Here is a 144,179-nt window from a genome sequence, read left to right on the forward strand (position 1 = left end):
GTCCCCAGGGTCTGGGGGGTCCCTGAGGCCCCCATTACAAATTGATTATGGCCCTTCGGAGGTGGTTATCCCCAGACCTAAGGAGTCTGAGATGCCCTCCATAACAAATCATAAGCCCGGGGGAGGTGGTGTTCCCAGGGGCATGGGCCCCCTGATTTATTTTTGTAATATGGCCTGGGGAGCTGGTGGTCTCCGGGCCCTCAGGGGACCGAGAGGGCCCCCATTTAACAATCAATAAGTCACAGGGAGGTGGTAGTCCCTGGGGCATTAATGAGCCTCAGGAGGGGGGGTGATGCGCCCACATCTTTTATTTTCAAAATGACCTAGCCCACCTAGGGGCCGATTAGTAAAGAAGCACAGAAGCCCACACTTCTTTTTTTATTTTCGCGCAAGCCTCGGGTCCAAAGCAGCTCACACAAAATAATGCTTTTTGGCCCTGCAGGCTCCCTGTGCCTCCCCCAAGAGGCCCATGGGTCAGGGTATTCCTACCCTGCCCTCTTTTCTATCCTTTAACATTTTTTCTGGAACTCAGGTCAGGATGAGTCCCGAGCTGCCAACATTTCCTGATTTGAAGTGTTGGCAGACAATCAGATCTCAGCACGAGATCAGTAGGGGTCGTGGATCCTCCGCGTCCCTATATATACAACTCAACATTTCTTTTAATAACTTCACAACTACTGAAAGGATTTACACCATATCACATAAAGACATTTCCCTCGACCAACATCTAACTTTCTGCCAAAATTGGTGTAATTCCATTCAGCATTTCAGGCTGTAACTAGGCCTGGGCTAAAAATCCGTTCCGCTCGCGGAAATTGCGATATTTGACATTTTTGCGTTCCGCGGAGAGCGCGAAAATGTTAAAATTTCCGCAATCCGCATTTTACCACAAATGTTTTGCTTGCTCGCGCTGTAAAATAATACATTCTTGCGTGCGCGCGATCGCCTTACCTGAATCCCCGCGTTCGCCGACAAGTTTTCCCGATCCGGTCGCGTTCTCCACGAGATGTTGGATTGTTGGTAGCCATTTGCGCTGTCTCGCGACAGTTCGCGCCCGCAGTAACATCATTCGTCGCGCGATCACGTCTTTCTTCTCGCGATCATGCACCGCGAGACAATTGAAAACAAGATAGCCGCGCCCGCGAGCAACTGCATGGGTAAGTTGGCGAGCCGTGACCACGCAGAACATAACGCAAACGGGCGGGAAAAAAACTTCCGCATCTTCGCGATATTTCTGCGTTTGCGGAGATTTGTAACATTTTCGCGATAATTTGCGAAAGTGAATTTCGCAAACTCCGCCCACCCCTAGCTGTAACCGTGTCTAAAGTTCCTATGGAAATGAACACAGGGAAAACATGTTTTGGTACCCCCCCTTTATTCTCGGACCCCACTTGACGGATCACCCCAAAACTTTCAAGACAGCACCTGAAGTGAGTGGCAAACTAGTTTTGAACATTTTGGGAGGATTCGTCAAACTGTCCCAAAGTTATTGGCAAAACAAAAAACGCAACTGGTGCTCATGTGAAGCACTCTGATACCTTCGGGTGGAGATCGAGATGTTTAAAACTCGGAGGAAAAATTTATTATAATAATATCTTTTCCACACCTTGCCATCTTCCATTGTGCACCAGATCAAAGGGTGCATTGGCTAATGTTGGAGTCCGCACACCCCGCATACCTTCTTTCACAACACCTTTCTCAAATACAGAAAGCAAGTTGACGCTTATGCCAAGAATCATTAGTCATGCACTGTTATCAAGGTTACAGTGTTTATTGAGTGCTGATGAAAATCAGACGTATCTCGGTTGACTTGCAGCCTTGTTCACTGATCATCAGGCCCCAATTGAACCATGTATTTACAAAGGATGCCATGTGATGCCATGTGACATCATTATCATAGACACAGAGAAAACACTTTAGGTTAATTTCAGTGTTTTAAAAGTCATGTACGGCAATTCTCAATGTGTAACATTCTTGCATGTAAAATCACGATCTTTTTTAATAATGTACAATCATGGTAAACTAATTAAAATAGAGTTTAAAATTGGATTGATTCCCATTTTTCACCAGTGGCTTTCATCTGCTACATATATTTTCATGTTTGTCAACCAATGACTCATTCCCCAGTGGATGAAACCACACATTTATATCATTTCATGGGTTCACATGCAATGCACTTCCACCTCAAATTAAGTTCTATTCAAAGTGGTGTACAAAATATTACAATTGAACCAACATACTTTGTCATTAATTATTTAAGGGAATTTATTCCCATCTTAATCAATTCAAATCAATCCACCACATTCAACAAAATATTTTTAACCAAATAATTTAAAAAAAACTACACTGCACATCAATTATGCATTATAGCACTTCATGTTGCATGGCAGGTAAACAGTGATTAAGCTCAAGTGGGATAAGGATCAAATGTTGGCTGGCAAAACAACCCCTTTTAAAAAAAACCTGCTGGTATACCTTTACTACTATTTATTATTAAAATTCTATGTACTTCCATCCTTCTAGTTCCTAATCTGCCACACGTACATGGCACCTCAATACACCCATGCTAATTTAAAACTGAAGAACATTTTTCTGGTCCTCTAAGTTGTGGGAGGGGGGCTGAGTACTACAAGTGTGTGTAAAGGTCTTCCTCCATGTTAAGCCAATATGGTATTTTAGAAATTCAGCTCAATTTTGTCCTATAGCTCTAACCTTCTCAAGGCTTTCTCTCAATCACCTCCTCTGAAACTGGTTGGAAAGGAATCTATTGCATAGTATTTGCGGCCAACCGAGTAACTTTGATGTTGCTCACTAAAGTGCTGCTATGTCTTGTCATTATGTGTGATTGCCCTCAAGTACTAAAATATCCATTTGTGAACTGGGAATTTTGTGCTCTCTCTGTATAGCAGTTTGCACAAGTACCCTAGGATGTAAACAACATAGTCTGTTTTTCAGTAATAACTGGCTCAAATTTGTTTCATCAGTTTAGAAAAGAGTGCCCTATATTCCTTGATGTTAATGCCATAGTGGCAAGCCTTGCATTACCCACACTTTCTAAAGCCTGTGCTTTGATTTAATCATGTAGATGCTGTGGAGGGTGACATTTCAGGACTCCATTTTACTAATTCCTGTCTCATTGCCCTGGCATTCCTATAAGTTACTCCCGGTGATCGCGGAGCAACTTATCCTAAATCATGGTAATTTTACATGCCAATGTTTCTGTAAGATTTATCTAACTTCCCCCTCTTGTTTGTTGAATTTGGAGAATAGTCTAATATGAATGTCTCTCTTAGTTAATGTTGTAGTTCTGTTTTTCTCAAATGGGAACCAATCTCTGGGTTTGGACTTGATTTTCTCTTTGGTTTGTTCTATAATACCCTTGGAGTACCCTCTCTCGGTAAATCTCTTTCCCAGGTCATCCTAAACCTTGCTTTCTTTACTTTCTTTACTTTCTTTACTGCAACTATGCGTTACCCTCACACTTTCCCCATTTGGTATGATCAAGCTTCTTGGGTGGAAACTGGAGGCATGAAGTAACTTATTGTCAGCAGTGGGTTAACATAATAAGTTTGTCTCAAGTTTCCTGTTCTTGCTATAGACAGTCAGGTCTAAAATTATGACCTCTTTATGACTGATAGCATGTGTGAAGTGTAAATTGAGGTTATTCTCCTCAATTTTTTTCAGAAATTCTGTGGTGCTGCTTTCAGGACCTTTCAAGACCAGGAACAGGTCATCTATAAACCTGCTCCAGTGTACCACATGGTTGGCCCACTCATTTTAGTATTCCAGTTGGATCACCTGCTCTTGCCACCAGCCCATAGGCAGATTGGCATAGCTGGGGCAAAGGAGGTGCCCATTGGCATTTCACAAACTTGATGGAATAACTCTTTAATAAAGAGCAAGAAACAATATTCCAGGCAACTCTAGAACATACACAATAACATTTATGTATGTTTCAAAGAGAGATGAATCTTGCCCCAAGAAAAGGTCTTACTGCCCTCAGCACATCCAAGTGCTGTATGCTGGTGTACAATGTGGTCACATCAATTGTAATGAGGAGATAATCCTCCTCCCATGGTAAGTCAGAGATGTTTTATCTTGGATATATGAAGGTAAATTCTTCACAAAGTCAATCGCAAAGGAATCAACATATTTTAAAGTGTTCTCCCAATGACTGCCTAGTGCTGACATTATTGGGCATCTGGGGGATTGTTCCTGTCTTTATGAACCTTAAGGCTCAGATATAGAACAGGTGTTCCTGGATAGCAATGCTTGTAAATTGGTATTCATCGTGACTGATCAGTCTCTGGTTATGTCAGTTCATTAATTTAATATTGTAATCTCTCTGTGTCGGTTTCATTTCTGAAATTGATGCTCTTACATACAACTGGTTGATGTTCAGGTGTTTGTATGCTTCGGACATATACATCTCTTTTGACCAAAGGACCAAGTTCCCACCTTTATATGAATTCCTTATAATGCAATCAGATTTTGACTTCAGCTTTTTCATTAGCTTGACATACTCTTTCTGGTCTTTCATTTTCATTTCCTTGCTGTTTACATTGGTATTCAGATTTTTCAGTTCTTCAATAGTCAAATCAATATAAATATCCAGAGCACCTCTTGCCATCATGGGTAGAAACTTCAATTTGGCTTTGAATTTTGTGTGGCACATCACTATACATGTCAATATACTGCTCAACTCTAAGTTTATCCGTCATAACAACTTCATTTATTCCAAGATTTTCATTAGCCAATTCTTGCCAAATGGCTATTAACTGTATATCAGCTACTTTTAGCATATCTTACCCTCAACTCTCACGTAAAGGATAGATTAAAGGAAAAAAAATATATATATTTATTTATTTATTTTCACTGAAAAACCATAGGTTACAGGAACATTATGGTTAGGTTCAGATTTTACACACACAGAACAATAGAAATTCAGCAGTTATAGTTATCTCAAATAACTATACTCATGCCCTGTGGTAACTATAACTCACGCCCATGCAATGCACAGTTTTCTCATCAATAATTTCAGTGCAAATGTTTCAGTGATATTACCAATGAAGCCATAGAAGATGTTGTGAGTGATCTAATATGTGGGGTAATTAGCAGTGCATGGCGAGGGCATGAATTATAATTACCTTAGGGCACGAGTTAGAATTACTTGAGATAATTATAACTGCTGAATTTCTATGGTTTTGTGTGTGCAAAATCTGGACCTAACTAAAACTTCCCTGTAACCGTTGTTTTTTTAGCAAATTTCCAAGGTTTTTAAGTTCTATTTCCTAACTATAATGTCCCTGTAACCTTTGTTTTTTTTCAGTGAAGGTCTATGGTTTTTAAATGCTTTTTCCTAACTATACCGCACCTGTAACCTTTAGTTTTTTCACGACAGCCAGTAGGTAATAGATAGATAAATATTTAAAAAATGAACTAAATACATATTAAAAATTATTACCAGGCCTAAAATAGCAGTCACCATAAAAGGACATACATGAAAAATAGTTCAAACCTAAACAGAACTAACCAATGAAAATTAATCATTAACAAACCTAACCAATAAAATGACACAAACAATCAAACCAACAATATAAAAGGCACACACATTTTAATAACTTACTATTTGAAAAACTACAAGAGCTGCAAGAAAAGGAAACTCTACTGCATTTTCTTACTAGAACCTGAAAACAGACGTGGAGAATACAAAATTGCCTTGCAAAGTAAATAAAACAGATATTTAAGATAAAATATAAAATTAATTAAAGTAAAAAATAGCAAATAACAAATAATTAACAAAACACTCAACTACTTCTATTTCAAATTTTAACAACTTACTATTTGAAAAACTGCAAAGGCTGCAAGAAGAGGAAACTCTAATGAATGTTCTTACTAGAACCTGAAAACAGACGCGGAGATTAGAAAATTGCCTTGCAAAGAAAATAAAACAGATATTTAAGCAACAATATAAAATTATTGAAAGTAAAAAATGTCAAATAACAAATAATTACCAAAACACTCAACTACTTCTAAACTACTTCTATTTCTTTACATATATTAGCCGATTACTATGCTGCCTGTACAGGCACCAACAAACGTCAAAGCCTTCAGGGCTGTATCATAATGGGTTGCTCAGTTTACTTTCTGACCTCCTAATTATGACCTAGGCGTTCGGAAAGTAAACCGGCTGATCATTCCGGCTGGCTTCCGTAGGGCTCCAGGAGCCCGTCGGCCAGTCAGAAGCCGGCCAGTAATCTCAAGTGTTGCCTTTTCTGCCCTTGAGTTTATGACGCATGGTTTCCATGTCGGCCTGTCCGACATGGAAACCATGTCAGAAAGCATGCTTGGGGGCCCCCAGCAGGGCCCCCTTGTGCTTGCAATCTCTAGTTGGGGGCCAAGAAGGCACCTATGGTGCCCCCCTGTTTATCCCTGCAACATGTGTCAGGCACCATAAGGTGCCTGCCACGAGGTGCAGGGATGAAGTGCACCTCCCATGTCCCTATAGAAGCATGTATTACAGCTGGTTTACAGCCATAATGCATGCTCCCATAGAGAAATGCAGGAATGCGAATGAACGGTGTGGAGTCGCATCCTAATGAGACAGTCGGGATCACCGACCAGAATCGGTCGCTCCCAGGACAGAGTCAGTGTCGGGCAGAAGTAATCCCGCCTGACATAGAAACCGGCCCCAAAATTGTTATAAAGAAATTACTACAGCATCGAGAAACTGCTAATCTACAGAAAAACAAAAACAGTCACATACGTGAACCACTTTAAACCCCTCAACTCACATCTCAAATTAATTACCTAATTGCCATATTTAATTTTTAATTAATTAATTACCATTATTTAACAATTAATTATTAATTAATTTTCAAATGCCTTCCTACCCTTTTCCCCTGTAAACCCCACCACCCATTCCTAAAAAATCACACAATTAACATATTTAATTACCAATTAATTAAATAATTAATTAATATTAATTAACAAACAACTGATAAATAATTATTAATAAATGAATTTCCATCATTAACACTATAAATTATAAATTAAATAAATATGAATATATACAAATTATTATTAAATGTATTAAAATTAAATTACTTCCCACCCTAGTCCCCTATAAACCCACAACCCGCTCCTACAAAAGTGATACAATTAACATAATTATCACTTAATTAATAATAATTAACAAATAATTAATAATTAATAAATAATAAATTAATTCCCACAATTAATACTATAACATTTAAATTAAATAAATACTAATAAATAAAAAATATTAAATAATTTATTATAATTAAATTACTTCCCACCCTATTCCCCTATAAACCCACAACCAGCTCCTAAAAAAATAACACAATTAACATAAATAACAATTAATTAATTAATAAAAATTAACCAATTAATAATTAATTAATAATAAATTAATTACCATAATAGACACTATAAAATCTAAATTAAATACATACTAATAAGTAATAAAATCGAATGAATTTATTATAGTTACATTACTTTCCACCCTAATCCCGTTATAAACTCAAAACCCGCTACAGAGCTAAACGCAAAATTTAATTAACATAAAATTAATCACTATTAAAAATGTAACACATATATTAAAAAACAAAAGCAATACTTATACAAAAAATAGATCACATACTTTCAAAATACATTCTAAAATACATAAAACTAATTTAAACATCGATATTTTAAACAATTATATTTTTGCACATGATATATCTGACTTCGATATTTTCAAAAACGATTCTCTAACCTTAAAGTCAATATTCTTGACCGCAATATTATTGCTGTCGTTATTCCTGTATCACGATATTTCCAACTCGATATTTGTGTACGTCGATATCTAAAACTCAATATTCTGTCTGTGCACCGGGGCAGTTACATAATTCATATATTTTTCAAATTGTGGAGCAAGTTTGACAGACAAATAACAATCTGTAATGCTACCTGAGAATACAGCAGATATTCTAGAGCAAAGAACAACTTTCCAATAACAGTGTTCAACAGTTTCTTGGGCTCATTCTGGTAGTGTAGTGGGATGCAACCAGTATTCACTTAATCCTAACCTAGTCAACCAAGCTTTTAAATGAGATAACCAGGGTATGGTGTGTGCCAGATGGTTAGTCACTATCATCCTAGGACAATCTTTATACGGAGACAGTTCTTTTGTCATCCAGAGCCTAACCCAAAATAAGAAAGGTTTTAGGCAAGCTAAGTCCCAACCAGTAGTGTGTTAGGAGGCGTGTCTGCCGAGTGGTGGGGAAGATGTAGCTTAACGGCCAGAGCTGTTGACTTTGAAGCTGGGGAACCAGGTTCGAGTCTGGTGGGAGGCTCAAGCATTCTGTGATTCTGGGCAAATCACTTAATCTCCCCATGCCTAGAAATGAATGTGTCTGTCTGTAATGCAACTGGTGCTCATGTAAAGCAATCTGATACCTTCGGGTCAAGTTTGTGCTATATAAAACTGCAAAAAAAGATGGGCGTGGCCTACAAATATGTCTCAGCCATCCCGATGTGTGGGGCTTACTGGTATAACAGGATCCAGGGGATTTCACCGGCTGACTAGTAGTGCACCAGGAGGTGTGCTTGCAGAGTGGTGGTAAAGGGGGCAGGGCCTCCGGTGACTTCCACAAGAGGGCCTTTTAAAAAATATATATATTTTATTCGGGGAGGGGGGCTGCGTGGCCCCCTTCCCTGGGATGAATCTGCCCTTATAACAACTTTTTTAATAGTGATAGGAGACGTAGGCCCGGTCATTTTGAGATGGGGGAGGAGGGATATGCGGCCCCCCTTCCCAGGCCAAAGTTGGACCCAGGTACCGCATCCCCGGGTCCTGTCTATTTGTTCTGGGTGCTGTAATGGGACCGCTTGGGAGACGGAAGACCGCCATAGTCCTTGCCAAATAACGGCCTCCTGCAGGAGCCGACATTGCTTTCAAACATAGGGAGCTTGTAAACATGCAACTCCCTGTGTCTGAAAGTAATTCTGCTCCACTTCCAGCAAGCAAGAGCATTTTACAGCCCCCGCTTGCTGGAAGAGGAGCATTTACTGTGGCTTGGCAGGAACAGTAAAGCTCCCGCCAAGCCACAGCAAGCAGCTATGTCCCGGGAGTGTGGGCACCTTGGGGGTGGCAATCTCCAGGGCCATCTATTGCTCCAGAATGGGGGCCACGCAGCCCCCCTCCTTTCTTCTTGTAGGGTCTGCCCCAAGGAGGGGGAGGTCCCCAGACCCAAGAACAGTCTGGGAGAGGGGCTGTGCGCCCCCCTCCCATGTTTTTAAAAATAAATTGGCCCAGGGGAGATGGTGGTCCCCAGGGTCTGGGGGGTCCCTGAGGCCCCCATTACAAATTGATTATGGCCCTTCGGAGGTGGTTATCCCCAGACCTAAGGAGTCTGAGATGCCCTCCATAACAAATCATAAGCCCGGGGGAGGTGGTGTTCCCAGGGGCATGGGGAGGTCCACATGGACCCCCTGATTTATTTTTGTAATATGGCCTGGGGAGCTGGTGGTCTCCGGGGCCCTCAGGGGACCGAGAGGGCCCCCATTTAACAATCAATAAGTCACAGGGAGGTGGTAGTCCCTGGGGCATTAATGAGCCTCAGGAGGGGGGGTGATGCGCCCACATCTTTTATTTTCAAAATGACCTAGCCCACCTAGGGGCCGATTAGTAAAGAAGCACAGAAGCCCACACTTCTTTTTTTATTTTCGCGCAAGCCTCGGGTCCAAAGCAGCTCACACAAAATAATGCTTTTTGGCCCTGCAGGCTCCCTGTGCCTCCCCCAAGAGGCCCATGGGTCAGGGTATTCCTACCCTGCCCTCTTTTCTATCCTTTAACATTTTTTCTGGAACTCAGGTCAGGATGAGTCCCGAGCTGCCAACATTTCCTGATTTGAAGTGTTGGCAGACAATCAGATCTCAGCACGAGATCAGTAGGGGTCGTGGATCCTCCGCGTCCCTATATATACAACTCAACATTTCTTTTAATAACTTCACAACTACTGAAAGGATTTACACCATATCACATAAAGACATTTCCCTCGACCAACATCTAACTTTCTGCCAAAATTGGTGTAATTCCATTCAGCATTTCAGGCTGTAACTAGGCCTGGGCTAAAAATCCGTTCCGCTCGCGGAAATTGCGATATTTGACATTTTTGCGTTCCGCAGAGAGCGCGAAAATGTCAAAATTTCCGCAATCCGCATTTTACCACAAATGTTTTGCTTGCTCGCGCTGTAAAATAATACATTCTTGCGTGCGCGCGATCGCCTTACCTGAATCCCCGCAATCGCCGACAAGTTTTCCCAATCCGGTCGCGTTCTCCACGAGATGTTGGATTGTTGGTAGCCATTTGCGCTGTCTCGCGACAGTTCGCGCCCGCAGTAACATCATTCGTCGCGCGATCACGTCTTTCTTCTCGCGATCATGCACCGCGAGACAATTGAAAACAAGATAGCCGCGCCCGCGAGCAACTGCATGGGTAAGTTGGCGAGCTGTGACCACGCAGAACATAACGCAAACGGGCGGGAAAAAAACTTCCGCATCTTCGCGATATTTCTGCGTGTTTGCGGAGATTTTTAACATTTTCGCGATAATTTGCGAAAGTGAATTTCGCAAACTCCGCCCACCCCTAGCTGTAACCGTGTCTAAAGTTCCTATGGAAATGAACACAGGGAAAACATGTTTTGGTACCCCCCCTTTATTCTCGGACCCCACTTGATGGATCACCCCAAAACTTTCAAGACAGCACCTGAAGTGAGTGGCAAACTAGTTTTGAACATTTTGGGAGGATTCGTCAAACTGTCCCAAAGTTATTGGCAAAACAAAAAACGCAACTGGTGCTCATGTGAAGCACTCTGATACCTTCGGGTGGAGATCGAGATATTTAAAACTCGTAGGAAAAATTTATTATAATAATATCTTTTCCACACCTTGCCATCTTCCATTGTGCACCAGATCAAAGGGTGCATTGGCTAATGTTGGAGTCAGCACACCCCGCATACCTTCTTTCACAACACCTTTCTCAAATACAGAAAGCAAGTTGACGCTTATGCCAAGAATCATTAGTCATGCACTGTTATCAAGGTTACAGTGTTTATTGAGTGCTGATGAAAATCAGACGTATCTCGGTTGACTTGCAGCCTTGTTCACTGATCATCAGGCCCCATTGAACCATGTATTTACAAAGGATGCCATGTGATGCCATGTGACATCATTATCATAGACACAGAGAAAACACTTTAGGTTAATTTCAGTGTTTTAAAATTCATGTACGGCAATTCTCAATGTGTAACATTCTTGCATGTAAAATCACGATCTTTTTTAATAATGTACAATCATGGTAAACTAATTAAAATAGAGTTTAAAATTGGATTGATTCCCATTTTTCACCAGTGGTTTTCATCTGCTACATATATTTTCATGTTTGTCAACCAATGACTCATTCCCCAGTGGATGAAACCACACATTTATATCATTTCATGGGTTCACATGCAATGCACTTCCACCTCAAATTAAGTTCTATTCAAAGTGGTGTACAAAATATTACAATTGAACCAACATACTTTGTCATGAATTATTTAAGGGAATTTATTCCCATCTTAATCAATTCAAATCAATCCACCACATTCAACAAAATAATTTTAACCAAATAATTTTAAAAAAACTACACTGCACATCAATTATGCATTATAGCACTTCATGTTGCATGGCAGGTAAACAGTGATTAAGCTCAAGTGGGATAAGGATCAAATGTTGGCTGGCAAAACAACCCCTTTTAAAAAAACCTGCTGGTATACCTTTACTACTATTTATTAATAAAATTCTATGTACTTCCGTCCTTCTAGTTCCTAATCTGCCACACGTACATGGCACCTCAATACACCCATGCTAATTTAAAACTGAAGAACATTTTTCTGGTTCTCTAAGTTGTGGGAAGGGGGCTGAGTACTACAAGTGTGTGTAAAGGTCTTCCTCCATGTTAAGCCAATATGGTATTTTAGAAATTCAGCTCAATTTTGTCCTATAGCTCTAACCTTCTCAAGGCTTTCTCTCAATCACCTCCTCTGAAACTGGTTGGAATGGAATCTATTGCATAGTATTTGCGGCCAACCGAGTAACTTTGATGTTGCTCACTAAAGTGCTGCTATGTCTTGTCATTACGTGTGATTGCCCTCAAGTACTAAAATGTCCATTTGTGAACTGGGAATTTTGTGCTCTCTCTGTATAGCAGTTTGCACAAGTACCCTAGGATGTAAACAACATAGTCTGTTTTTCAGTAATAACTGGCTCAAATTTGTTTCATCAGTTTAGAAAAGAGTGCCCTATATTCCTTGATGTTAATGCCATAGTGGCAAGCCTTGCATTACCCACACTTTCTAAAGCCTGTGCTTTGATTTAATCATGTAGATGCTGTGGAGGGTGACATTTCAGGACTCCATTTTACTAATTCCTGTCTCATTGCCCTGGCATTCCTATAAGTTACTCCCGGTGATCGCGGAGCAACTTATCCTAAATCATGGTAATTTTACATGCCAATGTTTCTGTAAGATTTATCTAACTTCCCCCTCTTGTTTGTTGAATTTGGAGAATAGTCTAATATGAATGTCTCTCTTAGTTAATGTTGTAGTTTTGTTTTTCTCAAATGGGAACCAATCTCTGGGTTTGGACTTGATTTTCTCTTTGGTTTGTTCTATACTACCCTTGGAGTACCCTCTCTCGGTAAATCTCTTTCCCAGGTCATCCTAAACCTTGCTTTCTTTACTTTCTTTACTTTCTTTACTGCAACTATGCTTTACCCTCACACTTTCCCCATTTGGTATGATCAAGCTTCTTGGGTGGAAACTGGAGGCATGAAGTAACTTATTGTCAGCAGTGGGTTGACATAATAAGTTTGTCTCAAGTTTCCTGTTCTTGCTATAGACAGTCAGGTCTAAAATTATGACCTCTTTATGACTGATAGCATGTGTGAAGTGTAAATTGAGGTTATTCTCCTCAATTTTTTTCAGAAATTCTGTGGTGCTGCTTTCAGGACCTTTCCAGACCAGGAACAGGTCATCTATAAACCTGCTCCAGTGTACCACATGGTTGGCCCACTCATTTTGGTATTCCAGTTGGATCACCTGCTCTTGCCACCAGCCCATAGGCAGATTGGCATAGCTGGGGCAAAGGAGGTGCCCATTGGCATTTCACAAACTTGATGGAATAACTCTTTAATAAAGAGCAAGAAACAATATTCCAGGCAACTCTAGAACATACACAATAACATTTATGTATGTTTCAAAGAGAGATGAATCTTGCCCCAAGAAAAGGTCTTACTGCCCTCAGCACATCCAAGTGCTGTATGCTGGTGTACAATGTGGTCACATCAATTGTAATGAGGAGATAATCCTCCTCCCATGGTAAGTCATAGATGTTTTATCTTGGATATATGAAGGTAAATTCTTCACAAAGTCAATCGCAAAGGAATCAACATATTTTAAAGTGTTCTCCCAATGACTGCCTAGTGCTGACATTATTGGGCATCTGGGGGATTGTTCCTGTCTTTATGAACCTTAAGGCTCAGATATAGAACAGGTGTTCCTGGATAGCAATGCTTGTAAATTGGTATTCATCGTGACTGATCAGTCTCTGGTTATGTCAGTTCATTAATTTAATATTGTAATCTCTCTGTGTCGGTTTCATTTCTGAAATTGATGCTCTTACATACAACTGGTTGATGTTCAGGTGTTTGTATGCTTCGGACATATACATCTCTTTTGACCAAAGGACCAAGTTCCCACCTTTATATGAATTCCTTATAATGCAATCAGATTTTGACTTCAGCTTTTTCATTAGCTTGACATACTCTTTCTGGTCTTTCATTTTCATTTCCTTGCTGTTTACATTGGTAGTCAGATTTTTCAGTTCTTCAATAGTCAAATCAATATAAATATCCAGAGCACCTCTTGCCATCATGGGTAGAAACTTCAATTTGGCTTTGAATTTTGTGTGGCACATCACTATACATGTCAATATACTGCTCAACTCTAAGTTTATCCGTCATAACAACTTCATTTATTCCAAGATTTTCATTAGCCAATTCTTGCCAAATGGCTATTAACTGTATATCTGCTACTTTTAGCATATCTTACCCTCAACTCTCACGTAAAGGATAGATTAAAGGAAAAAAATATATATATTTATTTATTTATTTTCACTGAAAGACCATAGGTTACAGGAACATTATGGTTAGGTTCAGATTTTACACACACAGAACAATAGAAATTCAGCAGTTATAGTTATCTCAAATAACTATACTCATGCCCTGTGGTAACTATAACTCACGCCCATGCAATGCACAGTTTTCTCATCAATAATTTCAGTGCAAATGTTTCAGTGATATTACCAATGAAGCCATAGAAGATGTTGTGAGTGATCTAATATGTGGGGTAATTAGCAGTGCATGGCGAGGGCACGAATTATAATTACCTTAGGGCACGAGTTAGAATTACTTGAGATAACTATAACTGCTGAATTTCTATGGTTTTGTGTGTGCAAAATCTGGACCTAACTAAAACTTCCCTGTAACCGTTGTTTTTTAGCAAATTTCCAAGGTTTTTAAGTTCTATTTCCTAACTATAATGTCCCTGTAACCTTTGTTTTTTTTCAGTGAAGGTCTATGGTTTTTAAATGCTTTTTCCTAACTATACCGCACCTGTAACCTTTAGTTTTTTCACGACAGCCAGTAGGTAATAGATAGATAAATATTTAAAAAATGAACTAAATACATATTAAAAATTATTACCAGGCCTAAAATAGCAGTCACCATAAAAGGACATACATGAAAAATAGTTCAAACCTAAACAGAACTAACCAATGAAAATTAATCATTAACAAACCTAACCAATAAAATGACACAAACAATCAAACCAACAATATAAAAGGCACACACATTTTAATAACTTACTATGTGAAAAACTACAAGAGCTGCAAGAAAAGGAAACTCTACTGCATTTTCTTACTAGAACCTGAAAACAGACGTGGAGAATACAAAATTGCCTTGCAAAGTAAATAAAACAGATATTTAAGATAAAATATAAAATTAATTAAAGTAAAAAATAGCAAATAACAAATAATTAACAAAACACTCAACTACTTCTATTTCAAATTTTAACAACTTACTATTTGAAAAACTGCAAAGGCTGCAAGAAGAGGAAACTCTAATGAATGTTCTTACTAGAACCTGAAAACAGACGCGGAGAATAGAAAATTGCCTTGCAAAGAAAATAAAACAGATATTTAAGCAACAATATAAAATTATTGAAAGTAAAAAATGTCAAATAACAAATAATTACCAAAACACTCAACTACTTCTAAACTACTTCTATTTCTTTACATATATTAGCCGATTACTATGCTGCCTGTACAGGCACCAACAAACGTCAAAGCCTTCAGGGCTGTATCATAATGGGTTGCTCAGTTTACTTTCTGACCTCCTAATTATGACCTAGGCGTTCGGAAAGTAAACCGGCTGATCATTCCGGCTGGCTTCCGTAGGGCTCCAGGAGCCCGTCGGCCAGTCAGAAGCCGGCCAGTAATCTCAAGTGTTGCCTTTTCTGCCCTTGAGTTTATGACGCATGGTTTCCATGTCGGCCTGTCCGACATGGAAACCATGTCAGAAAGCATGCTTGGGGGCCCCCAGCAGGGCCCCCTTGTGCTTGCAGTCTCTAGTTGGGGGCCAAGAAGGCACCTATGGTGCCCCCCTGTTTATCCCTGCAACATGTGTCAGGCACCATAAGGTGCCTGCCACGAGGTGCAGGGATGAAGTGCACCTCCCATGTCCCTATAGAAGCATGTATTACAGCTGGTTTACAGCCATAATGCATGCTCCCATAGAGAAATGCAGGAATGTGAATGAACGGTGTGGAGTCGCATCCTAATGAGACAGTCGGGATCACCGACCAGAATCGGTCGCTCCCAGGACAGAGTCAGTGTCGGGCAGAAGTAATCCCGCCTGACATAGAAACCGGCCCCAAAATTGTTATAAAGAAATTACTACAGCATCGAGAAACTGCTAATCTACAGAAAAACAAAAACAGTCACATACGTGAACCACTTTAAACCCCTCAACTCACATCTCAAATTAATTACCTAATTGCCATATTTAATTTTTAATTAATTAATTACCATTATTTAACAATTAATTATTAATTAATTTTCAAATGCCTTCCTACCCTTTTCCCCTGTAAACCCCACCACCCATTCCTAAAAAATCACACAATTAACATATTTAATTACCAATTAATTAAATAATTAATTAATATTAATTAACAAACAACTGATAAATAATTATTAATAAATGAATTTCCATCATTAACACTATAAATTATAAATTAAATAAATATGAATATATACAAATTATTATTAAATGTATTAAAATTAAATTACTTCCCACCCTAGTCCCCTATAAACCCACAACCCGCTCCTACAAAAATGATACAATTAACATAATTATCACTTAATTAATAATAATTAACAAATAATTAATAATTAATAAATAATAAATTAATTTCCATAATTAATACTATAACATTTAAATTAAATAAATACTAATAAATAAAAAATATTAAATAATTTATTATAATTAAATTACTTCCCACCCTATTCCCCTATAAACCCACAACCAGCTCCTAAAAAAATAACACAATTAACATAAATAAAAATTAATTAATTAATAAAAATTAACCAATTAATAATTAATTAATAATAAATTAATTACCATAATTGACACTATAAAATCTAAATTAAATACATACTAATAAGTAATAAAATCGAATAAATTTATTATAGTTACATTACTTTCCGCCCTAATCCCGTTATAAACCCAAAACCCACTACAGAGCTAAACGCAAAATTTAATTAACATAAAATTAATCACTATTAAAAATGTAACACATATATTAAAAAACAAAAGCAATACTTATACAAAAAATAGATCACATACTTTCAAAATACATTCTAAAATACATAAAACTAATTTAAACATCGATATTTTAAACAATTATTTTTTTGCACATGATATATCTGACTTCGATATTTTCAAAAACGATTCTCTAACCTTAAAGTCAATATTCTTGACCGCAATATTATTGCTGTCGTTATTCCTGTATCACGATATTTCCAACTCGATATTTGTGTACGTCGATATCTAAAACTCAATATTCTGTCTGTGCACCGGGGCAGTTACATAATTCATATATTTTTCAAATTGTGGAGCAAGTTTGACAGACAAATAACAATCTGTAATGCTACCTGAGAATACAGCAGATATTCTAGAGCAAAGAACAACTTTCCAATAACAGTGTTCAACAGTTTCTTGGGCTCATTCTGGTAGTGTAGTGGGGTGCAACCAGTATTCACTTAATCCTAACCTAGTCAACCAAGCTTTTAAATGAGATAACCAGGGTATGGTGTGTGCCAGATGGTTAGTCACTATCATCCTAGGACAATCTTTATACGGAGACAGTTCTTTTGTCATCCAGAGCCTAACCCAAAATAAGAAAGGTTTTAGGCAAGCTAAGTCTGAAATTTGTCTTATATTTAGACAAAACCTTAGTGGGAATAGTGGGGCACTCTTTGAAAGTCTCAGCAAGGATTTAATAAAGGGGTTTTCACTTTTATCAAGTGAATCAAGATTAGAGTTTATCAAGTGAATCAAGATTAGAGTAGCCCCACAAATCTGCCCTCTACAGAGCCAACTCACAGACTTGGGCCTTGGGATATCTTGAGGTCTTGTGAGATTGGATATGAAGAGGCCCGATTAGCAAATGTTCTGATAGAACCAGCTGTGTGCTTTAATTCAAGGAGCTTTTTTCAATCTGGCCAGACCATCTGTGGGAATCATTAAGGACCTTATTAGTTTGACTGTCCTCCTGCAGCACCGCCACCGATGAGGAGGAACGCCAAGCCTGTGGTGTGTCTATCCACTGGATTCTATGTTTAATCAAAGGCGGTCGGGCAGTGCTGTGGCGATCTTGGGCTGTGTTAGGCTCATATGAGAGCCTTAACATCAGACCACCGCCATGACAGCACCTGCAGCATGTTCCTGTACGGCGTGGCATGCACAACATGGTGCATGCCACACAGTGCAGGAAATTGTGTGCAATTCCAGGGAGGCACAACATGTGCCCTCCTGCATGCACCCTCAGGCACGAAGCGGCAGGGTGCCCTGTTAGGGCCCTCTTAGTTACATCTCCGCCACCCTTTTCATGGTGGTCCTGTGGAGGTCCGACCCCCACACTTGAAATATGGTGGGTGGAACAGCAGTGGTGGTGGTGATCGGACCTCCACTGTGATTATGGCAGTCCTAGTCCCCAAGTCTCACCCTTAGATAATCAAATTCAGTAACCCTATAAAATAAAGCAATTTCTAAAACAACATTCCTCTTTTTTATGAGAGCTAAATACCATTTATTTGGTCTTACTACTGTTTATTTCTAGGTGGCTGTCTTTGCAGAATAGACTAAATTTCCATAAAAGGGTGCTTAATCCCCACAGAGTTTTAGAAAAAAGAAGAAATTCATCTGCAAATAGCAGACCCCGCACTTCAAGCCCAACCATTTTAGGGGAGTTGGTCTCACAATCCAGAAAGTAGGTGCTACATCCACTTATGAATAATAGGAATATCATGGGTACCAGGCCATAGTCCTGATTAACAACTCTTCTTATAGGAATGTCCTCAGTAGTTTCTCCTTCGGACCCCACCTGATTTGAGTGAAATTGCCTGTATATAATTGCTGAATTCATGTCAGTAATCCAGCTGGAGCCCCCGCTTTCCCCCAAACCTCCCAGAGTTTGGCCCTAGGAACAAGGTCAAAACAGCAACCCATGATCTATATCAACTGTTTTCCATTTTATAGTGAGGAACCATAGGACCTTAGAAACCGTACTGGCCTTGGCTTTAACACCTGCTTGGAAATGCAACAAAACATTATTAGGCCGTATCCATTCCCATAATTTTGCCAGGAGTTGCTTACTATAGGTCTACTGCATATTGTCAATAAGGCTTATGGGTTGATAGTTACCTGGTTCATGGCTAGCTCTCTTTTTAAAAATTGATATGATTTCAGCCCATTTCCCAGAATTAGGAAATGAGGGGCCTGCAGCTATCGCATTGCACAAAAGATTTATATATGGGCCCCAAACCAGAGGTTCAGAGCGATACAAGTCAGAGGGGATTCTATTAAAACCAGAGGCTTTCCCCTCTTTCTGGACATAAATTGCATTAAGGGTTTCTTCCAGTGTAAATTCCGCTAGTTCACCATCTATGCTCATAGTAATAGAAGAGGTCTTGAGGCAGTTATCACCCTCCTCAAAGACTGGATCAGCATAGAGAGCTGTAAAATGCTTGACCCACTCCCCCTCAGGGATATGGCATTCTGGACGAGCATAATCCCTACGTCCATCCTGTGTGACCATATGGCAAAACCGTCTGGTATCCTTTAGTTTCGCTGCTTCCAGAAGGTCATTCCACAGCATAGTTTCCTAGTGGGACTTGCTAGTCTTAATGACCTTAGCATAATTCCATCTAGAGTTAATAATATCAGGCCTCAACAAAAGCAGTTTAACCTGCTTTTCATATCAGCAAAAACACTTTCTGGAAGAGCCTCAACCTCAAAACATTCATTTCTAACGAATTGGCAGGATCTCAATACATTTTGACTGTGCAATTGCATGTACATGGTGGTAGGTAAGACCATACTTGATGCAAATGCATTTTAGTACTGTTGCGTTGTTTGCATTGCTCTGATGTTGTGCTTTTGTGCTGCATTATTCCATTGTGATGTTGCATTGTGCTTTGGTTGTAGTGATGTGTTCATGTTTGGACTGTTTTTTTTTGTATTGCATCCTATTATGTTTTTAATGTATTGTTGTGTTACTTTGTGTAGGTTCTTGTGTTAAGTTCTGCTGGTTATTTTAAAGAAGTCAAGAATTGCTACTCTTATTCTAGCAAAAGGCTGCAAAGACATTTAAAGTTCCAGTGAGAAGTAGCAATTTACTACTATCAAAGGTGGTAAAATAGTTTTTCTCCAGCTGTTTAACTGTTTACTACGTCAGTTAGCCCAAAACTGTGGCTGAGACTGTGGGCCGGATGAGAAAATATTGTCACTGCTACTAATTCATGTTTTTGGCGATTAGTAGAGCAGTGATCGATGCAAACATCTATCACCACATCATTATGAAATCTGATTAGTGGACCAGAATGTTTGTGCATAAATGATGTGTTGCATTCTATTATGGTGGTCGTATGTTCTGTTGCTTTTTTGTGTAGTGCTTTTGTGCTGTGTTGTTGCATTGTATTGTTGTGCTGTACTATGGTTGTCATGATACATTCTGTTTTTCATGTTTTATTGTATTGTGCTTTGTTATATTTTTGTTGTTTTTATAGTTTGAGCTGTGTCCTCTGTGACATGCCATTGAGCAGTGCTGAGGTGTACATCAGAGGTTTCAATATATGTTGCTACACTTCCAGTCAAAAGCAGCACCTTTTAAACTTCTGAAGGCAAACAATCACTTACTGCTGTATAAGGTGGTAATATACAGCTGTTCCAGCTCTTCAACTGTTTAGGACACTGGTCGGGCCAAAACTGTAGCGTAGACCTGTCTTAAGTTAGTACTTTCAATGCTCACTTTATGTGAAAGGCCTTGGGCCATATCACATAAAGTGAGCACTGAGAGCGCTGAGTTAAGACACTGTGGGGCACACATACATGCTCCTATTGCCACCGTAACTTCATTTTTAGTGATGTTCCAGTGGCGATATGTGCTTCGCCTTATTTACAAGGCAGTGTTAAGCCACTAAATATGGCTTAACGCTGCCTTGTATAAGCCACTTAATGTGGCTTAACGCTGTCTTGTAAATAAGGCCCCTCTCGTGCAATACTTAGGGTGAAAGGGGAGGGCAATGGGTGTTGCGGTGGGCGTTTCACCGAAACACCCATTGATTTTGACGCTGAACTCTATTCACAAGGGTGGCGTAAATAGGAGGCACCGCTACCATTAAGACCAGGGAAAACCTGGTCTTAAACAGGTGAAACAAGGAGAAATGCTTTATTTCTCCTAGTTTTTGCTGTTTCCATGTGTGCTGCGTTGTGCACGCCGCAGCTATCTCTTTTAAGTTACTTTTTAGAACAAGCATTTTAAACCATTTTTAAACTTCTGTACTGAACTTGTTGACCCTCATTTTCCTTGCACCTGCACATAGCCACTTGCACTTTTCGCCGCTGCTTCGAGCATGGTGGGGGGAGTTGCTCAGCCTGATTCCTGACCACGGTGCCCTTATGTAAGAGCGGGCCCACCTCCTCTCTGGTCAGCACTCTAGTGGTTGGAGCTTGTGGGGGGATAAGGAGGGAATGCTGACACGACCGCGCCGCATAGAAGTCTACTGAAGGCAGGAAGCCGGTATGCACGTCCGCTAAGCCACGCCGCAGCTATCTCTTTTAAGTTACTTTTTAGAAAAAGCATTGTAAACCATTTTTATACTTCTTTACTGAACTTGTTAAGCCTCATTTTCCTTGTACCTACACATAGCCTCTTGCACTTTTTGCCGCTGCTTCGCGCATGGTGGTGGGAGTTGCTCAGCCCTATTCCTGACCGTGGTTCCCTTATGTAAGAGTGGGCCTGCCTCCTCTCATGCCAGCACTCTAGTGTTTTGAGCTTGTGGGGGATAAAGAGGGAATGCTGATGCGACCGCGCAGTGGACACATGCAGCGGGCATGCCGAAGGTGCGCCAAAGGCAAGCCTGTCTGCGCCCATCAGTGCCCGGCATGTGCCATGCGCCAAGACCCCTTACCCGTTTCCCTAAATTAACTTACAACAGACAACTGCTCCTGGCCTTGAACCGCGGTAAGTGTAGCAACATTCAAATCTGATTAAATGAGATGAAAAACAATAGAAAATCGTGCCCCTATTGTTTCCTCTCCAGAACAGCAGCCTCTCAAACCCTGGCCCTTGGATCTCTTGAAATCAGGGGCCTGCTAACTAACTCGGCTAGCAGTGCTAAAAACTCCACTTCTGCAAGCATACCTCCCTCCCCACCTACCCTAGCTGTCTCTCACACCTTACAAGTAAAGGACAGGGATTTTAGCGCCATTTTGCTAAACGATAGGTCAGCTATTAAACACATATACAAACTAGCATACCTTCTCCAAACCACTAGTCCTGATGTAGTGTTTCTTACGGAAGCATGGGCCACCGAATCGTCAGGACCGGACTGGGTTGCTGCAATCCCCACTGGCTTCTCGTTTGCAAGCCTGCCTAGAATAGGCCAAACGGGGGTGGGATTGCTATCATATATAGGTCCGAGTTCAAAATAGCGTTTGATCCTGTATCCTTGCCAGGAGCGGAAGCAATGACGTTTAACATAAAAGTCAGGAATACCTTTAGTTTTCCTGGTCTGCTTATTTATCGACAACCTGGACCCCAGTCTCCATTCTCCCAAGCTCTTCAATCCCTTATGGAATCATGTCTTGACTCCCCCATGTTTACCATATTAGAGGACTTTAACTTCCACTTAGAATGGGCTGATGATGCCTGCACCTCAGTGTTGTTAGACACCCTTGAAGCCTTTGGTCTTACACAAATAGTCTTAAAACCTACCCACAAGTCTCAACACACCCTTGATGGGATCTTTACCAACAACCCTCTGATCAGTATTGATAGGATCCTGCCACTCACCTAGACTGACCATATGGCTGTTTTCTTTAACTTAAAATTTGGGCATAACAACCACTCACTCTTACCCCCACCGCCGCCGACCACAACACGGTCTTGGCATAATTTAAAATCCAATGAGCTAGCAATCCTGTTAGATGGCAGCATGCCTACCATGGGAGCAGATCCAAACTCTGGGGACGATAGCTATGACAATTGGCTTAGGTCCTGCATTGATCAATTGGCCCCAGATAAAAGGGTTAAATAAAGCAGAACTAAACCCACTTTTCTCTGGTACAATATTGAGTTGAGAACTCTTAAAGCAACATGTAGGCACCTCAAATGAATATGGAGGGCGGACTACAGTATACCAGACAAAAAGAGCTGTAATCTAGCACTCACAAGCTACAAAGCAGCTATCATTGGCGCCAAAAAGAACTTCTATACTAGCAGAATGGAGGGAGGCCAAAAATTCTACTAGAGAACTTTTCAAGGCGGTAAATGCGCTATCCAAACTCCAACAGGGGGACACTTTCACTCCGGATCAATGGCTGCCCGACAAAATAGCTCTATTCTTTCAGCCAACGGTCCAAACAATATACCAAGAATTAGATAGCCTGAATACAGGACCCTTCTCCCTGCAGGCATCACCTGAGGTGGAGGTATCCTCCACATCTTGTAACCTAACTAATTTTTCCCCCCTGACCACCAACATGGTAAATAACCTGCTAACCTCTATTAAATCTGGCTCACCCACAGACCCTTGCCCACCAGATATTATCCATGGGGTCTCAAACATAGTCAGTAAGATGCTCACTCCTATTATGAACACTGCAATTAGTAATGGAATTTTCCCAACCCCCTGGAAGAAAGCATGTGTAAGGCCTCTTGAGGTTATCGACTATTGTCCAATCCCTTGTCTGCCCCTGGTAGCTAAGGTTCTGTAAAAAGCTGTTAATTCAGAGCTCACGGAATACCTAGAAAATAATAAACTCTTAGATCAAACCCAACATGTTTTCCGGTCAGACCACTCCACAGAATCATTACTTATTATGGCCACTGAAGAGATATGCTGACACATAGATAGGGGCGGAAGGGCTATTCTGATACTACTGGACCTATCACAGTTAACCATACCGTTCTCATGCAACGGCTGAAGGCAGTAGGTTTTGGGGACACCGCCATTGCCTTTCTCGTCTTGTTTCTCTCTGATTGAGAGCAAAGGGTTTGTTGGGACAATTTGAAATCTGGCAACCTTTACCTGCCTGGTGTAGTACCACAGGGATCAGCACTCTCCCCAAAGCTGTTTAACATCTATTTCTCCCCACTAGCCAAACTGATTAGGGACCGTGGTTTCTCACTTGTATCATATGCAGATGATACTCAATACTCAAATCATATCTATCTCATCAACAACTGATCCAATTGCAGACAGATTCCATAGCTGTCTTGGTCATATCATGACCTGGATGCACAAACACTTTCTGAAACTGACCACTAATAAAACGGAGGGCATGGAATTTGGTAATGGACCTCCAATTTGGTCCCAGGCATGGTGGCCCACAGAGCCAGGTGCCTGCCCAGTTCCTGCCACAAAAGTCAGGAACCTAGGAATCATGTGTGATGCTCCACTTCTCAGGACAAATAAATCAACTGACCTCTGCCTGCTACCTTCTTTTACAAATACTTTGAAAAATTCTGCCCTTCTAATCTCTGGAGTTGAGGATAACCGTGGTGGTAGCCCTCATTCTCTCCCACTTGGACTACTGTAATGCACTGTACTTGGGCTTAAAGAAACGTCAGTTGTCCAAACTCCAATCCCTGCAGAATGTGACTGCAAGTACCCTTCTCAACATTACAAAGTTCAGTCACATCTCAGAAGCCATCAGAAACTCACACTGGCTCCCAGTTGAGCAGCAAATTACGTTTAAAACTCTTTGCCTTGTTCATAAAGCCATGCATGGAGGGGCACCTAACGACTTTCAAAAACCTTTCCAATGGCACGTACCTTGCTGGATGTTAAGATCGGCCAATAAAGCTCTGCTCTCCGTGCCCAGAGTTAGAAGAACCAGGTGGGGAGGCAGATGCCTCTCCTTTTTGGCATCGAAGCTCTGGAACAAACTTACTCTAAGCAATATGCTACTCTCCTCAAGATCTCAGTTCAGGAGTCAGATTAAAACCTGGCTCTTCCCTCGCAATTAATGACCAAGACCTTCCTGACTCTCCGTACCTTCTTGTTTTCTCAGTGCCAAGACTCCTTCGTATTAGTGCGCTTTATTAGATTTTACTTACTTACTTACTTGCACTATGGTGCAAGGGCGCCTGCATTGGTGCTAGGCTGCTAAATTTAGCGCCAGCGCAGTGGGAATCACAGGGCTGCACCATATTGTTGTAAATATGGTGCAGCCCTGCATTTCAGAAGTGGCGGGGCTTGGCATTAAACCAAGGAGGCTAAAGTCACGCTCCACCACTTCATTGTAAATATGCCACTGTGGGTGGATCACAAATCATTTTTGACTGGCACTATTTCATGTTCTTGATGGTAGGTTAAGGTAGTGCTTCCTCAAATCACCTTTTAACACTGTGTTATGAAAACAGGCTACTGGGGGTGGTACTGTGTGACAAGAACATTGGGGCATATTGTTGTGTGGGATTTGTAGTGGTGACGTGCTCTGTTTTTTGGGGTTTTTTGTGATGCTGTGTTTTTGTGCTGTACAAGACTTTGAAATGCAGTGCGTCAGCAATTCTGTGCAATAATGCTCTGTGGGAAGCTTTCTTCTATGAACATAAAGCATGTGCACGCGACTTCTTATATACTGCCATTCAAAGAAATCCTTGTATGCACTTTCTGTCAGGGACACTCATCATTAGGAACCGGCAAGACAGTGCAAACACAAACAAAAGAAAAAAATGCCCTGCAAGAAGGGGAGAGGGGAAAAAACATTTAAATCACCAATTTCATTCATCCTGAATTATTATAATAATTTTTAGGGAAAGGAACAGAAATAAAGAAGAAAAAACATGAGATGCCAGCAGCATCACCAAAACACCAGTAATCTTCTGAGCAGTTGACATCACAGTAAAGGATCCATGCCATTTATTCTGAAACAACTGTTTTCAACACGAAAAGGGGTTACTAGAACAAATTAATTTTTAGTGTGGACTAAAATCCACAGTGGAGGAAGGCCAATCCATAGGTAAGGACAAACAAAGCCTGACGCACAATGTTTTTTCTCAAGGAAATTAAGCTATTTTTTTTTTTTTTTAAAGGTGAAGAGTTAAGACAAATGATATGCCCCTTTGAAAATCTGAAATTTACACAGCTCTGCATGCAACAGACAGCTTTTAGGCCTTCCGTCAACTAATTGCCATATCATTGTTAGGACTGAATCACGTCACAGGGAAGCTCGTCTCAAACTCTATTGTGAGTCCTCTGCATGCCATCATTTTACAAATGTATTCTAGGCTTGTCCTTCAAACATTCTCTAGTTATCAAATGTAGTTATTAATTTATTTGGAAGTTTTATAAAGCGAAATATGTAGCCATTTTCTTCAGTGTCTATAAAACCTAAGGTTAAAATGACATTAGGTTAGGCGAAAGTGTCAGTTCAAGCATAACATTTTAAACTAAATGTTGATGTCACCAATTATGTTATTAGGGATGTCATGAGTGATGCCATTGATCATGTCATGAGTGATGTAATATGTGAGGTCATAAGCAGTACATGGCGGGGACGCAAGTTATAGTTAACTCTGCCAACCATAGCTGGTGAATGTCTGTGATTTTTTAAATTCAAAATGTTACTGTTGTCGCTGACATATTTACCAAACTATAACATAATTTAGACATTTGTTTTTTTCAGTGAATTTTTCAGTTTTAGAAAAAGCAAATACAGACCTTTTTTGCACGCATAACTATAACGTTACTTCAAACTTTGTCTTTTTCAGTGAATTTCTAGTTCTTTTTAACATAAAGTAATGTTTTAATACCATACGTAAAGCCAACCCCCTGCTGCACACAGCCTTCGATCACGCTTGGTGGGGGAAGGGCCCGCAAATAGCCCATCCCACACTGTGCACGGTCTTTGGCGATGCTCAGCAGGGCGGTGGCCACAGGGCCTGTATTCTCATTTGCAAATGATCAAACAGTCGGACTAAATGGAAAAAATTTGATAATTGGTAGATGATGAAATCGCTGTCTCTTGACCTCCGCCTTACGGATAACTATCATTAATTCAGAAAGAATTTGAAAACCTGGCTGTTTCAGGATAATGTTCCTCTATAGGGCAAGATGGCCATTTGTGGGGTTTTTCTGGGAGTGTAAGAGCGTTATGATGTCTGTTAGGGGATGAGTAATGCGCTTTATAACTACCCCTAAATAAATATAGATGCAGAAATACAGGGATGCATTACTGATTTACCAAATGCAGAATCTTTGCACACATAACTATACAAACGTTTTCACCAATTCCCATTCTAAAGTTACAAGCGCTAAAAAGGGACCCAAAATTGTAGTAATTTACTCGAGCTAAGAGCTGAAGTAAGTCAGGCACCAAAAATGGCCAACCACTGGCACTGCAACCCCCCCCCCCCATAGAAATCAGAGGAGGAGGGCCTTAAAAGAAAACCCAATAATGTTACATTGATTTAAATGATTAGAAATAGTTACAAAAATAGTGTAAATAAATATAATTTAATGTAAGGATGTATATATTCATATATATATATATATATATATATATATATATATATATTACCTACTGGCGGTCGCCAGTAGGTAGTTATAGTTAGGACCGTGTTTCCATAGGAAATCCGCAACATTCTATTTGGAATAACTTTGGCGCCGGTTGACGAATCCTCGTGAAATTTTCAAAATAGGTGGGGCGCTCCGCTCCGCTTCTTCCCTGAAAGTCTCGGGGGGATTCGTCAAGTGGGGGCTGAGAAAAAGGGGGGTCCCAAAACGCGTTTTCCCCATGCATTTTTCCATAGGACCTTTAGTCCAAGCTGCAGCCCGAATGGCTGAACAGAATTACTTGAAATTTGGAAAAGAGGTAGTCCTCAGGTCAGGGATCTGCCTTTTGTAGGTCTGGTGTAAATGTGTTCAGTATTTGCTGAGAAAATAGCATTTGAAACAATATATATATATCTATAGGCGCGCTCTGAGCGCTTACCGTACGCGCACGGTGCCATGCGCGAGCTCAATTCTGATTGGTGGTTAAATGACTGTAAACATTCGAATCGGTCGAAATCAGGAAGTGTCGGCCTCCATTTTGTGTGTCTCACACTGAAAAAAAAAGGAGGAGAATGTGGAAAGGGGGCAACGAAGAGAGTTGCAGACCCCCTACCGTTTGTCAGGGGGTCCAAGAAGGCCATAAAAGAATGAAAAATACATTTAAATGTTTTTTTTTTAAATCGCGGGGTACGCGTACGGTAAGCTTACCGTACGCGTACGGTAGAAAATAACAAAAAAAGAAGAAAAAAACTAATTTTAGTGATAAGATATTAGGGGGCTCTAAAAAGAGCCGTTGTGTTAATTAAGTGTTTTTTGGTACCTACAAGTAAGTACCGATGCAGAGTCTAAAGTTTAAGAGGAAGACTCTGTTCCCTTCATCATTGAAATGAACACCGTCTCTTCTATAAATGTTTTGCATGTTGTAACGCAAGTTGTTGTGGTATATAGAACCCATACCATAGTCTCTGAGGAAAGCAGAAACAGATTTGTTGACGTGCTTCCTTGCTTTGTCAATCTGCGGACAAAATTGGTAGGACCAGTTCCACTTTTGCCTTTGGCATATGTTAGAATATACAAAGGCAGAATGAGGAAAAAGAGACATCAATTGCACAAAGGTGTCCTTAATAAGCATTTCCAGACCTACACCAGTTAAAGTGCCTAGGTCATTTCCACCACAGTGCACAATAATAAGGTTAGTGTGTGGGAGATGTAGAAAGGTTTTCACCAAAGGCATTAATTGATGCCACTTTAACCCTCTCTGACCAATCCATTTAATGTCTACATTTGGCAAACCAAGGTCTCTCACCATACCTCTTTTTTCTGCAAATTTTTCACTCCAGAAGACATAGCTGTGACCTACAATCCACACTGTGAACATCTTTCAAGGAGATCTGGATGCACTCTGAAGGTGTCTTTCAGTAGAATGGCAAAATGAAATGAAAGACAGTTTGGAAATGGAGGCATACATATTTTTTTTAAATAAAAAGAACTCATTGGCTGTTTCACACCATTCTACACTAAAAACTAGGCTGTATGTGTAAATTTATAGAAGCATGTTTTGTATTGGTTCAGAAAATTGTGTTCCCACAGAAGAATAGTTTGGATTTGCTGTTAGGTTGTAAAGGTGAAGCACTCTTGCTCTTTCGAAATGAAACATTGTGTGGTGAACTTCTCACCTGACTCCTCACAGCAGTGTTCCATGAGCTGTTGCTATGGTAGCAGGCAGAAGTCAAGTTGGGGGAAGGGTACTTTTGGAAAAGGGTTGAAGTTTTCAACCAATAGAAATGTGTGATTTCATTTGAAAAAAGTGGGAAGCACTGAGATTTGTAATTAACATGTATATGTGTGAAAAAAGAGAGGGAATCATTGCCATTAATTGGTTCTGCTCAGAGGAGAGAGGTGTACAGCTCTGATATTCTGAGTCTGATAGTCTGCAGTTTGAGTGCCACATTTCTTTCTCAACTAAATAATTTAAAAGGTGAGTTATGAGTTTGAGAGGGGATGTATGTGGTGATTTTTGCATGAGTCTGTGAGCAAAGAGGAATTTCTGTCAGAGAGGTATTTTGTGTCTCTCTGGTTCTTTTGGGAAGTAACCATGCATATGTCTCTTGCAACTGAAAATACACAGTCTGCCTAAGCAGACTGTTAGCACACACCTAGCAGTTTATCATGTAGAATCATGCTTAGTATTCACAAGTGAGTGGCGTTTCAGGTAGCAGTGAGTAACGCTAATACATTTAACATCACTAAGGCTGATTTATTTTGCTGGAGTGTAGTCAGTCACCAAGGTCACACATGTACATGGTCTCAAAAAGCTGTTTGCACATATGCTCTTTTCTGTTTCAGAAAACTGTAATGAAAATGTATCAGACTGTTAGAGTAATTAACGCTTGGAGGAAAAAAACAGTACTAAGTGTGCTTTGAAATTGGCATGCAAATTTCGTTTTCTGCCTAAAAACACAGAAAACTGTAGTAAGTGTGCTTTGAAAATGGCAAGCAAATTTCATTTTACGCGTAAAATCACAGCATGAGGCTGTGAGCATAGTGGAATTGCTGTCACAGAGGTATTTGGAGTCTCTCTGGTTCTTTTGGGAAGTAACCATGCGTATGTCTCTTGCTACTGAAAATACACAGTCTGCATAAGCAGACTGTTAGCACACACCCAGCAGTTTATCCTGTAGAATCTGGCTGAGTATTCACAAGAGACTGGTGTTTCATGGAAGCAGTGAGTCACGCTAATACATTCAACATCACTAAGGCTGATTTATTTTGCTGGAGTGTAGTCAGTCACCAAGGTCACACATGTACATGGTCTCAAAAAGCTGTTTGCACAGTGCTCTTTTCTGTTTCAGAAAACTGTAATGAAAATGTATCAGACTGTTAGAGTAATTAACGCTTGGAGGAAAAAAACAGTACTAAGTGTGCTTTGAAATTGGCATGCAAATTTCGTTTTCTGCCTAAAAACACAGAAAAATGTAGTAAGTGTGCTTTGAAAATGGCAAGCAAATTTCATTTTACGCGTAAAATCACAGCATGAGGCTGTGAGCATAGTGGAATTGCTGTCACAGAGGTATTTGGAGTCTCTCTGGTTCTTTTGGGAAGTAACCATGCGTATGTCTCTTGCTACTGAAAATACACAGTCTGCATAAGCAGACTGTTAGCACACACCCAGCAGTTTATCCTGTAGAATCTGGCTGAGTATTCACAAGAGACTGGTGTTTCATGGAAGCAGTGAGTCATGCTAATACATTCAACATCACTAAGGCTGATTTATTTTGCTGGAGTGTAGTCAGTCACCAAGGTCACACATGTACATGGTCTCAAAAAGCTGTTTGCACATATGCTCTTTTCTGTTTCAGAAAACTGTAATGAAAATGTATGCGACTGTTAGAGTAATTAACGCTTGGAGGAAAAAAACAGTACTAAGTGTGCTTTGAAATTGGCAAGCAAATTTCGTTTTCTGCCTAAAAACACAGAAAACTGTAGTAAGTGTGCTTTGAAAATGGCAAGCAAATTTCATTTTACGCATAAAATCACTGCATGAGGCTGAGAGCATAGTGGAATTGCTGTCACAGAGGTATTTGGAGTCTCTCTGGTTCTTTTGGGAAGTAACCATGCGTATGTCTCTTGCAACTGAAAATACACAGTCTGCATAAGCAGACTGTTAGCACACACCCAGCAGTTTATCCTGTAGAATCTGGCTGAGTATTCACAAGAGACTGGTGTTTCATGGAAGCAGTGAGTCACGCTAATACATTCAACATCACTAAGGCTGATTTATTTTGCTGGAGTGTAGTCAGTCACCAAGGTCACACATGTACATGGTCTCAAAAAGCTGTTTGCACATGTGCTCTTTTCTGTTTCAGAAAACTGTAATGAAAATGTATCAGACTGTTAGAGTAATTAACGCTTGGAGGAATAAAACAGTACTAAGTGTGCTTTGAAATTGGCAAGCAAATTTCGTTTTCTGCCTAAAAACACAGAAAACTGTAGTAAGTGTGCTTTGAAAATGGCAAGCAAATTTCATTTTACGCGTAAAATCACAGCATGAGGCTGTGAGCATAGTGGAATTGCTGTCACAGAGGTATTTGGAGTCTCTCTGGTTCTTTTGGGAAGTAACCATGCGTATGTCTCTTGCTACTGAAAATACACAGTCTGCATAAGCAGACTGTTAGCACACACCCAGCAGTTTATCCTGTAGAATCTGGCTGAGTATTCACAAGAGACTGGTGTTTCATGGAAGCAGTGAGTCATGCTAATACATTCAACATCACTAAGGCTGATTTATTTTGCTGGAGTGTAGTCAGTCACCAAGGTCACACATGTACATGGTCTCAAAAAGCTGTTTGCACATATGCTCTTTTCTGTTTCAGAAAACTGTAATGAAAATGTATGCGACTGTTAGAGTAATTAACGCTTGGAGGAAAAAAACAGTACTAAGTGTGCTTTGAAATTGGCAAGCAAATTTCGTTTTCTGCCTAAAAACACAGAAAACTGTAGTAAGTGTGCTTTGAAAATGGCAAGCAAATTTCATTTTACGCATAAAATCACTGCATGAGGCTGAGAGCATAGTGGAATTGCTGTCACAGAGGTATTTGGAGTCTCTCTGGTTCTTTTGGGAAGTAACCATGCGTATGTCTCTTGCAACTGAAAATACACAGTCTGCATAAGCAGACTGTTAGCACACACCCAGCAGTTTATCCTGTAGAATCTGGCTGAGTATTCACAAGAGACTGGTGTTTCATGGAAGCAGTGAGTCACGCTAATACATTCAACATCACTAAGGCTGATTTATTTTGCTGGAGTGTAGTCAGTCACCAAGGTCACACATGTACATGGTCTCAAAAAGCTGTTTGCACATGTGCTCTTTTCTGTTTCAGAAAACTGTAATGAAAATGTATCAGACTGTTAGAGTAATTAACGCTTGGAGGAATAAAACAGTACTAAGTGTGCTTTGAAATTGGCAAGCAAATTTCGTTTTCTGCCTAAAAACACAGAAAACTGTAGTAAGTGTGCTTTGAAAATGGCAAGCAAATTTCATTTTACGCATAAAATCACAGCATGAGGCTGTGAGCATAGTGGAATTGCTGTCACAGAGGTATTTGGAGTCTCTCTGGTTCTTTTGGGAAGTAACCATGCGTATGTCTCTTGCTACTGAAAATACACAGTCTGCATAAGCAGACTGTTAGCACACACCCAGCAGTTTATCCTGTAGAATCAGGCTGAGTATTCACAAGAGACTGGTGTTTCATGGAAGCAGTAAGTCACGCTAATACATTCAACATCACTAAGGCTGATTTATTTTGCTGGAGTGTAGTCAGTCACCAAGGTCACACATGTACATGGTCTCAAAAAGCTGTTTGCACATATGCTCTTTTCTGTTTCAGAAAACTGTAATGAAAATGTATGCGACTGTTAGAGTAATTAACGCTTGGAGGAAAAAAACAGTACTAAGTGTGCTTTGAAATTGGCAAGCAAATTTCGTTTTCTGCCTAAAAACACAGAAAACTGTAGTAAGTGTGCTTTGAAAATGGCAAGCAAATTTCATTTTACGCATAAAATCACAGCATGAGGCTGTGAGCATAGTGGAATTGCTGTCACAGAGGTATTTGGAGTCTCTCTGGTTCTTTTGGGAAGTAACCATGCGTATGTCTCTGGCTACTGAAAATACACAGTCTGCATAAGCAGACTGTTAGCACACACACAGCAGTTTATCCTGTAGAATCTGGCTGAGTATTCACAAGAGACTGGTGTTTCATGGAAGCAGTGAGTCACGCTAATACATTCTACATCACAAAGGCTGATTTCTTTTGCTGGAGTGTAGTCAGTCACCAAGGTCACACATGTTCATGGTCAGAAAAAGCTGTTTGGACATGTGCTGTTTTCTGTGTCTGAAAACTGTAATGAAAATGTATCAGACTGTTAGAGTAATTAACGCTTGCAGGAAAAAAACAGTACTAAGTGTGCTTTGAAATTGGCAAGCAAATTTCGTTTTCTGCCTAAAAACAAAGAAAACTGTAGTAAGTGTGCTTTGAAAATGGCAAGCAAATTTCATTTTACACGTAAAATCACAGCATGAGGCTGTGAGCATAGTGGAATTGCTGTCACAGAGGTATTTGGAGTCTCTCTGGTTCTTTTGGGAAGTAACCATGCGTATGTCTCTTGCTACTGAAAACACAGTCTGCATAAGCAGACTGTTAGCACACACCCAGCAGTTTATCCTGTAGAATCTGGCTGAGTATTCACAAGAGACTGGTGTTTCATGGAAGCAGTGAGTCACGCTAATACATTCAACATCACAAAGGCTGATTTCTTTTGATGGAGTGTAGTCAGTCACCAAGGTCACACATGTTCATGGTCAGAAAAAGCTGTTTGGACATGTGCTGTTTTCTGTGTCTGAAAACTGTAATGAAAATGTATGCGACTGTTAGAGTAATTAACGCTTGCAGGAAAAAAACAGTAGTAACTGTGCTTTGAAATTGGCAAGCAAATTTCATTTTCTGCGTAAAGTCACAGCATGAGTCTTTTATGGCATTTTTGGACCCCCTGACAAATGCTAATGCATTCAACATCACCAAGGTTCATTATCTTTGCAGGAGTGTCGTCAGTATGCCAGGTTACACATGTATATGCTCGGAAAAAGCAGATTGCACATGTGCGGTTTTTTGCCTCTGTAAACTATAAAGAAAATGTGTCAGACTGTTAGAGTAATTAATAATTGCAAAAAAAAAAAAGTGTGCTTTTGAATTGCAAAAGAAATATCGTGTTCTGTCTAGAATTTCACCAAGAGTCTGTGTGCAAACAGGAATTGATCTTAAAGATTACATTCATGTTGGTTTTCTTGTGTTTTTTACTTGTAGGAAAGGGATAGATAGTGTTATTTGAAAAGAAATGATCATAACAAAAATAGTAATATATTTAAATTACAAAAAAGGTATTTTTTTTTAGTTTCTTTCAGGTATTGCTGCAGAGCAGTGAAGAAAATAAAAGATGCCTATAAAATCAAGACAAAGAAAACAACAGAAAAAAAAGGTTTATTTGAAGACAACTGGAGGACCCAAGTTAGTTGAAGATGCTCATGTTGGGAAAAAGAAAAAGTCTTCTGGTAAGCAGAGAAAGGAATTTAAAAAAAATATATTCAAAAAAAGGAAAAATGTTAAAAATGCCCCCATTGGAAAAACTGTTTCAAGTAGAAAACAACGGGAGAATAGTGAAAATTTACAAAATGCTAATGTACAAGCAGAAGCTAAAATAATTAACTTGAAAAGAAAATCAGCATTTAAAGAGATCCGTAGGAAAATGTTTCAGAGAAGAGTGATGTCCAATTTGCTAAAAGATATGAAAAAATATAAGAAAAGAGCAAAATTTTTAAAGAGAAAAAAAGATATTGAAGCCATTGTAGAAAAGGCTTTAAATTTAAAAAGGAAACTATTCATTTTAATTTTGAACAGGATGCGTACATTAGAAAAAATAGTTAATGTAATGAAGTCACAAAGCAAAAAGAAAAGAGTAGTAAAAAGAAATAACTTTTGTAAAGTGTTTTTAGGAGAATGGATGCATAGTTCAAGTACTGAACCATTTTTTAATGAAGAGAGTTATCTTCAAAGTAATAGTTTGCTGCATGCAGTTGACACCAGTGGTCGAGCATATGAAGTTAAGGATGGTTGTATAATGGAAAAGGAGAAAATGGTTCCAAGAAATGAGGAAGAAGTGATTGCAGATGAAGCTATGGGGAGACGTCCTAAAGCTCCAGTGTATACTTGGAAATGTAGTAGTATTTGTACTTTGCGACAGGAATCTATTGATAAATTACGTGAGTTTTTAAGAGAATATAGTAAAAAGAGTGTAAAACAGAAGATTAAGGTGCTTCAAGGACTAGATCCATGCAGAGTGAGAGAGAATACTGGTTTGCAAGGTCACTCTCTGGCTTGTTTATCTAGGAAAGTTTGTCAAAGTGTTTTTCACCATTTTAGGATGCTGGCAGTTCATCATACTGAAATTAGGAAATTTGTAAGAAGATTGTATTTTGCTAAAAGTCCAGCACTAAAGTTAAATGAGTTTAATAAGGCTCTGTTTCGTGGATCTGTATCAGATGTTGAGAAGGTTACTGATGAGATTCAGTTTTGTTACTTTGGGCCAGAACAAGAAAGTGCAGGGAATGACACAGTTATTGAGGAAAATGTGGAAGAGAATGTAGAACCCTCCGTAAGTAAGAAATTTGAAGATCAAATTACAAAATTTGCTATCATCTCTAATGAAAGACCAAATATTACTTGTATTTGTTGCCGGAGAAGCCATTACAAAATCCAAACAAGGAATGTTGATCTCTACAAAAAAAGTGAAGAAGAAGATAATTATAAGTGGAAGGATTTTGCAACATATATATTTCTTGAAAATTGTTTTGATTTGGGTGAAGATCATTGTATTTGTAAATACTGTTACAACAAGTTGGAAGAAAATAAAATGCCAGCTAGAGCTGTACATAATAATTTAGAATTGGTTGAAGTTCCTGCTGAACTTTCTGATTTAAATACGTATGAGTCTATACTCATTCAATGTGTTCATCCGTTCCAGACCATAGTACGTATGGAGCCAAAAACAGGCAAATTACCTCCTTCAGATTTACAGAGAGGTTTAAAAGGAAGAGTTGTCTATTTGCCGTTGGATTTGAAAAAAAATATGGAAACTATTGACACAGAAAATTTGGAAACTGAACTATTAGTTATTCTGGTTAATGGTGTACCTACAAAGAATAAGAAAATTTGGCAGGAATTGGTAGATGTTCGGAAAGTACAAAGAGCAAATTTATATTTGAAAAGGAATAATAAATGGTATGAAGCCATTTATATGGATGAAGATGAAGAAGAATTAGTAGGAGACACAGACACACCAACTGGGCAAATTGAAAAAGTTGACAAGTCAAAAGAAGAAGAAATTTATGAACATTTCAGCATACATCCTCTTCATTCAAAAGAAGTAATGGCAAACACCATTGATCTATTTCAAATGAAAAAAGCAGAAGGAACTCCTGTGAGTGTATGGGAGGAGAGTTTGGAAGCTCAATGTTTTCCCCAGCTGTTTCCTACAGGAGAAGGTGGATACGATGAACGTCCAGTTCAGATTCCTGCTTCTGAGTATCGGACTACAAGATTATATGCAGAAGATCCCAGATTTCGTCAAAGTATTCCTTATTTGTTCCATCTGTTATTTGAAAGTGACTTGTCTGCACTATCTTATGCAGTAAACCACATTTTAAAAAGTGGAACACATCTACATAATGTGTCTGCTAAGGATTTTATGAACAAAGTGCAGCAGCGAGATGATAATTTGGAATCACAATTGATCAATCTGATGGCTTGTCAGCGTGGGACGAATGAATATTGGTACAGACGCCATGGAGAATTGAAATGTATGTTACGGAATTTAGGAACTCCAACATGGTTCCTAACCCTAATCTGTGCCGAATACGCTTGGGATGATTTACTGGATTTTCTACGAGAGGCAAATTCAAACATTAAAAACATTGAATACAAGACAGCAGGAGAACTGTGCTCATTGGATCCGGTTAATGTTTGCAGATATTTCAATCATAGATTTGAGGCTATGATGTCCTTTATCTGCAACAAAAAAAATCCACCACTTGGAGAAGTTTTGGATTTCTTTTGGAGAAAAGAGTACCAAGCAAGAGGTTCTCCTCACATTCATATGCTGTTGTGGATCAAGGATGCTCTAAAACTTGGAACAGATGCTGATGAAGCAGTGTTATCTTTCATTGAACAATATGCAACATGTGCTATACCTAAAAGCACAGAGGAGAAAAAGTTAAAACAGCAAGTTTTACGTTTCCAAAGTCATCGGTGTGGAAAATACTGTCGACGGAAGTACAAGACCAAAGATAAATTCTACACAAAATGTCGATTTGGATTTCCTAGACCTGTTCTTTCAAAAGGAAGAGTCAACAGTTTTATGTCAGCTGTGCGACATACTATTACAAGAAAATCTCCCAAAAATACGTACAACCTGAGAAGAAAAGAAGAGTTAAAATATATAAATGACTACAACCCAGTCATTTTATCCATGTGGAATGCAAACATGGATATTCAGTATGTGGCAGACAATTCTATTGCTGTTGCTCGGTATGTCACATCGTACATTACTAAATATGAGAAAACGGAATTGAAGGAAATGTGGGAAGAGGTTTCTCACGAGAAGAGTGTCAGTAAGAAGCTGTACAGTTTCAGTTTGAAGATGTTAACGCATCGAGAAATTGGATCCTACGAATGTTCAGATAGGTTATCATCTGCAAGTCTTTACTCGAAATCCAGAAGAATAATTTGGGTCAGTTTAGGCCTTGCAGGAATGCGAAATCGGGTACTGAAATCTGTTGGAGAAATTGAATATTTGGCCGAAAACGAGCCAGAAAGTACAGATATTTTGAAAACAAACATGTTGGACACATATTACCCAAAAAGAAGTCATCATCTTGAGAACATGTGTCTCTATGAAGTGCTGCAGAACTACATTTTTTCACGGAAAGCCACAGAAGACATCAACAATGGAAAATATAAAGTCATTGGTGAGGAAGGATGTTTGGTGAAGCAAACAAAAGGAAGTTTGATTAATCACAGGAAGCTGAGTTGTGACACTACTGACAAAAAGGAATTTTACTACTTGGCACTTTTACAGTTGTTTAAACCATGTCGTTCAGAGGACGAACTACTTGGAGAATTTCAAAGCTATGAGGATTCATTTAATGCATGTAAAGATACCATTGAATGCAGTATTTTCAGGAATTATGTCCAAATGTTAAACGAAGAAATTGAACAGGAAGCTACAATTGCAGCTGAAGTAGCTAGAGATAGTTCTCAAGACAGCCAAAGTTCTGGAACGCTCAGTCAAGATCCCCTAGGACAACCAATCGTAGAAAACGAAGCTGCAATAGCCATGACTGAAGTGGAAACGGCTATGAATCAAGCAAAGGAAGATTTAATAGAATTACCAGATTTGGAAAAACAACTGAATGAAGAACAACGACAAATTTATGAAGAAGTCAGAAAAAAAATTGATCACGGATTACTACATGAAAATAAAGAGTGCACATGCACAGCATTTGAACCAATTAGGTTATATGTGAGTGGACAAGCTGGAACTGGGAAAAGTTTCTTAATTAAAGTCATCAGAAGCTACCTACAGCAAAAAACAGATTCAACTTTGTCTTGTGTTGTTACTGCTCCAACTGGATTAGCAGCATATAATATTAAAGGAATTACTCTCCATCGCTTGCTAATGTTACCAGTGGAGCATGAGAACAAAATAGAATATCACAAGCTAACTGGCGAAGCATGTTTTGAAGTTTCAAGAGTGTTGAAGAAGATGCAAGTTCTCATTATTGATGAGGTAAGCATGGTATCAAACTTAATGCTTGCCTTTGTGCATTTAAGAATGCAGCAAATTCTAAAAAGAGACTATGACGTGCAATTTGGAGGAAAACATGTTATAGTTTTTGGGGATCTACTGCAGCTCACTCCAGTTAAAGGACAACCAGTGTTTAATACTGTGACACATGAGGACACGAAGAAGTCATTAGGAAGCATTGGTAATGCGAATATTTGGTCATTCTTTGAGTACAAAGAACTCACTACCAATATGAGACAAGCAAACGATGAAGAATATGGAAGTATTCTAAAAGATATCAGAATTGGACTACTCACAGAACATGCCAGAAAAGCTTTACAGAGTCGATTGCTACATAATTTATTTCCAAGTGAAGAAATAGTTGCAGAGAAAATATACAAGAACATTGCAGAAAAAAATACTGTAATCTGCTTAATGCCAACACTACATGAATGTTCAATATTCAATGAGGAACTTTTGAAATTGGAAAAGGAAGAGATTAAGAAAATGGAAGCAGTGGACAAAATCCAACATGAAAGAATTACAATTACATTAACAGGCGAACTGAAAAATAAACTGGATTCTCTAGAGAAGAACATTTCGAAAACAGCTGGATTAGAAAAAAATGTATATCTTTGCATGAACTGTCGAGTATTTTTAAGGAGAAATTTGGATGTAGAAAAAGGATTAGTAAATGGAGCTATGGGTAAAGTTGTGGGTTTTGTTAACTACCAGAAAAAAGAAGGCATTGAGTATTTTAAAATAAAATTTGATCAGATTGAAGAGGTAATAAACATTTGTCGTTCTTCAGTCCGTTTTTTGCTTGTGAAAGACTTATATGTACGTAGGAAGCAGTTTCCATTTTCTCTAGCATATGCTGTAACTATTCACAAGTGTCAAGGATTAACTGTTGATAGTGCATTTGTAAACATTGGATCTACTGTGTTCAAAGAAGGTATGGCATATGTTGCTTTGTCACGAGTGAAAACATTATCTGGTTTATTCATGATAGAATTTGATGACTCAAAAGTTAGTGCAGATGCAAATTGTGTAAAGGAGTATAATAGATTAAGAAGAACCTATGCTCCTCATTTAGGTCAGTATCCTGTGTTGGAGAAACGTGTTGTTTATCGGAAAAGGAGATTTGAGAATATCTGTAATGAGGATGTAGAGAAGAGAAAACAAAAAGAGAGTCATGTGATTGCAAGCAAAAAGAAAAAGGACAATGTTGAACAGGTTGTTGGTTTCCATTTTGAAAATAGCTCTGGTGTCAACTGCTATGCTAATGTAGTGCTAAATGTTGTTTTTTATCTTAAAAGTTTGCTTGAGCAGATAACAGAAAATCATGAAAAAAGATTCTGTTCTGTGCTAAGTCTTCTTTATGAGAAGCTGAGTGTTGATAAAGCAAAAATAGAAAGTACAAATGAAATTAGAAATCTATTAGATGTTTGTTCAGGACGAACACAGTTTTCACAAAATATCCAGCAAGATGCACAGGAATTCTTCATGTACATTCTTTTGGTACTTGAAGATGAAGGGGTAGAAATAGAAAATATGTTTGGTCTGTCTTATAAATGGGAACATAGTTGTGAAAACTGTTTCTACACATGCAGCTCTAATGTTGATTCAGAAAGGTTTATCTATTTAACATTGCCAGTGACTTTTAGTAAATTAGTTAAAGATGCAAATCACAACATGGAATGTTCTAAATGTAAATCAGACATGTTTTCAACGTTATTTTTAAAGAAATATGGACAGTATGTAATTTTAATGATGCAACGTTGTAGAGCTGATGGAACAAAATTGGACACTTTAATAAAGAAATTTACAGGACAGCAATTATCAATTTCTGGAAAAACTTTTGTCACAGTTGCAATAATTTTCCATGATGGGCCTATTGTAACTTCTGGTCATTACACAGTTTTTCTTAAATGTGGAAAAGGCTGGACACTGTGTAATGATTCTCAGTTGGTTTTCAAGCAACGTTTGCCTTTTGATTTAGCAAATTCCTATTTAATTTTTCTACAACCAAAATTTTAGACAGAAATTGCAACATCTGTACAAAACATTATTTACATTTAATTGGATTACCATCGGAAATGTCATCAAATATTATTATAAAAATTACCATTTGGCCGTACGGAAAGGTAATAATTTGCATTGTGGACTTCTTTGACAAAAATTATTTTGGTGAATATGCTTATGCAACAGAATTTTCGGACAATATTTACTGAAATTAGTGATTGTTTTTACGTGAGGATTATATTACGGTATGTTTTAATGAGAAGAGATTATGGGCTTTTTTTAAACAATCTTTGTGATTGTTATTTTTTTTTGCCCGCTGTTAAGTGATGAATGCAATTGCTTTTACGATTTACAGTAAAATGCAATATATTCTGAAAACAGCAAAAAAAGGGCAAAAATATGTTTAATGAAAAATGAAAATATGTGCACTGTATTCTAAAAAGTATTGTTAAATATTAATACATTTTTCTTTTTTTACAGATTGAGAAAGGAAAAATATAAAAATAAACTTCTTTTCACAAAGTAAAATAAATCACTTATTTTTCTTTTAGTTATTTTCTTTGTCAGGTAAGTGTAAAATTTCAGGAATTATCACACATTTACTTTAATGCTCACTTTTTTCACTACTCTTGTCTATGTTTTTTTCATTTCTGTAGTAGTCCCTCATGGACCTTGTAGGGTGATTACATTTTTGGATTTAAAAAAAAAAAAAAAAAAATGCGCGTACCGTACGCGCACGGTAAAAAAAATAATATAAAAAAAGTCAATGAATTTTTTTTTTTTAAAGTTAAGAAGTAAGGTTGGCTCTTAAAAGAACCGTTGTGTTCATAAAGGGAAAGAGGAAAGAAAGAATGGGAATACTAACAAGGACCACAGATGTGCTGGTCTATCCTATTGTTTATGAGGGAAACACTGGTCTCCGCATGAACAATTAGGCCATGACATCTTGTGCACCTCATTGTAACCCTCCCAAAATGAGGGTTTATATCCAGAGGACCAGAAAAGGGTTATGCTCCCACCGCAGAGGAAGTGCTCGGCTGAGCTGCCGAAGAAGTACTCGGCTGAGCATCTGCAGGTGTGCTTGGGTGACTTACTGGAGATGTTTCTCCAGTATGTCTAGCATAAGTCCTGGGATGTTTATCCTTAATGTGTCTAACCATAGAGTGATTTCCAAAGGAATACTTCTTCCTAGGATTCCCTCTAGATAAGACACGCTCACAAAGTGAGCAGGTGACTAAAGGAGCATTTACCTTTTTCTGCCCCTCTGGATAGGTGAAATATTCCCATACAAAAGAAGTCTTTTGTTTCCTCCTTCTCTCTCTGATGATGCTGCTACCTGGCTCACTCTCAGAAGAGGACTGCTGTTCTGCCATCGTATCACAAAGACAACTCAGCTCCTTCTCCTAAGGGATCACAAGCAGAAATGAGGAGAATGGGTGTGGTGTAGGAGAGTTCTAGAACTGAAAGTACTTTAAACCAATCAAAAGTGCTGTTTCTTGATCACATGACCAACCGTGCGCGTACGTTACACTTACGGAGTGCTTACGGTAAAAGTACGCATGCGCGTATAAAAGACACGCGCATGCGCGCATGCGCATAACAGGCACGCTCCAAAACTTCCACGTAACGTGCGCGTGTAACGTATGCGCTTACGCGTCGCGTACGCAGTACGAACGTCTACGTAAATTGCGTAACTATACGCAAACAGAGTAGAAATATTACGTTCGTAAAGCAACACGTGCGCTTACGTTAAGCTTAAAAAACAAAAAAAAAAAAAAAAAGATTCACTATGTTATACTACTATATCTTACCTGTTTGGTTAAAAAAAAGTTGAAAAATTTTATATTGCAGAATTTTAAAAATTTTACCATAGTGTTTAAAGAGAATATAAAGTAAAAAAAAAAGAAGTAAAAAACCTTGCAAAAAGAAAAAAAAATAATTTCACACACGTTAAATATAAGAATTAGCATTTAAAAAACCATACAAATTCACTGAAAAAAACATTTGTTTCACACACGTTATAGTTAGGAATTTTCATTTTAAAAACCTTGCAAATTCACTGAAAAAAACATAGAAAAAACGTTATAGTTAGCTGGACATTTCACTCGTAAAAAACCAATGAAATTCCCCCGTTATAGTTAGTTAAGCTAACTATAACTCGCGCACCCGCAATCCACTGCTGATGACGTCACATATAACATCACTCATGGCATGGTCACTGACATCACTGATGACATCTCAAATGACATCACTGATGAAATCACTGATGACATCATCCTTGTGATAGAGTGGCAGACCTCCTCTCACCCTAATATAACCTTTGATACACACATTCAAAAATAGAGACTAAAATTTTCAAAACAATGGACCTACCAATATCAGTTACAACAACCTATTCAGTTATTTTAAGATCCACATACACATCCACTCATTCACCAACAGTCCTATACAGTCACTCATACATGTACTTACTCATATGTGCTCATACACCTGTACATCCTGTTACACAATGCCACTCATCCATAGAGTTACTCACACACATAGTCACTCATGCTAATAAAGAAACAAACATCCATTTACTTGCATATACAGCTATACACACACCACCACACTTACTTCTACGGAAACTTACACATACTTAGTCTTTTAAACAACCACTTATAGAAACACATACTTATTCATACAGGAAATCTTTCAATCTCTCACTCTCACATATACTCACTTATATACACCAATAGTCACATATACTAATTTAAAACATATGTAGTTACTCATAAAGACACTATTGAGACAGTCTATCACTCACTAACACACCCATACACACACTCATCCACCCATACAGTCCTGCACACATGCTGTCTTCAACACATACAAACAGTCAGTCACTCATTCATGCACCTATGCACTACGTAATACCCCCCACCGAACCATGCAGACACTCAGACTGATACTCAAAAAACCAACTAATAACCTATATGGACACTCATGGTTTTTTCAGTGAATATATATATATATATATATATATATATATATATATATTCACTGAAAAAACCATAGGTTTCAGGGGTGTTATAGTTAGCTGGACTTTTTACTCATACAAAACCATTGAAATTCCCCCGTTATAGTTAGTTCAGCTAACTATAACTCACGCGCCAGCAATGCACTGCTGATGACGTCACATATTACATCACTCATGACATGGTCAGTGACATCACTCATGACATCACTGATGACATCTCAAATGACATCACTGATGACATCACTGATGACATCATCCTTGTGATAGAGTGGCAGACCTCCTCCTTGGTGAATGAGTGGATGTGTATGTGGATCTTAGAATTACTGAATAGGTTGTTGTAACTGATATTGGTATGTCCATTGTTTTGAAAATGTTAGTTTCTATTTTTGAATGTGTGTATCAAAGGTTATATTAGGGGGAGAGGCGGTCTGCCACTCTATCACAAGGATGATGTCATCAGTGATGTCATTTGAGATGTCTTCAGTGATGTCATCAGTGATGTCACTGACCATGTCATGAATGATTTAATATGTGACATCATCAGCAGTGCATTGCGGGTGTGCAAGTTATAGCTAGCTGAACTAACTATAACGGGGGAATTTCAATGGTTTTGTACGAGTGAAAAGTCCAGCTAACTATAACATCCCTGAAACCTATGTTTTTTTTCAGTGCAGTTCTAAGGTTTTTTAAATGCTAATTTCTAACTATAACGTGCCTGAAACCTATGGTTTTTTTAAGTGAATTTCAAAGGTTTTTTAAATGCTAATTTCTAATTTTAATGGTCATTAAACCTATGCTTTTTTCTGTGATTTTAAATTATCATCCCATTCTCAACCTGGTCAAAACTGCCGATATCGCCAGTTTTCCAGCGATAGCTTCCGCTAAAAAAATCGCCACAAACGAGAGCGACAACTAACGCCAATGATATGCAGAGTAGGCGTTTCCGCGCAAAAATAATTCGAAAACACCACTTCCCGACCAGCTAAATTTGCGATGCGATCCAAAAACAGGCGAAAAGCCGTGTTAGCAGTAAGAATTTAACATCTGCCTTTTACTGGTGTAAAGCAGGACGACTACCTACAGTATGAAAGGGAGCTCAACCTAGAGCCACATCTGAAGACCAACACATGTCATAGAGCTACTGATCATACAGCTCTGACACCCAAGAAGGCCACAACACCCATAAGCACCACCCCCAGGAACTCTCCCCCGGACCACCCCCCCACTACCACCGAGGCAGCACAGAATAGGACAGCGGACCTTCTCAAAATGGAATGGCCCCTCAGCCACACAATAGCTGAATGTTGGGAGATGTGGCAACCAAGTATGTGTGAAGGACACAAGTCACCCATCAATAACAATGCACACAATGGCAAGTGTAGCGGTAATGTGCTAGACAGACCTCAGTATGCAGAGCACAGACCTCTCCATGTGTATATATGCTGCTGGTGTTTGTAGTGTTGTGGACAGTGGACACAACCATGTTACCTCAGGCAGGGGAAAGATCTCGGTCATGTAGCTGTGTTGTCCCCCCCAGTAAGCGGAAGTGGAGGTGGAGTGGGCTGGAACAACGTACGCCACTCCAGCGTAGGAGTGTGAATAAATAGGCCGGGACTCTGGATGTGGTTCACTTCTGGGAAAGCCAACATGTCTGCCACAGCAGCGGCCCTCACCCTGCCACGAGGTCGCCGCCGTGACCGCCGCCCTCCTCGACACAGGCCCCCTGGAACCAAGTGGCACAACACCATAGTGTTATGTCTGTACAGACTACTGCCTTCAATGTACACTGCGGACAGAAGGGCTCACAATTCAGATCGAGTCGTGATTCCAGATGACGCAGTCCAGTATGCAAGAGGCATGCCTCCCAGTGCGGCCTGCCCAGACGACGCATCATCGCAGACTGTGCACACGCTGAGTGCTTCAGGTGCCACTAACTCAGTGCACCACAAGTCATCTCCATGTAGCCTTATCAAGGCAGGATTCATTAGGCAAAGGACATTGCTACTAGTGCGGCCCACAAGTCACTGCCATGTGGCCTTACTGATGCAGAATTCATTAGACAAAAGACGTTTCTCCCAGTGCGGCCCGCCTGGACCACGCATCATTGCAGGCTGCGCACACGCTGACTGCTTCAGATGCCACTAACTTTGTGCACCACAAGTCATCGCCACGGGCCAAGACGCTTCGGCATTCGCTGCGCTTTATAAGTGGCTATCCTAGCCTATCCTACCCTATCCTATCCTATCCTAAGGCAGAATTCATTATGTAAAAGACATTGCTACCAGTGCGGCTCGCCCAGACCACGCATCATCGCAGGCTGCACACATGCTGAATGCTTCAGGTACCACTTACTCTGTGCACCACAAGTCACCGCCACGTCCATCAATAGATCTTTTTGCACGTGGCCTTATTGAGGCAGAAATAACTAGGCAAAAGACATTGCTACCAGTGTGTGTTGAAGCGAGGACCTGTTGACCATGTAGTGAGTACGGCAGTGCCGAAGAAGGAGTCAGTCACTCGCAACTTAACTGTAAATCTTTAACAACGCGAATCACTTTAAAACTATGTCATTTCTCCTGCATCTCCCACATTAAAAACTGTGCCATTTCTCCTGCATTTCCTTTGCCAACAGATTACAGTGGCAACATCCTTCCCACCCATAAACAAGGCACATGGAGCATTGACTCCTACCAGTTCTAGTATGTATTCACCATGAACCTTTAATTCTTTGTATTTTTGCTCCACAGCTACTCCAAATCTAAAACATAGAGAGTGTGCTTTCTCTTAATTGTTTGTGTGTTTTGTGTTTATTTTCCCTCCCTCTATTTTTTCCTGAACAGGTCAAAGCACTTGGGTTGAACTTTAAAACTAAGTCTAGTGGACACTACAGTCACGTTGTAACACTTTTATTTGAACAGGCTAATTGTGTTTGCGCATTGGGAGGCACACATGTGAAACTAACTGTGCTCTCTTTTTCAGGCTTACATTTCAGCAATACTGATTGGGCTTACATATTAACAATACTGACTGGGTACTGTATTGAATGCATAATATATTTTTCCACTTTTTTGTATATACCACATTTTATTCTGCACCATTTGATAGCAACATAGTGAGCATTGAAGGGAGCATCTTTAGTCCTGATGAAGAAGCCTTGACGCTTTAAAACATGTTGACTTGACCAGGAGTATCCGCACATTAAAACGCAGGACATCTCCGAATCACCATTTTAACAGTACCAGCCTATGACCTATTAAATTCCTTAAGTCTACAAGGCCAGGTGCTTTTTAATCCACTCACCTTATCCACCCCTGACCCTTCCTTTCACTACCCATACACCACACATAGTACTGCAATAACAGTGCTCCAGCGTAGTCGCTAGTCGTAGCACGCCCCGTCCCGCAGCGGGGCGGGAAGACCCCTATGATAAAGCATGACATCAAGGGCCCTTTTGGTGTGTGAGGGGTATTCAAGCAAACACTGTGTGTGCCTTACCAAGACTGGGAACACATTCCTTTGAACCTCTTCAAGGTGGATCCATTTCTTTTGAATTAACTTGTTGAGGAGGATGTATCCACCTCCAGTGCACGCGTGGGGCATTATCTCTTCACTCTCTAATCCTGTTTTTTGTAGCTACCTTGACAGCGTACAGCTTGTGGTCTTGCGGTGATAACGGCTAGTATACCGTTTACATCACCCTCTGCATTCTTCTATTAAAAGAGGGATATTCCCACTTTTCATTCACAGTTGCACAATCCTTCAGGAAACACAAACACAAGTCTGTTGACACTTTAGTCCGACATTCACTGAAACAGCAGGTCTCACGTTTGATGAGGAGGAAATCAACAGAATTTTGGCAGCCCTCAACCCCTTCGAAGGACTGAGCAATACTGATCCAGGTCCGAGCAACGCTGACTGGGATGAGTTAGCTAATCTGAGGAGAATGCAGATTAAGACTGCTCTACATGGCCTATTGATGACAGAATACCTCAGGGCCAACACGGCACCTCGTGGTTTGATAGTCTAAAATGAGCCTTTCATATTCCAGCATGACAAATCCTTCAAAAAAGACTGGTCACTGATATCGTGGCACTGTACAAGGGATTGGCTGGTCCTTATCATCAAGACAGCCACCCGATTGGCACAAGAACTCAAGATCGATATACAGAAGCTGGTGGTCCAGCTCAACACCAACCAATCGACCACTGTCTTGAAAAAGAGACTGGAGGAACTCAACCAAGAGATGACCGCATACGAGATCTCACTCAAACAGAGCAAGTACAAAAAGCTGAAGAAGGACACCACAGCCTTCAGCCATGAGCGCATCTACCCGTACATAAGAGACGACCATGAGACGAAAAGCAACCTCAGCGAACAGGGATCGGATAGTGACGTATCCGATGTAAGCTCCAACGACTTGAATTCCAGCAGAGGCAGTAACCCAAGGAACCAGCGAGGAGGAGCATGCTACCAGAGACCCTACTGACCGAGAGGGAGAAGTTGGGACCATTACCAAGGACCACCCAGCTACATGTATTACCCTTACTGCCCACCACCGATGGGGGGACCATTCCAACAATGGAACCAACCACCACAAGAATTTAACTACTACGGCCCTCCTCCTTTTTTAGGATCACGCCCAGGACCACCGAGAGGAAGGAACCGGAGAGGTAACAAGGTCCATTGGAGCCACGCACCAGACGAAATAGCCAGAGTATCAACGAGGAGTAAGACGACAACAGCGAACCAACCATCAACCAGCAGGAGGGGCAACTAGAGTACACACTTACGGATCCCCAGAAACATGTCCTGGAGAAAGGTCTGGGTTTTGTCCCTACCAATAAGATGGACAAGTTCAAACTGTGTCTAGAAATGAAAAAATGTATGCGCAATTTGAAACTGCGAGCTTTCTTCATTAATCAAAATGAGACGGATACAACAGAGGAACAGAGATCCAACGCAGGACTACGACAAAAATCCACTTTCACCCCTTTGGACTCCACACTACCAGTTGAGCTACTAGCTTTTGATAAAGCAGTAAAGGAGGAATTAGTAAACCTACAGAATAAGGACACCAATACCTTCCAAAGCACCACGCAAACAGAAAAAGAAGCATTACAACAATTGGCGGATAACACCAACCTGCTTATTAAGCCTGCCGACAAAGGAGGTGCAATCGTTTTTCAAACAAAATACAACTATGGCACCGAATGCAGGAAACTCCTGGATGACCGCAGAAACTATGAGATCCTCCGAGATGACCCGACAGAAGAGATCCGTGTACGGATTATGGTGATGGTAGAGGAAGCAACAGCTCATGATTGGGTACCTAGGAAGGAAGCAGATTTCCTTATACAGAAGTCCCCTAAAACACCCTATTTCTACACCATCCCAAAAATCCACAAAAATGTGGATTACCCCCCCCGGCTGCCCGATTGTGTCCGGGATTGGTTCCATAGTAGAACCGCTTTCCAAGTTCGCGGATGCTATTCTCAGACCTTTAGTTCAAAAGACAAATACCGATCTAAAAGATACTAAGGCTGTACTACAACTCACTGAGGATCTCCTTTTGGACCCAGAGCAACACCTACTACTGGGACTTGATGTTGAAAGCCTGTATACGAGCTTATCCCACGAAGAGACACTAGACATCATAGAGGAGGTTCTATTCACCACAACATGGGATTACCATACACCTAGGAATGTAGTGATGGAATGCATCTCCTTGGCACTGAAGAACTATTTCTTTCTATATGAGGGGGTACACTACCTACAAAAACATGGGACCAGCATGGAGAGCACCTTTGCTCCTAGCCTGGCTGGTCTCTATGTACACCATCTGGAAACAACAAAGATACTACACCATCAGAACCCGTTCCATGACAACATCGTTGTCTAGAAACGGTACATCGACGATGTACTTGTAGTATGGAAGGGTGACGTAGAATCAATTGGAAACTTCATGATATGGCTCAACCAACAGGAAATTTTTTGGAAATTCACCCATACCTTCTCTAATAAAAACCTGGTGTTCCTTGACTTAAACAGCTATCCGGAAGGTGGAAGACTAAAAACTACTACCCATTTCAAACCAACGGCAAAGAATTGCCTACTATTATATAACAGCTTTCACCCTAGGCATCTCCGGGACAATCTCCCTTATGGACAGTTCCTCCGCCTCCGGAGGAACTGTTCTGAGCTCGTGGAGTTCAAAAAACAAGCCTCCAGTTTGGAAACTAAACAACTGAAGCACAACTACCCAGAAAAGATTGTGAAGAAAGGCTTAAAAATTGCAAGAAACAACAACAGGGATGCGCTGTTAGAAAACCACGCTCCCAGGGAACAGGAGACACGACCAATATGTGTTACCACCTACAACACTAAATGAACTCAAGTATCAAAAATAGTGAACAAACACTGGAGAATCCTCAACTGTGGCGGTCTTGGCTTCCCGAAACCCATGTTCTCTCATGAAAGAGGAAGGAACCTGAAGGACATCTTGGTCCACACTAGGCCAAGAGCTACACTAGAGCGGAATCTGACAAACAATACCCAACAACCAATACGGGGCCACTACCCATTTGGTACCTGCAGTACTTGTAATCTGACACAGAGGAGTAAGAACATCACCTTCACTAATGGCTCAGTCTGGGAACAAAGGGGCTTCACGAACTGCAACAGCAAAAACGTGATTTATATCATCACCTGTCCATGCAGACAAGAATACATTGGTATGACGTCAAGGCCAGTCAAAATACGAATTGGCGAACATAAGAGCAATGGGTGGTGTAAAAAAAGCACCACTAAGATGGCAAGTCACTATCTAACTATGGGACACAACGTGGGTGACTTAAAATGGACTGTGATTGAACAAATACGTAATGACAGCAGTCTACTGGAAAAGGAACAACGTTGGGTGTAACGTCTGGGCACCCACCTAACTGGTTTAAACGATGATATTCCCTGGGCCCAACTTACCTAGATTGCAAATAATGTAGGACCTCTAAAGGCAGCACATTGAATATAGACTTATTCTGAAATAACTCATAGAAAAGCATGTTTTACTAACACCACATCTGATACCCGATTTACAGAATCAATACGGCGACCAACTATCACTGCCTTGGATTTATACAACCCTCTTGGGAGCTTGTTGCATTTTCAGGGACCAGTTGAGCTGTCTTAAAATAATAGGACTAGCCTCTTTTTGCCACCCATATTTATTCACTACACCTCGTATGAGGATGTAATTTTTCATCATCCGCTAAGCACCGCGACCACGCCTGACCACGAGGTGCTTAGTGCGACAACAATCAACTCTTTGCCATTTTTACCCTCTACGGACACGTGAGCGGCTGAGCGCTCCATAGCTTGAGCAGCTTCTTTTCGTAATACACGCCTTCACTCCAGTCAGCGGAGTATACGTATGCCGAACAGATTACCACTTCCGGTAGTACACGAAACCATCTTGTTTGCGCTCTAGTGCAAGAGCTGCTTCCGTTAGTATCACACACTAGCGCACCAGCTCTCCATGGTCCCGCAGACTCAGGCAAGGACTAGCCTTTCGGTTTGAATCTCATAACAGGTGTGTCTGCTTACAAACTATTTAGCAATTACCGTCACCATAAATACGACCTCAATCGCACTCTTCTTCAAACCACGGAGCCGCGGGATGGTGCGAGTCGAGGCGAGGACCTGTTGACATTTAGTGAGTACGGCATAGCCGAAGAGGGAGTCAGTCACTCGCAGCTTACCTGTAAATCTTTAACAACGCTAATCACTTTAAAACTATGTCATTTCTCCTGCATCTCCTGCATTAAAAACTGTGTCATTTCTCCTGCATTTCCTTTGCCAACAGATTACAGTGGCAACATCCTTCCCACCCGTAAACAAGGCTCATGGAGCATTGACTCCTACCAGTTCTAGTATGTATTCACCATTAACCTTTAATTCTTTGAAACTTTTTGCTCCACAGCTACTCCAAATCTAAAACATAGAGAGTGTGTTTTCTGTTAATTGTTTGTGTGTTTTGTGTTTGTTTTCCCTCCCCACATTTTTTCCTAAACAGGTCACAGCACTTGGCTTGAACTTTAAAACTAAGTCTAATGGACACTACAGTCACGTTGTAACACTTTTATTTGAACAGGCTAATTGTGTTTGCGCATTGGGAGGTGCACATGTGAAACTAACTGTGCTCTCTTTTTCAGGCTTACATTTCAAAAATAATGATTGGGCTTACATATTAACAATACCGACTGGGTACTGTATTTAACGGATAATATATTTTTCCACTTTTTTGTATATTGCACATTTTATTCTGCACCATTTGAAAGCAACATAGTGAGCACTGAAGGGCTAATCTTTAGTCCTGATGAAGAAGCCTTGATGCTTCGAAACATGTTGACTTGACCAGGTGTATCCGCACATTAAAACGCAGGACATCTCCTAATCACTATTTTGACAGTACCAGCCTATGACTTATTAAATTCCTTAAGTCTACAAGGCCAGGTGCTTTTTAATCCACTCACCTTATCCACCCCTGACCCTTCCTCTCACTACCCATACACCACACATAGTACTGCAATAACAGTGCTCCAGCGTAGTCGCTTGTCGTAGCATGCCCCGTCCCGCAGCGGGCGGGAAGACCCCTATGATGAAGCATGACACCAAGGGCCCTTTTGGTGTGTGAGGGGTATTTAAGCAAACACTGTGTGTGCCCTACCAAGACTGGGAACACATTCCTTTGAACCTCTTCGAGGTGGATCCTTTTGTTTTGAATACACCAGTGTTGCCCGTCTGGACCACGCATCATCGCTGGCTGTGCACATGCTGAATGCTTCAGGTGCCACTAACTCTGTGCAGCTCAAGTCAACGCCACATGGCTGTATGTCCTTGCTGACCACTGCCTCAGGCCTACACTGCGGTCGGCAGGGCTGACAGTTTAGATAGAGTCGCGATTGCAGATGACGCAGTGCAGTAGGCAACAGACATTGCTACCAGTGCAGCCCGCCCGGACCACGCATCGTCTCTGGCTGTGCACATGCTGAGTGCTTCAGATGCCACTAAGTCTGTGCAGCTCAAGTCAGCACCACGTGGCTGTGGGCCCTTCCTGACCACTGCCTCTGGCCTATACTGTGGTCAGCAGGGATCACAATTCAAAATTAGTATCGATGCAAATTGTGTAAGAGCCTATAATTGGTTAAGAAGACCAAATGCTCCCATTCTGTGCAGCTAAAGTCAACTCCACGTGGCTGTGGGCCTTTGCTGACTTCTGCCTCTGGCCTACACTGTGGTCAGCAGGGCTCACAATTCAAATTCAGTCTTGATTAATTAATTTCAGAGTCCAGTAGGCATCTAACTGTAATGTCCCTGAAACCTACATATTTCGACAATGTAGTCCATACATATTTCATCAGCAGAGCTCACAATTTACACTGTGAGACATGATTTATTAATTGCAGACAGAATTGTACCCTATGTCCTCGGATTTTGTCAAGAGGAAGTGACAAAAAGCATTCCTTGATGTCTGTGCTGACTACTGCCTTCAATCTACATTGCAGACAGCAGGGCTCACAATTCAGATCGAGTTGCGATTGCAGATGACGCAGTCCAGTAGGCAACAGACATTGCTACCAGTGCGGCCCACCCGGACCACGCATCATCGCTAGCTGTGCACATGCGGAATGCTTCTGATGCCCCTACCTCAGTGCACCACAACTCATGGACCCTTTATGATAGAATCTTTTATGTATTATTTCACATCTGGTGCCCCTACCTTAGTGCAGCACAAGTCATGGACCCTTTATGAATCTCTGTGTGTGATCCAATGATTACTGTTCTACTTGTTGCCAGCACCAACCATTCCCAGAGGGCTGGCTTACACACACCCACACGCATCCAGCACAGATGTCACTGGACATGTGACCCTGGTAATAAAAAGGGGCCGAGCGCACGTGCCCGTACCCAGTTCCACTATCTATCTAACTGTGTCCGTGTGTTCATTATGTATGCATGATGCTGCTCCTGGGCCCTACCACATTACATTCTGCTGTGGACAGCGCTCGCAACCATGTAACTTTGTCTCGGTCATTGTAATAGGTACATAGGTAGAGACTGGATCATTAGAGTACTGCAAGGAGAGTGTATAGTGAATTTATAAGTGCTTTGAAATTGGCGGAGTGATTGGATAAGTAGATATGTTGGCGGAGCCAAACCCCCGAGCACGAGCTGGGCTCTAATTGGCTACCCTCCATGTGCCAAAAACTGAAATTTGGGCTTTGCATGGCCCTGTATTGCTACAGCTGCAACACTCCACTGAATGTGCAATAAACATTCATATCCAAACAGATATGTCATGTGCACGATCTTTCATGTGTGGAAGTATGGATGAATGTAGGGTCAGTGATTCCCCCTACCTTCCATGTTGGCCATGTTTTGGGACTTGGGTCACAGGGTGACGCATTGGCGCTTGCGGCCCGGGTGGCAGCAGCACTACAACAGGGACACCCGCATCAGTTGATTCCTCATACAGCCCAGGACGGAACCACGCCCAGAGCTCCGGTGTCATTCTTCACAACCTCACGCAGGACTGGCATACGCCAGGCCAGCCCACTCCACTTACGCATACAGTGAGGGACAACAACGCTACAGGGCCCAGGTTTTCATTGTAGTGATCTGCTGCTCACAGGTCTAGTTGTCAGTACACCACAGCCACTCTCTGATGGCTGGTTTAAACCCACACCACACCCATCAAGCACAGGCATCACAGGACACGTGACCCTGCCAAGAAAAAAGGACCGGACGCACGTGCTCCACACCATTTCCATTTCAAACTTGGTGGCACGGGATGCACTGAGGCCGGCACAGGCACACCGCCACGGGACGGTGACTTTCGGTGCACTGAGGTAGGGGCACTGCCAGTGCTGAACGGGTGTGCAGGTTGCGATGATGCCCAGTCCCGGTGGTCCGGACAGGTCAGGTTTTGTGTGCCCTGCTGTAGGCCTGAACCATCGAACAGCGGGGGCCTACCGCCACATGGCATGGCCTCACTGGTCACAGAGTTAGTGACACTGCAAGGGCTGAGCGGGTTTGCAACCTGCGATGATGGCGGGTGCACTGGTATGACCTCTGCCATGGTAAAATCAAGACACAGCACCAAATGTGAGACCTGGTGGCCTGCAGAGCGGTGCTGCATGATGTGGAGGGTGCCCTGTCCGTGGGCCCCGGGCTTGCAGCGACATGTGGTGGGCTCTCTTTTCTACCCGCAGGTGGCGGAAGGTGAGCAGAGAGGCCTGGGTGCGAAGGGGCAGGCAGACACCTCTGGGTGGTAGGAGTGGATGGTGTGCAGCAGCCTAGGTTGGCAGGGGCGGGCAGTCACCTCTGGGCGGTGGGAGTGGATTGGGTGCAACAGCCTGGGTGCGCGGGCGGGCAGTCACCTCTGGGTGGTGGGAGTGGATAGTGTGCAGCAGCCTGGGTGCGCACAGACACCTCTGGGTGGCAGGAGTGGATGGGGTGCAGCAGCCTGAGTGCACAGGGGTGGGCAGACACCTCTGAATGGCAGGAGTGGATGGGATGCAGCAGCCTGGGTGCGCAGGTGCCGGACAGCGATTTAGGCGTGTGCAGTTGTATGTACTCTGCCATTACTGATTTTATACTATGTTTCAGATGAGTGAGCTTGAGGGCTGCACTATGTCCACTCACGTGGTTGGAGACACACTGGTGGCGGAAAGGTGAGCTGTAAGGGTTTTGTCCACAGTGTCGGCACTTACTTCCCCTCTCCATCTCTTCCTTTCTCTCCCTCACACTCTTTCTCTCTCTCTTCCTCTCTCTCTCACTCTCTCTCTTCCTCTCTCTCTTTCTCTCTTTCTCTCTCTCTTCCTCTCTCTCACACTGTTTCTCTCTTTCTCTCTTCCTCTCTCTCACTCTTTCTCTCTCTATCTCTCCTTTGATGGGCTCATGACGCACAATCTTATCTTGCTTTTTGTCTTGCCGGCTGTGATTCACAGATTGTCGAGGGATGACATGCCATGGCTGTACCTACTTTTATTTTGTTGTTTTGTTTGAATAAAATGTTTTATATGTAAATACATAGATGACTGAGATTCTCATTTGTCCACCTCACATGCATCTTTTTTATTATAATTGTGCGACATCACCCAATTTGTTACGTTCCAGATTTCGGAAGGTTGCTGTTACATTTGTTTGTCGGGTTCAGGGGGGATGGCAGACATGGGCTGGTGGTGGGGGGTGTCGGGCACGGTTGGGTGTCTGAGCTGCAAGATCTTTGGCTCCATTGCATCTGATGTCGTTCAGGTGTGGCTGTGGGATGGGCTCCCTTTCATGTTGCAGGTTGTAGTCCGACTTTACACAAGGTCAGAGCACGTATAAACTTCCTGGTGCTAGCGCACCTTATCGCCTGTTTTGTACTCTCTTCGCCAATCTTGCTGGTGGTTGAGAAAGTTGCAAAGTGGTATGTTCACTGCTTTTTGCATCGGAACGCCTACTCTGCATCTCATTAGTAATATTTGCCGGGGTCATCCGTGACAATGCTTTTTGAGGCTGCTATCGCCGGTAAACTGGTGATATGGGCTGTTTGCACCAGCTTGTGAATGGTGCGCTAAATTTATGACCATTTTGGCTGCGATAAAGAGCTATGTGTCCTTGAGAATATGCTTCTCGGTGTTTTAAAGACCTGAGAAGTACTCGAGTGCAGCGCTGAGAGCCGCGCACCCAATGCGTTCACACTAGGGGGCCTTGCTGGGAGCCGCGCACTCTTTGCATTCACACTAGGGGGCCACGCTGAGAGCCATGGACCCTTCGTATTCACACTAGGGGGCCGCTCTAGGGTCCTGACTCCAAACTTTTTATTAAAATAAAAAGCGTTCACTTTCATTAATTTCCATTCGCCTCGGGGACCCCATCCTCCAAGGTATGGCCACATCTACATATTTTATTTTTCCAAAGGAAGGGGGGCCACGTGGCCCCCCTTCCCAGGCCACTTCTGGCCCCGAGGACCCATCCCCTGGGGCCTGACCTCTCTGTTGGTGACTGTGGGGGGAGCCCCAATGCCCCCACGGCCCCGCCGGCTCCCCGCCTCCTGCGGGAGCCGGTATTCCTTTTGGGCAACGGGACCTGCTAACATACAGAACCCCTTGCCCAACTATAACTATAACTCATGCGACCGCAATCCACTGCTGATGACGTCAGATATTACATCACTGTATTTATTCACTTATTTACCCATTTTTATTTCCTTTAACCTTTAGCTATACATATTTAATAAATATTTATTTTACAGAAAGACACATATGTCATCAGTGATGTAATATCTGACGTCATCAGCAGTGGATTGCGGTCGCTTGAGTTATAGTTCCCTTTACTAACTATAACGGGGGAATTTCATTGGATTTTTACGAGGGAAATGTGCAGCTAACTATAACATGTGTGAAACCTATGGTTTTTTAAGTGAATTTGCAAGGTTTTTTAAATGCTAATTCCTAACTATAACGTGTGTGAAACCTATGGTTTTTTCAGTGAATTTGTATATATATATATATATTACCTACTGGCGGTTGGCGAAAGGCGCGCAGGGAAACCTGCTCTCTCTTTCAAAATTCAAACAATATTGCTTTTCCACACGGGGAGCTGCATGTCAGCAGCTCCCCATGTAGAAAAGCAATGCCGGCTCCCGAAGGACGCGGGGAGCCGGCTGGGACCGTGGGGGCGTTGGGGCTCCCCCCACGGTCTCCAATGTTTTTTCATAAACCCCGGGGGATGGGGTCCCCGGGGATAATAAAAATTTGTGATACGGGCTATTTTTTTTTTACGGTAAAATTAGGAGTCGCGCATTCTAACGCGTTGGGTACACGGTTCCTCTCACGTTGGGTGCGCGGTTCCTATCGCGTTGGGTGCGCGGATCCAAGGAAAAAAACCTACAATTTTTGGGAGATAAACATCAAGCTTAAGTGTTTTGTTCTTGAGTGGCTCTAAAAAGAGCCGTTGTGTTCATTCAGAGTTTTTGGCACTTATAAGTAAGTACCTATACAGAGTCTAAAGTTGTTGAGGAAGACTCTGTTTCCTTCATCAGTAAAGTGTTCTCCATCTCTCCTATACATCTCTTGCATATGAAAGTGCAGATTGTTATTGTAAATGGACCCATTCTATAGTCTCTGAGAAAAGCAGAAACAGATGTATTCACATGTTTCCTAGATTTCTCAATTTGTGGACAAAAATGATTGGACCAGTTCCATTTCTGCCTTTGGCATATGTTGGAATACACAAAGGCAGTTTTGGGAAAAAATGAAATCAATTCTGCAAAGGTGTCCTTCATAAGCATTTCCAGACCTACCCCAGTCAAAGTGCCTAGGTCATGGCCACCACAGTGCACTATTATGAGGTCAGGGTGTTGGATGTGCATAAATGTTTTTACCAATGGCATCAATTGGTGCCACTTTAACCCTCTCTGTCCAATCCATTTACTGTCTACATTTGCCAAACCTAGGTCTTTGTGAATGCCTTTGTTTTCTGTATACCTTTGACTCCAGAATATATAGCTGTGTCCCACAATCGACACTCTAAGCATCTTCAAAGGAGGTCTGGATGCACTCAGATGGTCTCTGTAAATGAAATGGCAGTTTGAAAAGTAAGATTTTACTAAAATGGTGGCTAAGATGCAGTTTTGAAAAAAGACAAGAAATCATTGGTTGTTTGACAACCTTCTACACTGAAAGGTAGGGTGCATGTTTCTGTTTTTTAAACGCATGATTGTTATTGGTTAACAAAAAGTGATTGAAAGGAACATTATATATGATAAGCTGATATGTTGAAAAGTCAAGCACACTTGCTGTTTTGATTAGCAACATTGTGTGCTGAACTTGTGACCTGTGTGCTCAGTTCAGTGTTCCATGACCTGTTTCTATGGTAACAGGCAGATGGCAGATTGGGTGTAGGGTTGAAATGTATGTCATTTGGAAAGGGTTGAAATATTTAACCAATAGAAATGTTTGTTTGGTTTGTAATTTATGTGGGAAGGAATGTGATTTGATGTTTACATGTATATGTGTGGAAAATGAGAGGGAAACTTTGCCATTCTTTAGTTTTGCTGACAGGTGCACAGTGCAGAGATTCTGTATAAGAAAATCTGGTGTGTGACTGATATACTTCCTAATCTACAAAACAACTTGAAAGGTGTGTTATTTAATTGTGAGGGGGTGTATGTGCTGTATTTTGATTTTTATCAGACAAATGTATTTTTCCTGATATAGTGCAAGGAGTACTTTTTTGTCTACAATGTTATTGACAGTGTGTGTGCATGTAGAAATCATTCTGTGATAAGCATTTGTGTTTTTCATGTGTTTGCAGAAAGATAACTGTGCTGTTTTTATATTTTGGTACAATTAGAAATCAGTCATTGTTTATAAATTTGCAAAATTAGTCATGTTTCTACACTAAAATGTAGTATTTGTAGATTAAGAAATGTGTTTTGGTATAGTGCAAGGGATAGTGTTGTTTGTCTAGAATGACACAGTGAGTCTGTGTGCATTTAGGAATCATTTTGAGAGAAACATTTTGGTACTAATCTGTAGTAGAAGATTTTCTGCAATGTGTGCAGTCACCTTAGATCTTGTAGACTAGTAAATGTATTTTGTACAAGGGATAGTTGGCTGTCTGTAATCACACTGTGAGTCTGTGTGTATTTGGGTAAGCATTGTGAGAGAAGCATTTCGTAATATCATGTATTTGCTTGCAAATCATTGTTTTTAAACCTGTCTTGTTGTCAAGTTTTAGTAGCATTAGAAGCCAGTCTTTGCTTATACATTGATAAAATGAGTCAGGCTTTGACCTTAAAGTGCAGTACTGAAATATGTATATTGTGTGCAGTACCCTTACCCCTTCCAGAGTCGTCAATGAGTTTTGGTAAAGTCCTAGGGATAGTGTTGCTTGTCTAGAATCACACTGTGAGTTTGTGTGCATTTCGGTAACCATTGTGAGAGAAGCATTTGGTAACATTATGTATTTGCTAACAGATAACTGTTTTAAAACCTGTTTTGTTGTCAAGTTTTAGTAGCATTAGAAGCCAGTCTTTGCTTGTGCATTGATAAAATGAGTCAGGCTTTGACACTAAAGTGTAGTACTTAAATATGTAGATTGTGTCCAGTCCCCTTATCCCTTATATAGTAGTGAATGAGTTTTGGTGAACTCCTAGTGATAGTGTTGCTTGTCTAGAATCACACTGTGAGTGTGTGTGTATTTGGGAACCACTGTGAGAGAAGCATTTGGTAACATCATGTATTTGCTGACAGATAACTGTTTTAAAACCTGCCATGTTGTCAAGTTTTAGTAGCATTAGAAGGCAGTCTTTGCTTATGCATTGACAAAATGGGTTAGGCTTTGACACTAAAGTGCAGTACTTAAATATGTAGATTGTGTGCAGTGCCCTTATCCCTTCCATAGTAGTGAATGAGTTTTGGTGAACTCCTAGTGATAGTGTTGCTTGTCTAGAATCACACTGTGAGTGTGTGTGCATTTGGGACCACTGTGAGAGAAGCATTTGGTAACATCATGTATTTGCTGACAATTGTTTTAAAACCTGCCATGTTGTCAAGTTTTAGTAGCATTAGAAGGCAGTCTTTGCTTATGCATTGGCAAAATGAGTCAGGCTTTGACACTAAAGTGCAGTACTTAAATATGTAGATTTTATGCAGTCCCCTTACCCCTTCCAGACTAGTAAATGAGTTTTGTTAAACTCCTAGGATAGTGTTGCTTGTCTAGAATCACACTGTGAGTCTGTGTTCCTTTCGGGTAAGGATTGTGAGAGAAGCATTTGGTAACATCGTGCATTTGCTGACAGATAACTGTTTTAAAACCTGTCATGTTGTGAAGTTTTAGTAGCATTAGAAGACAATCATTGCTTATAATAATAATCCACATTTGTAAAACGCAAAGAATCACTCGTAAGGGTCTCTAGGCGCTGGGGACCGTCGGGAAGCTTAAGCAAGCTATTGCCCAGAGTCACATGGTGCTGGACTAATCTGCCTCTGGTGCTGGGGATCAAACCGTGATCCCCAGATTCCGGTATCAGGCGCCCTGGCCACGGCGCCACGATGAGTGAGGCTTTGACACTAAAGTGCAGTACTGAAATATGTAGATTGTGTGCAGTCCCCTTACCCCTTGCACAGTAGTAAATGAGTTTTGGTAAACTCCTAGGGATAATGTTGCTTGTGTAGAATCACACTGTGAGTCTGTGTGTATTTGGGAACCACTGTGAGAGAAGCATTTGATAAAATTATGTATTGGCTGACAGACAATTGTTTTTAAACCTGTCATATTGTCAAGTTTTAGTAGCATTAGAAGCCAGTCTTTACTTATGCATTGATAAAATAAGACAGGCTTTGACACTAAAGTGCAGTACTTAAATATGTAGATTGTGTGCAGTACTCTTACCCCTTCTACACTAGTGAATGAGTTTTGGTAAACTCCTAGGATAGTGTTGCTTGCCTAAAATCACACTGTGAGTCTGTGTGCATTTGGGTAAGGATTGTGAGAGAAGGATTTGGTAACATAGTGTATTTGCTGACAGACAACTGTTTTAAAACCTGTCATGTTGTCAAGTTTTAGTAGCATTAGAAGCCAGTCTTTGCTTATGCATTGATAAAATGAGTTAGGCTTTGACACTAAAGTGCAGTACTTAAATATGTAGATTGTGTGCAGTCCCCTTACCCCTTCCACAGTAGTGAATGAGTTTTGGTAAACTCCTAGAGATAGTGTTGCTTGTCTAGAATCACACTGTAAGTCTGTGTGCATTTGCGAACCACCTTGAGAGAAGCATTTGGTAACATCGTGTATTTGCTGACAGAAAACTGATTTAAAACCTGTCATGTTGTCAAGTTTTAGTAGCTTTAGAAGCCAGTCATTGCTTATGCATTGATAAAATGAGTCAGGGATTGACAGTAAAGAGCAGTACTCAAATATGTAGGTTGTGTGCAGTACCCTTACCCCTTCCACTGCAGTGAATGAGTTTTGGTAAACTCCTAGGGATAGTGTTGCTCGTCTAGAATCACACTGTGAGTCTGTGTGCATTTGGGAACCACTGTGAGAGAAGCATTTGGGTACTTCATATGTTTGAATACACATAACTGCTTAAAGACTTTCCTGTTCTCAAGTTTTGTTAGAATTAGAAGGCAGTCATTGCTTATGTTTTCACCCAGGAACTGTCCTTGCAATACTGTAAACATTCAGTTAATATTCAAGTAGTAACAGAGTGAGGCAGGCCTTAGCACATGCATTGATTCAAATGCTTATCCACTATGCATGCAGTCCTCTAACCATGTACACAGTTCTCTTTCACACCTTTAATTCCACAGTCAGTATGCATACACTTCAAGCAAACACCCTGTCACTCCCCATGTACTCCTCTCAGCACCATGTACTAATCCATTCACTGCGCCAAAACCCAAACACTTATAAATTCACCCAGGCACTCTCTTTGCAGTACTCTAATCATTCAGTCTGTATCCAAGTACTCACTGAATCCAAGTACTCATGCAGTGAGCCAGGCCTTACAACATGGACTGCTTCAAACCCCTATCCAGTATGCATACAGGCCTCTAGTCACCTACACACTTGTCTTTCACTTCTTTATTTAACTAGTCAGTATCTATATACTTCAATAAACATCCTGTCACTCATCTTGCACTCAGCCAGTGACTGATCCAGTACCATGTACTAATCTTTTTACTGTGCCAAAACTGAAAAACGTAAAGGTTTTACCCTGGCACTCTCCTAGCAGTAGTCTAATGATTCATTCAGTTTCCAGGTACTCATGTAGTGAACCATGCATTACCACATAGAGGGCTACAAATGTCTATGCAGTATGCATGCAGTCTCCTAACACACTATACACTTGTCTTTAACAGCTTCAATTCTCCAGTCAGTATCCATGTACTTTCAGCAAACATCCTGTCACTCCCCTTGCAGTGTTCCAGTGAGTTATTCAGCACCATGTAGTAATGCTTTTACTGCGCCAAAACTGAAACACTTGTAAATTCATCCAGGTACGCTTCTTGCAATAGTCTATAATCATTCAGTCAGTACCTAAGTACTAATGGAGTGAGGCAGGCCTTAGCACATGGATTGATTCAAACGTGTTTCCAGTATGCATGGAGGCCTGTAACTACCAACACATTTGCCTTTCAGAGTTTCAATTTCTCTGTCAGTATCTATAAACTCCAATAAACACTCTGTCACTTTAATTGCACACCTCCACTGACTCATTTGGCAGTAAGTACTAACCTATTCACTGCACTAGAATCCAAAATCTTAAAAAGATTCACTGAGTCACTCTTTTTTGTAGTACTCTAATGATTCAGTCAGTAGTCAGGTAGTTTTACAGTGATCCAAGTGTTACTCTATGGACTGTTTCAAACGTCTATCCATTATGGATGTAGGTCTCTATCCACCTACATACTTGTCTTTCACACCTTCAATATCCCAGACAGTATTTATACAGTTCCCGCAAATACTCTGTCATTCTCCTCATACTTCTCCAGTGACCCATTCAGGACCATGTACTAATCCATTCACTGCACCGAAAGGCAACCACTTATACATTCACCCAGGCAGTGTCCTTGCAGTGCTTTAATCATTCAGTCAGTACCCAAGTACTCATGCAGTGAGCCAGGCCTTAGCACATGAATTGCTTCAAACGCCTATCCAGTATGCATGCAGTCCTCTAACCACCGACACACTTGTCTTTCACACCTTCAATTCCGCACTCAGTATACATACACTGCAGCAAACACCCTATCACTCCCCTTGTACTCTTCCAGTGACCCATTCAGCATCATGTACTAATCCATTCACTGCGCCAAAAGTCAACGATTTATAAATTCACCCAGGCTCTCTCCTTGCAGTACTCTAATCATTCAGTCAGTACCCAAGTACTCATGCAGTGAGCCAGGCCTTAGCACATGAATTGCTTCAAATGCCTATCTATTATGCATGCAGTCCTCTAACCACCTACACACTTGTCTTTCACACCTTCAATTCCCTAGTCAGTATTCATACACTTCTAGCAAACACCCTGTCACTGCCCTTGTAGTCCTCTAGTGACCCATTCAGCACCATGGATTAATCCATTCACTGTGCCAAAACCCGAACACTTACATATTCACCCAGGCACTCTCCTTACAGTACTCTAATCATTTAATCAGTATCCAAGTAGTATTGGAGTGAGACAGGCCTTAACATATGGATGGATTGAAACATGTGTCCACTATGCATGTAATCACCTACACACTTGTCTTTCACACCATCAATATCCATGTCAGTATTCATACACTTCTAGGAAACACCCTGTCACTCACCCAGTATGTCTCCTTATAGTATTGTAATCATTCAGTCAGTTAGCATGTACTCTTTCAGTGAGGTAGGCTTTAGGGCATGAACTGCTTCAAAGTAGTATGCACTATGCATGTAGTGTTTCAACCATCGTCACACTTGTACTTCAGGGCTATAGTTTCTTAGTCAGTTTGTATATAAAATGTGTTTCTACAGTAATAAAGTTATTAATATAGTTTTATTTGTGATTCTTTTTTACAGATACTGTTTTTCAACGTTAAAATAGAGAAATCATGCCTTCTTCTGGTAAGATCACAAAGCAATTTATTAAAAATGTTTGTAGGAGCAAACAGAATGCTGAAACCACTGAGAATGTTACAAGTAGAAAAAAAAATTCAAAATAAGAGGAAAAGCAAAACAACAAATGTTCAGTCAAAGGAGACAAAGTATGCTAAAAGAAGGCAAAATCAGTATAAGGAATTACGCCCAAATTTTTTTTACAAGAGAGTAGTTCATAATTTGCTGAAAGATGTGAAGAAATATAAAAAGAGAGCTCTATTTTATAAAAAGAAGAAGCATATTGAAAACATTGTTGAAAAGGCTTTTGAAGTAAAAAGGAAACTATTCATTTTAGTATTAAACAGAATTCGATCACTAGATAAACCAATCAAATTAATGAAGGCCAAAAGTAGGAGGAAAAGAATAATTAATAGAAAAAAAATTGTGATTTTTTGCGGGAGAATGGAAACACAGTTCCAGTTCAGAGCCTTTCTTTAATGAAGAGAGTTATTTACAGAGCAAAAAATTAGTGTTTGCAGTTGACACCAGTGGTGGAGGTTATGAAGTTAGAGATGGTTGTCCAATTGAGAAAGAGAAAATGGTTGAAAGAAATGCAGAAGAAGTGATAGCTAATGAAGTTCCAGGGAGACGTCCTAAACACCCTGTGTATAAATGGGATTGCAGTAGTATTTGTAGTGTACGACAGGAATCTATTGATAAATTATGTAGTTTTTTATGAGTATATAGTAAAAAAAGTGTTAAACAAAAGATTAAGGTGTTGCAAGGACTAGACCCTTGCACAGTGAGAAAAAATACTGGTTTGCAAGGTCATTCTCTGGCTTGTCTCTCTAGGAAAGTTTGTGAAAGTGTTTTTCACCACTTCAGGATACTGGCAGTACATCATACTCAAATGTGGAAGTTAGTGAGAAGATTGTATTATGCGAAAAGTCCAGCACTAAAGTTAAATGAGTTGAACAGTGCTCTTTTGCGTGGCTCAGTATCAGATGTGAAGAAGGTTTGTGATGATATTGAGTTTTGTTACTTTGGTCCTCAGCAAGAGAGTGCAGAAACTGACACATTAGTAGAACAAATTGTTGAAGACAATGTAGAACCCGTGATTACATAAATTTTTGAGGATGAAATCACAAAGTTTAAGGTAATTTCAGGTGAAAGACCAAATGTTTCTTGTATTTGTTGTCGGTGAACTCACTATAAAAATCAAACTATGGGTGTCAATCTGTATTTAAAAAGTGAAATAGAAGATAATGATAAGTGGATGGAATTTGCAACTTATTTGTTGGTAGAGGATTGTTTTGATTTGGGATCTGAGCAGCGTATTTGCAAATATTGTTATAACAAATTAGATGAGAATAAATGCCTGCTAGAGCTGTTCATAATAATCTAGAGTTGGTTGCTATTCCTCCAGAGCTGATAGATTTAAATACGTATGAGTCTATTCTCATTCAATGTGTTCACCCGTTTCAGGCTACTGTTCGTATGGAGCCTAAAACAGGTCAATTACTTCCATCAGAGTTGCAAAGAGGATTGAAAGGAAGAGTTGTGTATTTACCGTTAGATTTAAGGAAAAATATTTAAACTATTGGTGTAGACCATGCAGAAAATGAGCCACTAGTCATTCTAGTTAATGGTGTTCCTACTAAGAATAAGAAAATCTGGCAAGAGTTAGTGGATGTTAGAAAAGTGCAAAAGGCATCATTGTATCTGTTAAAAAATAATGAGTACTATAGAAATGTGTTTGTAGGAGAAGAAGAAATAGATTTAGCAGAAGATACTGAAACATTAAGAGGACAAATTGAAAAAGTGGACATGTCCGGATGTGAAGAAATCTATGAACATTACAGTGTACATCCACTTCATTCCAAAGAGGTGATGGGGAATACGATTGAGTTGTTCCAAATGAAAAAAGCAACAGGAAGTCCCATGAGTGTATGGGAAGAGAGTTTGGAAGCTCGTTGTTTCCCGCAGTTGTTTCCAACAGGAAAAGGTGGACGATATGATGAACGTCCTGTGCAGATTCCTGCATCTGAATATCGGACAACAAGATTATATGCAGAAGATCCAAAATTTCGACAATGTATCACTTATATGTTTCATCTTCTGTTTGAAAGTGACTTGTCTGGACTTTCAGATGCAGTAAATCACATTTTAAAAACTGGAATGTGTCTGCAAAATGTAACTGCAAAGGATTTTATGGATAAAGTGCATCAGAGAGATGATCATTTAGAATCTCAGTTGATTAATCTGATGGCATGTCAGCGTGGGACTAATGAATATTGGTACCGTCGTCATGGAGAACTGAAATGTATGCTACGGAACTTGGGAACTCCTACAAGGTTTGTTACACTAAGCTGTGCTGAGTATGCTTGGGATGATTTACTTGAATTTCTTCGAGAAGCAAATTCCAATATAAAAAATATTGAATACAAGATACCTGGAGAATTGTGCTCATTGGATCCTGTTAATGTTTGCAGATATTTCAATCATAGATTTGAAGCAATGATGTCTTTCATCTGCAATAAAAAAGAATCCTCCTCTTGGAGAAGTTGTGGATTTTTTTGGGAGAAAGGAGTATCAAGCAAGAGGTGCTCCTCATCTACATATGTTGTTATGGATCAAGGACGCCCCCAAATTTGGAACAGATTCAGATGAAACTGTTTTGTCTTTCATTGAAGATTATGCCACATGTGCTGTAGCCAATAGCAAAGAACATAAAAACTTAAAACAACAAGTCTTACGATTCCAAAGCCATCGATGTGGAAAATACTGTCGACGAAAGTACAAGTCATAGGATAAATTCTATACCAAATGTCGTTTTGGATTTCCACGTCCTGTATTATCTAAAGGAAGAGTGAACAGTTTTATGTCAGCTATGCGACATACCATCACAAAAAAGTCTCCGAAAAATACCTACAACTTAAAAAGAAGTGAAGAATCGAAATACATAAATGACTACATTCCAGTTATTTTATCCATGTGGAATGCTAACATGGATATTCAGTATGTTGCGGACAATTCCACTGCTGTAGCACGATATGTAACGTCCTACATTACTAAATCAGAAAAGACGGAATTGAAAGAAATGTGGGAAGAAATTTCTCCCGAGAAGACTCTAAGTAAAAAATTATACAGTTTTAGTTTGAAGATGTTATCGAATCGTGAAATTAGAGCACATGAATGTTCAGATTGGTTATCATCTGCAAGTCTATATTCCAAAAGTAGAAGAATCATTTGGGTGAGTCTAGGTCTTGCAGGAATGCGAAATCGGGTACTGAAATCTGTGCAAGAAATTGAATGTTTAGCAGAAAAAGAACCAGAAAGTACAGATATTTTGAAAACGAATATGTTGGACACATATTACCCAAACAGAAGTCATCATCTTGAGAACATGTGTCTCTATGAAGTGCTGCAAAACTACACTTTTAAACGGAATACTACAGAGAACATTAATGATGGAAAGTATGCAGTGATTGGTTCTGAAGGATGTCTGGTGAAACAAAGGAAAGGAAATTTAATTAATCACAGGAAACTGAGTTGCGACACTGCTGATAAAAGGGAATTTTACTATTTAGCTCTTTTGCAAATGTTCAAACCATGGCGTTCAGAACTGGAATTACTTGGAGATTTTCAGAGCTATGAAGATTCATTTAATGCTTGTCAAGATAGCATACAATGCAGTGCTTTTGCAAATTATGTGAAAATGTTGAATGATGAAATTGATCAAGAAGCTACAATTGCAGCTGAGATTGCTAGAGACAGTTCTTAAGACAGTCAAAGTTCTGCTGCACTGAGTCAAGATCCACTTGGACAACCAATTGTTGAAAATGAAGCAGCAACTGCCATGAATGAGGTGGAAACAGCAATGTATCAAGCTCAAGAAGATGTAATACAGTTAGGAAACTTGGAAGAACAACTAAATGTTGAACAGAAACAAATATATCAACAAGTGAAAGAGCACATTGACCATGGATTACTTCATGAAAAGAAATGGTGCTCATGTACATCATTTCAACCTATCCGAATGTATGTGAGTGGTCAAGCTGGAACAAGAAAAAGTTTCTTAATTAAAGTAATTACAAGTTATCTGCAAAAAACAACTGAGTTGCATTTGTCTTGTGTTGTCATTGCTCCAACTGGGTTGGCAGCACATAACATTAAAGGAATTACTTTACATCGTTTACTAATGCTACCATAGAGCATGAGAACAAATTGGAATACCACAAGCTATCTGGAGAAGCTTGTTGTGAAGTTTCAAGAGTCTTGAAGAAAATTAAACTTCTCATTATTGATGAGGTGAGCATGGTCTCAAACTTGATGCTTGCCTTTGTGCATTTAGGAATGCAGCAAATTCTTAAAACAGAGTATGACGTGTTATTTGGAGGAAAACATGTCATAGTTTTTGGAGATCTATTGCAACTGACTCCGGTAAAAGGACAACCGGTATTTAAAACACTTGCATATGAAGATACCTGAATGTCTCTTGGTAGTGTTGGTAATGTGAACATTTGGTCTAATTTTGAATACAAAGAACTGACAACAAATATGCGACAGGCAAATGATGCTGAATATGGAAGTATTCTTCAAGATATAAGAATTGGAATTCTTACAAAACATGGCAAACAAGCTTTGGAAAGTCGATTACTTTGCAATGTCTTTCGAAATGAAAATGTAGATCCTGCAAAAGTGTACATGAAAATTGCTGAAAATAAATCAGTGATCTGTTTAATGCCAACGCTGCGCGAGTGTTCCATATTCAATTAAGAACTATTGAAATTGGAAAATGAAGAAATTATAATAATGGAAGCCATCGATAAAATAGAGCATGAATGAATCACTAATATTTTGACTGGAAAGTTGAAAACAAAACTGGATTCTTTAGAAAAAAAAAAATCTAAAACAGCTGGTTTAGAAAAGACACTGTATGTGTGTGTAAACTGTCGGGTCATTTTAAGGCGTAATTTGGATGTAGAAAAAGGGTTAGTTAATGGCGCAATGGGTAAAAAAAAGAAAAAGACACATCTCGAGATTTATCAGAAATCATAAATCTCGATATGTGTGTGAATGCTGCACCATTCTCTAATTGGTGTACGAAAGCATAACAAGGAGATTTATTTTTTTCTCCTCATTTTTAAATCTTCAATGCATGCAAAAATGTTCAGCATACATTGAAAGAGAAAAGTGCGTTTATTGATTGTTTTTGTGCATGAAGGTGTGTCTTTCTGCACAAAAACAGCACATGAGACAGATATCCTTCCACTATGGTGCAAGGGTGCCTGTGTCACCACATGGCTGCAATTTAACCACTTCCATGCTCAGGATGGCTCCCGGCCCTCATGAGTAACCCTGGGCGTAGTTCGCGAAGTAGCACTACGCGAAGCTACGCAAAGTGCACTTCGCACTACGCGAGCTACGCGTAGCACTTCGCGAACTGCGTAGTACCCTGTTCGCACTGTGCAAGATGTCATTTTCAATGATTGCACAGTGCGGACAAGCAACCGGCACTGTGCAATCATTGAAAACGGCACCTTGCACAGTGCGAGCTGTAGTTTTCTGCTGCTCGAGTAGATTTTTACTCGAGCGGCAGCTTTCTCAACGCGGACTGGTGGTTTCTCATCGCGAGCGGTCACGAGCATACGCAACCACTCACAATGAGAAACCTGACCTCCTTGCGTTGAGAATCTCGCCAGGAGGTTTATTTTCCACGTTCGCGATCGCCAACTTGATGTTGCTGAGCGTGAACGAGGAAAAAGTCTTGCCGGGATGTCATATTGCTTGCTCGCGGTCGCCAACTTGACGTTGAGGACCGCGAGCAAGCAAAAAATGACCGCTGCACTCAGGGCCGGGCTGTCTACCGGGCGTTTTGGAATTCTGCCGAGCAGGGGGCTGATTTCACTGCGGTGGGGGCTGATTTCGTTCATGGAGACCTGCGTGTACTTTGAAATTATTAAAGCAAAACGAATTTCATTCAGTACACGCAGGTCCCCATCAACGAAATCAGCCCCCAGCTCAGCAACATTCCAAAACGCCCAGTAGTCAGTCCGGCCCTGGCTGCACTACGCAACACTACCCTACGCGTGTTTGCACTGTGCTACGTGCAATTCGCGTAGTGCGAAGTAGTGCAAACTTCGCAAACTACGCGAGCGTAGCGTAGTGCTTTGCCCAGGCTTAGTCATGAGTCACGGTAGTCATGTGCTCATGATGGCCGGGAGCTGTCCGACCGTTGCCGCTCCGCCCACGCGCAGGTAATTCCCCGCCTGTGCGGGTGAATTAATCAGTGGGCGGAGTTCGGACGGCTCCCAGCCGTCATGAGCACACGCCCACCGTGATTCATGATGGCCGAGAGCCATCCTGAGTACCTGGGCGCCACGCCCAGCCCCACCCCCCCTCGCACCGTGGTAGAATTTGCCACACGTGGGAGGGGTTATGCAGCCGTGCAGAGAGAAGCATAGATGTGCAACATATTTATGAACATAAGTTGCATCCCTGTGCTTCGGAAGTACTACAGCACACTGTAGTTAAAGAGGTTACTGTGAGATGCTGCAGCACTTCCTCATAGTTCTGCACTATTACATTCACCATATGCAATTAATGCATTCATTCAGTCAATTACGTTCAACACATACATTCATTTAAACTTTCACACACCAATAAACAAGTATATAGCTCTTTTTTTAAACCAGGAATGTTAGTTCTTAGAAGAACTTTTTTTTTCTTCTTTTTTCTTTTATATATATATTTTTTTTTAGGAACAATTTTTAATTTTTTTTTGATTTTCTTTTAATCGAACTGGAGGAACAAAACAATGAACTTCAGGGGAAAAAAAAAACAAACTTGCAATGGTGACTTTATTCATTGCGGCAGATCAGATCGATAGACTGCTCCCCGTAGCATAAAGTTGCATTGCATTTTGTGCAGAGCACTTTCAAAAATTGGAATTGCGGACGGATGTCCAAATTTTGTGCAGAAGGATGCACTCTTGAAGTGCTTGGCTCTGATGAATCCGTAGGAGCAGGAGCGACTCTCATCCTTCGGCATTCCTCCCGAGCAAGATTTACTGGATGAAGGGTCCTCAGATGCTTCATCATGCTCGCCGTTCCGCATGAATATTTCTTGTTTGGATCTCCACGAGACAGCACTCTCTGGCAGATCTTGCAAGTGACCAAGGTGGAATTGGTCTTTGTTTGCCCCTCTGGATATGTGAAACATTTCCACACCACAGATGAAAAATGTGGTGGGCGTGGTGGCTCTTCCAAAAATTCATCCTCAGATGAATGAGGAGATACAGGAGATGCCTGCTGCCCTGAAGCCATTGTTTGAAAAGTTAGAGCTAAGTGTAAACTTAGTCCAAAAAAGCTTCTTCTCTGCAAAGAGATGCTCCTCCAAAGAAGGTGAAAGAAGAATGATTGAAATGGGTGGGGTCTTTCAATAGTTAGAATAGGAAGTGTAATGAACCAATCAAATCTCTTTTTTTCAGGTCACATGGGATCCGTGCACCGTGCGCTTACGCAGCACGCACCCAGTGCGCATCCGCGAAATTGAATTTAAAAAGAATATAGAATTAAATGTAAAAATATATTACTTTTATGAGTAGTTTAGAGTTTGTGTTCAATTAATATTCACATAAAATACATATATATATGTTTTTTTAAATGTTATATATTTAGCGGAATTCGCGCACCTACCGCGTCTTGCACACACATGACACATCGCGGAAGCGCGCAAGCATCACGTAACGTGCATTGCATGTGTCGCATATAGGCTTGGAGTCGCGTACTGGTCGCATTGTATTCGCGCACCAAACACGTACCCAACGCATACCGTACGTGGATGCTCATGAAGGGTGCGCATAGGGTGCGCGGATCCTCAAAAAATTTAGAATTTTTTTTGTTGAAAATATAGTTTTCAAAATATTTTACAAATATATAAAAATATATTTTAAAACATTAACAATTTAAAAAAAAAACCTATAAAAACAAATAATATTTTTTAATTTTTAAAAGAATTAATTGAAAAAATACGTTAAAAAAAGGTGATAAAAATGAATTTTAAAAAACAGAATTAAAGGAATTGACAGACTGAAATAGAAAAATTTAGAAATCCAATGAAAATCATTAAACATCATAGCTTTAGTGATAAATTATAGATAGGAATTAGCATTTAAAAACCTTTGAAATTCACTGAATTAACCATAGGTTTCATGCACGTTATAGTTAGGAATTGACATTTAAAAAACCTTAGAAATTCACTGAAAAAAACATAGGTTTCAGGGGCGTTATAGTTAGCTGGACATTTCCCTCGTACAAAAGCCTAGAAATTCCCTTGTTATAGTTAGTTCAGCTAACTATAACTCGCGCCCGCGCAATGCACTGCTGATGACGTCACATATTACATCACTCATGACATGGTCAGTGACATCACTGATGACATCTCAAATGACATCACTGATGATGTCATCCATGTGATAAATTAGTGCATCTTCTCACACCCTAATATGACCTTTGATATACCGACTCAAAATTTCAGATGGCCATTCTCAAAACCATAGATACTCCAATACCAATAACTACATACCCACTCATTGACTCTTAAGTCTACACACACCTCCACTCAACCACCTGTACAGTCACACATAATTACACTCACTCAGTACACGACTATCATATCCAATTATACACCTATATAGACACTCAGACACCGCCAATCATCCATAGACGTACTCACACACCTAGTCAGTCATGCAAATAATTAATCACACTCCGATTTACTCACCTATACAGTTATACACACACAAGTTCACTTACTCATAAAAATACTACCATATTCTGACGCTGTTATACAATTACTGATACAAACACACAGTCATCCATACAGCCACTGTCACAATCACACACTCTCACATATAGCCAGTTATATACTCTTACACACATATACAGTGCCTTTCACATATGCAGTTACTGGCACATGTACCACTGAGATATACATTCAATCACTAACACAACCATGCACACAGTCACCCACCCATACTGCCCATCACATTTGCACTCTTAAAACCATGCACCATAGAATCACCCACTCACACATCTATGCTCAGAGTCATACACACCCTACCCACACAAACACTCAGGCACCCATACAGATACTCAGACAACCAATCAATAACCCATATAGACACTCATATAGCTATTCACAAAACCATGCAGCCACTTATACACCAACAGATAGACAGATGCACACATTCACACAGTTTAGTCACTAGTCTGCAGTTAGATACATTTAATGACTCACTTATATAGTCAGTCACGCATCTACTAAATCATCCATTCACATACTTATACACCCACTCATTCTTCCATAGCCCTTTCCCTATATATATTGAACATATTTAAATTTTACAGAAACACAGACTCACTGGATGACGTCATCAGTGATGTCATCAGTGATGTCATTTGAGATGTCATCAGTGATGTCATGAGTGATGTCACTGACCATGTCATGAGTGATGTAATATGTGACGTCATCAGCAGTGCGTTGCGGGGGCGCGAGTTATAGTTAGCTGAACTAACTATAACAGGGGAAATTCTAGGGTTTTGTACGAGGGAAATGCCCAGCTAACTATAACGCCCCTGAAACCTATGGTTTTTTCAGTGAATATATATATATACAAATACACCTATATATCCATATAATATATGCAAATATATATATCATACATATTTATCAAGTAATTATAAAATATCCTAACAACCTTTTTGAAATGTAAGATTTATTTCAATAACATTTGTTTAAATATGATTAGATTGCTTTTAATAAATTCTATAGCCCACTTTCAACAATCATTATTGCATAGTATTTTTCTTCTTTAGGTGGGGATTTATTTGCTATTTTAAACTTGAAATGTATGCAATTTAATAAAAAAAATTAATTCAAAAGTATGTTAATAATGCTGGAGCAGTTTTTCTTCTACACTTTAAATAAATATGTACAAATAATTTCCACTAATATTTAACATAGAACATCTTCACTACATGTTTCCAAGTTTAATAAACCTTTTCTAATTTTCCCAATACTCTACCGTAAGGAGGCTCCACATTGGTGAAGATCTTCATATGGTAAAGTATAGAGAAAAGATCCCAATACTTTACCATAGGGAGATTTCCAACCATGTGTGTCCCAATAGCTGGTCCAATGTCTGCCATAGGCTCCACTAATGCCTAGTACCTGTGTTTGCTGAATGACTTCAGGTGGTAACTCCTGATGTTCACACACTGCCACGTCCTACCCAGACTGAGGAATGCTCCTGCAACTAGCACACCCCCTCCTAGAAGCGAGAGTGGGTGGATGCACCTGTTGCAGGTCCCTCACTCGACCATAGGGCTACTTGCATAGACTTATGAGAGAATGGATTCCCAAATTAAGGGAAGGGGTGGGCGACTACCCAAGGCAAAGTAGCTCAAGCACCAGTATATATTATTATGCCTATCTGTGTAGTATTCTGTATTAATTATGTGTATTGAAATACTTTTCTATGTAAAGCAATGGGTTAGACCATCAGTTATTGTGCTCCTGGTTGATTGTTTATTTCTGAGCTTGGGCACTCCCACACTACCTTCTGCTGAAAGGGTTGTACTTGGCCCAGTTTGTAGTGTCAGAGTTGGATGGTGTTAGACTACCCTCCAATTTTGCTGAATTTGTTTTTCTTTCTTTTATGACTCTGTGCACTTTACCAATGCTAACCAGTAGTGAAGTGCTTGTACTCACTCCCTAAAACATGGTAAAATGAGCTTACACCTGATTTACATATTTCATTTACTTATAAGTCCCTAGTTAAGTGGTACACTATCTACCCAGGGTCAGTAAATTAAATGCTAATAGTGGGCCTCCACATTGCTTAATTCGTAATAAAAAAAGTAAGTGCCAAGGCCCTTGTCAGGAGGCCACTGCAGCTTGCACAACCCATTGACCTAGCCATTGCTGCCAATGGCAGTGCCAACACAATAAATAATCATCACACTTCTACAAGTGTGAAAATCCAGTCTATTCCAGGCCCCCAAAGATATAAGAATGACTGGGACAGCAGCCAATAGTCATTTTTAATGTATATTGAATTAATAAACAACTGTTGTTGTGCTCATATGTAAATTCGACAGACAGCACCAACATGTGGCAGCCCAGTGTTGACAATTACGGGCCGATGCCAGCCACCGGAAACCACCAGCTCAAAGTAAGCACCGGGCTGCAGCACTTATTGTGCCACCCACTTAAGTAGCCCCTTAAAACCTGGACTAGGCCTTCAATTGCAGCCTGAATGTAGTTCAAATTTGCTAATTCAGCTTGGCTACAATAACCCCTTAGCCAAACCTTGAACTCCCCTTTTATTGCATATAAGCCACCCTAGGACCTAGGTTGTCCAACGGGCAGGGTGCATGATAACTAAAAGTTTGGACATGTACTTTTAAGTTTTATATGTCATGGTGGTGAAAAGCTCCTAAATTTGTTTTTACTACTGTGAGACCTACCTCTCCCATAGGATAATATTAGGTAGCCTCATTACTGTTAATAATTGCTAATGTTTGATTGGGAACAGGTAAAGATTTTATGTTGGTTTCTGGGAAATTGTAATTTAAACTTCTCTCTAATGGTTAAGTCAGATTTTAAAGTACAATTGTGAAAATGCCACTTTTAGAAAGAATTGAAAAGATTAAGGAGTTTGGCCCTAAGGGACGAGGACTAGGCAGGGCCATATACATAAGTGAGAAAAAGATTGCCTAAACCTCAATTTATTTCTAAGCTTTTAAACTTAATGTTTCATGGCCAAACACATTTCTTTCTGTTTGTACCGATATTTTATTTATACCTTTTGCTTCATACATTAACATCTTCATTATCTTTTTTTGGGTATGAAAAGGGAAAATGGTCCACACTTTTTACACAATACATACATAGACACTTTCACATTTTCTTTTTACACAAGACATTTATGGTCCACATATCAATTGGGACATACTCTACATACTACATCACAGTACAAAACTTTACACAAAAAACTAAATAAACAAATACTCATAACCTTATTCGCAGGTTACAGTGAATAAATCAATGTCTTAGATTTTTTCTAACAGAATATCTAAATATCCAAAGGAGCACATGAGCATTAATCACATGATATCTCACATAGAAATTAATTCTAAATTAGTAGAATGCAAGATTTAAATCCTTGTTCTTCTGTGCTCCTTTATTATGCCGACGCGTTTCGAATCTTAGGAAATTAATGCCTGGATTCTCATCAGGGCTTTCTGATTTTGTGTACAAGATGTGTAAAAAAGATAAAAACATTTTTAGGATGGGGGCTTCATTCTTTTTAGCACATTTTCACTATCTCTACAAGCTACTCTCTCTTATACCTGAGGAGGTGCATTCATATCTTCCTCATAGATTATATCCCAAGCTGCATTCTGTAATTTCTTTAATTCAAGGACTCTCTGTTGACAAATAGAGAATATTGTCAGTGATATTCAAATGAAGCCATTGACCTTTATTGGCACATTATTCAACTGTATCCTACCTTTTCAATCGCTTAGTAGAAGTCAATGTATAGCCGTATATTCGTTTGTAATATTGCGGCGCCTTTTCAATGGAACATGAGTGTCTTTGTTCGTCCTATTCCATTGAACGATTATATCCCAGCATGTTTCTTATCTGAAGATGAAAGACCTTATTTAGAGCCCCATCACGGCAGTGTTTCAAATTCACACTTTTAAAAGAATAAATGGGGAGAGCGCATACCTCACGTCTTTTTCAAACGATGTCTCTTATGCTCCTAGAGCGTTTCCGTCACGGCGTTCTTTCTCAAATTTAACGAGAGAGAACTTTGTTTACTAGATACTCCCTTGCAACATTGTTTCAACCGGGCTTACGGTTACAGAAAAACAAAGCGCGTACCTCAGTATGTTTAAATGACAGATCACACTGGTTGACTTCTCTTGTCTCGCGGTTCCTACGAAAACAAAAACGAAGGGATATTACTAAACGCGAGTCACATAAATTCCTACAGCACCTTTAGTTTGTTTAAATTTAATCTAGGGCATACCTCAATGTATTTTGCTTTGGCTGCACTTCGTATCCAAATCCCAGCTACTCGATGTCATGGCAGACATCTTTAGGGAGGAGATTTGCCCTTATATAACTTATTCATGAATCCTGGGATACGTAGTCCGGTTCATGACCACAGCTCTATCAAACATGGTGCATTATGGGACATGTAGTTAATCAATTCCTACCAGCTCTGTCAAATTGCTTCCCTAGGGATTATGGTCAGTCATTAGCAACAGTCTATATTCTGGAGGTCACCTCCACAGCTTCATTATATTCTTGCTACTTCTGACATATTGTTCAATCCAGTTTTGGCACTATTAAACTTCAAAATTAAATATGCTTCTTTCTGGAGCAGTGCTTTTTCGATATCCAATTGATGTTTTGCAGCATTAATAGTAGCTAAAATTGTCCATTTAAAGTCATTCTCCCCATGTGCTCTCTCAATAAAGTGTTCTACCATTGGTGCAGTCGCGACCTTCTTTTTAATCCGCGACCTGTGTTGCGTGATCCTAATATTAGCCTGTTGGTTCGTCTTCCCTATGTACGCTTTCATACAGGGACATAGTATGGCGTACACTACATTTCTGGTCTTACAATTTGAAAAACCAGAATGTTTCCATTTTACACCATGATGGTTGAATTCCGTGCCTTCGATTGTATTGTTGCAGGTCACACAATTGCCACACTTGTGATGGCCTTCAACTGGTTTTAACTTCCATTGTGATAACAAATCACTTTTAGGTTTTGGTAATGAAATGTCAGCCCGCGCAATCTGTTGGCCAATGCTTTGATTCTTTCTCATTGCAAATATTGGTTTAGGAAACGGACATTCAAGATCATCAAGGAGATGCCAATTTTTAAGTACTATTTGCCTGAATTTGTTAGTCTCAGGACCAAAGGTTGTCACACATACTAGTTGATCAAGTTCTTTTTTTTCTTTCACCTGGAGAAGTCTTTCTCGTGGTGTAAATCTAGCTCTTTTTAAAGAGTGGTTCAGCAGCTTTTTAGGGTAGCCCCTTTGGGTCATTTCATTACAAAAATGTGTTGCATGCTCTTCAAATTCTTTGGTATCTGTGCAATTTCTTCTAATTCTCAGGAGCTGCCCATGAAGGAGTTTTTCTTTCAAACTCCTGGGATGGGCACTCCTGTGATGCAAAATTGTGTTTTTATCTGTCTCTTTCTTATAAAGAGATGTTTTAACTGATTTCCTGCACAGGTGATCTCAACGTCCAAGAAGGTCATTTGGATTTTGCTACTTTGGATGGAGAACTTGATGTCCTCATGCCGGGCATTGAGCCATTCATGGAATGCCATCAACTTCACCTGGCTCCCCTGCCACAGGAGCCAGATGTCGTAAATGTATCATAACCATTGTTTTATTTTGTCTCTGAAGGGGTTGTTATTTTCAACAAATCTTTTCTCATACTCAGCCATATAGCGCACCGCCATTTCTGGGGCAAAAGGACATCCCATCGCGGTGCCCTTCACCTGCATAAAAAATTGTTCATCAAATTTAAAATAGTTCTTTTTAAGCGCTATCTCTGCAAGTTTTAAGATGAATGATGTTGGGACTCTATGGGGCCGTTCTCTGCTCTCTAGGTACAATTCCATCACCTCTAGTGTCTCATCCTGAGGAATCTGTGTGCAAAGTGATGTAACATCTAGTGTTACCATCATTTGGGTCTGTTCATCAAAGGATGTTCCTTCTACTTTAGTAAGAAAATCTGTAGTGTCCCTTAGGTATGAGTGGACCTCTTTCAAGAATGGTTTAAGAAAAAGTTCACGTATTTTGAGATGGTTCCAAAACTGAATCACACCCCGAGACGATCGGTCTACCCCGAGGTTCCTTAAGGTTTTTATGAATTTTGGGCAAAAAATATAAAATCGGGGTTCTAGGAAACTTTTTAACTAAAAAGTCTTGTTCTATTGGTCCCAGAAATCCTCCCTCAATGCCCAAATGGAGGGTTTTAGAAATTATATCCTGTATAGACTGGACTGGATCTTCTTTTACTTGTCGATACCAAGTTTTGTTATTAACTTGGTTTCGTCCTTCGTTTTAATACATATCGCGGGGCCAGATCACCACTGCCCCGCCTTTATCCGCCTGTTTGATTATCACTGAAGTGTTTGATCTCAAACTTTGAATCGCAGCTTGCTGTTTTGAGCTAATGTTCCTTCGAACATACGTCCTAGTTTTTTCTAATTTATTGATAGATGACAGTATTATTTGCTTAAACGTGAATATTTGTTATGGAATATTTTGAGTAGGAACTAATTTCGACTTATTCCTAAATCTAGTCACTTCTTTATTTGTAGCTGGTTCTTGAATAGCAAAAATGGCTTTCAGTCTGATTTTTCTACAAAACTCAATTGCTTCTAATTTGAGCTTTGTATAGTCTGTTTGTTTACATGGGACAAATTTGATGCCCAAATTTAGGACTGTTTCCTCATCTCTAGAAAGTTTCTTCTGGGACAAATTAACTACAGTAGATTTTTCTACGATTTGTAGAAGCGATTCCTGGTTTTCATTTCCCATGTTGGTTTGAACCTGGCTTTCTGTTGTTGGCCCTTGTCTAAAAAAGACACCTGTTTTTTAGAATTATTTCCTCTGGATTCTGATCCTGAAGATTCAGAGGATGATGTATCTGAGAACGTGGAGAAACGGTTCCTTGATCTTCCCTGATAGTTAATAAGAGCTTTACAAGATTCTAATAGAGTATAATAATCTTCTTTCAAAAAGGGATAGACTTGCTCTATATTAAATGATTTCGAATCTTTTTCAAATTTGGCACTTTTATTATTAATTGTATTATCTTAGAAGACTTGAATGTCCTTTAAAAAAATTTCAAGAACAGTCTTTGCTTCTGAAACAGATTGATTAGTTTTAATAGTTGTGTGAGTACCTCAAGTTCTTCAAATTCTTTCATACATATCCTCTGAGCTGTTTCTATTGTGTGGACCATGGGGTCCCGACTGCACTTTGTATTAATAAAATACCGGTATTTTATTTACACCTTTTACTTCATACATTTATATCTTCATTAGCTTTTTTTGGGTATGAAAAGGGAAAATGCTCCACACTTTTTACACAATACCTACATAGATACTTTCACATTTTTTTTTTTTACACAAGACATTTATGGTCCACATATCCATTGGGATTACTCTACATAGTACATCACAGTACAAAACTTTACACAAAAAACTAAATAAACAAATACTCATAACCTTATTCGCAGGTTACAGTGAATAAATCAATGTCTTAGATTTTTTTCTAACAGAATATCTAAATATCCAAAGGAGCGCAAGAGCATTAATCACATGATATCTCACATAGAAATTAATTCTAAATTAGTAGAATGCAAGATTTAAATCCTTGTTCTTCTGTGCTCCTTTATTATGCCGACGCATTTCGAATCTTAGGAAATTAATGCCTGGATTCTCATCAGGTCTTTCTGATTTTCTGTACAAGATGTATAAAAAAGATAAAAACATTTTTAGGATGGGGGGCTTCATTCTTTTTAGCACATTTTCACTATATCTACAAGTTACTCTCTCTTATACCTGAGGAGGTGCATTCATTTCTTCCTCATAGATTATATCCCAAGCTGCATTCTGTAATTTCTTTAATTCAAGGACTCTCTGTTGACAAACAGAGAATATTGTCAGTGATATTCATATGAGGCAATTGACCTTTATTGGCACATTATTCGACTGTATCCTACCTTTTCAATCGCTTAGTAGAAGTCAATGTATAGCCATATATTCGTTTGTAATATTGCGGCGCCTTTTCTATGGAACACAAGTGTCTTTGTTCGTCCTATTCCATTGAACGATTATATCCCAGCATGTTTCTTATCTGAAGAGGAAAGACCTTATTTAGAGCCCCTCCACGGCAGTGTTTCAAATTCACACTTTTAAAAGAATAAATGGGGAGATTGCATACCTCACGTCTTTTCTCTTTTTCAAACGATGTCTCTTATGCTCCTAGAGCAGTTCCGTCGCGGCGTTCTTTCTCAAATCTAATGAGAGAGAACGTTGTTTACTAGATACTCCCTTGCAACATTGTTTCAACCGGGCTTGCGGTTACAGAAAAACAAAGCGCGTACCTCAGGATGTTTAAATGACAGGTCGCGCTGGTTCCGATTGACTTCTCTTGGCTCGCGGTTCCTATGAAAACGAAACCGAAGGGATATTACTAAACGCGAGCCACATAAATTCCTACAGCGCCTTTAGTTTGTTTAAATTTAATCTAGGGCATACCAGCGCGACCTGTCATTTAAACATACTGAGGTACGCGCTTTGTTTTTCTGTAACCACAGTGGTGGTGGGATATTATTTTTAACTTGATTCAATAATGATTGGCAACTGCCTCTGGCTGAATATGAATAAGGATCTATGGTTTTGAAGTGAGAAGGGTAAATTAATAAAAACAGGTGGACCTTCATTTAGGGCAGTTCTAGGACTTGTTAGGACCTGGGCAGAAAAGGGACATGTGAAGCCCCTCCAATTTGCATAGGATATAACATCACATGAAGAGACATTAGTAGAAGTAACATCAATTGACCATTAATTCTTTGTTAGGGTAACTTTGTAAGAAGCTACTTCCCTAGTGTCGACATCAATAAAATGGCTAAAATAATAACTCTAATAAAATAGGTTTTTAAAACATTTTAAGGCCTAGTAAGAGAAAATACATTACCTTAGTCCAACTGGGTGGAAACACCTGTCACTAGGTCTCTCCAAAACTATACCATTACTTTGATGTACATTAAATAACTATACAGCGGGTCTTCAAGTGACTCCGAAACCCTCCCTCTAAGGCTGTGATGTCCAAAGATGAGGCATTTATTTTTCAACAGATATGGGGATCAATACAAATAAAGACATACTGAATCTGGTGAATGGTCTGCAAGTGCTGCAGCACAAAACAGATTGCAAAAGATAAGTGGAGGGGACTGCACAAATGTCATGCACAGGTCGGGAGGCTGATGTATAGGAAGGTAGAAAAACTAAAGGCTGGGCTGGAAATCATCCACACACTGAGCACCTGAACACAGCAAGTGATCTGAAACTCCATTTGTAAGAGCTGCAAAGAGCTGAACTAAGTAAAAGATATAAAGAAGATCTGGCTAAAAAGGCGCAACAATTTGTGGTTAGGGACAAACCCACCAAAATCTACACTGAGCCAGTCACTGAACAGACAAGAGCAAATTAAAGCAACGTAACAAGATGGACTTATTATAGTAGACCCTGCCACTTACATCTAGAAGAAAAGAAAATGGCCCTGCCATCAGAATAACTACCATCCCAAATATGGTCTAGGACACTTGGTTTGTAATCTAAGCCTTTTTATTAGTCCAATTTGTCTCCTCTTTTTGAACTTTTTCTGCTCATATTTGTAGCACAAATGGGCATCTTTAATAGCAAGACTTTTAGTCAGTGTGTGGTAAAAATAACAAAAAAACTTGACTGGATATTAGGGTTGGGGAAGCTTTCAGCAGAGCCCAGTCTTGTAGTCTATTAACAAAAATGTAATAGGGTGATACATTCATAGCCACTGGAGTATGCAGTACTGTGTTGCAATCTCGAGTCTCCTACTTTTTCAATGTGTTTGAATTTGGGCATATCATCCTCTCCATGTGCCTCTATCCCCTAATCTGACAAATGTGGGCACTCTAAATTAGACTTAATGAAACAAACATCACAAACATATTTCTAGAAAATGCCACCAACAGGGTTCCATGCACACATACAGGGCCTTTAAACAAAGTTCCCACATTCAGTATTCGCATCTCTAAAGGTGACCACATCCCTGAATGTTCATTATGCTGCACGACTCCTGAGCTGTAGCTCCTCTTTCTCAGCTTTGCAGTAAAGAAAGCCTAGCCAAAACCAGCACCTTTTTTATAGCCCACAGAGTGTTGAAAAACTGTGAATGGTCACCTGCCAAGCCTCTGAATTGCTCCTAATGAGTCTTTCCTATGTTGGGTCTGGAGGCGTCTCCACTACTGTTGACCCATCTTATGAAAAAACTAAGGATATATTAAGTGCACTTGCATAATATGCCCCATGAACTAGAGAGTTCTGCAAAATATTTGATGTGAGGTACCTGTAGTTCTGAGGAAGGCACCTAATCCCATAGGTACAATATTCAAGTGTTGAAACATGTCAATTGGAATAAAGGAAGATTCTGTTGCTTTATTCCCTTGTTCCTGTGGTAGGGAGACAACAGTTAAAAATTAGCTCACCCACAGATAATATAACATATGTCTGACAGTTTAACAAATGGAGTGCATAACTATCAACAAAAGGAGCATAACCTCACTCAAACTAGGGAACCCATAACTCAGAGACTGTACAACCAGTGAACAGTAGTACTCTCTGAAGCTTCTCTGCGAGTATATGAATGCTTAGTAATTCTATAAGATTTGGTTGTTCCAGGAGTTTGTAACCTATTATAGGCTTGTATCTGTTTACAGAGAGCATACAGCAGTTCTTTAACTCCCACTTTATTGAGTTATATTCCTTCTGGTTCTGCCACCCATCTTTACTTATACTTTATGTCAGGAAATATTTAGCTACTGCTGTCTATGCTGCAACTTTGTTGTGTTGTAATGCTTGATATAACATTTTTCCTACTACACAAACGGCAAAACAAAAATCATTCTTAATACTAGTGTTTTAGTCTTTAATCCCAAAACCTGCGATGTAGATAGACAGTGTGGGCAGATGGTGGGTGCCATCGAGCGCAATCACGTTTAAAGTGCATGAGTCCCGAGGTGGTATCACTTCTTCCCTTATTCTACATGAAACTGAGTTAATAATTAAACCCGAAACAATATTTGGAAAGGCTCTTACAGGATTATCAACCCAAACACACAATCTCTCTTTTTCTCTTCTCTTCCTTGTAGACTGACTGACATGTATTTCCCAAAGGGGTGTGTAATGGGCTGTCAACCCTCAGTATTTTAGATCTACTTTGGAGATATGCAGATGTTTTAGATCTACTTTGGAGTCAGAGTCTCACCTGAATCTCCCCAGATGTCACACCATGATCCTTGTTAAGGTTTGTTCATATCTTGGATAGGCTGTTGCGAGGCTGAATGTGTTAAGCCACTCTCATTGTTTGCCACAATCGCTTCTTTACTGGGCCATGAGTGTTGAGGCTTCTTTGACACCTTTGTCCAAATATCGCTTGCTTTCCACATGTTTGGGGTGACAGCCAGTGATGATGTAGCAGCATCCTGCTCACTCAGTCGCAAAAGAGCTCTTGCTTCTTCCAGAGAGGCTAGGGTGCATCATATCCCTTCAATAGAAGAGGATTCGGACAGGGTGCCTGTTACAATTGGTTCTGCTCATTCAGTACGCCCAGACTTTTTGCTTTTCGGCTCACCTAGTTTTTGGACTTTTTACTGTCAATGAGTCTCACTACAGGCATCTTACCCATGGTAATCACATGGCATATGGACAGTCTGTGTTTACCAGCAGTGTCTGTCTTTTAAGATAAGGCTGCTGCAAGACAGCAAGGGTAAAGGGCCCTTGGCTGGTTACATGTGAACATGTGTGCTTATGTATGAGGGCTGCCAGTGGGAGACAGCTGTTGTACACAGCCCGGTAACAGCACACAGGTAGCCTGGTGCAGTGGGGACTCTGTAAGATTGGGTATTCACCTGGGATAGGCCTTATAAGGGCAGTGTACACTAATAGGAAAAATCATTTTGATCTCTTGTTTTGTCTGTAGTGGCACCCCATTATACACATAGGAAGAGAACTGCCATAGAGTGTAGTCTCACTCTCCCTTGGCCAACAGGGACCATTGGCGTCTGGAATTTGATTGAAACCTATGAAGGAACAAAGGCTGCCCCACATGGAAGGGGCAATTAACAGGACTTCTCCCAGCTCCTGAGGAGGGAAGGGTTGGGACGGACTGATCTGCATCAGTCACCTAGCTGTCACACTGTACTAGTGATGGGCCTGCTCAAGCTCTCTACACAAATTAGAGTACACAGCCAACTGGAGCCAATGCACTGGGGGACTCTCTTTGACATTCTAGTGTGCCTCTCCCTGGTAGTGATTTTAGCAAGGCATGGAGCTGAGACCCATGGAGTTGATGTGACCAGTGCCTCCTGGATAACGCCATATTGAACTGTTCCAGCATGCTTTGCAGGGGGGTTGGGACGGGGGGGGCAAGGTGATGTGGCACCCTAGTGTTGGCCAGAGGTGCCTGACTTCTGGAACCTTCCTCTCCCCTTTAAAATCTCTTGCAAAAGGGGGGAGACCCTCGCTTGCCCGCCGATTTTACTATGCTTTGCTGCTGGCTCCTGAGACCCCAATTAAGAACTGGAAGGAGGAATGCTCTGGCTCCTACTCAGGACCAAAGACTCTTCCCAGTTAACCCCAGGACCAGTGGGTCTCCACAAGGGCTAGTGAGGCTAGCTCCCTTACACCCCCTGAGGACCAGCTCGGGAAAGCCCTGGACTTTTCTGCACCCACAAACAAATAATGAGAGGAGAACTGGCACAGGGAACCAGGAAGACCAGATTTTTGAGCTTTTGGCTGCATAGCTTTGGAGGTGAGGAGAGTTGTTGTAACTGCCCCTGATGGATAGAGTTTGCTGTCAGGATTAGGAGGAGCTCAGGATTGCCCAAATTGACCCAGTTTGGTGACCTATAACCTTTTCATTTCCTCAGAGATCACGGAGCTCCGCTGCAAGGTTGGTGAAATTCCCTTAGGGTGGGCCTGGGTCCGGTGCAAAGAAGTTGCATGATTTACTGCAGGGGTGAGGGCTCATGCGCTCCTGTGGAGCCCCTCCTGTTCCTGCATATTGCCAGTGGACCCTATTCCCTGAGTGCTGCCTAATGTGAAAAGCACCATTACGCTTTCCCAAAGCTGGAAGAGCAGTGGGGAGCTCAGTCACACCCCAGTGAATGCAGAAGGGGCCCAGGATCCCATCCGTTGACCCTGTAATTGGAAGAGAAGAGGGGGAGTGCCGCCACGCTACCTCATATGGCTGGCCCACCATGCTCCCCATGCCTGTGACTGGGGGAGTGGGAGGCCAGCCACACAGTGCACATGTGCCTGCAGGAGCGGCAGACAAGACTGAAGTTGCCTGCTCCCATGGCAGCAGATGGGAGGGTTTCCGGCCTGGGGAGTGGGCGAGGGAATCAGGGGGTGGGCTCAACGAGCTGCCCTCCAATGAAGATGACTTCATGGGGGGCCCGACTGGGACCGGACACCCCCAGAAAGTATGCACACTGTGCAAGGTTGCTACAAAGACAAATGAAAAACATGAGGAAACGTAACGCATCTCTCCACAGAGCAGCGGGAGAGCCGCTGCTACACTATGCACAATCCCTAGAAAAAATCGCCCCGTAAAGCCTTTTGAGGCCCTGCTATTTTACCCGTCTTTTGGCCCATGTCTCCCCTTGTGGGGGCCCCAGGACAACGAGACCACCACCAACCAACTCAGGAGGATGATGCCTTTTCTCTGCATGAATCTCCTGAGTCCTCAACTTAAGTTGGGGGCACTCCAAATTATCACTTTCCCTGGATTTCCTTCATGTTTTCAAGCACTTCCATGGCTGGAGCTTTTGCTCTGCAGCCGGGAGTGTTATGCCGTCACGGGGCCAGGTGTATGGTGCCATTCTGGATGGCCTAGGAGGCCTGAAAATGCATAAATATAATGCAGATGTTGTAAAGTCCTCTACTCACTGACTGTATGGTTGCAATACAATGTCTTCATAATGTAATATCCTCTAGTGGCTGTCTTTAAAATTGCAGTTTGGTTTCAAATGTATAAAAAGTACACAAACACACGGTTTTTCCCTCATGGTTGCTTTATAAATTCCCCATATTGATTGCACATATAGTATTGGTTCATCATAATGATTTTAAATGTTTTATTTATTGCTGCAATAATGACAATGACTTCTACAAAAGGTATCTTAAAGTGTTTATTACAATATGAAATGATTGAACTCACTTGATACGTTTGGGTGACTCCTCTAGGGGGTCGCCAGCAGTTACACAATGTCACCTGTGGTTTGTTCCATCTACCAATGTACATTTTGTTAATTATTGTGTAATATTTAGTAATGTGTGTTTAATACATGTACTTCTCCTTTCGCTAAAGAAAAAGTACTGTCTATACAATCATTTATTGAGCGTTATTATTGATTGGTAATTACTAGCCCACATCACCTCCCTTGAGTAGGCCTTGGACTGCTCCTCTCCGCTACCCTGTGAGAGTTAAGTGCTACAATGGGCTGTTTGGTTTCCAGTAAGGACAATTGTGGACCTATCGCTTGTAAAGGTCACGCAACTAATAACCCAATTTCCTGAAATGCCCCATCTTTATTTAATGTGTTTTGGACTTCAGCACTTCCATGACTTGTTTAAACAATCATTTTTGGCTAATGTGATAGGGGACAAGTTTTGAAAGAGTTATAATGCTGCACAATTGAACGAGATGGGGTCACCCTCCCTGGCCCCATTCATGATAGAATATTTTTCCTAGTAAAAATGCACTCTTGTCACAACATCCGAACGAGAACCTCTGGAGGACTGCCACTGGAAAACCCTATGTAGTCTATCCAGTCTAATTGACAACTGGCCTAATCTTTCCAATACAGCTTTGAAGAGACTCTACGTATTCCAGCAGAGAACCGCTTAACAGTTCTGTGGGTATTCCCGCAAATGTGGATGTTATTTTGGCACAATCTGTTCTCAAGTTCATGAAAATTCTCCTGTAATATGATGTGTAGCTCTTCTTAAGCTATCATTCATGGCCAAAGATGGTTGCAGTCATCAACGTGTTCACGAAGGCCTTTTCCCACTTCTTGTACATGGTTTCCCAGGTTTAATATATCTCTCTGCACATCTTTTGGGTTGCTGCAGAGGTTCGTCTTGAGTGGCTGGATGTTATCCTTGATTCCTTTGAAGGTATGTAGCAAGGAGTTTTTAGAGGTGCTGGAATCAAGAGGTGAAGTCTCCACATGACTGACCATTGTACCTGCTCCCTTGCCTCTCCCAATATCCATGCCAGCTCCGCATGTATTGGATTTGTATAGATGGTCTTGAATGGATTGATCTTTCTTGTTCTGACACCTCTTAAGGCTATGGCACTCTGGTGCAGCAGTGTATTTGCCATGGTACTGCAAACTCAGCCAGTTGAGGTCAGAGATACCAGCCTTGATGGGCGACTGTCTCCTGCCAGCTCCACCAGCTCCTATCCCAGCAGCCAAAATTCTAATGCCTAGTGTTCTTCATTTGAGCCCTGTCTTTGAATATTAACAAGCTCTCTGAACGACCTCCAACAAGAATCCATGTGTCCAGCGCTCATGGGCCCTGTGCCAGTGACACCCAAATGGTCCAAGGAACCTGGTGTCAAGTGTGGAAGCGGATCACCTGGCACATCATGTCAGGCGTCACATGTGGGGCTGATGTTGCGATTGTCGAGGTTGTGAATGAGATTCAGAAGCAAGTACTCACAAACACAGTATTGCACTGATTTGAGATTCTGTTAAAACGCTAGTATCCGGGGGTTTCAAGCCATGACCCCAACTGGACATAGATATAGGCCAGTGGCAGCAGGTGAGTAAGGTACGCTATCACGGAACTCCCAGTCACTTTGCTGCATTGCACTTCATGACAGGGAAAGAGCAGGAATGCTCTGTATTTCAGGCAATACAACACATGTTTGCCTTTTCCCCTGCCCTGGCTCTTTTTGTGCAGTCTAGCACCAATGCAGGCATCCTTTTACCATGGTGCATGGGTGCCTGTGTTGCATGCAGGATTGGTTTTGTGCAGAAAGTGACACTTTCCTGCACAAAAATAATCCCGAGATGCATATTCCTCTTTCTATATGTGCTGTAAAATGCAGCACACATAGAAAGAGGAAGTAACGAGAAGAAATAAAGATAGTTCTCCTTGTTATGCCTCACCTGAGAAAGCGTATCTTTTTTTGCATTCTCAGGTCTACCAGTTCTGGTAAATCTGGGAAAGCGTCAAAACCATAGGAGTTGTGTGGAAACACCCACAAAATGCCCATGGAATGACTTCACAGCGCAGAGTAAGGCAACGCAGAGATTTGCACTGCGTTGCTTTACTCCATATTAATTGAGCCACTCAGGCCCACACAAAATGACCTTGCGGGACTTGATAAATCACATGTAAGGTATGTATCGCTCTTGCACCATTTTGCGTGGATGCAAGAGTGACACAAACCAGCTGATACATTGGCCCCTATGTGAGCAGATTTTACCCTTGGTTTTACATATGAAACAGGCAGTTTTTGAAATGTACCAGATGTCTTTGTAAAAGTTTGGCCAATTCTGACATTTTGAATGCTGGGATTGTAAGTACTTTATGAAAGTGCATAACTACAGGTCCCACAGTGCAACACACTGTTGGCTGAAAAGCTAGGAATGGCTGATAGCGTTATATGTCATAGTGCCCCTTAATAGACTTGCAAAATGCAAAACAAAAATAGTACCTGACTTTCTGCCTTTTTATAATTATGTAAAATCACGGGTTAAAGGGCTCAATGGTGAGAGGGCAGAGTGCGGTTTTTCAACAGGCGTGGCCCGTTCAGGTAAGATCAGGGGCCAGGGTGGCGGGGGATTCAACAGTCAACGACGAGGGAAACTTAAATTTAAAAGAAGAAAACCACTTACCTTGCACTCCCCACATCGCACTCGGTTATGCGGCGAGCGCAAGATACGTTGTTTTCTTTTTTTTATTTGAGTTTCCCTCGTTGTAATAATAATAATAATCCACATTTGTAAAGCGCGAACAATCACCCGTAAGGGTCTCTAAGCGCTGGGGGCTGTCGGGAAGATTAAGCAAGCTATTGCCCAGAGTCACATGGTGCTGGGCTAATCTGCCACCGGTGCAGGGGATCGAACCGTGATCCCCAGCTTCCGGAGTCAGTCGCCTGGGCCACGGCGTCACACCTCTTCCCTTGTCGTCTGTCAAACCCCCACCTTGGCCCACCGCCCTTACCTGCACGGGCTGCGCCTGCTTTTCAAAGGCAAATATGGTATCATACTGCTAATGGGGTGCCATTAAAAATCTTTTGAACAACAAAGCGACCTGTTGAAAATACTTATTTACCAGACGATAGGAGCAGTGCCTGAAAAGACAAGAAGCAAAGGAAAATCAATGTATGGGCACCCCTCACTCCAAGCTCATTTGCAGTCTAAATGTGGGTGTGCTTTAGGTGGTGCGCCTGCAACACACTGTAATGCACACAGCTTTGTAAAGGTGTGGCACTTGTTGCAGGACAGGGGCTGACCAGCCAGGGCTGCTGGGTTGGCCACCCTTACGTTTTAGTGAGGCCCAGGGAGGTGGGGACCCCTTCCCTTTGGCTTTGCAACACTGAAATACGGCTGCAAGGCCCAGGAGAGAGGAAGCCCCTCTCTTAGACCTAACAGCGCTGCAGCAAAACTGTCAGACCCATGAGAGGGGCCTCCCTGCCCTGGGCCTTGTAACAATGACCTCAGTCAAGAAAGTGGCATGCTGGTGCGGTTCCCCATCGTGGTGAGCAGGTGCGAGGCCCGGGGCAGCTGTCCACACTGCCCCTGTTTAGTGCTGGTCCTGCATTCATTCTAACAAGTTTAACAAAATCCACAGACGAATACACAAATATTGATTGATGTGAGTTTTTGCGTCAGGGATACATTTGCTGCGTGGGCTTGGATGTCTCCCTGTACAGTGCTGTAACTTGTAATTAGAAGACCAATAGATTTTAATGCATGCCTATAAATATATCCTTATTTCTAAAAAAGCACAAAGAGACAATGATTTAATGAATCTAATTAGTAGTTAAACTGTACCAATTCAACACAGCCTTACTCATAAGTGCGTGCAGCTACGAAAAGCTATATACTTCTGTAAAAGAATGAACATCTTCATATAGGAAAAGCTGTATCTATCCATACTACAGAGTCAGTTCTATCAACTTTGTAGTCATGTCTGAGCAGAATTTCCATTAAATAGGCATTTAGGGGCATATTTATCAAACTTACTGTGCTGCGCTGCATGAAAAGGAAAGGGCAAGAATGTGTTGCATTTAGCATAATACAGCGCATTCCTGTCCTTTCCATTCACTCATGTAATTTTTGGCTGCCTAGAGCCAACACAAGCAGCCTTGCACCATGGTGCAAGGGTGCCTGCTTTGCAGACAGTATTGTTTTTGTACAGGAAGGGGCACCTTCCTGCACAAAAACAATCCACTCAGGCATTTTCCTCTTTCTATGTGTGCTGCAGAATGAAATAGGGAAAAACTAGGAGAGCTAGAGATATCTCTTTACGCCTCACCTGGGGAGGTAAAGCATGTTTACGCATTCCCAAGTCTACCAACAACGGTAAACCTGGGAATGCACCAAAATCCATGGGTGGATGCATTGGAACATCCATGCTACATTCATGGAATGCCTCCCTGGGGCAGAGTAACACAACACAACAATTTGCACTGTGTTGCATTACTTTAGATTTATCAAGTCGTGCATGGCCATGCAAGGTGGCCATGTGTGGCCTGATAAATCTGACTTACTAGTTGCCTCACCCTTGGGCCCCCTTGCACGGCGCAAGGGTGCTGCAACTTGCTGATAGATCTGCTCCCTAATGTTTTGATAAATGTTAGCAAAACATGGCTCCAGTTTGGGTTTGTTATGGCAAGTTTCATACAGAACCCTGGGGGGATGAGGAGGGTGCAAAAATTATATAGCATATATGCAGATTTAAGAGTGTATTTTGCTTCGCCTCTTGTGAGTCTTGCCACTTCTCACACTCAGCAATGGTAATCAATAGTCTATTATACTTTACTCATCCGCATATATGGTTTATGCTATTGTATTTTTAATGTGTACATGTTTTAACAAAATGTATATGGTACAATCATATTGAAAAGACCTCATGGCTATTGGATTGTTTCTCTGTGTGAAGAAATTGTTACATGCCGTCGGTGAGGCAGAAAAAAAGAGGTTTTCTCATGTTAATTTTGCAGGTATTTGGTAATGCACTTAAATGTGAGCTTTGAACTATAGTAATAAATATGAGAATGTGTGTTTATTAGTACTGTTGCTTTAAACAAAATGTGTACAACATACACTTCACTACTTTGGCATAAATACATTTACTGTGGCCCTTACTTCAATTATTAAATATATCTGCACATTATCTGTCATTTTTTCAGTGAATTTTTTAAACCTATGTTTAGGTGTTTTAACCAACGCTAACCATAAACCATACATTTATGTTAACCTCTATCTTTTTTCCAGTGAATTTTTGTTTTGATTGATCGTCTATCACCCTGTCTAGCAACTTTCCAAACTGGTGGAGGAGGCCAAACCCTCACACTTTGACCTTCTTTAAATGAATATGAACAGGATAATATTTGATGGATTTTCAGTGTGTAAGATCACACATTTAATTGAACCATAAGACAATATGCCAATAATATGTTTAAATGGAAAGTTTTGGGGTGATCCGTCAAGTAGGAACCGAGAAAAATGGGTTGTATTAAAATGCAATTTTCCCATGTAATTTCCATAGGGTTTTTTGAACAGCGCAGCAGCCAAAATGGGAGAACGCAATTACATCAGACTTAGCAGGAAGCTTGATCTTTACGCAGAAAATGTGTTTGTTGTGATTTGGTGTAAATCCGTTCTGTAGTTTTGGAGAAATTAAGGTTAAAAAGTGTATATATATGGATTGTAGGGCTGCTCTATTAATTGACGTTGTGTGCCTGAGGGACTCCAACAAGAGTCCTGTGGGTATGCACACATTAAATAATAGAGCAATCCGATTGGCTGAAAGGAAGTTTTTCCTGTTGCTTCAGCTGGGGCGAGAGGCTGCCACGAGTCGTGCAGGAGCTTGCACTCTGATTGGCTGGCCACAACCTAAAAATGTTTTGCATGCATCATTACAGGACTTGGGCACTCAGTCCCCATGCTCTAAAATTAAAACTAAAATACAGTATTAGGGTGTAGGGTAGAAGTATCCTGTCCCATTGGAGCTTCTGGTGGTAGGGTGTCCCAGAAGGACCCACCCTTGGTCAAATGAGACTCCTGCAGGAACCAATGCTAGCCCCTAGACTCCCCTCACAGCCCCTATTGCTCCTACGATTGGGATTTTTTTTTTTCAAAAGGGTGGCTGTGCCTGTTGTTGTTGGAGTGATGACTGCCCAAGGAGGGTTGGGGGCAGAAGCAGCCACAGGCCTGGCACTGGGGCCAAATGAATGCTGCACATGGCCAAATGCTGTATTCGGTGGGGTTGGCCGGTCATGAGGATTTAGGCACAGAGACTGGCATGGTTAAAGGTTGCGCACAGTGGGGGTTGAAAAAGTTAGGTTTGGTAAAAAAAATCACCCTTTACCTAAACAATCCCTAGAAATTCACTGTCAAAAACAAAGATTAAAGTGGCATTATAGATACGTATGGAAATAATATTTTACTTCACCTTGAAAAAACCCTCAAAAAATCACTGAAAAGCCAAAGAAAGGAGTGAAGTTATAGTTAGGAGAAAATGTCAGGTAAAACTTGACATTTCAAACTAGAAAAAAAACGCAGAAATTCACAAGCTATAGTTAACTCAAGTAACTGTTACTTTCAGCCTCATCATGCACTGCTTATGACCTTGCATATTTGCATATTACAACAGTCGTGAAATGTTCTATGACAGCGTTAATAACAAATAACATCAATGATACATCATTTATGACATCACTGTGCATGATGAGGAAACAATATATATATATATATATATATATATATATATAAATATATGCATTCCAATAACAGTGAAGTACAATCACAGACACACAATGAAATCTACCAAGCGTGGTTTAGTTCAAACAAAGGCTCCGCACCCGACGCGTTTCAGCTGAAGCCTTTCTCCATGGTCAGAAGTGGCGTGTTTCAAAACCATTACATGTATTAAGAATGTGTAATAAATATAAAAATGGATTCTCAAATGAACGCACTGCTAGAAAATAGCATTGGTCATGTTATCATGGAGTACTCATGAAAAATGCACCAGTTGTTTGCACAAGATGACTGTAACAATGAAAATGCATTCATCAAATATATAATCCGATATGTAATGTATAACAACCCGTCATTTGAACTTTGAATACAAAATATGTTTAAAAATGTGCATAAATTATGTCAAACTTGTGACGCTAGGAAGCAATAGGACAACAGTGACCATATTGTAATGGGTTGTATTTCTACAAGCATAATAGTTGAGACAAAAAGTACAATAAGAAATAAAACATTATTTGGGCAGGAAGTACGATTGTTGTTCAGCAATGCTGTTGCTAAAACAAAGATAGTAACGAAAGGACCTGCCACCCGAGAGGGCAAAAACCCAATGAAACTCTGACCCACCATGTAGGAAAATCAGTCAGGTAATTAAAAAAAACAATGGAAAGATATCTGAGGTGCCATGCCCCAATGGGCCACCAATCAAATACTGAAATTACTAACATAGATAGACTAAATAACATGATTGGCATATATAGGTGTAGGGCACTGGAGCTATATCTAATTAGGTCACAGAGTCAAATATATGTGTGTAAATTTAAACAATCACCATATGTAATTATGAATCATGATACATAAGCAAAATACATAAGCAAAAAATCTTAGCTCTGCAAAACAGCTCCATGGTCTCAGCAGTGAAGTCATTCATGTGTACTTGAGTAAAAACAAATGATAGCATTAAAATGAAAGCTCTAGAACCTTAACATGTCAAAAACAGCTAGGAGGAAATGTCAGCCAACATTAGTATTAGCTAGTACATAAAGCTGGTAACACTCATCACAAATGGACAGCCATTTCTTCATCCGAGTTAAGCCCGTTGGGCACAAGTAACAAAGTGAAGAATACATTTGGATTATAAACTCAGTAATTTAACAGCTCTGCTGTCACCCCTGGCATTATGTTCAATTCTCTCTAATACAAAAAATTGCAATAAGTCACTGTTCTGATAATGTTTTTCATAAGTACACATGGCAACAGGTTATTGTTTGTCATTGTGGCAGATTTTTTTAATGGTTTTTATTGGGTTTTGCATACTTAAAAACATAACCATGACAAAAAATATATATATGTAAAGAGCATCTGGTGGGTGCATGACATCCACAGTAAATGGAATCCAAGATCACATTAAGAAATCATAAATCAAAGGTTAAAGAGAGAAGTCACATAAGATTCGAAGGCAACACAGTGGACAGAGATATGATTAGTCCTTGTTCTAGAACTGAACTAAGTGAAGAGAAGCCGACTCCTTAGAGCCATGCATGGGCGCCGGATAATAATGCCTAAGGTTGTATAACACATCGCTATAGTATAGGATCTGTAAGTAACAAGATCCCATTACACTCACAATGCACTTACGTGCCCTCTTTTGGGTCACGCACTTATGGTCCTAACGAAAGCCTCTTGAACATTTTTTGAAGGCTGAAACTAGTAGACCTACACCCCCCTTTTTAACTAATTAAGATATAGAGGTTCAATTTAAAAACCTCCAGTATATCATGAATATAATTTTTAACTCATGTCCTAGGAGACTTCTAATAAAACTTTCACAAGGGAACTTCCTAGAGACATTTTTAGCACATAATTTCACTGCACATAGCACTGTACACTTTACACACAAAAAAACCTGCTCCGCTGTAGTTCAGGTGTGGAAGCACAGCTGGATTACACTTGGTAATCCAGCTGGACCCCGATGATGAAGCATGCCACCTACTAGGTAGGTGGGTGAGGGGTTTCTTAAAACAAAAAACAGTTGTTTACACTCCTCCTGCGTAAGTACAGGTCACGAACTACGACCTTTACACCTACCAAGGAGTTGTTCAATTTGTTTATTCAGTAAAATGTTAAACCCTCACTAATCCCTCTATGTACTTGTAATTATCTAGCGTATAGCGACATTTACAGCGTTTATATTCACCCATTTGATGTCATCTGGGGCAACATTACGAAAATGTCACAAATAAAGGTGGGCGTAATGCTCCGCTCCGCCCACGGAGTGTATGTAGTGCTGCCTGCTTTGTGGTCCACGAAGTAGGCATAGTAGGCAGCACTACGCACACGTCGCGGTGGAGCAGAGCTGCCCACAACCCGCCCCCCGCCCGCCCTCATTTTAAAATAATTTAAAGTATTTTAAAGTAAGAAAATGCCTTACCTGAGCTGCGGCGTCCCGGGGCTCCCTCTTCCTGGTTCAACCACAACTTCTTCCTCACAAATGTGCATGCGCGGACGCCCGCGCACGCGCATTTCTTGTGAGGAAGAAGTTGCGGTTGAACCAGGAAGAGGGAGCCCCGGAATACCGCACCTCAGGTAAGGCATGTTCTTACTTTAAAATACTTTAAATTATTTTAAAATGAGGGCGGGCGGGAGGCAGGCGGCGCGTAGTGGGTCTACGCGGAGTGCGAGAGTGTGCATAGATTTGGCCACACTACGCGATGCTCCACATAGCCCCACTACGCCCACTACGCCCAGGGTTAGTCACAAAGCAACATATATCATGTGATATTCTATTTTCTACTGTTAGTATGCATACATATTTCAATTACAAAATTATTTAGCCATGCAAATAGCAAATCCCACGTGTATTTCGTACATTAGTAATGTTGATTAAATATCATGCAAACACATTAATAATATTATAATTACTAGATTATTCTAATTAGTATATTCATGCAGAATAGGGGGGTATACAAAATGTTGTTCTACTCGCTCCATCAGTATCACCAGTGAGCTAACTGGATGAAGGATGGATGATGGGAACCAGAATTGTTGGCTAAAGTATGTTCGAGATCAAGAAGTACTTATTTCAGTCATGTAAGGGCCCTTTTCATCTATAATAACACAAAGGAAAAGGAAATAAAATGAGATGAAAATCATCAAAGTAAAACTTTAAGTGATTGTAAAAGCTCAGTTGCCTTCATCCTTAGATAAACCAGTTTAGTTGGTTGGTTGGTTTCAGCAGTGCGGAAAGCAAAGGCCTAAACTGGTTATGATACATAACCTATAAGTTTAAGATTTAAAATAAACTAATATGCCACAAAATTTCACTTGTGAATTAGTGAAAAATGTTATCAATTCCCAGGGCTACTTTTGAGAAGGCCCAGGATCCAGGGGCAGCCCAGGCGACGTAACAAACAAAAGGTGCACAAATAGCCTAAAGTGAACCAGCCAATAAACTGGATAGCACCAGTATATGTGAAGATTCTGTTTCATATTTTTCAATATTTGCTTAAAAAATGTTGGTACATAAACAAAGGCAGGACATACATCAAAGGGAGATTTCATCCTTAGTCTAGAAATGGAATGTCACTGGAACAAACAAAGTGTAAAGATTGACAATATGAATAAGAAAGAAACACGAAATATTAAGACCCCTATATTTAAGAAGATTCATAATATAATCATGGAAGAAGATCAGATATCATTGAGAAATCAAAGGAAGATGTCAGTTCAGAACTGCAAGATATCTAACACAGCATGGGAAATATCAGGTCTGAGAAGAATATATGCATCACTGAGCATAAGATATTAGCCCGAGATCTCCTGTAAACGTGAGACTGGCAATGAAGGAGGACAAAGACAGTTTTGAGAACATATTTCAGTTGCCTAAATAATACTATGACGTTACTCAACCTTATCTGCTGGCAAAAGATGGGATGACTTGTTTAATGTTGTATACTGAATTTGTGACAAGAACCTACGCTAAAATGGCTTGCAACACTCTGGGCACTGCTGCTTGCTGCCACTAATGGTTATAGCCTGTTGGTATTCCTTATTTCAAGAAAACAGCTCATTGTTGTCAATAACTACAAAACTAAGGGACTTGGTTCACAGAACCTGGCTCCTTGACACAACTGGGCTCTTCTGCACTCCAATCCATTTCTCTGATTGGGAGCAGCAAATTAGCTTTGAGGTTAAATCTCCAAACTCACAATTTATAAGTGTGCTTCTTGTAAAGTTAAATTACTGATTGACTATTCCTTTAGAATAATTAGTGTATTTCGAATCCTTTAACATTATACTGGGGAGCCTCTACTCTATGGCATGTAACTAGAGAAGTGTGTGGTCTTGCATCCAGGAGTTATTCCAAAAGTTTTCGAGTAAGGTGGAGTCAATAGTAATTGAACAGATGGAAACAGCAGATTCTGCCTAAAGATTGCATCTACCGGAAAATGTTTATGATGACATTTTAGAAAAGTTGGGAAAACATGGTAAAGGACATAAAAAAAGAACTGGCTGCAATATTCTCACCTGGAAGGGGATCAGCCTCAGCTCCTAGCTAGAGCAAATATCCGACCATTTTACAAGGCTTACAGATCTAAGAGGAGTTTGTGAATGCCCACAAACAAGTTTGTAGGTTTTCACACACTCTGAAGGCAAACCATACTTTGCTTCACCCACTCCTCACCCCTTTCTTGAGGTTTACTACTGCACAGTTGTCTGCATTTTTACACACAGTTGTAGTATATAATTACTCAACAGTAAAGGTTTTTATGCTCACTAGGTCGACCATCCAGTGATACTGCTGTCCACCGCCATCTGATTTTCAGCCCAGCAAACACCACAAATCAATATGGCAACCTTAGTGCTCTGGGGTGTGATGAAGGGCCGGACTGGGATATCAAAAGCAGCCCTGGCAAAAAATGATCAAACCAGCCCCATTCCCATCCTCTCCTCGCTCTGTCTCTCTCTTCGTATCCATCCTCACTCTCTCTCCCTTTCTCCTCTCTCTGATCACTCGCTTTCACTTCATCACATTCTCCCTCTTTTGCTCTCTCTTTGTAGTAGCTCCCGAGCTGGGGGGTGTGACAGAGGCACCAGCAGATGCCCTAGGCTTTAAAACCAGGATCCAGTGGCTCCAGCCCCCCTGGGAAATGCCCGATGGAACATAAGGCCAGTCCTGCCCTGGTGGGAAGATCCCAGCACAGGTAGAAATGCATCTATTTATATGGTGAATCCCTTCCATATCGAAAGCTGCTTTGTGCTGTGAATCAGATTGTTCCTACTTCTCACCTTTTGTTTTAAAAGGAGGTTGTTTTATTATCAAGCTTTCTGTTTCATTTATCTCGGAGCATTTAACCTTGGGAAATACTGCAATCTTCTGCTTTGTTAGGCCCAAAGTATCCGAGCAGAATCTCTATAAATCCTCTGTAGCTGGAAAACATTTCCTGCAGACTACAATCAAGCATGAAACTTACCGACTTTTTGGGGGTTTGTTTGTTTTTCTGTCAGGCAATTAGTGGAATTCAAAGGAAATGAAAGGTCTGGGCAAGGGGATGGCTTTTTAATAACTCTAGGTTTCTGCCCAGGCCTCTAAAAGGAAGAATGGAAAATCGATACAATGCAGAGAGAGTGAAGGAAAGGGCTGCAGGGCTCAAAGTGCTGTTTTATCAGAAACCGTGTGGCACTACAAATATTTGTGAGGAAAACATGATAAATGCATTCATCGATTATCTGTTCGGAGTGCCAGAGATAAGCAAACCCACAGAGGCCTGTATCTTCACAGATAATCAGTTTCTAATTCCTATTTCAAGCTTTCTGTTCGATGTTTGTTTAGGAAACTGGATGGTTGTGTAACACAACATGAATACACATTAAATAAAGGTGCAAACTGAATCACAGACACAGATCTGCAACAATTAAAGATGTAGTTTCGATTGTGCGTTACCAAACTTGTATTCATTCCCAAACTTGTACACCAATCAGAGGTTAGAGGTGCTACTTTCACTTTTTCTGTCATTACTAATGTCTGCTTACTTCACAATAAGGATTTAATTGTGATATTTAAGTCTCGTAATCACTGGAATTCAGGCCATTGTTTAAGAGTAAACAGGAAGGAGTAACTAGGGGTTAAAGCTGCTTTGAGTGGTCTGCCTTCAGCTGCTGACAGCTTTATTTCAAAATTAAAGTGCAAGCCAATTCGAAGGCCCTCATTTATGAAAAGTAACGCATCGCTGCGAGAAAACAGTGATGCGTCACTTTTCATTGCGCCCTCCTTGCGACACCAATGATGCGTCATATTTAAAGTATGACGCATCATGTCGCAAGGAGTTACAGATACGTCAGTATTTCTGATGGATCTATAGATGCAGTAATGACTCATTGCTGGAGTGTTTCACAAAAGTGACGCAACTCCAGCAATGGGTCATTACACATGGGCAAGTCCCATGTTAAATGTGACTGCGTCAGTCTTACGCCTGCCATGAAGCAGGCGTAAGATATTGACGCATTTGCGTCCTAGAAGTGGCGCAGTGAAATCTCATAGATTTCACTACGTCACTTCTACGACCCTTTCTTGCGTCGGAACGCTCCCCGCATACATTATACCTGGCGCAGATATAATGTGGCTCAGGGGTTTACAAAGTGACGCATCATCCTAGATGCGTCACTTTATAAATATGACGCAATATGGCGCATTTTGTACACCACTGGTTCGTCACAAAAAGTGACGCACCAGCGGTGCAAAAGTGACGCAATGGCTCATAAAGAAGCCCCAAAGTGTTTATGAGTCAGTGCCAGTGTAGTCTCGAGGCTTGTCTAAAATTCTTGAAAGACTCCACAGTGGTGTGCATCGTAATAATCAAGCATCACAAAGCTTTTGAATAAGTGAAAATATTACTTTTTTATTAAAGAGTTTGCATGTGTGGCTGTATTAAGCAGTTAAAGTGAGAATGAATTGATGGGTGGATGAATGTACAAATGAAAGGATAAATCTGTGAATGCATAGATAGACAAATTGGTGAGTTAGTGAATGGATGGACAAATAGATGATTGAGTGCCTGGATGGATGCATGAGTGAAACATTAGTGGTGAAGGACTTGATAAACAGGTGATTGAGTGAATGAATGAGTGAGTACATGAATGGATAAATAAATCAAAAAAGAGTGTTCCTGCATTTTCCTCTACCCACTGCAGTTCAGAGTGTGCTTTGAACCATCATGCAATATCATGCCCCGTGCCCTCTGTGAGAAATGGATTATTAGAACGGGTGGATGGTAGTCCACCACAAGTAATAATGGCATTATTCCTGTTGGGCCCAGTAAAGGTTGCAGTAATTCAAGCATAAGCTCAACTCTTGGTATCTATGACACAGAGCCGACAGGCTTAACTTAAAAAAATGTTTAAAGCATTTATAAGTAACAAAACAGTTAAAAGGTCTAAAACATGACACAATAATAAATCTCACTGCAATTTATAAAAATAGAGAATATTTTAAGGAACAAACTGGCACCACACCAGAAATATGAATGTTTAAAGTTTTAAACAAGAATAGCACTAAAAAGCAAAAAGCAACAAAGCGAAAACTGGTCCTGCTAGACCAGGATGATGGTCAGGTTTGAGGCCAACTGCGATGGAGCGTGGGCTGAATGTGAATACCAGGTTGTTCCCAGTCAAAGAGTTACATTGAGGCTTCAAAACATTTATGGAGAAAAAGTGGTTGTCAATGAGTCATTGGTGGAGTAAGTTGCATGCTTGATCCAAATAGTGGCTTGATGATGGCGGGTTAATGAAGTATTGGGATCCCAGTGCGGTCTTAACTAAGGTGGGAAAGCTCTCAGAGGACAAAGTCCAAAGTCTGAGCCAATGAAGGCCTCAACCTCGATAGTATGCTCCTTGTGTTGGTCCCAGTGAAGCCTTCTATGTTCGCGATTCCCTTAGCAGACGAAGGCTGCAGGCTGAAGACAGCAAACAGTTCGATATCGGAAGATGCAGCATCAATGTATAGTCTCATGTGAGAAAATGTTGCCAAACTGTTTGTAAGTGCCAACCAATAGTTTTCCTCCATCATTTTCTTTCTATACTTTAATGCGTCGACCTAAGTGGGAAGGGTGTACCCAGATGTGGGTCCTGTGCACACTATTTTACTGGAACTAAGCTGTCCATGGCTGATGAGCCCTAACTAGGGACAAACCATTCATGGGTTGCTTGTGTTCCGGTTCAGGGTGGACTGGACCTGGCAGTTTGGGCTGGACTGTTACCATTGGAGCAGGTTCAAGTCTGCTTTGCATATGGCTGGGTCCAAATTGAGGTGGCATGGTTCGCAAAATAACGATGGACTGGGATGCGGCTCCAAATAATTAACCATGACTGAGATTAATTCAAGGATTCCATCCATAACTTTTTGGTATATTTAGGTGTATTGCCCTAGGAGGGACAGGTATGCCCAGATTTGGGTCCTAAGAACACTGTGTCACTGAAACCAAGCTATATCTGGCTGATGAGCCCTAACTGGTGCGAACCTATTCCTGAGTTGCTTGTGTTCTTGTTCAGGGAGGACCTTGCCTTGCAGTTCAGGCTGGATCATTCCCAATGCAGCAAGGTGAAGACTGATTTGCATATGGCTGAGTCCAAGCTGGGTTGGCTTGGTGTTCAAACATACCATGCTTTATTAGGAGTAGATGAAAGAGGCAACTATGCCAAGTCGTATGGATTTTAATTACTGAAGACACTGGACAGGAAGTGCAGCAATGTTTTGGTCAAGCAACTTTGGAGACTCATTATTACAACCTTACTGTTATATATGTATATGTATATACATGTATATATATTACAGTGTGGCGGCAGACCTATAGCTTTTTCTACATTGGCAGACAATTAAAAGTTTTGTGGAGATTTGTTAAGGGGGTGCAAAGAAAAAAGGGGGGTCCACAAATGTGTTTTGGCACCAATGCAATTTTCATAGAAATTGTATTCATATGTAGGAGTCAAACTGCTGGATGGATTTCCATTGCATTTAGCAGGATTACACATTATGGTGTGTGGGTGATGCTTTTGGGCAGTAGAGGTAAGTACTTTAAGTATTTATAAAGTTATAAGGCATTTAACCTATTGATATCTGTGGCCACAGTAGTTTCATGAAATGTCTCAGAATTTCACAAAAGTACAGCAGTGCATGTCATTATGTGATTGGCTAATGTCTGCCTTTACAAAAGTTACAGGCAGCTATGTTGTTTTAAGGCCGCTTTTTTCCCCTGTCTTCTTGGTTAGAGTCTTAAATATTGGTATATGTTTTCACTAAAAAAACAAAGGTCACAGGGACGTTATAGTTAGGAAATAGATTTTTTAAACGTAGAAATTTACTGAAAAAACAAAGGTTACAGGGGCATTATAGTTAGGAAAAAGAATTATAAAAAACAGAAAATCACAGAAAAAAACAAAGGTTACAGGGACGTTACAGTTAGGCTAAGATTTCACTCATACAAAACCATTGAGATTCAGCAGTTATAGTTACCTGAGCTAACTATAACTTACGCCCCCACATTCCAGAGGAAGTTAAAGTGCTATTAATGTACAAATTCTTGTCCTAGAACCCCCCACCTGTCAAGTACTCTAAGACCCGCCCTCCTCACCCTTGTTTACTATCGGACTTTTTATGACTTTGTCTTGATTTGTGGGTTTTAGAGAATTACTTCTGTTTGTACTTTTCATATTTACATTGTCGTCAGATCCCCAAGCTTCCTCCTGTGGGACAGTTGTAAAGTGCTTCACTTATTCTTGATCCTCTAATCTACAGGTAAGCTCTGACACATTTCTATCACCCTTTGTACATTCCTCAACTGTTTATGATTATGCCTTGTTCTGTTGGCCCAAAGTTTTTCTCCTCCTGTACCTTTTGAATACCTTGTTGTCAGATCTATATGCCTCCTCTTTATTGCTCAGTTGTAAAGTGCTCTGATATCCCCATGGGTCTTGTTCACACTATAGAAACCTTTTATAAATAAATACAATTAAATAAATTAAATAAAGTGCACTGCTCATGACTTCACATATTACATCACTCATGCCATAGTCAGTGCCATCACTGATAACATCCTATGTGACATCACTGATGATATCATTAAGTGAGTGTGAGTGTTTTTAAGAGTTTATGGATGTTAAACATATATACTAACCTACTACAAAAGTTAGATCAGTATTCTAGGTGACCTACTAATGAGTGATACTAGCTCTAACATGTGTGACCTGAGTAGGTGTGTGACTGTATCAGTGTGTGAATGGCTGTATGGGTGTGTGTGAGCATGCATGAGTGACTGTATGCATGAGCGACTGGTTTTCTGACTAGGTACAGCGGATGCATTGGGCACCTGTGTCCTGAGGCTTGAGGGCATTCTTGCCAACATCGAGGAAGAGGAAAGACTTTTCTCCATTCACTTAAGTGAATACAGGTTTACTCTGACCATAGAATCTGCAACTCGGTGGTTTACAGCTGGCAGTACGGAAGTGCAGAGGGGCAGGTTGAGTAGGCTTTCATCGTAGCGCGTTTTTTCGACCTGGGACAGAAAGAGCCCCTCGGTGCAGTCATGAGTCTGGACAAGAACGAGCTTTGTGGGTACCTGCTGACCTGGGTGAGTGCTGAGAGGTACTTGTAGGGATACCTGTGCATCTGGGAGGAGCACAGGGGCACCTGTATGTTTACGGAGTAAAGTATAACTGTCCCTCTGAACCCGGGAGTTGAAAGAGCAGTTTTAACTTACTCGTAAATTAGGCATTCCGTCTTTAAAACGCTGATTTCTGGCATGTTGTTTCGTTTTAAAGTGAGCCAAGACCACTTTGTAACCAGACCTGTGGGGACGCTTGTGCTGCATTTTGAAGGGACGCTGTGGGGGCTTTGATTTCCGGGACTGCGAGGACCAGGGTGCTTTCTGCTGATTTCATCCAGCACACCTGGTTGCTCTTCCTGGCCCCGCCTCCCTCTGCTACTCTACGCCTCGCGGCCCCCGCTTCGCGGGAGCCGCTCGTGGGCGTTAAATCTACATATTGGAGCCGGATTTTCACCTTGCTCGTGTAACCAGACCTGTGGGGACGCTTGTGCTGCACTTTGAAGGGACGCTGTGGGGGCTTTGATTTCCGGGACTGCGAGGACCAGGGTGCTTTCTGCCGATTTCATCCAGCACACCTGGTTGCTCTTCCTGGCCACGCCTCCTTTCGGATCTTCCACTAATATAAGTCACCTGACTGCACGCGCTAGCGGGACACGCACGGGACGCAGCACGGGGCGGAGGCCGTTCGAGACTGGAGACGCTGGGCTGGGCTACCCCCTGTGCATTTTGCTAGTATAATTGATAGAAGCAACCATAATGAAAACGGTGGGAGGAATGTCTAGGGTCAAAAGTACCGTAGTTGGCACCACTATGGCAGGAACTTTGGATAATTTTATTGTAAGAGCTGCTAATTTATTAGAACGAGAAATAGATCTCACAGAGCGGCGTCTCTCGTTGGATCCTCTTACCACCAAACGTTCATCCTTAGGGAAAATCGCTCTATCCGTTACACCTGGGGTAAATATCACAAATCCTATTTTAACTGATTGCACGATTAGTGAGGGCGAAAGCATTGATATCAGTACGGATTTAACCTTGGAAAGAAAGAGGGGTAAAGATGCTAGAAGCACAACTAGGCCTGTAACTACTTTGGCTGATGTTGTGACCAACCAATCAGAAGGTGTATCTACCCGAGCACAAATACACGCAAATTCTGAGGTTATCTCCCCCTCCCCCTCCTCTGCCTTAACCAAAACAGAAGGCTGCTCCGCGAGGGAAAAAGGGGAGTCAATTCAGATCGACAAAATCTAAAAGTACTAAACCTGCACCTAATAATATTCTGGGTGCTGTTGACCAATCTTTGACTGAAGCAACTTCAGATCTAACCAGGCAACTAGATGATGGTTTTTATTTAAAAATAAGGGAAGTTTTTGAATACTCAACCCACCCGATCCTGGATAGACTTATTAAGATAGAGGAGCGTCTCAAGAAATTAGAACAGATCGCCTTAACTAATCTTGAATTCAATCAATCTTTGAAGACAGATTTACTTAGAGAGCTCTGTGAACATCCTCCCCCTGCTAACCTTGTAAGCAACTCAAAAGAGAAAACCTTTTCCTCCTTGTCTATGCCCTCTCTGGATCGGCACCCGGGATTATCCCGGGACAAATGTGAAGATATTGTTTGTATTGAAAATACTACAAGTGTTATTGGTCCTAAAAATTCACACACAGGAGTAAAGCCCCCGCAGAAATCTTCTGACGTCAATGCAAAAGCCAATAATGTCATGGTACAGAATATAAATGTAATAGAAAACAGATCTGATCCCATCCAAGGTGATGTCCTCAAGCTACCTACTTTAGACCTTCCACCAGAATCTTCACCATATGTTATTATACTGACGGGGGTACCTGGCTTGGAAGGAAAAACCACTGAGTCATACCTTGAGTTGAAGAACAAAACAATGCACTGGCTCAATACTAATCGACCACTCCCTCCTTATACCCATACCAAAATTCTGTTTGTTCGGAGAGTCAGCTGGGTGGGCAGAAGGAATAAAGACATATCGGGGGATTGCATTGTTCTTAACTTTAAGGACACACAGGCTGCAAAATACATCCAGCAGGTACAACCTTTTTTGCCCAACACAAACATCACTCCACTACCCCTTGCTTATTTTTATCCTTATCAAGCAAATAATAGCATGTGGGAACAGGTAGGGAGGGGCAAAATAAATACCAACTTCGAAAGAGGCAGGCCGGCTCTAGTCGAACAGGGTTGGCTGGAGACCTTTCCAAGAACAAACAGGTACAGCTGCCTAGACATGGTCGACTGACTACCCCTAAATCCTTATGCATCTGAATTTGTAGGGGAGGTCGTAGTCGATGATGTGTCAATCTTACTGTCCGACCCATGGCCCGCACAATTGCCAACTTCCTTAGTGGACAAATCTGAAACCATCCCTATTAATACCGTGGGTGAAGAGATAACAGACCATCTTACATTGTTTAATAGTGGAATCTCTGAAAGTGTGGTTCCCCGTGTAACTGCTACTGTGACTTTATCGCCAGAGGGTGACATAGGTCCTGCCATTACACTTCTGTCCTGGAACGTTGCAGGGCTGTCTTCTAGGCTAGGTGATATAAACTGCATCTCCTTCGTAAAACAGTTTTCGATTATTTGCCTCCAGGAATGCTGGTCGGTTGATCCCATTCATATGAATGGTTACCGCACCTATCATACGCCAGCAATACATACCTTAAGAGGGAGAAATAAAGGGGGTCTATGCACTTATGTCTCAAACTGTTTAAAGGAAACTAAGATTTCTTTTTTTCCTGTTTCTGTTTTTTATCACATTTTGCATATAACGTTTGGGGGCAAGCAACATATAAATTTGATAAACTTCTATAACAACATCCCGAAAGAATTATGGGCCCCGACTTTTAAAGAACTACACGAGACCCTTAAAAATATAGATGAAAAAGAACCCTCTGATTTCTGTGTGATTTGGATTGGTGATTTCAACTACTCCCTATGCCCATTTAGCGACCAAAATACATGTGGTCTGGGAGAGATGGATGGTGTTCCCTCGGCACATTTTTCCCATACATCTCTGGGAAACCACTTAAACGATATACTTTTCTCCCTGGACCTGGGCTTCGTAAACGAACTATGTTCTCCACCAGTTCCGTTTAACCCCACATTTATAGGACGGGGCTGTAAATCAGTCATTGACTTCATGTTAATATCTAAACGATTTCTTCACCATATCTGTGCGTTTGAAACATGCGAGGTAGCAATGAGTGATCACTTACCACTTAGTATGTCCCTTGCCATACTGAGGGGAAAAAGCAACACTGCTTCTACGGTCCAGAATCTATATGAGTTTAGACTGGAACTGGCAAGGAAGAATGGTTATACCCTAAAATGGGACAAAGTGGAACCAGTGGCCTTCTTTGGAAATGTAATTTGCTCTAAAGAAGTGGAATTTAATACCTGCCTCACAGAGAACGTTGAACCCTCTAAAGTCAATGATGCATTCCTTAGTATTACTGAGGAAATTAGAAAGTTACTTACGAAACCTTTGCATTCTGGGGCTAACAGAATTAAGAGATGGTTTGATAGAGAGTGTAGTAAGACCCATGCTCATTTAATGGCCCAACTAAAACGAGACCCTAGGGTAATGGTTGAAGTTAGATCTGCTAGACTTGCCTATCAACAGGCAGTTAAAAAAAGGAAAAAACAAACTAAACAGGAAGCCTGGCATACCCTTCGGGAAGCTTGCCATTCAAAAAATAATACTGCTTTCTGGAAAGCGGTGAATGCTCCTTTTTTTACTGATAATGCAACAGATTCCATTGAAATAGCTATTACGGAAGAGACATGGGTGACCTACTTCCGGGAGCTTTACCAAGAAGACTTTCAGGTAGTGACAGAAAGGGGGCTAAATTTAAGAACTCAGGATGTAGTACCTTATCCAATCAATGTTGATTTTTCTATGGAGGAAGTCCTGACAGCTATTGACAAGAGCCCAGCGGGAAAGGCCCCGGGCCCGGATGGAATACCCGTGGACATTTTTAAGGCTAACAATAAGCTATGAGCTCCGCTTTTAACTAATGTTCTTAACAGCTTTACTAAAGTGGGTTTCCCACTGACTTGGCAGGAAGCCATCGTGGTGCCCATTTTCAAGAAAGGTGATCGCAATATACCGAAATGTTATAGACCGATCTCCTTACTTGACTCACTCATGAAGATCGCGGGGAGAGTTATACTTAACAAATTGCAAACATGGGTTGACGATAGAGGTATTCTCTCTCAGTTTCAATATGGTTTTAGGGAAGGCTTGGGAACAATAGAGCAAGGATTGAACCTAGCACTCCTAGTAGCCAAATACGTCGAGGCCAAAAATGAGTGGATGTAAGTTCGGCCTTCGACTGAATTAATCACAATAAACTTTGGCTAACTATGCAGGACATGGGAGTGGACCCAAACCTCCTAATATTTATCAGAGAATTATACCGGGAGGCAGGTGCTAGGGTACGTTTTGGGGACAAGGGGGATTGCACTTCCAAATTCCCTATAGGAAAGGGCGTGAGACAAGGCTGCATTTTAGCTCCTTTTTTGTTTAATTTATATATTAATTTGGTTGCGTCTCACCTCCTGGAAGACAAGCAGGATTATCCTAAAATTGGCAACTCCTACATCCCCATTCTTTTATATGCAGACGATGCTGTAATCATGGCCCGGACCCAAATCGGTCTTCAGAGATCGATTAGTAACTTTTCAGAGTATATGGATAGCAGGGGCCTAAAGATCAATATAAGCAAAACTTTTAACATGTGCTGCACAAAAAAGAAGAATCTTAATTGTAATTCATTTTTATCTAACACAAAAATCGAGACTGTAAATACTTTTTCTTATCTAGGTATTAATTTTGATAAAAAGGGAACTTGGACAGTAGCAGGCGAATCACGAAAACTAGCATTCTTGCGAGCAATAGGGGCTGTTAAACATTTTTCTAATAAGGTAGGAGGCCGGCCAGTACCAGTCTTGTTAGACATTTATAGATCTAAATGTGTATCCATAGCACTATACGGTGCAGGAATTTGGGGGATAGTGAACACCCCAAGCCTTCAGACTTGTCAGAATGCCTTCCTTCGTTATCTACTGGCAGTGCCTGGGTCCACTTCTTCTTATGTCTGTCATCAAGAGCTGGGCGTACCATACATTTCGGACCTTATTAAACTGGAGCCCATTTTGTTGTGACATAAAGTTTGGTCTGGAATTGAGACAGGCCTGAATAGGGATATAATCAAGGACTGTCTAGGTCTTGATGGGGTCTCGAAAATTTCATGGTTTAAATACCTAAAAAAATTCTTTGCGGAGATGGGTCACCCGGAATTTTTCGACTCTCCAGACAGTATGGTGGGCTTATCAGGAAAGAAGCTCAAGCAAACCTGCCTGCATTTCCTAACAGAGCAACGCTGGCAGTCAGAGAAATGCAAGAGTTCTGTTATGGCCAACCATTTACTTATTCAAAATCAAGGTATTCCGCCATACTCGAAATTAGTCCTTAGTTGTTATTCCCGAATGTTATTGTCTCGCTTCAGGGCAGATATCTTTTTTAGATTAGTTACCTTCCCTGAGAAGAATTGCTGGCTAAAGGAACTTATTCCTTGTCCATGTGATCAGGTCTCTGTTCAATCTTCCCTTCATTGTATTCTTTTCTGCAAATACTACTCAGAACCAAGGAAAAGTATTCTTCGACCCGTCTTAAAAAAGTTAGGGTTGAGGCAATGTAGAGTGGCGTTGGTCAGATTGCAAATGTTAGATGATGAATTTCTTATCTCTTCTGTGTCAATGTTTCTTAAAACTATTATAAGATTCAGGATCTCCATCAATTAGATTATTTTTAAATGGTAACATTTTGTCTTTTAAAGTTTGTTGTCTTTTGCCATGAATGAAATGTTATATATGTGTGCTTTTATGGTTTTGTTTTTAAAATCGAATAAAGCTGTTTCTGACTCTGACTCTGACTCTTCTGACTCTGACTCTGACTAGGTATGTAGGTGTGTGAATGGTTGTGTCAGTGGTTGTATGGGTGAGTGAGTGGGTATCTGAGTGGTTGTATGGGTATGTGAGTGAGTGTGCAATTGGTTTTGTGGGTGTGGGAGTGGCTATATGGACATGTGAGTGGGTGTGTGAGTGGTGTATGGGTGAGTGAGTAGGCGTGTGAGTGACTATGTTGGTGAGTGATTGGATGTGTCAGTGACTGTATGGGTGAGTGAGTGGCTGTGTGAGTGAGTGTTTGGTTAAGTCAGTTGGTGTGTGAATAGTTGTATCAAAGAATGAGTGTCTATGTGAATGACTGTATGGGTGAGTGAGCAGATATGGGAGGGCTTATATGGACGTGTGAATGGGTATGTAAGTGGTTATATGGGTGTGTTAGTGAGTGTGTGAGTGCTCATATGGGTGAATGAGTGGCTGTGTTGAGAGGATGTATGGGTGTGTGAGTGGCTGTATAGGTTAGTATGTCTGTGTGTTAGTAGCTGTACGGGTGAGTGTATGGCTGTATGAGTGGCATTATGAGTGAGTGCCTGGTTGTGTGAGTGGGTGTATAGGTGAGTGAATGTTTGGTGAGTGCCTGTATGAATGAGTAGGTGTGTGAGTGTTGGTATGGGTCTGTGAATGGGTATGTGAGTGGTTGTGTGAATGTGTGAGTGGGTGTATGAGAGGTTGTATGGGGGTGAGAGGGTATTTGAGTGATTCTGTGGATGATATCATCAGTGATGTAATTTGTGAGGTCATCAGTGATGTCACTGACCATGTCATGAGTGGTGTAATATGTGAGGTCATAAGCAGTGCATTGCGGGGATGTAAGTGATAGTTAGCTCAGGTAACTATAACTGTTTAATTTCAATGATTTTGTAAGAGTGAAATTTGAGCCTAACTATAACATATCTGTAGCCTTTGGTTTTTTCTAACTATGACATCTCTGTAACGTTTGTTTTTGTCACTGAATTTCTACGTATTTTTTTTATGTTATGTTAAATATTTTTCTAAATCATGACACCTAATCTGAGGCATCTAGGTACTGCAGTGATACAGAGAGACGCATACTTTTTTAGTTGTTAAAGAGCCAGGTTTTCAGATCCTTTCTGAAAGATAAAAGATCCAGCAGTGATTTAATATGCGGGGGAACAGAGTTCCAGAGTTTTGAGGCCCCAGCTACAAAGCTTCTACCGCCCCAAGAAGAGAGCCTGAATTTACGAACAATTACATTCCTGGTAGTACTTGAGCATAGTGTTCTCTCAAGCTGGTACCATCTGCACCTGTCTTTGAGAAATTTGGGGCCGGAGTTGTGTAACACCCTAAATGTGATACACAGAGCCTTAAAACATACTCTTTGTTTTACTGGAAGCTAGTGAAACATCCGTGAGGCAGGTTTAGCTAGTTGAAATGTCAGAATTTTCAGAAGTAGCCTAGCCCTTGCATTTTGGAGGTTCTGGAGCTTATTGGCAGCCTGCATTCACATGTTGAGATATAGACTGTTAAAGTAATCAAGTTTTGCTAAAACTAGGGCCGTGACCACAGTCGTTTGTTAGGTGGGGAATGCATGATAACATCTTTTTGATTATCTTGAGTGTGTAAAATGATGCAGATATGGTCTCATTCATTTGGTCACCAAATGTCAGTTTATAGTCCATAAGGATTCTCAAGTTCTTTACTTTGCTGGCTGGAGATGGTAGTGAGTCTAGCTCAGAAGGCCAACAATATGGAGTCCAGAAAGAAGTATCCCTCCCATAAAGAAAGATCTCTGTCAAACTAGAGTTTAATTTGAGACATTTAAGCTACATCTAGTCACTAATAGCCAGCAGACAGTGGTAAAAGGTCCCACATGTATTATTAAGAGGATCATAGAAGGACACAACCATTCGTATCACTGGCGTAAGATGTTAAAGAGAAGCTGAATGATTTAATCAGAGAAGCCAGGTTGTGACATAAATATTAAGCAAATTTGGGCTTAATGAAGACACCTGGGGAAACTCCACACGACAAGACAAAAGGTTTAGACTCAAAATCCTTTAGCGCTACCAACTACCCTTCCCACTTTGCCTGCCATTTTCCAAGATGTACCTAACTTCCTCCATGGCTACAATCAGCGCAGTCTCAGTAACAGCTTGTAATACCCAACTGAATGTGGTCCAGGAGCTCCTGCATCTGAAATATAGCACCTTTTCAATGAATTTTGCAGGAAAAGGCAACCTGGAAATGTGCCCAAAATTATTAAGGTCACCAGGGTCTAGTCTAGGTTTCTTTATCAGGGGGGTATAGATGCTTCTTTCCATATTGTCAGAAACTGTCCCGTCTTTATCTCTGATTGAAGGTTGCAAATAGGTGCTTGCCAATGATCTCCAGGGCCAGGTGCACAATGGTAGCAGGGCAAGGATCAAGGGGCGAGCCTGACTTCACAATTCTGTTCAGGTCAATTACTTGCTCTTCCATCATGGAGGCAAACTCAGAGAGAATAAAGTGAGCCTTCTTATGGCTACTTGTCCTATTCTCTTCAGCAGACAAGGAAGAAGATTGCAAGACTTTTTTCTAAAGATTTGTTCAACTTTATTTTGAAAGTGAAAAGCCAAGGTGTTACATAGAAAGGAATTTCCTTTTATAGTATTGTTAGAGGACAAATTAGAGAACTTCTTTACTGTCATAATTACCTATTTGGATCAACTTTTAGCTAACTCTATTTCCTGGATGAAATAAAGGGATTTTTCTCCCATTATCATGGTCTTGTAGACTGCAATCTCCTGTTTGTATTTATCTTTTTATGCCAGACTATATTCTTTCCTACATATTCTTTCTTGATTCCTACATGTTTGCTCTTGCTGTTTAAATCTTTCAATGAAAAATGGAGCCAAAGGTTTGCATTGTGGGGGATAAACATCTTAGCTGATGAGTGGGCCAATGAGCTAAGCCATTTATGGACGTTAGAAGTAAGGGTCTCAAGATCATCTGCCTGTTCTTGCTGTGAGTCTCAAAGAAGTGGGTTAAGGTGGCCAGGTTCTATTTTGGACCATTGATGGTGAGTTTGTGACAGGGAAAGATCTAGGGGGGACTGGTTGAAAATCTATTTCCTAACTATAACCTCCCTGTAAACTTTGTTGTTAAAGTGAATTGCTAAGTTTTTTTAAATTCTATTTCCTAACTATAATTTCCCTGTAACCTTTGTTTTTTAAGTGAATTTCAAGTTTTTTTTAACTACTAGGCATGTTTGCACAGTGGTGGAGTAAGGGGGCGGGGCCTCCGACCAGCTCTCAGCAATCCAACTTTGTGGGACTTACTGCTGGTGACAGGAGGGCTTCTTGGCCCCCAAGGACCGTCAGCATCCAAAGGGACTGCATCCCCCAACAAGTAGTGCACAAGGAGGCATGTTTGCAAAGTGGTGGAGAAAGGGGGCAGGACCTCTGACAATCTCTTAGCAATTCCATTGTGTGGGACTTATTGGAAGTAACAGGAGGGGTTAATGGCTCACAGGGACCTTCAACAACCAAGGAAACGTCATCCCCCAACCAGTAGTGCACCAGGAGGCATGTTTGCAGAGTGACAGAAAAAGGTGGTTGGGCCTCCCTAGAGCTCTCAGTAATCCCGCTGTGTGGGAATTACTGGAGGTAACAGGAGGGGTTGTTGGCCCCCAAGGATCCTCAGCATCTAAGGGGACGTCCTGGTCTGAAGTGTTGGCAGCTAAATAGATCTCAGCACGAGATCGGGAGGGTTTGCAGAGCCTTCGTGACCCCATATGTACAAATTCTAATTTAACTTATTATTTCAAAAACTACTGAATGGATTTATGCCAATTTACAAAAAGGTCACTTTCTGGACCAACAGCTACCTTTCTGCCAAATTTGATGTAATTTCGGTCTGTAGTCGTGTCTAAAATCTCTATGGGAATTAAACTGTGGAAAATGCCTTTTGGGACCTTTTTCTCAGCCCCCACATGATGAATCACCACTTTCAAGACAACAACTGGAGAAAGCATTATACTAGTTGTGGAAATTTCATGATGATTCGTCAAACAACGCCAAAGTTATTGGCAAATGAAAAAACTCTCTTCCTATGGAAACAAGGTCCTAACTATAACTACCTACTAGTGACTGCCAATAGGGTTGGTGGCTATAGTTAGGACCATGTTTCCATGGGAAAAACATTTTTTGACTTGCCTTTATCTTTAGCGCCATTTGAAGAATCTTCGCAAAATTTCCCCCAAAAAAGTGTCTTGGTGATTCTAGTTGTCCAAGGAAAGTTTCAGGGTGATTAATCAAGCGAGGATCAAAAAAAAGGGGCTGGGTCAAAAAAAGTGTGTTTACGATGTTAATTCCCATAGGGGCTTTGAACACGACTCCAGCCTAAACCGCTGGACGGAATTACTCTAAATTTGACCAAAAGGTAGCTTTGAGTTTGCAAATTACACTTTCAGTTATTTGGTGTAAATGCGCTCAGTGGTTTTTGAGAAGTTAAAGCAAATACAAATTTGTGGGGTCATTGGGGCCGTTCTGGGCCTGATGTTCATTTCACAGAAATTAAACCTCAATGGGAAGCACTTACGAATATAAATAAAGAAGATGCCCCTTTTGAAGCACCACTTCTGTAAAGGACAAATGATCCTTACTCCTGGGCTTGAGAATGCAAAGCAGGTGTGTTTTCTCTGCAATTCCATATTGATAACGATCTGAAATCCTTCATGGAGGTGAATGCATAGATCTATTGGAGCACAATCTGTGACAAATGGATTCTTTGTTGTCCTGTCCCGGTCCATGGTTCTCCCTTTAAATTGCTAGGAGTATGTAAATTTGCAAATTACTTTAAAGCTTCCCCATTTGGCCCCGCTCACCTCAGTAGTATACAAAGGTCTTCCTGTCTTTTGCTAGGATGATGGACAGTTTAACAAGTGGCCCCAGGCGCATTTCCCACCAATTTTGGTCAGGAGTTCTTGATTCTGAGAAATATGAGTACATCTCCACCAAACAAAGAAGCACTTACTTCTTATAGTTAAGGGGGAGGACACTTATTTAGTGGATATTTACCTCTTTGTAGTCTTGTTGTCTTCTCTATAGTTGAATTCATTTTATCACTTATTTCTGGATGGGGACCCACCAGGAAACATTTCCTTGTGCTCCTATTACGCAGCTGTAGTGCAGAATATGTACTAGACATTTACCCAAGGAGGTAGCACTGAGAAATTAACCAGTGGAAAGAACTCCACTTGGGTAGATATTTTGTGCAAAATTGTGGCCTCTTATTGGATACAAGGGTAGGTGCAGTTCTGTTGTGGCCCAGCTATTGACACACTCACATAGATTCTTAGACACCCACTCACACACTCAGGAACTCACAAACAGACCCAATCAGACACTGATACACCCATTCACAGACCCCTCAGACACTCACACACCCACTCACAGACCCACTCACACCCACTCACAGACCTATTCAGACACTCAGTCAAACTCATAGACCCACTCTGACACTAATGTACCCACTCACCGATGTACTCAGACACTTTCACACCCACTCCCAAACCCATTCAGGCAATAATGCACCTACTCACAGAACCACTATAACTCTGATATGCCCTTCATGAACAGCTCTTGTCCCATTTTATAACTGGTTACATATGTTTGCAGCAGGAGCCAGCTATTGGTGTAGCCCACCCCTCATGGTGAACACCAATGTTTATTGCTCGAGTTGAGGTGTTTTTCTGGGTTTTGTTTTGCTGGAATGTCCTCAGGCATTGTTTTGCCTGGGATGGGTGGGGGTGGGGGTTGGTGAGGGGTTTGTTTTGTCTGACTTTGAATTTATACCACCTTGTGAGAATGTATGTGATATCGCAATCAGACGTTCCTACTGAATATGCCTGTAGCTGAGTTCACGATGACCCGGGATCTTGAGGTGCCCTTCATGACTTGGGACATCAGAGGCATTAAGAATCTCCACAAAGGTAAATTAGTACTGCATTATTTGGTCAGGCATGGTGTTAAAATAGCTTTTTACAGGAAACAAACCTATCCCCCAGTACCTCCCTGACCTTTACCTCGGCATGGGACCCGCATAGGGTCTTCTCTAACTACAGCTCGTGTTCCCGCAGAGTCTGTATATTGATTCACCACTCATTCCCCTTTACTCTCACTGATAGTTTCTCTGACACTGAGAGGAGGCACATGGCTGTGGAATGCTGCCTAACGGGCCAGTTGGTGCTACTGTTGAATATCTACATGCCCAATGTTGATTCTCCTGAGTTCTTTCAAACTTTGACAGCACTTCTTTACAGGATAGATACGGACAACATTATGATTGGGGGTGACTTCAACTTATGTCTCAATCCAGGACTGGAGTCTCCTCACCTGCAGCCCGATCGGTAGGCCCGGGCCTTACTCATTTTGCATGACACTTGCACCTAGTACTCCCTCAGAGTGGCACCACCGACATACTCAGCTTCCAGGTTTTACTTTTTATCCGCTCCCCGTGGCACTTTTTCACATCTAGACTATTGATTCCTCACTCTCTCCACTCTCCCATGGCTGGGTAAGGTGACGTTCCAACCCCGCATTTTATCAGATCATGCTCTAATGTGCGTGGTTCTTAATGTCCCACTCCCCAGTGGCTCGATGAGGGTGTGACACTTTCCCAGTCAGTCCCTTATGGACTCAGTTTTCCGCAAGGTACTCCACACTGCCATCACAGATTACTTTGCTTAAAGTAAGTGCACAGTGGCTACACAGGTCACCCTTTGAGGGTCCTTTAAGGCATACATCTGTGGAATGGCAATCGCCACACAGGGCAGTGTATTATGTGACATATGGCGCTCTTTGGAGCATGTTGAGGATACCCTTCAGCGTCTGGACTCCGTGGCCCGGGGGAAGATAGCGGTTGATGGTTTATGTCTCTGAACTGAAGCAATGCAGGCATTTTGGGACTTCATGGACCGTGAGGTGCAGTTAATGGGGAAGTACACAAGAGTTTGGCAGTATGGCGAGGTGAGCACCAGGGCCGCACCTTGGTGAAACTGCTCCGTCCACAATGGAGAAGTGACTACATATCAGAGCTCGCCTTTGAGGACGGCACGGGATCTATAGACAGAGGTAGTTCCTGGTGGAGTTGCTGTGGTATTATACACAGCTCTACACCTCTAGATATGTCTAGAAGGGTAGTGGTCTGGCAGAATATCTTTCTGAAATCACATTGGTTTGACTGTCCACTGCGCAGCAACAGTTTCTCAGCCGGCCAATTTCAGTAGAGGATATTGTATCCACAATGGATTCCATGGATGGGTCGAGGGCTCCTGGTTCGGAAGGGCTTATAGGCGCATTCTATAAGACTTACAAACATTTGATTGCTCCACGCCTCTGGAACTTTATGCTGAATCCCTGGAAGCGGAGACCTCCACCCACACTACGTGAGGCTATCATGGTCTACCATAGCTATTAAAGCCTGGCAAGGACCCACAGCATTTTCAGTCTTACAAGCCACTGTCCTTACTGAATTTCGATTATATAATTCTAGTGAAGGTGAATGGCAACTAGATTGTCGCTTCTTCTCAAAACCATTATCTCTCTACCCCAGTCAGGGTTCATTCCCCACCACTCTACCTCTATATACTTGTGCATGTTGTTCTCCATAGTCAGTAGATTTTCCCCTGATGTTCCAGCTGTCATGGCCCTGCTTGACATGGAGTAGGCCTTTGATTCACTTGAGTGGCCTTTTCGGTGGGCGTGCTGTGAAACTTGGTCTCCCACATGGCTTTACATCTCTAATTCAGCTTCTTTACTCTCATCCAATGGCCCACATTTTTGCCAACAGCTCTCTTACTGATCTGTTCATGCTAGCTAGAGGCATGAGACAAGGGTGCTCACTCTCCCCGCTCCTATTCATTATGGTGATGGACCCAGTTGTCCAACACTACAGGGGAAGCACATCTGACATGGGTTGCAGTTTGACACCGGCCCGTTGTTACTATCGTTCTATGCGGATGACATCCTGCTTTTCCTTTGACGCCCTACCTGGAACCTGAGATCGGTATGTAGGAGATTCAAAGATTTGGACTATTCTTGAGTCTCCAGATTAACTGAAATAAATCCCAACTATTTTCACTGACAGAGGCTACCCAGCTATTCCACAGTGACTTTCCACTATGTTTGTGTGCTGACACGGTTAAATATCAAGGTGTCCACCGCGATAAGGAGAAGGTTCTCTGCCTTAACTATGGCCTGGCTGTGGTAAAATAACATTGCAAATCAAACAATGGATCAAATTGCCGTTATCAATAGCGGGGCACATCATGATAATTAAAATGGTCGTCCTGCCTAGAGTTCTTTATCTGTTTCTTAACATACCCATCCCTCTTACCAATGCTTTGTTCCCACCTTGGGGGGGATACTGTTGAGATTGATTTGGGCCCGTCACAGAACATGTGTAGGTTGGTGTGCGCTGACCGGCCCTTATGCGAGGGGTGACTTTGGCGTACCCCATTTTCATCTTTATAATTTAGCAGCCCAGTGCCAGTATGCGTACCATTGGTATGACAGGGATGCTAGACTTCCTTACAGCTGGATCCGTAGAGACCTGGCCAGCTCCACGTCCCTCAATGTTATTCTTCCCATTAGTCTGACCCTGGACCCCAGAAACATTCATCCACTCTCTACCACCTGCTGGGCGTGCCGCTGATTGCTGCGGTTCTTGGGAGCGGAGAGCCTGTACTCGCCTGAGCTCCTTCTTGCAGGCAACTGATGGCCCCCATGATGGTAGACTCCCCTGTCAAGCACATGCCCAGTAGATGTACATTACACACTACTGGAGATCTGTTCCATGAGGGCCACGCTTTCTCCTCATCAGAAGATGCCCGTTTTACTGACGCCACACCGTTGGACAGATTTATTCTACATGATGTACAGAGCACCCTGAAGACTGATGTCCCAACCTACACCATTGCTCCTGAGGAGTTCACTCCCTTCACTGTCCTCATCAAGGATGACGCTGGAGAACACCTGGTTTCCAAACGGCAGGAGGCCTGCTCAGAGGTATTGTTGTGCATAGACCAAGCTGGTCTCCACCAACCATAGACACAAACTGCTACATTTTAAATTCTTACGATGTACATGCATGACACATAGCCTCCAGGCCAGGATTGACCCCTCCTGTCCATCGACCTGCCACAAATGCCATGCCACTGCTAGAGATGTTCTACATTTGGCTTGGTTGGGCTCCCATATAGGTAGTTACTGGATTGACATCTTTGCACGCATCTCCCAGATGGTGGATACAACACATTGTCCCCCAACCCAATGCTAGCGCTACTTGACTATGTGCACGACATCCCAAAGGAAACCCAATGGTTAGTTGCAATCGCACTCCTTCTTGCGTACGTGAGTTTGCTATGCACTTGGGAAGTACATGACACTCTACTATAGCGCAATGGCTCAAGAGTCTTGCCTTTTGTGACCCAAACAATGAATTATATGCCCAGACGCAACCACCAATGTCCCGTCCTCGAGATGTCTGGCAGCCCCTGCATACGTTTCTACTACACTCTAATACAATTGACAGCGACTGACAGCTTGGGACATATGTCTTTGCATTGTATAACTCTCACCAATGCCATTGCTGTGCACTCAAACTCAAACTCAAACAACTGGTGCAATGTCGAGGATGCTCCTCCTCTGGGTCCACTAAGGTCGTTGCCACCCTTAGACACTTCAAAACATTACATGCAAACTCAGCCCACAGGCATCTCCCTATAGCTAGGACCTGGACCTTGTTGCCTGTTATGATTTCTTATTATACTGTATACAAGTACAAATATCTCTGTTTATTTTTTGCCACAGTTGCGATATATATGAATTTCCAATATATGTGGTGTGCATATTCTAATGAAAACAATAAATAAAATAAAAACAAAAAGCATATTACATCACTCATGACTGACATGGTCAGTGACATTACTGATGACAATGCTGATGACATCTCTGATGACCCTGACCCTCTAGGCCACCATGTATTATTACCCTGTCCCCTTGTGTTTTTTTTGTCTTTTGTCCTTGGACTTGGGCCAAGTCCTAAGATGGCTGCCAAACCTTCCAGGTTAAAGTGGTGGTAGCCACAATAAAGAATACAAAAAATATCCTGCCTGTGTAATAGTTTAGTTGGAGGGATTTCTCGCCAACTTAACAGCGCTTGCTAGGAGGTCAAGAGACAACAAGGACTATCAGCACAGCTGAGGTACATGCACCTATATTAAACAGAGATCCAAAATTGAGAAACCACAATAAATATTATCATTTTTATTGTCACTATTAGGTATAAAATAATTTAAATAATGTGTAGTCCCATCTGTGAATGCTTACATATATGTAGATAAAGACAAAAGACAAAAAATAGAAAACAGACACCAAGAATGAAAATGTCACAACCTCTAGTCAAAACTTCCACACATACCACATTCATACAGCATGCAATAAACACATTCTAAAAACAACAAAAAAAGATATAAAGGTCTAGAGAACCAGAACCTATGCAGTATTCAGGAGGGCCTAAGATAGTAATGAATACTTTTGTTTGAACAATTATGATATTAAATCTCCATGTCCTGAGTTCGTGCTCTCTCCAACAGCTTTTTGGATTATTAACAAAACAATGACTGTATACAGTGGTCCTATCTTGATTGTCTACAGAGCTTATGCTGACGTGCGTTTCGGTGATGACACCAGTATTCAGGACGAACCTTCTTCAGGGCACTAAAAACATAAGGTTATCAGAGGGTCTTGGTGCCAACACCAGATAGATACTGAAATAGCAAAAAAGTATACATATTCTTAGATATGTTTCTTGACTCCAAAAATGGAAACAACTAAATAAAATAACAATAAGTGAAGTGTAGAAAGAGGCATATGGTGCTTATGACCTGGAAAGAGAGGCGGGGAGAAGAAAAAGATTGTGTGACAAAGGGGTATGAATCTCTATAGAAAAAAGTGACTTGGCATACAATCTCCAAGAGAAGACATATAAACACCCAGTAGATATAATGAAAAATTGTATGTGCTATAAAGTCGAAGATCAGACCAATAGGCCTGTCTTCAGAAATGGAAATGAAACCTCCATGTGGGCTTGCGATCGGGCACAAAAGTGGACTAACGGATTGCAGAATCGACATGAATACTTACCTGTACAGTAAAGAGGATTAACCAAATCAAGGAGCTGATGCGACAGGATGCACAGGGAATTAATAGTAACCTTGCATGTGAAAAGTCTTCCTGTATTTGCCTAACATCAATTTATATAGATTAGCCCAAAATTGTTCATGGAGACATATACAAACAGGATGCACAGGGAATTAATAGTAACCTTGCATGTGAAAAGTCTTCCTGTATTTGCCTAACATCAATTTATATAGATTAGCCAAAAATTGTTCAAGGAGCCATATAAAAACAAAAAGGCATCTATTAGATCACGCTTCGGGATCAACATAAAATACCTTGGTAGTGATAACAGGGCAGCATGATGCAGAAATATATGGTGGCGTCAGTGAGTATCACAGTTCGTCAATTAGGAGATGGCTTGGATCTGTCTCTCTTTGAGCACACGATGTCTGCTCCAAATCGAAATACTCACAGATTTATCTGGGTAACAAATCAAGACATGAACCAAAGAAAGGCATGGACAGAGATGAGTGACGGATCTAAGAAATGAATAAGAATCAGGAGGGGAACCCTCAGAAAGCCTATACACATGGGCAGAGGTGGGTGTGTATATCAATTAGTACAAACGTACGTATAAGAATGAGTAGGTGCCGAATTAAGCCAAATCAACAGTCATTAAAAAATACACCTCACGACCATTCAAAAGGATCAAGCATACAGCGTGCCAAAGTATAAAATGGGTGGTCAGTAGATAGGCCCTATGCAGAACCAAGAGGTATGAAAGAACCTGGACTCACAGGGTGAGAAGTCTGGTAAGGTTAGAAAAAGTAGATGAAGACAAATCCCAACCACATCTAACCAGAGTTTAAAGCTTACCAATAATGGCAGGCGAGAACGCCAGTCCAGATCCTCAAACACTTAATTCTACTAAAAGGATCTCTGCAACAATTGACCGCCTGCCAGATGCAGAATAAATGATATAATATCTGGAAGTACTCGGAATAAGCTGACCTCGACAGCGATTGAACAAAAAGAGCAGACTGCTGCTGGTTCTGAGATGTGCCATGATGGAATGGGGCAGAAATTAAGAAACCTCTATACTAAGGTGTCAAAGCCTTTAAAGTATATGGTAAAAACTATAGTATGGATCGTAAAAGATAAGAGGGCATGTCGGAGATACTGAGAGCCAGATGGATCATTTAGAAACTGGGCAGTTTGGAGAATATATCTGATGAGGGCCATGCAGTTATGCTGCAAAAGCTCGAACAGGAGCCCAGTATATTCATAGAAAATCAGGGCATAGAAAGATCAGCCATCGATCTCAATACCCAAGAGAACTAGACATGTAAGCCACGAGGTCTGAGACACTAAATTTCCTGAGTACAAGGGACCTTCCTACAGGTTATATGATGGCAAAGATCAGTGACTCAAGAGGTATCTCGGAACAGATACAAGTACAAATGGGCACTAACTAGATGGTAAATAATGCATGGAGAAAATGGAGATAAAAATACTCTGACAGTGGAATACGTAGAACACATGGGACCTTTATGATAAGAGGAGAAGGTGTGAAAATAAAGATGGAAATAGAAAGGAGCACAGGTAAAACATGAAGCATGTCAAGCCTCTGAGCAGGTGGCTAACTCAGAGTACATTGTCCCAAGCGGTGGTTACATCTTTTCGAAATCCAACAAATAGATCCAAAAAACCTCTCTCCTCTTACGGTGTGCAATGTTAGCCCTTCTTTTGAGGGGATTTATTTTTCAAGAATAGTCAATTGAAGGACTTTATCTAGGTGATTTTTGGAAAGCCAGTGCTGGACCAAGGGAGCTGTAGTTCTTTGGTTGGGGATATTATATTTATGTTCGCCTATTCTTGTTCTGCATTCTTATCCAGTTTCCCCCACATATCCCAATCCTCATGGGCATAGGATAAGGTAGACTAGATCTAGAGTTCAACAGTTAGTCATGCCTCTCAGTTTGATAGTTTTTTCCTGACAGTAATAATATCAGACACAATCACACTCTCGCAGACGTGGCAAGAGCCACATTTGTGGTTGCCTTTTACGGGTTGTGTCCCATAGATTGATCTTTGGATAAACGTTTTTCTGCCTTTAGTCTTGGTGTTAACCAACAGATTACGTAGATTTTTATTATGTCTGAATGCATATGTTGGTCGTGTCAGTTTGGTTTCTTCCTTACTGATGTTGAGAAGATGCCATTGAGAGTTGATGGTTTCACTAATCTTATGATCAAAATTGGAATGTCGAGTAACACATACCAATTTGTCTTCAGTCTGTCTCTGTTTAGGCTTAAACATGCTGTCTCTGTCATAATATCTAGCCCCTTTAAATGCACCTCAGACTATTTTATTAGGACAGCCTCTATCAAGGAGCTTAGTTTTAAGAGTTTCAGCATGAGTGACATATTGTCAGATGTTTGTGCAGTTTCTTCGCAAGCGGAGAAATTGGCTAAATGGAATCCCCTGTTTTTGACAGTATGAGTGGAAACTACTGAAGTGGACAAGTGTGTTCCTGGCAGTAGGTTTCGTGAATAGTGCTACCTGTAGTTGTTGATTGTGGTTCAATAGCCATATACCAAGAAAATAAATGTCAGTTTTAGATTTTGCCACAAATTTCAAGTTGGTATCACAGAGGCTGATCCATAAACAGAATTCTTTTACGTCATCCTCATTGCCTTGCCACGTGAAAAAGATGTCATCAATGTATCGGGACCAGTTGGAAATATTTTCAAAAATGGGGCAGATGGCAATTGGTGGTAGCCAATCGCATATCAGTATCTTATCTGTTGGATCCGCAGACCCTCCACGTCTTCATACATGCATGAATCTTCTCTTTTTAATGAGTCCAAAACTGCTGAACAGATTTACATCAAATAACAAAAAACACTCTTTCTGAGCCAAGATCTAGCATTCTGCCAAATTTGATGTAATTCCGTTCAGCAGTTTGGACTGTAGTTGTGTCTAAAATCCCTATGGAAAATTGCATAGGGAAAACGCCTTTTGGGATTTCCCCTTGTTCGCAGCCCCTGCTTGATGAATTACCTGAAACATTCCAAACAGCAGCTGAAGTGAGTGACAAACTAGTTTCGAAAATCTCATGAAGATTCGTCATATGGTGCCAAAGGTATTAGAAAAACAAAAAAAACATTTTGCTACGGAAACTAGGTCCTAACTATAACTACCTACTGGTGATTACCAGAAGGTTTATATATATATGAAATAAGTTTCAGGTTGGCTTGGTTGCTATTTTACCAATTCAAAGCTGTAATACTGTGCCTGGAGTGGTAGATGGCTTTTGTCATTGTACAGCTCGGCATGGACAGCACTGTGCTAGTCCTATGCTTAAAGACTTTGCTGTAGAAAAGCAGACATTTGAGGTGAACAGATCTGGAGTGTCGCTGGTGTTGAGGGTGCTCTATACAGGAGCTGCTTTCCACCTGAACTTGAGAACTACCCAGAGTTCTCAGCTTCTTTTTTTCCATATATATATATATATATATTACCTACTGGCGGTCGCCAGTAGGTAGTTATAGTTAGGACCACGTTTCCATAGGAAAACCTCAACATTCTATTTTGAATAACTTTGGCGCCGGTTGACGAATCCTCGCGAATTTCTCAAAATAGGTGGGGCGCTACGCTCCGCTCCTACCCTGAAAGTCTCGGGGGGATCCGTCAAGCGGGGGCTGAGATAAAAGGGGGGTCCCAAAACGCGTTTTTCCCATGCATTTTTCCATAGGACCTTTAGAACGAGCTACAGCCCGAACGGCTGAACAGAATTACTCAAAATTTGGCAGAGAGGTAGTCCCTAGGTCAAGTAAGTGCCTTTTGTAGGTTTGGTGTAAATCTGTTCAGTAGATTCTGAGAAAATAGCCTTTAAATCAATATATATATCTGAGCCCGCTTACGGTACGCTTACCGTACGCTTACGGTAAGCGTACAGTGGCGTGCGCGAGCGCGATTCTGATTGGCTCTTAGATCTTAGTAAACATTCGAATCGGTCGAAACCAGGAAGCGGCGGCCGCCATTTTGTGTATTTCACTCTGAAAAAAAAGAGTGAAAACAAGGAAAGGGGGCAATGAGGAGAGTTACAGACCCCCTAACATTTGTAAGGGGGTCAAAGAAGGACAGAAAAGTACAAAAAAAACATTTGTTGATTTTAAAAAAAATCACGGGGTACGCGTACGGTAAGCTTACGGTAAGCGTACGGTAAAAAAAAAAATAAATAAATAAATGAAAAGCAGATTTAAGAGTTTAGATATTAGGGAGCTCTAAAAAGAGCTGTTGTGTTTATGAAGTCATTTTTTTAGTGGTACCTACAAGTAAGTACCGATGCAGAGTCTAAGGTTCAAGAGGAAGACTCTGTTCCCTTCATCATTGAAGTGCACACCATCTCCTCTATAAATGTCTTGCATGTCATAACGCAAGTTGTTGTGGTAAATGGCACCCATACCATAGTCACGGAGGAAAGCAGAAACAGATTTGTTGACGTGCTTTCTTGCTTTGTCAATCTGTGGACAGAAATGATTGGACCAGTTCCATTTTTGCCTTTGGCATATGTTGGAAAACACAAAGGCAGTTTTAGGGAAAAGTGTAAACAGTTGTGCAAAGGTGTCCTTCATAAGCATTTCCAGACCTACCCCAGTCAAAGTGCCTAGGTCATTGCCACCACAGTGCACTATTATGAGGTCAGGGTGTTGGATTTGAATGAAGGATTTCACCAATGGCATCAATTGGTGCCACTTTAACCCTCTCTGACCAATCCATTTAATGTCTACATTTGGCAAAGCAAGGTCTCTCACCATACCTGTTTTCTCTGTAAACTTTTCACTCCAGAAGACATAGCTGTGCCCTACAATCCACACTGTGAACATCTTCAAAGGAGAACTGGATCCACTCAGGAGGTGTCTTTCAGTAGAATGGCAATATGAAAAGAAAGACAGTTTGGAAATGGAGGCATACATATTTTTTTCAAAACAAAAAGAACTGATTGGCTGTTTCATACCATTCTAGAATAAAAACTAGGCTGTATGTGTAAATTAATAGAAGCATGTTTTGTATTGGTAAAAAAAAATGTGTAACCAAAGAACAGTACTATGGATTTGCTGTTAGGTTTGAAAAGTCAAGCACTCTTCCTCTGTGGAATTGAAACATTGTGTGGCGAACTTCTGACCTAACTCAACACAGCAGTGTTCCATGAGCTGTTGCTATGGTAGCAGGCAGAAGTCAAGTTGGGGGAAGGGTACTAGGCAGAAGTCAAGTTGGGGGCAGGGTACTTTTGGAAAAGGGTTGGTTTTCAACCAATAGAAATGTGTGATTACATTTGAAAAAAAGGGGGAAGCACTGAGATTTGAAACTTACAAGTATATGTGTGGAAAAATAGAGGGAAAGTTTGCCATTATCTGGTTCTGCTGAGAGGAGAGAGGTGAACACAACAGAGATCCTGGCTCTGATAATCTGCTGTTTGAGTGTCACATTTCTTTCACAACTAACTAATTTTAAAGGTGAGTTTACAGTTTGAGAGGGGATGTATGTGGTAACTTAAGAAATGAATAATAGAAATGGAAATTGTTTTTGTTGTAGTTACACATGGTGGTTTCATAATGTGTCAGTCTGTAAAAGTGATTTTCACTTGCCCCGAAAAAAAAAAGAGCAGTAAGTGTGCTTTCAAATTGGCAAAGAAATTTCGTTTTGGGACTAATGTGAAAACATGACTCTGTGTGCAGAGAGGAATTATAGGCAGAGATTTATTGCGTATTGCTCTGGTGATTTCACAGTTGCATTAGATGGAAAGGGGGAGCGAATTTTTGGGGGAAGAAGCAGAGTCTTAGCACACACCCATGTGCTTGCCATGTATAGTCATGCACAGTATTTACAAGCGAGTGGGGTTTTCAGGTTTCAGTCTGTAATGCAAATACATTCAGCATCACTAAGGCTGGTTGCCCTTGCTGGAGTGTAGGCAGTCACCGAGAATACACATGGTGGTGGTCTGAAAAAACAGTTTGGACATGTGCATTTAAATAAATCAAAAAAAGTGGTTTCATAATGTGTCAGTCTGTAAAAGTGATTTTCACTTGTAAAAAGTGATTTTCACTTGCCCCGAAAAAAAAAAGAGCAGTAAGTGTACTTTCAAATTGGCAAAGAAATTTCGTTTTGGGACTAATGTGAAATCATGACTCTGTGTGCAGAGAGGAATTATAGGCAGAGATTTATTGCGTATTGCTCTGGTGATTTCACAGTTACATTAGATGGAAAGGGGGAGCGAATTTTTGGGGGAAGAAGCAGAGTCTTAGCACACACCCATGTGCTTGCCATGTATAGTCATGCACAGTATTTACAAGCGAGTGGGGTTTTCAGGTTTCAGTCTGTAATGCAAATACATTCAGCATCACTAAGGCTGGTTGCCCTTGCTGGAGTGTAGGCAGTCACCGAGAATACATATGGTGGTGGTCTGAAAAAACAGTTTGGACATGTGCATTTAAAAAAATCAAAAAAAGTGGTTTCATAATGTGTCAGTCTGTAAAAGTGATTTTCACTTGTAAAAAGTGATTTTCACTTGCCCCGAAAAAAAAAAGAGCAGTAAGTGTGCTTTCAAATTGGCAAAGAAATGTAGTTTTGGGACTAATGTGAAAACATGACTCTGTGTGCAGAGAGGAATTATAGGCAGAGATTTAAAGCGTATTGCTCTGGTGATTTCACAGTTGCATTAGATGGAAAGGGGGAGCGAATTTTTGGGGGAAGAAGTAGAGTCTTAGCACACACCCATGTGCTTGCCATGTATAGTCATGCACAGTATTTACAAGCGAGTGGGGTTTTCAGGTTTCAGTCTGTAATGCAAATACATTCAGCATCACTAAGGCTGGTTGCCCTTGCTGGAGTGTAGGCAGTCACCGAGAATACACATGGTGGTGGTCTGAAAAAACAGTTTGGACATGTGCATTTAAATAAATCAAAAAAAGTGGTTTCATAATGTGTCAGTCTGTAAAAGTGATTTTCACTTGCGCCGAAAAAAAAAAGAGCAGTAAGTGTGCTTTCAAATTGGCAAAGAAATTTCGTTTTGGGACTAATGTGAAAACATGACTCTGTGTGGAAATAGGAATTACAGGCAGAGATTTATTGCGTATTGCTCTGGTGATTTCACAGTTACATTAGATGGAAAGGGGGAGCGAATTTTTGGGGGAAGAAGCAGAGTCTTAGCACACACCCATGTGCTTGCCATGTATAGTCATGCACAGTATTTACAAGCGAGTGGGGTTTTCAGGTTTCAGTCTATAATGCAAATACATTCAGCATCACTAAGGCTGGTTGCCCTTGCTGGAGTGTAGGCAGTCACCGAGAATACACATGGTGGTGGTCTGAAAAAACAGTTTGGACATGTGCATTTAAATAAATCAAAAAAAGTGGTTTCATAATGTGTCAGTCTGTAAAAGTGATTTTCACTTGTAAAAAGTGATTTTCACTTGCCCCGAAAAAAAAAAGAGCAGTAAGTGTGCTTTCAAATTGGCAAAGAAATTTCGTTTTGGGACTAATGTGAAAACATGACTCTGTGTGCAGAGAGGAATTATAGGCAGAGATTTATTGCGTATTGCTCTGGTGATTTCACAGTTGCATTAGATGGAAAGGGGGAGCGAATTTTTGGGGGAAGAAGTAGAGTCTTAGCACACACCCATGTGCTTGCCATGTATAGTCATGCACAGTATTTACAAGCGAGTGGGGTTTTCAGGTTTCAGTCTGTAATGCAAATACATTCAGCATCACTAAGGCTGGTTGCCCTTGCTGGAGTGTAGGCAGTCACCGAGAATACACATGGTGGTGGTCTGAAAAAACAGTTTGGACATGTGCATTTAAATAAATCAAAAAAAGTGGTTTCATAATGTGTCAGTCTGTAAAAGTGATTTTCACTTGCGCCGAAAAAAAAAAGAGCAGTAAGTGTGCTTTCAAATTGGCAAAGAAATTTCGTTTTGGGACTAATGTGAAAACATGACTCTGTGTGGAAATAGGAATTACAGGCAGAGATTTATTGCGTATTGCTCTGGTGATTTCACAGTTACATTAGATGGAAAGGGGGAGCGAATTTTTGGGGGAAGAAGCAGAGTCTTAGCACACACCCATGTGCTTGCCATGTATAGTCATGCACAGTATTTACAAGCGAGTGGGGTTTTCAGGTTTCAGTCTGTAATGCAAATACATTCAGCATCACTAAGGCTGGTTGCCCTTGCTGGAGTGTAGGCAGTCACCGAGAATACACATGGTGGTGGTCTGAAAAAACAGTTTGGACATGTGCATTTAAAAAAATCAAAAAAAGTGGTTTCATAATGTGTCAGTCTGTAAAAGTGATTTTCACTTGTAAAAAGTGATTTTCACTTGCCCCGAAAAAAAAAAGAGCAGTAAGTGTGCTTTCAAATTGGCAAAGAAATTTAGTTTTGGGACTAATGTGAAAACATGACTCTGTGTGCAGAGAGGAATTATAGGCAGAGATTTAAAGCGTATTGCTCTGGTGATTTCACAGTTGCATTAGATGGAAAGGGGGAGCGAATTTTTGGGGGAAGAAGTAGAGTCTTAGCACACACCCATGTGCTTGCCATGAATAGTCATGCACAGTATTTACAAGCGAGTGGGGTTTTCAGGTTTCAGTCTGTAATGCAAATACATTCAGCATCACTAAGGCTGGTTGCCCTTGCTGGAGTGTAGGCAGTCACCGAGAATACACATGGTGGTGGTCTGAAAAAACAGTTTGGACATGTGCATTTAAATAAATCAAAAAAAGTGGTTTCATAATGTGTCAGTCTGTAAAAGTGATTTTCACTTGTAAAAAGTGATTTTCACTTGCCCCGAAAAAAAAAAGAGCAGTAAGTGTGCTTTCAAATTGGCAAAGAAATTTCGTTTTGGGACTAATGTGAAAACATGACTCTGTGTGCAGAGAGGAATTATAGGCAGAGATTTATTGCGTCTTGCTCTGGTGATTTCACAGTTGCATTAGATGGAAAGGGGGAGCGAATTTTTGGGGGAAGAAGCAGAGTCTTAGCACACACCCATGTGCTTGCCATGTATAGTCATGCACAGTATTTACAAGCGAGTGGGGTTTTCAGGTTTCAGTCTGTAATGCAAATACATTCAGCATCACTAAGGCTGGTTGCCCTTGCTGGAGTGTAGCACTCTGGACATGGGCTTTTTAAAAAATCTGAAAAGTGGTTTCATAATGTGACAGTTTGTAAAAGTGATTTTCACTTGCCCAAAAAAAAGAGCAGTTTGTGTGCATTCAAATTGGCAAAGAAATTTCGTTTTGTGACTATTGTGAAAAGAAATGTAGTAATATATTTAAATACAATAAAGGATTTTTTTTTTAGTTTTTTTCAGGTATTGCTGAAGAGCAGTGAACAAAATTTAAGATGCCTACAAAATCCAGAGTTCAAAAAACGCTAAAAAAAAAACTATATTTGAAGACAACTGGAGGACCAAAGTTAGTAGAAGATGCTCGTGTTGGGAAAAAGAAAAAATCTTCTGGTAAGCAGAAAAAACAATTTCTTAAAAATATATTCAAAACAAAGAAAAATGTACAAAATGTCTGTACTGGAAAGAATGTTACAAAAGGAAGAGAACAGGAAAAAATTGAGAATTTAGTTAATGCAAATATACCTTCTGCAACTGAAAAGATTTACATAAACAGAAAAACAGCGTTTAAAGAGATACGTAGAAAAATGTTTCAGAGAAGAGTTATGTCCAATTTGATAAAGGATGTGAAGAAATATAAGCAAAAGGCAAAATATTACAAGAGAAAAAAAGAAATTGAAGCCATTGCAGCAAAGGCATTAGAATTAAAAAGGAAACTATTCATATTAATTTTGAATAGGATGCGTACATTAGACAAAATGGTTAATGTACTGAAATCACATAGCAAAAGGAAAAGAGTAGTGAACAGAACAAACTTTTGTAAAGTGTTTTTAGGAAAGTGGATGCATAGTTCAAGTAGTGAACCTTTTTTTAATGAAGAGAGCTATTTTCAAAGTAATAGTTTGCTGCATGCAGTTGACACCAGAGGTCGTTCATACGAAGTAACAAATGGTTGCATAATGGAGAAGGAGATAATGGTTCCAAGAGATGAGGTACAAGTGATGGCAGATGAGGCAATGGGGAGACGTCCTAAAGCCCCAGTGTACACTTGGAATTGTAGTAGTATTTGCACTGTGCGTCAGGAATCTATTGACAAATTTCGAGAGTTTCTAAGAGAATATAGTAAAAAAAGTGTAAAACAGAAGATTAAGGTGCTTCAAAGTCTGGATCCATGCAGAGTGAGAGAGAATACTGGTTTGCAGGGTCATTCTCTGGCTTGTCTATCTAGAAAAGTGTGCAATAGTGTTTTCCATCATTTTAGGATGCTGGCTGTTCATCATACTGGAATGAGAAAGTTTGTGAGACGGTTGTATTTTGCCAAAAGTCCAGCAATAAAGTTAAATGAATTGAATAGGGCTCTGTTCCGAGGAACGGTATCAGATGTAGAGAAGGTTGTTGATGAAATTCAGTTTTGTTACTTTGGTCCTGAACAAAACAGTGCAGAGAAGGACACAGTAAATGAGGAAGAAGTGGAAGAGAATGTAGAACCTTCTGTAAGTAAGACATTTAATGATCACATAACAAAATTTGCAATAGTCTCTAATGAAAGACCAAATGTTACTTGTATTTGTTGCCGCAGAACTCATTATAGAAAACAAACTAGGAATGTTGATCTCTACAGAAAGAGTGAAAATGAAGATAATTATAAGTGGAAGGATTTTGCCACATATATATTTCTAGAAAATTGTTTTGAATTGGGTGAAGATCAGCGTATTTGTAAATACTGTTACAACAAGTTAGAGGAAAATAGAATGCCGACCAGAGCTGTACATAATAATTTAGAATTGGATGCTATTCCTGCTGAACTTTCTGAATTAAATACATATGAGTCTATACTCATTCAATGTGTTCATCCGTTCCAGACCATAGTACGTATGGAGCCCAAAACTGGTAAATTACCTCCTTCAGATTTACTGAGAGGTTTAAAAGGTAGAGTGGTGTATTTGCCCTTGGATTTGAAAAAAAATATGGAAACTATTGATGCGGATACTTTGGAAACTGAACCATTAATTATTCTGGTTAATGGTGTACCTACAAAGAATAAGAAGATTTGGCAGGAGCTGGTAGATGTGCGGAAAGTACAAAGAGCAAATTTGTATTTGAAAAAAAATAACAAATGGTATGAATCAATTTATATAGAAGAAGAAGAAGAAGAAGAAGATTTTCAAGAAGACACAGAAACACCAACTGGACAAATTGAAAAAGTGGACAAGTCAAAGGAAGAAGAAATTTATGAACATTTTAGCATACATCCTCTTCATTCGAAAGAAGTTATGGGAGACAATATTGATCTCTTTCAGATGAAGAAAGCAAAAGGAACTCCTGTGAGTGTATGGGAGGAGAGCTTGGAAGCTCGATGTTTTCCTCAGCTGTTTCCTAAAGGAAAAGGAGGGCGATATGATGAACGTCCCGAACAGATTCCAGCTTCAGAGTATCGGACTACAAGACTATATGCTGAAGATCCCAGATTTCGACAAAGTATTCCTTATTTGTTCCATCTTTTATTTGAAAGCGACTTGTCTGCACTGTCTTATGCAGTAAATCACATTTTAAAAAGTGGAGTACATTTACAAAATGTGTCTGCTAAGGATTTTATGGAGAAAGTGCAGCACCGAGATGATCATTTGGAAACACAACTGATCAATCTGATGGCTTGTCAGCGTGGGACAAATGAATATTGGTACCGACGCCATGGTGAACTAAAATGCATGTTACGGAATTTAGGAACACCAACATGGTTCCTTACCCTAAGCTGTGCCGAGTACGCTTGGGATGATTTACTGGATTTTCTACGAGAGGCCAATTCAAACATTAAAAACATCGAATACAAGACAGCAGGAGAACTGTGCTCATTGGATCCGGTTAATGTTTGCAGATATTTCAATCATAGATTTGAGGCTATGATGTCCTTCATCTGCAATAAAAAAAATCCACCCCTTGGAGAAGTAGTGGATTTCTTTTGGAGAAAAGAGTACCAGGCAAGAGGTGCTCCTCATATTCATATGCTGTTGTGGATCAAGGATGCCCCAAAGTTTGGAACAGATGCTGATGAAGCAGTGTTATCTTACATTCAAGAATATGCAAGATGTGCTATACCAAAAAGCACAGAAGAGAACAAGTTAAAGGAGCAAGTTTTACGTTTCCAAAGTCATCGGTGTGGAAAATACTGTCGACGGAAATACAAGAGCAAAGAAAAATACTACACTAAATGTCGATTTGGATTTCCTAGACCTGTTCTTTCAAATGGAAGAGTAAACAGTTTTATGTCAGCTGTGAGACATACTATCACAAGAAAATCACCTAAGAATACCTACAACCTTAAAAGAAAAGAAGAATCAAAAAATATAAATGACTACAACCCAGTCATTTTATCCATGTGGAACGCTAACATGGATATACAGTATGTAGCTGACAATTCCATTGCTGTTGCACGATATGTAACGTCTTACATTACGAAATCAGAAAAAACAGAATTGAAGGAAATGTGGGAAGAGATTTCTCACGAGAAGACTGTCAGTAAGAAGCTGTACAGTTTCAGTTTGAAGATGTTATCGCATCGAGAAATTGCATCCTACGAATGTTCAGATAGGTTATCTTCTGCAAGTCTCTACTCGAAGTCAAGAAGAATAATTTGGGCAAGTTTAGGCCTTGCAGCAATGAGAAATCGGGTACTGAAATCTGTAGGAGAAATTGAATATTTGGTCGAGAATGACCCAGAAAGTACAGATATATTGAAAACAAACATGTTGGACACATATTATCCCAAGAGAAGTCAACATCTGGAGAACATGTGTCTCTATGAAGTGCTGCAGAACTACATTTATTCAAGGAAAGCCGCAGAAGACATCAATAATGGAAAATATAAAGTCGTTGGTGAAGAAGGATGTTTGGTGAAGCAAACAAAAGGAAGTTTGATAAATCACCGGAAGCTGAGTTGCGACACTACTGACAAGAAAGAATTTTACTACTTGGCTCTTTTACAGTTGTTTAAACCATGGCGTACAGAGGATGAACTACTGGGAGAATTTCAAAGCTATGAAGATTCATTTAATGCTTGCAAAGACAGCATACAATGCAATACATTCACAACTTATCTGCAAATGTTAAATGAAGAAATTGAACAGGAAACTACAATTGCAGCAGAAATAGCTAGAGACAGTTCTCAGGACAGCCAAAGTTCAGGAACACACAGTCAAGATCCCCTAGGACAACCAATCATTGAAAATGAAGCATCAATAGCCATGAATGAAGTGGAAACGGCTATGAATCAAGCTCAAGAAGAATTTATAGACTTAGAAAATTTGGAAAGACAACTGAATCAAGAGCAGCAACAAATTTATGAAGAGATCAAAAACAAAATTGATCACGGATTTCTACATGTAAAAAAAGAGTGCTCATGCACATCATTTCATCCAATCAGGATGTATGTAAGCGGACAAGCTGGAACTGGAAAAAGTTTCCTAATAAAAGTCATCAGAAGCTACCTACAGCAAAAAACGGATTCTACTTTGTCTTGTGTGGTTACTGCTCCAACTGGGTTAGCAGCATATAACATAAAAGGAATCACCTTACATCGTTTGCTAATGTTACCAGTGGAGCATGAGAACAAAATACAATTCAACAAGCTAACTGGAGAAGCATCCTTGGAAGTTTCAAGAGTATTGAAGAAGATGCAAGTTCTCATTATTGATGAGGTGAGCATGGTATCAAACCTAATGCTTGCCTTTGTGCATTTAAGAATGCAGCAAATTTTGAAGACAGACTATGACATGTTATTTGGTGGAAAACACGTCATAGTTTTTGGAGATCTTTTGCAACTTACTCCAGTTAAAGGACAACCAGTGTTTAATACTGTGACACATGAAGACACGAAGAAGTCATTGGGAAGCATCGGAAATACAAATATTTGGTCCTTCTTTGAGTACAAGGAACTTACTACTAATATGAGGCAAGCAAACGATGAAGAATATGGAAGTATTCTGAAAGATATCAGGATTGGACTACTGACAGAAGTTGGCAAAAAAGCATTACAGAGTCGGCTGCTACATAATTTATTTCCAAAGGACAAATAATTGCAGAGAAGATATACAAGAACATTGCAGAAAACAAAAGTGTCATCTGCTTAATGCCAACTCTACGTGAATGCTCAATATTCAATGAGGAGCTTTTGAAATTGGAAAAGGAAGAGATCAGGAAATTGGAAGCAGTGGACAAAATTGAGGATGGAAGAATTACTGTCACAGTAACAGGCAAACTGAAAAATAAATTGGACTCACTAGAGAAGAACATCTCCAAAACAGCTGGATTAGAAAAAAATCTATATGTTTGCATGAACTGTAGAGTGTTTTTAAGGAGAAATTTGGATGTTGAGAAAGGTTTAGTTAATGGAGCGATGGGAAGAGTTGTGGGTTTTATTAATTACCAGAAAAAAGAAAGAGTTGAATGTTTAAAAATAAAATTTGATCAGATAGATGAAGTTAAAGATATTTGTCGTTGTACAGTTCGTTTTATGCTTGTGAAAGACTTATATGTACGTAGGAAGCAGTTTCCGTTTTCTCTAGCATATGCTGTAACTATTCACAAGTCTCAAGGATTGACTGTAGATTGTGCATTTGTGAACATTGGTTCAACTGTGTTCAAAGAAGGTATGGCATATGTTGCTTTGTCACGAGTCAAAACATTATCAGGTTTATTCATGATAGACTTTGATGAGTCAAAAGTTAGTGCTGATACAAACTGTGTAAAAGAGTATAATAGATTAAGAAGAAGCTATGCTCCTCATTTAGGTCAGTATCCTGTGTTGGAGAAACGTGTAGTTTCTCGTAAAAGAAAAAATGAGAATATCTGTAGTGAAGATGTAGAGAAGAGGAAAAAAAAGAGGAGTGATGTAATTGCAAGCAAAAAGAAAAAGGAAAATGAAGAACAGGTTGTAGGATGTCATTTTGAAAATAGCTCTGGTGTCAACTGCTACGCAAATGTAGTGCTGAATGTTGCATTTTATCTGGAAAGTTTGCAAGAGCAGATAATAGTAAATCAGGGAAAAGATTCTGTTCAGAGCTGAGTCTCCTTTTTCAAAAGCTGAGTAAAGATAAAACTCAAATAGAAAGTGCTACTGACATTAGAAAACTTTTAGATGTATGTTCAGGACGAACACAGTTTTCTCAAAATGAACAGCAAGATGCACATGAATTTTTGATGTATTTTCTTCAGGTAGTGGAAGAAGAAGGAGTTCCCATTGACATTTTTTTTGGTCTCTCTTATAAATGGGAACATAGTTGTGATAATTGTTATAATATATGTGGCTCTATTGTTGATAATGAAAGGTTTATTTATTTGACATTGCCAGAGAGTAAAACAGTCACTTTTTCAAAATTAGTTAAAGATGCTAATCATAGCATGAAATGTGGTGAGTGTAATTCTGACATGTTTTCAACATTAATTTTAAAGGAATACGGACAGTATGTAATTTTAATGATGCAACGATGTAGAGCTGATGGTTCAAAATTGGATACTTTAATAAAGAAGTTTACAGGACAGCAATTATCAATTTCAGGAAAAACTTTTTTAACTGTTGCAATAATTTTCCATGATGGACCTACTGTTACTTCTGGACATTACACAGTTTATCTTAAATGTGAAAAAGGCTGGACACTGTGTAATGATTCCCAATTGATTTTCAAACAACGTTTGCCTTTTGATTTAGCAAATTCCTATCTAATCTTCCTGAAACCTAAATTTTAGAGAGACTTGGCAAGATCTGGACAAAACAATTTTACCATTTTACTGGATTACCATTGCAATTTTGTAAAAAAAAGATTTTTTAAATTATCATTTGGCCTAATGGAAAGATAACCAATTGTAATGTGGACTTTTTTAATTTTTAATGAAACTTTGAAAAACCAATAATTTAGAGATTATCGGTAACTTCTGCACATTTTAAATTTTGGAATGTTATTGGACTGCCATTGGAAATTTTTTCTAAAATGTTTTAAAAAATTACTATTTGGCCATGTGGAAAAGTAACCAATTCTATTGTGGACTTAATAAATTATTCAAAAAATTTTCGTGAACCAAAATGTTACAGAGAATCGGTGAGATCTGGACAAATTAAACTTTAGAATTTTATTGGATTACCGTTGGAAATTTATTCCAAAAAAAAATTTAAAATTACTATTTGGTCTAAAGGAAATGAAATCAGATGTATTTTGGAGTTATTTGAGATATAATATTGTGATTATACTTCTGAAACAAACATATCAGACGGTATTTTAAAGAAATAACTATTGGTATTAGATGATATTTTTTTACAATATTATGCATTTCTATAATGTTAAGTTTAAGTAAAAAAAGAATCAGGGCATTTTTAATACAATCTTTGTGATTGGTATTTTTTTTTTGCCCGCTGTAAAATGATGAATGCAATTGCTTTCACAATTTATAGTGAAATGCAATATATTCTGAAAACAGCAAAAATAAGGCAAAAATATTTTTGGGAAAAAAATGTAAATATGTGTACTGTATTATAAAATGTTTTAAAAATATTAATACTTTTTTCTTTTTTTCCAGATAGATATAGAAAATTTTCGAAAACTACAAACATTTTTAAAACTATTTTTTAAAAAAACAAATGAATAAATATTTTTTCAGTGAGTATGGTAAGTCAATAATAATAATTGTAGTCTCTCAAGGACAATGTAATGTGGTAAATGATTTTTAGTGTTTTTTTTAAAAAAAAAAAAAAAAAGTACGCGCACTGTACGCGTACGGTAAAAAAAAAATAAAAAAAAGTTTTTAAAAACATATGTAAAAAAAAGATGAAAGATAAGGTTGGCTCTTAAAAGAACCGTTGTGTTCATGCAGGGACAGAGGAAAGGAAGCATGGGAAAATTATTCAAAGCGACAAATGTGCTGATCTATTTTGTTGTTCACTAGGGAAACACTGGTCTCCCTATGGCAAATTAGATCTTTACAAAATGTGCAATGAATATCAACCTTCCGAAATCGAGGGTTCATTTCCAGAGGGCCAGCAAAAGGAGATTCTCCCCCCACAGATGAAGGGCTCACCTGACCTGCAGAAGAAGGAGTCAGCCCTGCAGATGATGGTCCAGGCTGAGCTACTGTGGATGTACTGGCTCGTCTTTCTGAAGAGTTACCTCCAAAAAGATGACCATGTGTCCTTCTGTGTACATCCTGAAGGTGTCTCTTCATGGTGTGATTCCCAAAGGAATACTTCCTGTTAGGATTACCTCTAGAAAGTACACGCTTACACAGCTTGCAAGTCACTAAGGGTGCATTTACCTTTTGCTGGCCTTCAGGAAAAGTAAAATAATCCCATACATAAGAGGGCTTTTGTTTCCTCGATCTCTGCCTCAAGACAGTGCTGCTAGTGCTAGCCTCACTCTCAGAAGAGCTCTGCTGTTCTGCCATCATATCCCAAAGACAAACCAGCTCCTTCTCCCAAGGGATCACAAGCAGAAATGAGGGGAATGGGTGTGGTGTAGGAGAGTTCTAGAACTGAAAGTAGTTCCAACCAATCAAAAGTTGTGTTTCATGATCACATGACCTACCGTACGCTTACGGTACGCTTACGGTACGCTTACGGCAAAAAGTACGCATGCGCGTAAAAAAGACACGCGCTTGCGCGCATGCGCATAACAGTCACTACCCGACACTTCCGCGTAACGTGCGCGTGTGGCATAAGCGCGCACGCGTCCCACGCGCAGTACGCGCGGCTACGCAAAGTGCGTAACTATACGCAAGCAGCGTAGATAGATTACGGACGTTGCGTAAACCGTACGCTTACCGTGAGCTTACGGTACGCGTACTAAAAAAATATTTTTTTTTTTTAAAAAGTACTGCAAATAAATTTTACATGTTTATTTTAAAAAATATATTTAAAAAAACATATTAAAGAATTTTAAAAATTTTATCATAGTCTTTATAAAAGGTAAGATAATTAAATTAAAAATATGTTAGAAAAAAAAAAATAAAAATTAGCATTTAAAAAACCTTGCAAATTCACTGAAAAAACCATGGGTTTCACACACGTTATAGTTAGGAATTAGCATTTAAAAAACCTTAGAAATTCAGTGAAAAAACCATAGGTTTCACACACGTTATAGTTAGGAATTAGCATTTAAAAAACCTTAGAAATTCAGTGAAAAAACCATAGGTTTCACACATGTTATAGTTAGCTAGACATTTTACTCGTAAAAAACCAATGAAATTGCCCCGTTATAGTTAGTTCAGCTAACTATAACTCGCGCGCCCGCAATGCACTGCTGATGACGTCACATATTACATCACTCATGACATGGTCAGTGACATCACTCATGACATCACTGATGACATCTCAAATGACATCACTGATGACATCATCCTTGTGATAGAGTGGTAGACCTCCTCTCACCCTAATATAACCTTTGACACACACATTCAAAAATAGAGACTAAAATTTTCAAAACAATGGACATACCAATACCAGTTACAACAACCTCTTCAGTAATTCTAAGATCCACATACACATCCACTCATTCACCAACAGTCCAATACAGTCACTCATACATGTACTCACTCATCATATGTACTCATACACCTATACATCCTGTTACACAATGCCACTCATGCATAGAGTTACTCACACACATAGTCACTCGTGCTAATAAAGAATCAAACATACATTTACTTGCATATACAGTTATACACACACCACCATACTTACTTCTACGGAAACTTACACATACTTAGTCTTTTAAACAATCACTTATAGAAACACATACTTATTCATACAGGAACTCTTCCAATCTCTCACCCTTGCATATACTCACATATATACACCAATAGTCACATATACTAGTTTTAAACATATGTAGTTACTCATAAAGACACTATTGAGACAGTCATTCACTCACTAACACACCCATACACACACTCATCCACCCATGCAGTCCTGCACACATGGTCTGTTCAACACATACAAACAGTGAGTCACTCATTCATGCACCTATGCACTACGTAATACCCCCCACCGAACCATGCAGACACTCAGACTGATACTCAAAAAACCAACTAATAACCTATATAGACACCCATGTAGCTACTCACCAACCCATGCAGCCACTTATACACAAAGTGAGAGACTGATACAGATATATACATATTTAAACATTACTCACTAAGCCATGTATTCACTAAGATACACTTAATCAGTCAGTTAAACAATCAATTTTTCAAAAACAAATCATCCATTTAGACACTTATATACCCATTTATTCTTCCATCGACCTTGAGATATACATATATAAAACATATTTAATTTTCAGAAAAACACACATTCACTGGATGATGTCATCAGTGATGTCATCAGTGATGTCATTTGAGATGTCATCAGTGATGTCATGAGTGATGTCACTGACCATGTCATGAGTGATGTAATATGTGACGTCATCAGCAGTGCATTGCGGGCGCGCGAGTTATAGTTAGCTGAACTAACTATAACGGGGCAATTTCATTGGTTTTTTACGAGTAAAATGTCTAGCTAACTATAACATGTGTGAAACCTATGGTTTTTTCACTGAATTTCTAAGGTTTTTTAAATGCTAATTCCTAACTATAACGTGTGTGAAACCTATGGTTTTTTCACTGAATATATATATATATATATTCACTGAAAAAACCATAGGTTTCACACATGTTATAGTTAGCTGTACATTTCACTCGTAAAAAACCAATGAAATTCCACGTTATAGTTAGTGCAGGCAACTATAACTCACGCGACCGCAATCCTCTGCTGATGATGTCAGATATTACATCACTGATGACATATGTGTCTTTATGAAAAATAAATATTTGTAATATATGTATAGCTAAAGATACAGTATTAGCATCAACAGAGGATTGCGGTCGCGTGAGTTATAGTTGCCTGCACTAACTATAACGTGGAATTTCATTGGTTTTTTACGAGTGAAATGTACAGCTAACTATAACATGTGTGAAACCTATGGTTTTTTCAGTGAATTTGCAAGGTTTTTTAAATGCTAATTCCTAACTATAACGTGTGTGAAACCTATGGTTTTTTCAGTGAATTTGTACGGTTTTTTAAATGCTAAGTTATGCTTTGGGCGCTCGGTGCGCTTTGCGCACCGAGCGCCCACATTGCGCATTTCGTACCATGCACGCCTCGCCATTTTTTTCAAAATATCAATTGTTTTTTTCTCCCTTGGGGGTCCTTAAATTTATATATTAAATGTGATTGTTAATTTTTTATTTGTTTTTTTTTTTTACTGTACGCGTACGGTAAGCTTACCGTACGCGCACCCTGCGATTTTTTAAAAAAATTATTAAATTTATTTTTCTTACTTTTTGGCCCTTCGTGAACCCCCTGACGAACGCTAGGGGGTCTGCAACTCTCTTCGTTGCCCCCTTTTCATGTTATCTACCTTTTTTTTTCAGTGCGACAGACAGAAAATGGCGGCCGATACTTCCTGGTTTCGACCGATTCGAATGTTTACTTTGATCTAACAACCAATCAGAAACGCGCTCGCGCACGGCACCGTACGCGTACGGTAAGATTACCGAAAGCGCACGGTAAGCGCACGGAGCGCTGCCACAGATATATATATTCATTTAAATGCTATTTTCTCAGGAACTACTGAACAGATTTACACCAGACCTACAAAAGGCACTTCCTTGACCTTATGGCTACCTCTCTGCCAAATTACAAGTAATTCTGTTCAGCCGTTCGGGCTGTAGCTGTGTCTAAAGGTCCTATGGAAAAATGCATGGGGAAAACGCGTTTTGGGACCCCCCTTTTTTCTTAGCCCCCACTTGACGAATCACCCTGAGACTTTCAGGGTAGGAGCGGACCTTTAGTCCAACCGACAGCCCAACTTCGTAACGTGGGCGCGCGGCGCGCAAAGCGCACTGCACGCCCACAGCGCGCGCACGGTGCTCGAAGGGCACCGTGCGCGTACAGTACGCGCACGGTGAAAAACCTTTAAAAAAAACATAACTTAGCATTTAAACAACCGTACAAATTCACTGAAAAAACCATTGGTTTCACACACGTTATAGTTAGGAATTAGCATTTAAAAAACCTTGCAAATTCACTTAAAAAACCATAGGTTTCACACATGTTATAGTTAGCTAGACATTTCGCTCGTGAAAAACCATTGAAATTCCCCCGTTATAGTTAGTGCAGGCAACTATAACTCACGCGACCGCAATCCTCTGCTGATGACGTCAGATATTACATCACTGATGACATATGTGTCTTTCTGAAAAAAAAATATTTGTAATATATGTATAGCTAAAAATTAATGGAAGAAGACATGGGTAAATAAGTGTCTAAATACAGTGATGTAATATCTGACGTCATCAGCAGAGGATTGCGGTCGCGTGAGTTATAGTTGCCTGCACTAACTATAACGGGGGAATTTCAATGGTTTTTCACGAGTGAAATGTCCAGCTAACTATAACATGTGTGAAACCTATGGTTTTTTAAGTGAATATATATATATCACGTGACCACATGTATCTAAATATGCCGGCACGCACACACTTTGCAACTACCCTCTGTCCGTGACCAAGGCTAAGAAAGCTGAAACATGTTGGACTATGGAGGGCTCATGTACGGCTATGCTTGGAATTAAAGACGTTTCTTTCCAGAAGTGGGCCTCGCTCGTTTGGTCTTTTGTTGGAAGCAGCGGGTCTCTCCGTGCCCGTATACGAGGCCGCCCTGAAGGGTTGGAGGCTCCCTTTTTCGGAGGATTTTTCTTGTGGATACAAATAAGGGAGCATGACTCACTGGCTGCCACTGAACCTACTAAGGAGACGCTACGATAGCGAAAGCAGTTGCAGCTTTGGAAGGGATTTGATGGGACTGACCGTTCCATTAATAGTTCTGGTAACGGAGCTTATTTGTTTCAAGGTGACTTTAACAAATATCAC

The sequence above is a fragment of the Triturus cristatus genome, chromosome 10 (genome assembly GCF_964204655.1).
Source record: "Triturus cristatus chromosome 10, aTriCri1.1, whole genome shotgun sequence".
NCBI classification, from domain to species: Eukaryota; Metazoa; Chordata; class Amphibia; order Caudata; family Salamandridae; genus Triturus; species Triturus cristatus.